The sequence below is a fragment of the Poecile atricapillus genome, chromosome Z, assembly GCF_030490865.1.
Source record: "Poecile atricapillus isolate bPoeAtr1 chromosome Z, bPoeAtr1.hap1, whole genome shotgun sequence".
Lineage (NCBI taxonomy): Eukaryota > Metazoa > Chordata > Aves > Passeriformes > Paridae > Poecile > Poecile atricapillus.
Window position 1 is genome coordinate 46,202,902 of NC_081289.1, and position 135,111 is coordinate 46,338,012.

The 135,111-nt window shown below is 39.6% G+C and overlaps 1 protein-coding gene and 1 long non-coding RNA gene across 6 annotated transcripts; both read right to left on the reverse strand.

Annotated features, from left to right (window-relative positions):
* Positions 1 to 43,870: 43,870 nt before the first annotated feature.
* LOC131573044 (uncharacterized) lies at positions 43,871 to 49,682 on the reverse strand. The gene is made up of 3 exons (XR_009276121.1): positions 49,562 to 49,682; positions 49,396 to 49,470; positions 43,871 to 45,320 (listed from the first exon to the last, which is right to left on the reverse strand). It is a non-coding gene; the product is annotated as an uncharacterized LOC131573044 (long non-coding RNA).
* A 3,632-nt stretch (positions 49,683 to 53,314) lies between these two features.
* On the reverse strand, positions 53,315 to 120,875 carry LOC131573141 (anoctamin-6-like). Of its 5 annotated transcripts, none has more exons than XM_058826787.1 (20): positions 120,712 to 120,870; positions 94,882 to 94,958; positions 86,180 to 86,308; positions 78,281 to 78,346; positions 76,393 to 76,671; positions 75,889 to 76,002; positions 73,919 to 74,034; positions 73,368 to 73,502; positions 71,958 to 72,063; positions 70,675 to 70,735; positions 67,225 to 67,370; positions 65,656 to 65,733; positions 63,956 to 64,181; positions 62,916 to 63,085; positions 62,267 to 62,364; positions 61,535 to 61,665; positions 60,557 to 60,762; positions 56,301 to 56,500; positions 55,736 to 55,841; positions 53,315 to 54,820 (listed from the first exon to the last, which is right to left on the reverse strand). In XM_058826787.1, the coding sequence occupies exons 1-20, from the start codon at positions 120,797 to 120,799 to the stop codon at positions 54,614 to 54,616; spliced, it is 2,739 nt and encodes a 912-aa protein (XP_058682770.1). In that variant the 5' UTR covers positions 120,800 to 120,870; the 3' UTR covers positions 53,315 to 54,613. The 5 variants fall into 5 exon arrangements, with proteins under 5 accessions (XP_058682770.1, XP_058682772.1, XP_058682771.1 ...); XM_058826789.1 differs by lacking the exon at positions 120,712 to 120,870 and adding an exon at positions 116,711 to 116,783; XM_058826791.1 differs by lacking the exons at positions 53,315 to 54,820; positions 55,736 to 55,841 and adding an exon at positions 55,848 to 55,988 and having other exon boundaries at positions 120,712 to 120,874.
* Positions 120,876 to 135,111: the final 14,236 nt, after the last annotated feature.

Sequence of the window (135,111 nt, forward strand, 5' to 3'; positions counted from 1 at the left end):
TACAGTCGCAGTTGGATCTGGTGGTCAAAAGTCTTTAACATCTCTATGACTTCCACTGTTATTCTAGATTTGGTTGAAATTGTCCAAGAGATTGAAAAATTACTAGGGAAATTGGAGTAATAGTTGAGTGAATGGATAATGCTCCTGCATAAGCCTCATTTCCTTAGGACATTATACAACAAAATGAAAAATTTGCTGGATGGGGACATCTTCAATATTTAGCAGTATAGATGTTTTGTTTCAGTTGTTAATCTTACTGCTAGTTTGTGGACAGAAGTTAAGTTTGCTTAACAGGAAATATAGCTAATCAGTCTTCATCATGCTTAGCTTTTTCTTTGGAAAACAAATAAGAGTTAAACTGAAAATATTCTCTCTCGAGTTATCTGTAGTTAGCATTTCCAATCAGAACATCCAGTTCTTTCTTCTCTCCTTCCTTTTAAAATTATGTTTTTATTTCAACCACTTTCTACCAGCAGGCAAAGCTGCTGTTACACTGTACCCAGCTGTGAAATCAATATGATTTTCATTACAAAGATAACAGAAACTCTCTTAGAAAGACTGTGAATTGCCAAAGGTCAAATAACAGTCAGTGGCACAGCTTAGAATTTAGATGCACTAATTAAAAAATCCTGTGGTATAAATATATTAATGAAATGCACCCTGAGAAATGTTTGCATTTAAGATGGCAACAATTTTAAGATATTACATCGTTTCTTTAATTACTATAGTTCATGTAAGTCACATCAAAATGTGATGGGTTCTTTCTCTGGTTTATGATAATTTCTTATAAAAAATAGGTATTAGCTCTTGTTTCTTTTTTAATTCACAAATATTAGAGCTTGATTAGACTTGAAAGTGTAACAGGCACAGAAAACAGAACATATCTAGTAAGATTTCTGTCATATTGAACTCTAAAAATTACAAATACACCAAATGAATGAGTGCATCAGTTATTTCTGTGATATATGACTTCATTAGGAGCAAGAGGAAGTGCACCATCAAACTGAAAGCAGTACTTGAGTCTTTCAGCCAAAGCAGCCAGTTGTATTAAGTTAAAATCAGCATTTTAAAATAAATGTTATTACTCTTCCCAAGATCATCCTTGATCTCTTCTTTTAAATCTGAATTTTCCAGCAGTTAAGTTACATTTGCCTTATTGCAAATGAAAATATCAGGAAAGAAATTATTTTAATACTTGTATTTGTTTGATATTCCTCTCTCTCATCTCTATTTTTATTTAAATTCTGTTTTTTCCATGCAATGTGCTGAAACAGTAAACTCAGATTGCCAGTGATTGTGGGTTTTAATAGAAAATTTCCTCACCTTACAGCTGAGAGGGTTTTGCGTTACTGTGCTCCCTCTGCTGGATAGCGCCTGTTAATTTTTTGCTCCCTGAGCTGTTCTAGTATCCATGTTCTGTAAACAAGCAATCACAGTGCCTTAAAGAAAGAGGTATAAAAAGTGAGAATGCATCATTTTGATCTCAGATGACATGGAAGGTGACATCTGTAGGCTAGGAGAAATCTTAATGTCGGGCAACTCAAAAAACCTTCAGCAAACATTTGAGGAATAATAATTTACTATCTCTTGAGCAAAACCAGATGGACACTAAATAACCTTCTTTCATTTGTATAACTTAGAGAAGGCGATCTTGCTTCTCATACTTTGGTAAGTACAGCAGTACCCTCAGATGTCCCTGTAATGTTGTTAGTGTCTCAGTCTTAGTGACATGGTTCTCATAACTTGCTTCATCCTTTGGCGAATCTTACAGAGACACTGCTGGGCCAGCGTTTGCTCAGTGGAGAAAGCAAACATGCCCTCATGCTCAGTGCCAACCCCACAGCAAGTGGTGAGAATACAATCTTTTCCTATCCCCACTGCAGTAAACAGAAAATTGCCAGTCTTTAGGGGCAACAAGTTATTTTGTTTAATTTACCATTTATTTAATTTACTCTTATTATATAATGGTAACTTAAATGAAATATAGTTATTTACCATTAATATTTATTTAATTTAGTGTTGTTATATAACAGTAACTATTTGACTTCTGGTTCAACTAGGAGACTTGTTTTGGGAAAAGGCATTATGGGCAAATTCTAGTTAAGAAATTTTTTTCTAAGGTCAGTTTTAAAATTCAATATCCAGATATATAAATTAATATTCCAGGTCTTTAAGTCTCCTAAACAGTTCTACGGTGAAGTAATCATTATTATGATTACTAATTATTTTCTCTGACTCTCACTACTAAATAAAAACAACTTCCATCTACTTTCTTTTCTTTTACAAAAGAAGGTGCCTTTTAAAATCATTTTTAAAGGAAAAAATCTGGTTAGAAGAATAAATTACCAATTCCTAAAACCTTCAGTTCTTCCTGTTTAGAAGAAAAGACAGTTGCTTTGTACATTATTCTTTTGCTAAATAATAAAAGATTTTGCTGTTGAATAAATATTTTTCCTTAAGTTAGCAAAGCCTAAATAATGTCAGCATTACCATTTGCAGAAGAAGTTGTCATAGGGTCAGTTGATGACAGTTTTGCTGGTGGTGGGACTGGACTAAGGAGGCTGGGATTGACTTCTGCAAAAGGGACCCTTTATGATTCCAGGATGAGGTAGGAAATCTTTTGCCTCCGATGTCCATTGAGTTGTAGCAACTAAAACACTTGACAGTGCTTGTCTCAGCAAGAGTATACACCATATGCTTTAGGAACATTCCCAAGCAGAATATTATCCTCCTAGTGCCACAACAAGCTCATTAATACCCCTGTTACCCATTCAGTGGGACTAATCCAGCAGCCCCTGAAGTCAATGAGGAGATTCAAGTTGTCATTAGGATGCTTGAATAAAATCTTAGATGGAGTTTGCGTAATTTAAGTCACACCACAGGAACTATTTTCCAAAGTTTTAAATGCTTGCTTATTTGCCAGTTTCTTTATTCCAAGCTACTTGTTTTTGTCCATCTTATGAGGAACAGTGATGTGAGGTGGAAAAAGGAGTATGTTTTTAAAAACATTGTGTACATTTCTGCTATTTTCCTAAGTTTTTTCAGAGAAGGAAATAGAATAAGCTTGTATTGGAATTTCATATAATACAAACTCAAATGCAAATATATATGTTGAACAGGTTTTTTTCTCCAATATGTGACCAGGTCGTGGGAAGAACTGTGTAAATTTCATAGTTGATGTGGATAAAGAAAGTGCCAGTTTAAACTGTTGTAATTCTCAGTCAATTCCACTCATTCTTTATTGCTCTCTGGCCGCACAATAAATTTAATAGTAAAATAATATTTTGCGAAGTATCTTATGTAAGAGAAGAAGAATTGGTATTTGCCAAAAAGAACCCCCCTTCAGGTCCCAATATTTTTCCAGACTATGTTTTTTCATATGTTGGAAAATTTTATTTCTACTCCTATGCATTTTAACAGCAGTTTAGAATTTTTTTTTTTGGTTGGAAAATAATTAGATATGTGGGAAGTGAGAAAGAATGAACCTACAAGCTATACAGACAAAAGATACTATTTCACATAAGTATATTTATGGTTGTGGGAGGGAAACTTAGATCAAACAAGAAGGAAAGACTGGAGAGGATCTACTCCAGGTTCCACTGATGTGATAGCAACTGCTACTACAGTACCCACCTTTTTGAATAAAATATTGATAAAAATAAGTGAATAAAATTCTGAGTAAACTGAAATGTGTGTTCTGTCTTTGTAAAGTTCTTTTTTTTCAGCATCTGGAGTACCAGAATCAACACCCTTTTATTCAATTAATAGTACTAAATGAGGACATCAGCTGACAGGAAATAAGAAAGTTCCTATGGCAACTAAAAATAAGCACAGGAGGAAAAATGCGTCAACTGCTGTCAGCAGACAGCATAAAAGGTGGCTGCATGTCGATAATACAATACAAGCAGAATTAAATCCTACTTGTAAACATACACATTTTAATCGCTTTTACTGGTACTTTTTTTCTTTTTTTTTGTTTTGTGTTTTTTTCCCCCAAATAGGACTGTGATACCTTGGTTACAGCGTCTATTTACCAATATCTCAGATTGGTTTGCTGGTATAGGATCCTGGTTTTAAAGCCTACAAAACACAGGGACAGAACCCTGCATCTTCAGGAGAGCAGCTGTATCCCCTCATTTGGATGCTGATTTAAGAAAGCCTTTGGGTGCTTTAAGTCTCGTGCAACTCTGGCACTTTCTCTCCACGTTGTTCTTTGGTTCCTGTATACAAAATATTTGAGAAAAAATTTTGATAGAAGCAGAATGTCTGATAGAGCTGTGCCTTGTGGAAGAAATAGAATTGTACACATCATGTAGGTACTACTTACATTCATTTAAAGTTGCACCGAGCTTGAGGAGCTGTAGGTGACAAAATCCCTGGTGGAGGGGAAACCTGAGTGTGCAGCGGAACTGCTGAGGCCATGTGCAAGCTGCTCCTTTCATCTCAGTGGGAGAACTAATTTTAAGGACAGTTTAACTCTTGAAATTCCTGAGTTATCTGGTTTTTCCTTCCTATCTGATCTTCTTACCTTCACCTCTCTCATAAAAAACACAACCAAACCCCCTCCCAGCCCTACCAGACGTGTGCATGGCAGAGAATGCTGCATTGCCTCCTCTTTGCTCTCTGAAGTTGTTGTTGCCCTTGCAGACACATCCCATCCAGGCTCCCTGTTCTCATGCACAGATGTGGTTTTTGTAGTAGAACTCTTCTGGTGAGCAGCATAGGACCCTGCTGGAGGGACTCTGTTCACCATGGCTTGTGGGGTTTACAAACCTCTATCAGTTTCTTGGCTAGCTCAGGAGACTTGATTTCTGAGACAGAATATTCAGCCCTGCAGGTAGCAATGGGACTGTATTTCTCCCCTATTATTTCTATCCTGTTAAGTGATAAAAATGTGAAAGGATGCCAAAGCAAGACCAAAAGTAAGAACTGGGAGAAATGTGGTCAGACTGCCTTAATGCCAATAAAGGTTCTTATATTTACTCAGGGCTTCTGTAATTCCTGGGTTTTTTTTATATATCTGTTCCAATTGCTGATCCAAATTTTGACTTCACTACTCAAATTGTAAAAGGAATTCCATTGTTCCAAAGGCAACTTTGTTTTTTCAGTTTTAATATTACACAACTTGACCTTCTGGGGCAAGAAGCCCACTCCTCACCTATGGTGAGCAGCTATGTCATATAATTGCTTTCATAAAACCAATTTGGGTGTGTGGATATATATATATATATATATATATATATATATATATATGTATGCTTCCCAACCCTGTTGTTCCATGCTTATATGATAGTGTATGTCAGATGTAACCTATCATTATGTGACTCAGGCTGCAAGTCGACACATGTAACCACAGGCATGTGGAGTATGAATAGATACCAGGCACTGATACTATTATAGCTTACTCTGCAGTTTGGGTATGTACAGGCTGCTGTGAACAATACCCAGCCCTCTGTGGACTACACTTGCACTGCCTGCATGTCACCACATGCACAACTCCAGAGAAATTTAGGAACAGATCGTTAGGTAGTCCACAAACAAAACATCTGAAACTAGGTGATAGAGTCACTCAAAGGGAATCACTTTCTCAAACTGGCTGACAAGAACAAGCGTAAACACGTTGTGTTTTGCTCTGACATAATTAGCACAGCAAAGAAATTAGCTGTCTTCTGATTGAGTAAAGATGAATACTACACGTAAATACTCCAGCAAACAAAATGCTTCTAAAATAATCAGAACCACGATGTCACTGTAAAGGAAAATTGCACATTATATTGTAACAGAAATTCAGAGGATTACTGCTGGGTGTTGGCAATTACCTCTAGATTAATAACAAACTCATTGTTATTCATGTCGTGGCTACCGGGGCAGAGCAGCCGGTGTCTGTGCGAGCTGCAGGCCTTGTGATAGGAAACATTTGGTCTCTGAGCCACCCGTTCCTGGTAGCAGTGTCAGGCAGGTACAGCCTGAAGCAGGAGGCAAGGCACAAACTGTTCTGTCCTTCCCTCCTGTTTGTGAGTACACTGTGCTCTTCAACAGCTAGAGGAACTTATTGACCACTTCCCTGGTGCTGCTACAGAACTGGGTAATTGCAGTGATTACAGCGATCAGATTACAATGCAGTTTTTCCTACTGTGCTTGTGAAATGCTGCAGCTCTTCCCACCTTTTATTCATGGCAGATGGTAGATTTGCTAAGTGTATGAATGGGTGCTGCAGGACTAATCCTCTTTCCCCCCCACATAGGTTATATTCTTCACCTTGTGTGAACTAGCAGGGCAGTAAAACAGCATGTCTACTTTGTACAAGTCAGACTTGACGTTTAGTTTATCCTCTCATATTCAACAGCTCTCTGCTGAGTTGAAATAACAGCACCCAATAACAAGCAAAATGAGCATCAGTGGCATCATAATTTTTGTTCCTTAGGTGAACAGATACTCTTGATTGGCTGAATCTAAAGACAAGTATTAAGAAAGAAATAGAAGAAACTAAAGTTGTAGTCTGAGTGTTTGCATCAAACAAGCTTTAAAGAATACATTGAGACATTGGAATTAAACGGTTTAGGCTGGGTTTTGTTTTGGGGTTTGTGTTTTTTAAATACATTTTTGAGGTAGAAAATGTTAATGTATCTCTTACAAAATTAGTTTAGTTGTAATACAGAATGAACTAAAGTGTTGTACTTATACCTGTAAGACCTATACTAAAAACTGCTTCTAGTGGCTCAGGAAGTGCTGACTGCTAAAAATGCCAAAATTTATGGAGGTTTAGGTCTTAAAAATATCTACAAAGCACAAAAACCAGTTTTCATGTGAAAAATGTGCTTCAAACAATTGAAGTGGTAAAAGAATTTCAGAAGTCTTATTTGTGGAAGGGCTAAATGAAATGTCTTTCTTCTCTGCTGTGACATTTGTCATCTTTTGCTCTAATAAAGTCCACCTCCACTGGACCTGGTGACCTTCTTGATAACATAAATATCTGGCTTATGCTGATGCAAAAATTTCTCTTCTAGCAACAGCAACAACTCTTTTGACAAGTGCAGTCAGATTAGTCTATCCAGCACCGGCCACTGTGTAGATCCAGAAGATGAGAGGGAGCCTGTGTTGATTATCACTATTTCAGCAAAGTCCATTGTTTAAAATTTTTCTGGTGTTGGACAGGGAAGGCAAAGGCACTCACATAGGATCTGAAGTTCAGGTAACTCCTGCTGACCAAGAATGTGAACAAACTCCTAAAAGAAAAGCACTTTTCAGCTGGAAAGAAGTGAAAATGGGGGGCAAAAAGGAGAAAGCAGGAATGATTTTTTTCGTTGCTCAACATGTTTCTGTTTCTTCAGCAAGTGTAATTTGGAAGAGGAAAAATATATGACTGATACATTAAAATCAATCATGCTAGAAAATGCAATATTCAAAAAGTTCTTCAGATATTCTGGAAAAAAATCTAAGTAATGACAAAATGTAGTGCAATGATTAGCACTCGTTTGCCATATTGAAGGCAGAAATATTCCGTAGTTTAATTTTACTCATTATTATAAATGGCTCTTGACTCCACTGGAAAGTCCAGCTATATCACAGCTTTTGAGATAACCAGGTTATCTTGTGCATGCAGCTTACAATGCATGTGGCAGGAGGGCATGTGACATGCATAAGTCACTGTCCCGAGCACAGTGCAGCACATATTGTTTGCACCTCACACAACATATTTATCATTTTATGCTAATATATGGTAAGGAAATTTTTCAAAGAAGTATAGCAGGAGTGTTTGAAGTATTCTTATTTTAAGTCCCTGCATTAATTTATTAAGCATGGGGTCCAAATGCCTCTTCCCAGTCCAGGCCCTTCAAGGGTAGGCACACGTGTGACGAGTGCTTGGGAATCTCTTGATTACAAAGGACACAGGACAGAGGGGAAGCTGCCAGAAACCTCTGTTTTGTTAAAGGCTGTGATGGTAAGAAGGCTGAAAACCTTTAGGGCTTGTATCCATAATCAGCTACTGATGCTGATGGTTTGAGCTGAGGAACGGGAGCTCCAAGGGTGCCAGCTTCCCCAGTGAGAGGCATGAACTGGAGGAAAGCGCTAGGAAGCCCTTAGCCCCTATTAGCAGTGTGGTCCCTCAGATGGAACAGGGTCCTTGGACTACCCCTGCACTGCTAAACAAAGTGAAACCATTGAAGATGCTTGACCTTTTGACCACTGGGCATAGGCTACCCATGTCCACCCTACGCACTTGGCTTTACATCTCTTCCATCTGCCCAGTGGCATTCCCATGACCCCAGCTCACAGCTGCTGTCTGAAGTGATGCTGTTGGCTTGCTGTGAAGCTGAAGTTGTGCCTTGGGTTCCCAGGGCCGTGGCATGGTACAGGAAGGCTGTCCGAAGGTGGCCAGTCATGTGGGACAGTAGTGGAGGCCATGTCTGGTGAAGGTAGTGCTGGAGGATACTGAAAACATTAATTAGTATGGGTGATTTCCAGCCTGGAACCTTGGCCCTCTTATTTACCAGGTAAGGGACTCTTAACCAAAGTCTTAGGTTTAGCCTGACTTTTTTTTTTTTTTCAGCTGTCACCCTGTGTTCATGGAAAACCTGCTGTTAAACAGGACTGCTTTGTGAAATTGCATCAAAGAAAGATTTTTTTGCTGTTTGATATTGGATTGTATTTCAGTACTAAATCACATCAGCTCCAGAAAGATATCAGGAAAAATGGAAAACATGTTTCTGCTGTCATCCCAAGTTTTGTTTGCAGTTCTTTATATTAAAGCCCTGATTCTGCAAGAATTTTGAAGTTGATCTTGTGCTTGTCTGTGCTAGGTTTCAGGGATATATTGTTAGGTACTGAATCAGATCTTGGTTTTGCATGTAGTAGGTTTATGTTTTGTAAAATCATCTGGTCTAAATGGTGTTCCTAGGGAAGCATATCAGTAGTTCAAACCATAAGAATTTTCACTGTAGCCATTCTGCATTTTGTTACTGTTTCCATGTGTTAACATTATGTATTTTAAAAATATGCTAAAAGGACACAAAATTTAGAAAATCAAGCAGTAAAACACACTTCTGGTTCTTTCTGGCAGTAATCTGTGCAATTTTAACTAGCTTCCTTTGGATTTATGCACTCTGATCAGTCTTTAATTAAAAAAACACACACACACTTTTTTTGTTCTTGTCAATGAACCTCTTCTACTGGAACTCTTTAAAGTCAGACACCTGGCATGGAAGCATGTTTCATATAGATGGTCCATTAATGAGCTCAGTATTTGATTTTACCCTTGTCTTCAAGAAGCATCCAATGCTGATTCATTTCACATTGTGCAAGACTGACGTAAGGCAGAATTATTTGTTTCCTTACGACCATTTCTTTCATGTTCATCATTAGTGTACTCAGCTGTTTTGCAAGCAGTAATGAACTTCTTGCCATACTTGTTTGCTGCAATGAAGAGTATTATTAGTCCCATTTTTCAGATAAGAAGCTGAAGCAGACAAATATGAATAATAACTTTAACTACAGATTTTGGACTCTGAGTAAGAAAACAATAGACAACTCTTCTTCAGACTTTATTAGTTCACAATACAGCCCTCCCTGATGTCAGGTGTGGGTGTCAGAACCCAAAACTTCTGCAAATGTCTTCTGCTCAAGCTGGTGCACAGTTGAGGGGCTGAGGAAGGATGCTTTAGGGAATGGCTTTGTGAGGTTAGCTAGCTATAAGGTCTAGAAAGGAGACCTTTTCCTTACTAACCACAGCGAGTGATCCCATTGATGTAACCCCCTTGTGTAATCCCCACCTTTGTGTTTTCTGGCACAGCACAGCTGGGAAAGGCAATTGTAGAGACTGTCTGGGCTTAGCTTCCTTTATCCTGGGGTCAGAAGGAAAATAGGCTTAGCATGAACAGAATCCTTGGAAACACTATCAGCTGCTATTGAGCATATGCAATCAGATATTTTCTCAATGATTTATAACTTGGCTATATTTTGCAATATATCCATCCATACACATAGATGCACAGCAAAAGACTTACCCATCACGCAAAGACTATTCAATGCCAAATTTCACTTCTTTGCCTCAAGATATCATACTGCCAGAAATGATTTACAAAACTGTTGAAGTAATCACTGGTAAATAGCATGATTGGCAAATAATATATTTTCTGATGATTTTATTATTGAAAACAACTGGACAATTTATGCTAACACTCTTGGAAATCAGACATGGAACATTTCAACCCCAACAGTTAAATTCTGGAAGAGTTTTTAATGACTGAAATGAAGGGTTTCTAATGGGAAGAGTTTGGCAGCGTTAACTACAAAGAGCCTTCACCATTCAGTCTGCAGTTGCTTCTCCCAAATTGTGAGTTGCAAATCACCTCCGCCCCTAATTCTTGCCAGAGTAACAGTCCCTGGTAAGAAGGGAACTCAGAAGTTTTAATTTTTTTACTTGGATCATGGGGGTAGAGAGGTTGAGTAGCTCTAGTATATATTTCTATGAACACCCCACTGCTAGAAGCAGATATGGAAGTATTTGAGGACAAATTAAGAAGCAGAAATTATTTGTATGTACAAGGTACACAATGCCTGTAATGAAATTTTTGAGTTTAGTAATCTTTCTGGAATGACTAGGAATAGTGTTACCTGTTATTTCCATAGTTGCTAACTTCCAGCTGTAGAATCAGTGTGTTTACAGTTTTGGTTTGGCTTGATTTTAGTCATAGGAATTTAATGTGAGAAAGATGCAGACTTACGTTAACATGAGTCCTGCCACAAATAAGAAAAAAAACAATGTGTACTTGTCAGGGCAAATAAGTTATAAAGAGCGTATACAATGGAGTATGTATGATTGTGATACAAATGGGTTTGGTGTTTTTTTTTTACTTTGCTCATAGAAATACCAAGTGTAACAATGCCATTACTTTTTTAATAAGTTTATCATTCTGTTAGCCTGGGCTTAAAAAGAAAGCCAAAGGGCCTCACCTTTGAAGTGTTTAGATTCAGGCAAGGACAATACTTAGCAGAATCCATGCAGAAACAATTTTAACAGCATGGGGCTAAAATGGGCTTACTTTTACATCTTTGGGCATTTTGTACCTGTTTATTTCACAGTCACATTCCAGTTACAACCTGCCCATAAAAATTGGAAAATACAGCATGGAAGACATTATTATGTATTGAGGTATTCATGAGAATGTTTGATGTGTGTATTTGGGAGGGGGTGAGGAAGAGCATCTGCAAGGAACTGTTTTTCCTTACGCTTGCAAGACACGAACCAGTGAACTTCTTGTGACTGGGAAATTTATGCCAGCACATTGCAGAAAACAGAGTTTCACTTATGAGCACAGTGATCCCCCAGCTTCAGGTGTCAGGGGACAATAGAAAAGACAGATTTTTGTGATTGATAATGCACAATTGACTGGACATACCATAAAAGTCAACATCCTGAGTCATGTTTTATCAGTGTGGTGGTAAAGTTACTGATATTTATGAGTATTATTTGAGAATAATAAGTAAAAGAACAGTCCTTTCAACTGGGAGCTTGCAGTCTATTTTTTCCCCCTCCCCACTGCTAATTGAAGGCAATACAGGGTATACCTGATAACAAATGCTCCATGTCCTTACCTTATTTACTCTGTGAGTCCTTCTTGGAGCTATGTCAGCTAACAAGCTACTGAAGAAGTCTGTCCCTATTGGAGATGGATACCTGAATTTGTTAACCTCTCAATGACCTTTTTTCTTGACTCTTTTATTTTATTTTTTTCTATTCCTTGGCACAACCTATATCAGAATGATTACAGGCTGCAATCACTTAGCAGAGCATAGGGGGAGCAGAGATGGTGACACTGTCCACGTTATCTCACTGTGATGACAGGTAATAAAGCTCCTGTCTGACCTGTTCCAAATTGTACATGCGTTATTTCACACTTGGATTGTCCAGATCTCCCACTCCAACCTCTAGCCCCAAACTTTGATGGTAACAAGGTTTTTATGATAGAAAAACAAGAAAGTCACTTGTATATTAAAAAGAAAAATCTGCTTTGTTTTCCCCTATCCTTTTTCAGTTTTAAGTCTTTTAGAGGTCTTTTAGAGGCATTTCACTAACCTTCATCTTCAAGAATTCAAGCAGCTTTTTTAGCCCAAAAACTTTCAAAGTTGTTCCTTACTATTACATGCAATACAACTTACTATTTTTGTTAGCAAGACCACATCCACTCTCAACAGAAATATATTGCTTGGAATTTATAGTGTAAGAGTCATCATAATGAACCCACACTAGTTTACTATCACTTACACTCAGCCCCAACACATTATATGAGTGATGTGGGGTAGCTTGTGTATCTGAATACTAAAATCTACCCCGCTGCTTTTGCTGTCCTGCCCTGTGTTGCGTAGGATAATAATTGCTGCAGCTCCTGGACTAGTGCTGTTGTCACTATACATGTACCTATAACTACACAATATCATCTGCTCAGACAGTACGGAACTGGGTACATTTTAGATTTGTAGATGTTATCGCTTATGATTAAAATATTTATAGTCTTGAGGTACAACCCATAAACGTAAGAGTTTATGCTCATGCTTACCAACATTAAAAAACCATCCTTTTTTCTTTAAATTGAAAGGTCTCAGTTTAAAGTAAGTACACTTTTCTTTAAAAATGCAATTTCTATTCATGGCAATGACAGTCTGTTCTAAGGCCTAATTTTGCTCTTGCTATTCTCAGATGTTAATGGGTTCAAAAGTGCATTTTGCCTAATAAATCTTCACATTGTCTAAGTCTTTCAGAAAAGAGGGTTTGTTTGGTGTGTTGTGGTTAGTTGGTTTTTTTTAAACTTGGGAGCTTTTTCAGTTTCTGCTGTATTGGTTGAAGCTTTCCTGAATTACTTCCAGTAGAATTTTTAGTTGAAATTTTGATTGAAAACACAGTATTTTCTGCATTTGTGTTATTTCATCTAAAGCTGATAGACTGAGTTAAAAAAGCAGAAAAAGGAGTTTCTGTCTTACAGTTTACAAACAAACTCCCAAATGGACAAGAGAAACATCAGTTGAATCTGAAAATTAAAGAATATATAGACATATTTGTGGCAATATTCTTGCATGTATGGCTATGGTTGCTTTTCAGAAGTTCCTTGGCATCTTAATGGCACCGCTTTTGATGGGGAAGAAGCAGCTGGCCTAGTGCAGTAATTCTGAAATCCCACAAGGTAATGAACTGCTTTATTAGGCAGCAAATACCTTTAGAAGTGAGGCCCATGATGACCAGAAGCAATGTTACTTCATTGACTATAGTTAATATTTCTTTTGCATAATAATGTAGTTTTAAATACAAAAAGTTAAAATTTTAGCCTAAAAGCTTAATTTTTATGAAACAGCAATAAGGCATCATTAATTTTACCTGTAGAAGAGATTTTAACAGGCTCTTTTTGTGTAGATTTAAAATTTTTCATTTTAATCTTTCATTTGAATACTGCTTATAAAAATCTTAAGACAAAAATATCACCAGGAAGTGTGTCCATTGTTATTACCTGACATATCTATCTATCTATCTATCTATCTATCTATCTATCTATCTATCTATCTGTCTATCTATCTATCTATCTATCTATCTATCTATCTATCTATCTGTCTGTCTATCTATCTATCTGTCTGTCTATCTATCTATCTATCTATCTATCTATCTATCTATCTATCTATCTATCTATCTATCTATCTATGTACAACTAATCATCTAAGTACATGTACATGGGACAGATAAAAAAAAAATGTGAACAAGTTAAAAATACCAAGTCCAACATAGCTATAACAAAAATTGAAAATGATTGTGCCAATCAATGAAAATTAAACTTTGTGGTCCGCTCTGGTGGTGCCCATAGTTAAAGCTGCTGTAGAATGCAGCCCAAGCAGGGTTGGAGTCCAGCTGTGCAGCCAGCAATCCAGGACACTGCCAGTTGCATCCCCCTGGGCAAAGGGAGCACAGCCTGTCATGGGCAACAGCCTGGGGGGGCTGCAGTATATATATATACACAGGCCTGCTGAATAACAATCCAATTTTCACTTCTTAGCTTCAAAAGATTACTTTCATTTTAGTAAATCACTCAGGGTTATTTTTTTAAATTTTATTCCTAATGACATCTTTTTGGGGGTACAGAAAGGTAAAAATCAAGAGGCATTTACTATTTGTATACTCCATGCTTACTGCTCGTAAGGAGCAATTTAAAATGATAAATCATTATTCTATAAATAAGATATAGACAGACAACTTACTGGACTCCTTCCAATAAACACTGAGACATGCACCAAAATATCAGAGTGCAATTACTTTCATTATGTATTCCAATTAATCTGAAAACAACTGAGTCTGTAAAGATCACATCCTGCTAATTTTTACTCACATGGACCCCAACATTATTTATAGAATTGGTTGTCCTCTGTTTACTTGATTAAAATATGGACTAAATCAGGCACTGCTTTTCCAGAAATAGTTCTTGACTATGATAATTTGCCATCTTCTGAAATTTTCTTTATTTAGCCAAAACACAAGTGCATGTTTTACTTCATGGCAATACTTTAAACTTATGTCTGCTTTAGAACCAATGACTTAACTAAAAAAACCTAAACAAAAAAGCCATTTTAATATGTATCTGAAGGTATAGTCTCTGGTGTGAACCCATGTTCTGATATTCCAAAGACGTTTTGTTGTTTGACCACAGTGGTTTTCCAATAAGCATAATCAATTTTTTTTTTTTTGAAAATCAATTTATAATGAACTCATCTTCACCTTTGACATTGCTTCAGTCAGGAAAAGGACATGTGGTTGTTGCAGAAATATAACTGTTTCTGACCCTATTGCCAATGATTTAGACATTCTTCTTGGTCTTTCAAAAGCAGTGACTTTACTGTCTTTATTATTTATTTCAAAACCTGCTTCCTTCTTCCTTTAAAATGGAGATTCATTTTTGCATATTTGAAGTCCTCCGTGAAGGGGAAAGAAATCACATGAATCTTAAAATGTCTTAAGATATTAAAATGTTAGCTAAGAATATACTATTAATGTAGCATATTTTAATAAAAAACTTCTAGTTCTCATAAAGGATTGGAAAGTTTAAGGAAGAAGCTTGATTGCACTTCCCTGGAAAATACCTTGTAAGTGATGGAAGAGAAAAAAAATCAAAACGTGAGCTGTGGGACAATCAGATCAGGCCAAGAACTTTCTCCACCCCTGGAGCCATTGGGTAGGTGGGGTACAGACTTGATGAAAGTTGGTACAGTGTGTGGGCTCATGACAGCCCTGCTTTGGTAGGTGGACTCTACCTGCACAGACAAGACCACTGAAGACAAGGATGTCTGGCCCTGGTGGCCAGTGTGCCATAGAGCTCTCCTGTGGAAGGAGGAAAGATACAGCTTTTGCCTACTCCTAATCCCCCAGTTTCCCGAACACTGAACTAATTAATTATGCCTGTAATCCTCTCCTCCTCTGTCAGTTTAAGTCTTCTCTTCTGACCTTGTTCCTCCCTCTTGGCCCCTTCTTCACTGGCACCATGCTTCATTCAGTGCTTAATTACTCCACTGCACTTTGTGTTCTCTAATTTGAAGCCCCTGCTCTTTGTTTTGTCATATTCTGGTAATGCAAATAATCCTCTTCCTTTGAAGGTATTTGTATTCTGTGATCTTGTCTCCCCTGAGCCTTCCCTTTGGCAGACTGTAGAAACTGAGTTTTATCTGTCTAACCTAAGTCACTAGATACCTTTTAATGATGCTTTCTCTGTGTTTTCCGTACTTTCATGGCACTTTCAAGCTGCGGGGAACAGAGTAGACCCAAAATAAGGTCCCAGTGCACTTATCTACATAAAGCATGCCATATCCTGTATTATTTTTACAAAATAACAGTGTACAATAACTCCTCCCTCCTGAATTTTTACTGCAACTCTTCATGTGAAGGAAAGTACCAAGGAAAAGGGGTATCCATTAGCCTATCAACAATTTGTTGATCTGTGCCCAGTCTAAAATCTGTAAGTCTGTGTTTCACCATGCAGGGCAGTACTGAGACAATTACTGTTTAGAGACCTGTTACGTGTGCCTTGTCTAAACTGCGCTGGCTGAACACATTGATTCTAATGAAGTTATCTGTGGCTTGCATTGACTAATTTAGAGTCTTTGTCTTTCCTAAATCTTTTCCTACAGATGAAAATTTGATGGAGAATCCTGTGATTCATGCAGTAAGGATACGTTGGAGAAGATAACAACCAGAAGAATGAGGCTCCTTTGTGTCCTGAATCCTTCTCAGGAAGGGACCATGTAACAATGTACAGAACAAGTTAATTGAGGAAGCTATGGAAGTATGGTGATCAGAAAATGTGCAATGGTCTCTGAAGTACAAAGGTACTGTCTACGAGCACTAATGTCTCAGCTGGTTTTCCTCCATCATCTTGTCTGCTATTTATTTTTGACCCTAATGTTTTAATCAGTGCTACGTGGACTGAATACTTCATATACCTGGAGTTCACGGAGGGCTACAGCAGCAGGTTGCAAGGGGCTCATGCTAATGACTGCCATTCAGCTCTGTGCAATCTGGTTTTATTGGAAATTGTTGTTACAGATGAATATTTCAAATAATCAATCATTTAAAATCCCTCTTTGTCTGAGGTGTCTTGTATCCACTATTCATGACTCCAAAAGTTAAAGAATAAAACCTGTGCCAAAAAAATACCTCACTTTTTTTCTGCACTTCTCATTGTTTAGTGAGTATTTCTGGAAAAATAGAAGTAAACTTAGGACAATGCTTTTTCTAGTATACTTATTTATCTCAGTACTTTCTCATTTTACTTTAATGTCATAAGTGATAATTGCACCCCTTGGGTACCTCTTGGCTGATATCTAAACCACATCTAGAGCTGTTTTCATTTTACTATGAAAAATTGTTTGAAATGAGAGGCTACGGATGCTCTAATAGCCGGACCACAAAATGAGCTATCAATAAACCTCTATAATTTAAAAAAGCTAAGTGATGCTGAGATTTATAAATACCAAATACAATTTCACTGCTACTGAATACCATAGCCCCATTCTGTTGCTATAAAAACAAAGGAGAAAATATTAAAAAAAATAACTTTATGCATTCAGGAAATCTCACAGAGCCTAAATAATAACTCTGGTCTTGACTTGGTAGTACACAAAGGATCTACCCTGTGCCACAAGATTTCCCAATAACTGGCTGCTACTAATAATGCTTAATGGTTTCAGTGGAACTAGAATTTCTCCCTAAGAAAGTTACTTTCTTGTGCTGTTATTGCAAAGTCCAAACCAAAGAACTTAATCAAAATTACGTTGTGCTTTCTAGCACAAACGACAATATATTTTGTAGGCTTCTCCATAAGAGGTAAGCAGCATGGATGTCCTAGTCCTCACAGGAGACACAACCTGGGAATCCCACAGGGTGCAGTAGGCATAGTACAATAAGTTGTGATTAATCATCTGACGAGGAATGCCAACAGGCAAATACACTGGAAAACACCATTTGGCTGTAACGTAAGTCCTTGGGGACAGGTAGGGAAAAAATGAAGGGAGCGCAACAGGTAAACTCATATTTGCAAAACAATCCTCTTCCAAGCCTGGGTCTTGAGTTATAAAGCAGTTCAGGATGTCCACAATTGCCTCCCAAACTTTTGTGCAAGCTCTGCACAGGAATGTGTTCAGTGTGAAAAAGACACTCTAAAGTAGAAATACTAATAATTATTCTCCGTCCCTGTCTTCTAATATTATAGACATTTCTAACTGAACAGAGTTGAAATAGTCTTTATATGCTCGTCTAAATAAATTCTAAATAAATTTACTATGGAAAAATATGAAGTAGCTTTTCCTTATGTACAAGACTCTGTGGATTCCAAGACAGTGGTATCAAATTCCACATTCTGTTCCATATTCCATTATTTTAATTTTAACACATTAATTTCTTAGACCATGTTGCAGTAATTTTTTTCCCCATCCTCCTCCTGGAGGAAGGGGTTGAAGAAGAAAGCCCATGCAACCAGAGCTTGTGGCTAAATGTATTTTTTTGACATGACATTTATGAATGATTTTTCCACAATCCTTCGCTTTGAAGATATTTTTTTCTTAAGATTTCTGACAAGAGGTTAATGCAAAAGGTGGCTGAGCAGAGTTATTCCCCAGGGTCTGGAAGCTGTAGGCTGCCTTTCCTGCTAGTGCTGAGCCTGCAGCCAGCACACTGCCAGTCAACTGGGCACTGCCTGGCACCACCCTGCAGTCCCAGCCCAGGGTGTCCACATGCAGAAAGCACCTGTGCTTTTTGTGCTTTTGAGGTTTTCTTTTTTTTTGCTACAAGGTCCAAAACCATTACATTGAAAAAAAAAAGATCCAAAAACACAATTAAAATTTAATAAATTTTATCTATTAAATATTAGGTTTTGGTGAACTGAATTACCAGAAAAGTTGTGGATTTTTTTCATTTCATATGCAAGAAGATAGAAACTTGCATGTATCTGAAGTCAGCCTTTAACAGGTTGCTTGGTGCAACAGAAAAACTTTGAAAGTGTCTCTCAAGAATACAAAAGACAATGCCAACAATCTGCATCTGTGATGCAACAGTCCAATATCTGTTTGCTAAACAATGATACATTGTAGAAGCTAATCCAGTGCATACAACTCTAAGAGTATGAAAGGAAAGAAGCAAAACAAGTATGGTATGAAATGTGTGCTGGGCGGTCTTCTGAGGAGAGGGAAAAATGTGATAAGAAAATACAATTTTATATTCTGTACATTCCAGTTCTTTAAAGCCATCTGACCAAAACATCTACTATTAGCTGCCCTATAAAGAAGAATGGGAAATGGGTGGCTAAAATATGTGAAAGGAACAACAGTTTAAAAGCTAATTGCTCTTATTTCCATATAATTCAAAAACATAAAATTGCCTGAGAAAAATTACAGAAGTGATTTATTCCTAGCCTGTGAATAACCTAAGCCTTACTTGTTTCCCTATTCTAGAAAAGTGTGCGTAGGAAAGTTGAAACAGGAAGCTCACGTATGCATTTCTTTCCAGGGTGAGGTTTGTCATTCAAAGATGGTACATAGCTCTCAAACCTGAGCAGGGATGGGTCATATCTGGAGATGCACCCTTCCCTTGCACAGGCCTCAGATCCCCCACCACAGTTTAAAAGTCAGCATCCCCTTTTTATACTAAGAAGAATTGCTGCTCTCCCCAAAAGCATCCTGGAGAGGGTCTTTGTGCCAGAATATGTTGTACTGTCTCCCCTACAGCAGGGGTGTTTGGGGTGACTGTGAAGCTGAAGGTTCATGGTGCCACATCTTCCCTCAGTGCTGGTCCATCAACTTGAGTTGCTGGATCCCTGATTTGTCTCACAAAAGCAGAGGACAGCATCTCCTGCCTTAGCAGGAGACTCCAGTAGCAAGAAACACTGCTGTAACTGGAAGTTTATTTAATTTAATTAAACTCAATACTACATAGTCAGTGCTACATAGCAGGACTTCAAGTTTAGTAGCTCAAAAGTTAGGACAGTAAGCATCACTCACAAAAAAGCACACATCAAATGCATTTGTTTGAAAAACTAAAGCAATTAACCTGAAATTACCAGGATAGAAAAAATAATTTAATCTATAGAAGTGAGTGAGTGAGTGAGTGAGTGAGTGAGTGAGTGAGTGAGTGAGTGAGTGAGTGAGTGAGTGAAAGGCAGTATTGTCACTGCTATCACAGTGTCATAGGCTCACAGGATAATTCAGGATAAAAAGAATCTCATAAGGTCACAAGGTCAGCCTCCTGCTCAAAGCAGGGTCACCTCTGAGCCCAGACCCAGTTGCTCAGAGATGTACCCATTTGGGTCCTGAAAACCTCCAGAGATGGAGATGCACAGCTTCTCTAGGAAGCCTCTTCCACAGTGTGATGGGGAAAAAATGTGTTCCCTTTCAACTACCCTGAATGTCTGTTATTTCAAATTATGCCTCTTGTCTCTTGTTCTCCTGTTTTGTGCCACTATGAAGAACCCAGATGCCTCTTCTTGCTGAGAACCCCCCCATAGGTGCTGGGGGAGTGCTTCTGGGTCCTCCCATATTCTCTTCCAGGCTGGCCAAAGTGGTTCCTTCACTCTCTCCTCAAAGGGAAAATGCTCCAGCCCCCACCCAGCCTAGGGACCTCTGCTGAACTCACTCCAGTTTGCCCATGTTGTTCTTTGTTCAGTATCTAGATAATCCCATCCCTCAAACCACTGACTAATGCAGCCCAGGAGAGTTCCCAGTCGCCTTCTCCTTCATGTGCCAGAAGTGCACTCCAAGAGGACTCACTGAATGACTTCCTGAGGAAACGGTAGGCTGAGCAGTCTGCAGTTCCCTGGGTTGATTTTTGTGCCTTTTTGAAGATGAACAAAGCATTTACTTTATGTCAAAGGAAGAGAATAGAAGGAATAAAAGAGAAGAGTGGGACATTTTAAGCTCTGACTTACAGCTTTTCAGCTAGGTCAGAAAGAATCAGAAAGAATCCTGAAAGATCCATGAATTGTCTTCTGGAATGTGGGAACAACAAATTTGGTCAGATTATGAATCTGCTACATAACGCTAAATCTAATAGTGATCAGATGCCTAGGTTTGGTTATTAGAAAGAATATAAATGAAGGGTTCTCTTGTGTGGAATACCATCTGGTACCCCAGGACACCATCTCATCTTCAGCAGTCATTGAGTTTGGACTGGTGCAGCTCATAATTGCACCTAAACCACTCAGCTAAACAGTCCTGGTAGTCCCATTGTTTACAAACTCATTATATTCCTTTATAGCTCATTATAACTTTGGTAACAATGAATCACACAATTAAATTATCTGTTAAGTTGGAAAAAATGTTTCCTTTTGTTTGATTGAAACATACAGTTGAGGCTGTCCCCTAGCTTTTGTGTAACAGGAAACAATAGGAAACTAACAATTCCCTGTTCACCTTCTTTCCACAGTATGCAGTTCTCTTAGATCCCATCAAAGCTGCTTTCGAGCATTTTCTTTCCTGATGAACTTCCTTTGGGATACATTTCATGTCCATCTGTCTCTCATCCTGTACCCATGTGTCTCTCCCACAAACACCAGTTTGAGAACTATTTACAAAACAGTCCACAGATCTCCTGGCAGACTCTTAAGCAAAACACAGCCTCTAGCCAAAGTCTGTGTTTTGGAAACTGTTTTTCTTTAGTAAGTATAGTTTCATTTTTATTTGATTATCTCCATTTGCTAAATGTGGTTAGCTAGCATTTTACAACCGCTATATTTCATCAGCTGGAGAGACTCTTGTGCTGTATTTGGAAATGGGAGTGAAACATGTCAGGAATGGCCTTCACCAAGGTCTTTCAAGTTTTTTGTATTCAGAGAGCTCCCCACATCCCTTGTCAAGGTGACTGCCCAATGGAGGCCGTCCCTGCCATTCAGGAATTCAGGTGGGAGGCTTTGGCAGAGGACTTGGAGATAGGAATTGAGAGGCAGGACAAGGATGTTGGGGTGTGAGCGCCAGCACACAGCTCCTGCTGGCGTCTGCTCTCTGGGCTGTGGGCATCCTGCAGGAGCAGTGCCTGCCCACAGTCCTGGCTGCCTCAATCCCTCAGGAACTGGGATCATGCTTTTCATACCATCTTTGCCTCTGCTTGGGGCTGCATGCAGCACCTTTGCATGCCACCACCAGGTGTCAATTCTTCCTTCTGTATCTGCGCTTCTGCAGAGCACACAACAGTCTTAAAATATTACCCTTGTATTTTAGTTTTAGTAACCTTAGGATCAATAGCGATATAAATCAGTGCTGGAAAATTATTTCTTGCTGTGAAGGGAGAGTTTCAGCACACTGAGGTGATGAAGCAGCATGTTCTGGACCGACTGCACCCACAACTCCATGTACTGCTCTACGAGGCTTTAGTATCTGTCATGTGGCAGAGAACCTCCTTTCCGTTGTTTTTATCATATGGAACTGCAAAGGTGCATTTTATCCTTTATTAGAAAGCCAAGTCCACCAATAATTTTAATTCTGTGGGGAGGATTTACTTTGGGGGCAACTTTTCTGGTCATTCAGTTCGGAACTGCATATGTTATCCCTACAAAGCAAACTCCTTTCCCTGTCTCTCTCATCCTGTCTCCAGTAAACATCAAACCCACCAACCAGAGACATTTTTCTAAATAGAGCTGGGAAAGGACAGTGTATTGTTTTTTCCTTACAATGACCAAAAATGTGATCAAGTATAAAAAGGGAAAGAATAAAAAGGCAAAGCTACTGATTCTGGGTGACATTTGGTTTTAGTCTAGGCTTTGGAACACCTAGAGCATTTTCCTCAGATTTGTTGTATTTTATGTGTATCTAACTTATTTCTCAGGTTTCAGTTTGAGCAGAAGTGTGGGCCTTCAAGACACATGTTTGTAGTTTGTGGATGGACAGAATCAGTGGGGAACTTCCTCAGATAAAACCTCTGAGTTTACACTCTTTAGCCTTTTCTTATTATGTAGTTTAGTGAAGTAAAGTTGGGGCTGTTCAGTCTGGGGAAGAGAAAGTCGTGTGGAGCCCTCATAGCAACCTCCCAGTATCTGAAAGGGAGGCCCCTTCAGCAGGGAAGCTGGAGAGGAACATTTCATCAGGAACTGTAGTGACAGGACAAGGAGTAATGGGTACAAATTGAAAGACATTAGGTTGAGATTAGATATTAGGAAGAAATTCTTTACTGTGAGGGTGGTGAGACACCACCACAGGTTTCCCAGAGAAGCTGCGATTGCCCCATCCCTGGAGGTGTTCAAGGACATGTTGGATGGGGCTTTGAGCAAGCTGGTCTAGTAGGAAGTGCCCATGCCCATGGCAGTGGAGTTGGAACAAGATAATTATTGAGGCCCCTTTTAACTCAAACCATTCCAAGATTCTATGATTCTATATCAACACTCCAACACTCATGTTTTCTCTTCCACAAATAAAGCCTTTTGTTTTCTAGCAGCTCCATTGCTGTAACAAACCACATAGGTGGATAGTGTCTGATTCCAGAAGATTGGCAGTAAAAGGAGCAAGCTGAAGGTACTTAACGAAGTTGATGTGCATTTTCTTCGGCACTAGTGTCAATACTTTGAAGATCTTTCACTTGCCTTTGATTCTGCCATTTAGTACATTGTATTAGTTTTCTTTAATACCATTATCTGCTAGAGCTTTTATTCTTGTCTTCTCCAGACTTCTCTTCTAATGGCTGCAAGCCTTAATTGTGTAAAGTTAAAAAGGGAAGGCCATAACACATTCGTTTTGCCAGTGCAAATAGCATACAGAAGATAAGAGCATTTACCTATGGCTTACTACAGCACAATCTCTTACAGACTATGCTGAAAATATGCAGACAGGCAATCTGCATAAGGTTTGTGTGAGTGATCTGGACAATATTTCTGACTAGATCCTCAGCTAATTTAAGTCAGCATGCGTGTGTAGAAGACACTTTAAAATTATTTCATTTATGTGCAGTGAATGTTTATCTCCAATTTAAACAAAGTTTGAAGATGGCCAAACATCACAAGCTCTATTAACTGAGAACCCATTTATCCCTACTTGAGTGATAGAAATTGTAAAGCTGGTTAAAGCTGTTATGCAGCCAAATGCTTTTCATTGGGTGAACTTGAAAACCTGGTTCAGAAGGGCTTCCAGTATATATTCAGTCTCTTTCATTCTCTGTAGAAAGAATTCATAAAGCACAGAAAAGTTCCACAGGTTTTAAGAAAATAAAAAATAAAAAAAAATCCAGGGAGCTCATATGGGGAAAAAAAAATAAAAGTTGAATTTGTTTTAAAATAAATTTTCATGTGACCCATAAAATTACAAACTTATCAGTGAAAGAAACTGACAAATATTTAAAATGTGTTTTTCTGTAGGCAGTGTTTCAGATTATGATACTTTATTTCAGAATTTATCAGTTTGGAGTTACAATTCCTATGTACTGTTCCTCTTTAAGGTAATTCTATTTAACCATATTATGATGAACACGAATAGGAATTCCATGCGTATTTTGAAAAATGTTCTCTATAGATGTCTGTATTCCATTGTGTATATTGTTAAATCAGGTTAAATTCAGTTAAATCCTATCTCATGACTCTACAGATGATCTTATTTTTTATGATTAAAAAAATTATTGATGGTTTCCATTTTCAAAATTTTTCAAGAGATAAATTTATAAACCTTACTTCATATGCATCTTCATCTCTAATACTAGGGTTAGAATTAATTAGAGGGTTAGAAATAAATAATGTGCACATTTCTTTTGTGTACTCTCTAATTGAACTTACTTTTTACTATCTAAATTACACATGCTAATTTTTTTTCACTGAGGTATACATACCATTTATTTTCCACTTTGGTTACTTTCATTTGGCAAGTAACTATTACAGATTTTATTTATTCACACCTCTGTTTTTCAGTGAGGGTATTTTCCTCTCAAAACTACTTAGACAATTTTTTGTGTGTAGCTGTAGATGGACCTGTACTGCTGGATAAATCAGAAAAGTTGAGGTGTTCTTCATCAATGCTCTTGGTGGGCATACTTTATTTTTAAAGGACTTGTAGAAAATGTGGATATAATTTCACAGGGAACAGTCAGTTTAGGATTTAGACTTTGTTAGACCTTGAAAAGTGTTTGAGGAAACTACAGTACTTAATCAAAGTGCTTGAAGATCCTATTCCCTAAAGTATGAGAAAAAAAGAAATCAATATTTTATAAATAAGCTGTTAACCACAAAGGTTTACATCATCCAGCATGAGTTTCTGCACAAGAGAAAAGTTTAAAAAAAAAAAAAAAAAAAGCAGATTGTGCTCTATGTCCCCATGGAGAGCCTGGGCAAATTCCTGCCTCTGTGCTGAACGTGTCAGTGTCTCCTGTGGCAGGTGGGAACTGGAGGAGGCAGAGCCCTCACAGCCAGTGCCACTGACATTGCTGTCACAGTGGCACTGCCACAGTCCCTGTCCTCCTGCCCCTGCCCAGCTTCTGCTCTCTCTCCTGCTCTGCGAGCAAGTATTGGAGGGTACATAAGGAAAATTGAGCTTGTGCCTCTTTCCAGCGAGGACTACCTCTGCATTTTTCCTGTCTCTGCAAAGCTTGTAGTTGAAACACTGTGTTTAAGCCTACAAGAGTACAGGGCTGTTGAATGTTTAATTGGCTCTATTATTTTCTTTCAAGCAGGACAGAATAAAATCTGTTGAATTTCTAAGTGATTGCAGTATATGGAAGTATATCTTTCTTTTCTACATGAAGCTGTTGTATACCCATTCTGAAGTATGTGGAAGATTTCTGCTTCTTTTTAATTCTTCTTCTGCCATTTTTCATAGTCTTGCTGTATTTGGAAAGTCTCCAATATGGAAACTGCTAATTCACAAATTTTTGTTGCGTGTTGTTAGATTTTTAGTTTTTGGCAGTTCTGAAGAATCAATCTTCAATCAACAGCTTAGACTTTTTCCCAGATGCCTATATTCAGACTGTTAAAATATTCTATATTTATATATAAATATATATTTGTATCACATATGCTATATATCCAACATAATTCAGTTTTGCTGGGTTTTTCTGAGGTCATTTGCTGTGGATAGATCATAGTTCTGATCAATCTGTTATATCTACAAGTCTTTCAGTGTTTTCTACCCTTTGTCACAGTTTTCTGTTTCACAGTGAATTATTAGGACCCTTAAGCCTTGACTCTTAAACAATGCCTGAGGCTCTCTGTCCTTGTGCTAAAGCTAACTCTGGATGCTCAACCTCAGCAAGGGAACATGCTTCCCTGGGGTTCACACCCAACAGTCCAACAAGCCTTTCTACTTTGACACCATGCTGTTAGAGGTTTAAGAAATTATGTTGATTTGATTTAGCTTTCATTACACACAGGCATTCTCCAAGATCCACATATCTCTCAGCTCTCTGTTTGAATCCTTCACTGTGCACAGCCTTCTTGGCAGTAGCATGTTGTATGGTTTTAGCTCCTTTTAGCGTTCTGTTTGTTCTCTCAATCTCGTTTCCCCTAAAAGTTGCTGTGGAACATCTTCCTTATGATGTTCCCACCCACACTGCCCTCCTGGGAGCTGGCTGCAGTGCAGTAGAGTTTCATGGCTTTCAGTAGTCTAGGTACCACATGATGCTGTTGTCCACATGCCTGTGATGACTAGTCAGTTCTGACATTGATAGACTTGCATAAGTGAATAACCAGCAACTTCTCCACACCACTCCTCATTTCATTCCCCTTAAATGTCTTTTTGTACATAAAGAGTTCTGCTGATTTAATATTTCCCCATTTGGAAGATGTTCCCACTTTTGGACTATCCCTAGTGTGTTTCTCCTACACCTGTACCATTTCTACAATGATTTCTAAAATATCTGAACCTGATTTGTCACCAGTAAGGGTAATTTCACACCATCTACACAACACCATAATTTCTGGTTTGACCTTTATTCCTTTCTTACATACTGATACAGTCTGTAGGCTGGCTCTCTGCAATCACTTGGCAGAGCACAGAGCACAGAGACCAATGCTGTCCAAATGTTTGTTCCCTGTGATCACGGTTAATAAAGCTCACTTCTGACCTGTCCTACATTGTACTTATGGTATGAAGCACTCAGAGTGCCCAGATATGACACTTGACAAAACTGTGTGTCCTTCTGACTGCTGTTAACAGTGAACTGAGTGCTTCCCACAGACCTACCAGCAGTTACTCCTAGTTCCCTTTTCTGTATGGTAATAGCCAATTTAAAAGCCATTAATTTATATATGCCTAGTTAAAATTTTTTGCCTCCATTTCATTATTTTACATTTATTGACATTGAATTTTTTGTCTGTTATTTAACAACCTGCATATCCAGAGCCTGTTCATCAGACTAAATGTAGAAAAATGTCATCTGGGCCAGGCACCATGTCATCCCATTATAGGCAGCAGAGAGAAAGAGTCATCTCCAGGAGTATGAGTCCTCCAAGTCTAATGTATATATCCCAAACAGACCAGGGGAATCCAGCCTGTTTCTCTCCACTGAGTACAAAATGAGCCTCAGGTGGTTCTTTGTTTCTCTAACAGCTATGCTCTGTTAGGTAAAATAAATCCCACCTGTTGTGAGCTGTCTCTTTCACCTTGCAAGCAGCCTTTGTTTATATTGCCTTAAACTATTTTGTGTCATCTACACACCCTGCCATGATGCTATTAGCTTTTTTCAGATGATTTTTGCGTGAATGGGGCAGGCACACAAATCCACAGATGCTGATGGGACTGCCCTGGAAATCTCCCTTTAAAAAAAACCCAAGAAAACCCCCATGACCTTTTGTTTCTACCCTTTCTTTTTTACTGTAAGAGCTTTATCTATTTAACCACCTTTTGGGAAGGTCATCATCAAAACCTCTTTGGAAACGAAAGCATGCTTCATTAACAGCACCACCACAATCTGTGCTGTCACTATTTCCAAGGAGTTCAATGGATTTATGATGTAAGATTTTCTCCCCATAGAAGTTCTAGGCTTTCTTATAAGTTTCCTATGTTGGTGTTCCTATGTCAGCATTACACATCTATAGGTGTTGGGACCTTTTCTAATTTTCTTTTCCAAAACTGGGCTCACATCTACCTTTTAAGGAGAGGGTTGAGCAGTTTTAGCAGTTCTTTAACAACTCTGGGGAAATAGCTTCGGGTTCTGCTGATTCATTGCTACTAATTTTATTGTTCTTTCTTAAATATTCCCCGACTAGATTAGAGCTGCTCCTATTTGTTGTCATCAGGAAAGCCCATGCAGTGGGAATATCCCTGAGTTTTTTGTGGCTTCCAAGCTCACCTAGTTTTCCTCTTTCTGGAAACCCTATTGACCCTACTGATTCCCTAATTTCCCACAGCAAGTTTGAGAGAGATTTGACTATGTCTTTTGGTTCTTTTAGCAAATTGTCTTCAAAATGGTTTTCATACCTGACTCCTTATGATCTTACCTTTTGCTTACCAGACCACAATCTACACCTACTTCCTGGAGATTTGTCTTCGATGATGTTCATATTGATAAAATATTTTTTGCTTGGTTTTGTAAAAAGATTCCGATCATAGTGTATTAGATTAAGTGAAGCTATGACTTACATTAGGCACATATCCTATTATTATGGTGAAGGTGTTGTTCGCCTACTTCAGCTCACAGATGGGAGTTTTGGTAATAATAAAGACAATAGTTTCTTTTAGTCTGAGATGGCCCAAGGTAGGCAGCAGACGTATTTGTGCTCTGGTACCCTTCCTTTTCATGGCATTTTTAGAATGCTCTCTGCTTCATTTAAAAAAATGGAACACCTTCCATTTTTCAATTAATTGAGTTAATACTGTTTTCACGAGAGAGGAGATTCCTCAGAGGAAGGTCAATAGCATAATTAGCAAAATATAATTAAGACGGTGCTGCTGAAGAACAGGAACCAAGTCGCTGGCCAGATGTTTCCCTTAATACAGCTTGTAGTTTGGTTCTGTCCTTTGGCTAGGCTTGTGAAAAAGACAGAATTTAACAAGGAAAGAAAAAAAACCTCTTGGGTCTGAATATCTGGCACTTGAGAGTCAGCACAAGCTATGATTCGGTTTTCTAGGCACTCAATTTTTTGCAACTTTGCATCATGAGCAAGCAAAAAAGGCATTGTTTATGTTCTTCATTTCAAAAGTTAATTTTACGTCACATATTAATTTGCAATATTCAGTGCTTTCAATTTACCCTTTTACATATATTTGCAGATATAAGCCCAACTGAAGCCTGAAACAAGGCCATTAGTATAGCCTACTAAAGCAGTCCATACTCTCAATTACTTTATCTTAATGAATACTCTAATCTCTGGGGCATTTTATAGAAATAAAAACTAATTTTAAAGAATAGCCATATTTGAAAGTTTGAACTTTTGTTTGGAACTGTTTACAAAGAGAACAATCAAGAATTATCCAGTAAATTACTGGCAATGAGTTATTGTTCTTGCTCTGTTGATAATCATGGGAACAGAAGAATTGCTGTATTTTAGCAGTCTAGTGTGATGAGTCTGTTCCCATTTTTTGCACAGTGATCAATTCCTTATGTTTCAAAGGCACATTATCTAGTAACCCACACAAAGGAACAGTTTTTAATCTCTGGAAATTACTGCCTGATTTAGAGCCTCAAACATGGCAATGAAAGTCCCAAGTGTATTAACTCTTCTTTTCTTAAAATGACTCCTGTAAATACCTGAAATGCCAAGACCTGGTTCCACCCGCACATTGTGGGTTTGGTTCTGTTTTTAGTTTGTAAAGAAGAGTTATTGGCATTTCATATATTTACTTGGCATCTTCAGAAGAAGTACATCTGTATTTATCTCTTTGACAGATCCTGGAAAGGCAGGAGTTTCCCCACATAGTTTTATGGAGGCGAAGTAACCACAGCATTAACAGAGGGAATGAAATCTGTCTTACCTCCTCATTTTCGTTTTTCAAACTCCAGGGTTTTTTCCATCAGAGCAAAAGATGCAGCTAGCTTCTCACTAACTGAATTAAGACTAACAGCTAATTTTACATACAGGAATGTAATTTTCCAATTGCTTTTCCAATTTCTTCATATGATCCAATTCTCACCTGGTATATAATTCCAGAAAGACTGTAAACTCTAGTAATTCAGTCATTCAGACTGCATCCTTAGGTGTTTGAATGCTCTAAATATGTTTTCCTGAAGCTCACTGATTAATACAGGGCTCCAGATTTCATTTAGTGGCCTGTGATTGTTTCTATAAATATATGTTTGGCCTTAGATTTAATTCTTTTGGAAACCCTGCTTACACATGGATGACTGATGGACCATTATAAATCATTGACTGTAGAGAAGGTTAATCAGACAAATCTTCTCATTAACCTGAATCTGATTCTTTTCTTTATTACTGAAAGACAGATAATTTTCATTTTCACAGTGAGGTCAAGAAATGAGTTATTATAAAATATGTCTATATGTTAAGCATGTGTGCATTTTATATGAGAATTTATAGAAAAAGGAATATATTGTGCAAAAGCATTTTGTAGTGCCATTCAATCAGAAAAAGCTCACAGCACATATAAATGAATAGAAGACTGTTCTTTTCCAGCGTACAAGTGCATAAAAATGACTTTGATGGCTCTTCTTATTTTCTTTTTTTCCCCCTATTTCTGTGTTCCTATATTGTCTTTTTTTCATTCTGCCAATACTTTTTTCATTGTTTTATGCTGATGTTTCATTTTCGTTGGGCTGGTTACTTGCTTAAATACATGACATTTCAGTCCCTTCAGTGGTGATCCCCATATTACTTTGTCTAGCCTATTCCCAGTCTTGCACATAGCCCTAGTAACCTTATAAGTGGCAGGCACAATATTGTCTCCAAGTAGTCTGTTCACATTTTTGAAACAGATCTGAACATTGTGAGTTTTTTTTCTCAGACTAATAGGTAAAGCCCTATTTATTTATCTTATTTGCCAAACATGCTATGTCAATATGCCATGAGGAGTTGTATTTAGATAGCAGGCCAACTCATTCCTTATGTCATTCAAAAATGACAGACTTATTTATATAGTTTTGAATTATGATTGGCAGTGTGCTACATGTATGCCTCCATCTATATGTGGGAGAAAGAGTGAGACTGAGTCCAGCATGTCCTCTTCCTTTGAAGTTACTGGACTTCCCCTTAACATTCATGTTGGAGAGAAATCTGGAAGCAGTAGGATTTCCTAGCACATCCTACATACTTATAAGGATGTCAAACCATAATTAAATACTTAAAATCTTGTTTCTGTTGCTAGCTGACCCTGGCAGAATCATAAGTCTCTTGGCACATTTCTGCCAGAAAAGTCCTTAATTTTTTGAATGATATATTGGGAACGTAACCAACACCATCTCGTTGCTGAGAGTAACTAAGTGTTCTCATATATTCACTAAACATGGTAATTTCTTCTGTTAGATCAATGTTTTGATTTCTTCTCCAATCAATGTTTTATATCAAATAATTGAATAATCTTGAGAGCAGAAATGTAATGACATAGTCTTCCATGATTACTCCAAGTGACTAGATTAGTGAGTAATTTTCTGGCTTGCTAGCTCAACAGACATGCAATCATTTAATTAAAACTGGAAAAATTAACCTGAAGAAACTGGAGTGTGACATACAGATATATGTTGCTGGCCACAACAAGATTAAGGTTAAAACTGCCTTGGCAGAGGTAAATGGGCAAGACTCCCACAGACCTGGATGGTTGTCCTCATTGCTCCTAGAAAGCAAGGAAACCAAGAAGGTTGCATTAGCAGCTCCTGAGGCTGAGGGAGAAAAGGTTTTTCCCCTCAGCTCAGTGCCAGCTAGATGAGAGTCCTCTATTCCTTCTGGTGGCTTTGCTAGAACCTGTTCAGAGGCATGTGGATGTCCCCACATATACAACAGGGAGCCTAGGTATATAAGGCAGGGCTGGATATTTCTCTGTGGGACAAGATCTTGGATTCATCCCGTGTAACAGTCAGCCTGAATTATTGCTTGGAATTCTCCATTAACTTCAGAGGAGCTCTGCAAGGTCTTTGTTTCTGGCTAAGGTTCCCAAAGTTAGCGGGATGAAGCCGGCTGAAAGTGTCAGAAGTTCAGAATTGCGACACTTGATACTGCAGTTTCTAAAGGCTTTTGTGGACTCATCTGGTGGGGAAATTTTGGTTAGGTAAATGCAGTGGTATTTTACGATTGACTTTAATAGCCCTGGAAGTAATTTAAAGAATTCTGTAAAATAGCTAATGCTGCTGCTCTAGAAGTAGGTATTAACTGCCTTTGGTCCAATAATATTGAAGCATCAAAGCCGTTCCTCCTAGGTCTTGCTGTAATGAAAGATGGGGTTTTAACCATTCTTTAAAAGCAGTGAATCGTTTCAATTCTTTCTCTCCTGAAAGCTCTTTCTATCAGATGTATTTTGATAGAGTTAGAATCATGTCCCTGTTTTCTTGCTAAATGTTCCTATTTATATGTTAAAAAAGCTGGCAGGTTTGCAAGTACTGAAAAAAAAAACCTCAAGGGGACAGCATTTTTTAAATGGAATGGGATTCAAAGTGAGAATTCATGAATATGCCTTTGGCTGGCTATGACTGCAAATCTTACAGAGATCTGTGATACTCTTATTCAGCAGAGTCCAGCTGGGAACTGGCATGTTGTGTCTGTGTAGCCCTTTGCTCTCTGCATCTGTAGAGAAGGAGGTTAGTCTCAAGCCCTGTGGAGGGGGAGGACATGGGAGCTCTGGTGCAGTTTGGGGCTGTGATTATAGCGGGAGAGTAGGCTCTCTGCAGGAGGTCATGAAACCTGGATCACTAGCATGAAACTGGGCTACTGTCAGCCTCTTATTTGGCTCTTGATGAAGAAACCGTGGACTGAGGAAACCTTCCCGAGCTCAGTGCTAACATAACCATCACTAGAAATCTGTTTTGGCACTTGCTGGTTTCTTCTCTTTGAACACTGACTCTACAGAATAGAAATTACCATATTGCACTGTGCATCCTTAATACAGAAAGCAATTATAATCACTGCCAAGATAAAAACATCTGCCTGAGGGAAGATCTTGCTGGTCTGGCCATGAAGCTGTTGCTGAGGTAGAGCACTGATAATTATTCCAGCACTGCTCTGTTACATGGCTCAGTTCACTTCTTCTGATTGTGCTTCCATTTTACTTTTTTTCTACATTCCCACAAACTCTTGGATGAAAAAGGCCTTAGGAGCTGAGAAGGTCTGGAAGAACTACTGTCAGCTGCCACACATTAGATAAAGTGTTCCAAGGGCTGTAGGGTGGTAAGAAAGATGGCACCAGTCAAGATACTGGTCTAAATTTTTTTTTGGCTGATTGAAAGTCACTGAAGCCTAAGAACATACGCAAAGATAACTCATTATTATACTTAATGGGCAGCTACTTGTATTGCATCAGGCTTCCTTTATGTTACAGAGTAATTGGACAAAGCAGAGTCTTGCTGTACCAACAGGCATGGAAAAGCCAGGAAATATTTCTGTAGAGAGATGGAGGGACCACAGCTGCTTGATTCGGAAAGCAAATAAAAAAGGTAAATGTATGAATAGAGTCAATATGGAGTGGAAGATGCACAAAATAATAAATGTTATAGAAAATCAAGGTCTCCTACTTATTCCTGAACATAATGCCAAAACAAGGCAATTTGAAATGGAAGTGAAAAGCAGCATATCCTGAGTGGTATATTATTAATTTATGGTATTGATTGGCACATCAAAATGAAAGATTTAGTAAAAATAAAAGCAAGGAGAAGTCTGTGTATGGATAATAAGATCTTAACCTGTTAGACAGCACTGGATGACACAAGCCAGGGAAACAAAAGGCAGGGCCTTAATTAATTGGCAGTAGATTTCTTGTCCCTTCATTTTGTCAGTAATCTGAACAGGAGTTTCAGATGGCCAGATCATTTCTCTGGTCATGCATTGCAATGCTGTACAGACAAGCTTACACATGATTTTGCTAAAATGCTCAGAAAGGCTTTTGTGTATCCACATTTCCAGTTAAAATACATTTAGTGTGACTTCAATTGCATGTGCCATGGACAGCTTGGTGTCAGCTGCAGCTGCTTTTCACAGCCTAAGAAGTATTAAGGAATGTGAATTTGACAAGAAACAACTTGAGGAACTTGGAGTACACTCATTCCTAAGGTAACTCTGCTGACCTTGCTAGAGCTGATCCAAAGTTCACTTTAGCCTTGACCTGTTTTTCTGTAGTTTGCAAGTTGTGTTTCTGGAGAACTGCTTCTGCTGCTCTTCTATCCATCTTTGTTCAAGGTAATAACAAAAGAAGTGAAAAGGGTTCAGGGAACAGTGGCAAACATAATTGGAACACAGGAAAACTCTCATAAGAAGGGAGATTAATAAGGTTGGAGCTGTTTCTCTTAGAGATGAGACAAATAAAAAGGAGGTAAAATAAAAAGAAATCTGGAAGGACTCATCCACATTCCCCTTGTGACCCACTAAAGGGCCTTTAGAGGTCCACAGCCATGGAATTGAACTAAGCTACTGATACCTTCTGCTCCCTGCCTGCTGAATGTGCAGTTGGGCTCTCTGCCCTGTGCCTTTTGGGGTGTAAAGGCTAAAAGTCATTCATATAGGGGAGGGGCAGCTGTGGTCCCCGTTTCCCACCCAAGAGAAAATAGAGGGAGTCACAGAAAATCTGAGAATATTCCAAGTCAAAGGAAAGGGAGATATCTCTCCACTTAATACAGAAATACCCATGGAACTAGGCAATAAATAGTGTTTGAAGATACTATGTTTGTAACAAGAGTTTTCTGGGTTATAAGAGGTGCTGGTAAAGCTGGGTGCAGCTGTGCAGCCTAGGGGATGCTGGATGCTCTATGGGTGGGAAAGGGGATACACAAAGACTGGCAGCAAGCATGCTCCCCAGGAAAAGGCAAGGCTGAGGTGTCTGAAGCTTCAGCCACACTGGGGAGTTAGCTGCCTGAGTCCATTCATTATCTGGCATCATCTGAGCCGAGAGAGTCAGCCGAGCTTGTGAACATAGCCTGTGGTCAGTGTGGACAGCAGTATTCACAGAGGGATGAAACTGAGTCAGAGCAAACACAGTTTCTCACGCATTTGCAATAGACAGGCAGCAGAAACAAATAATCAGCTACCATGGTTCACTTGGTGTTTAGTAACTCAGGGGTGATGGTGAAATATCACAAGACGGAGTCCTAAAAACATGCCACCTCGCGCCTCTGTATTTCATAGGCAACAACCATTGTAATGATCTCTGAGGACTCACCAAACAAGTTCCCTAAGCAGCTGATGATAGTGCTGTACTTTCTCAGTGAATTCCATTTCATGTCAGTGTACTTTATTTGATGAATATTTCTTTTTTTGCTGCAGGGCTCCAGCAGCAGTGCGTATGGAGACTGCCATCCCCTCGCTTTTTACCAAGTGGTTCACTCACAGTACACCTGGGTTTGTAACCCAGCAAGCCCCAGAAATCGTGTAAAGGCATCTTTTGTGCCTGGCCTGAGTATCTGGTGGGTTCCTTACTGCCCAGCAAACACCTACAGACTTGGCTGCTATTTGGGAAAAGGGAAGGATCAAGGCAATTCCTGGGACATTGCAGGGACTAAGCCCCAGAGATGACAGTGGATCCTTGCTCCCAAGCCTGGTGAGAGAAATGAGCCTCTGGGGCTTTTCTTTCTAACTTCTCTTTCTTCCTTAGAGAGTCTTTGAATTCCAGTTTATTCTTCACTTAATGTGAAGGGATTTATGCTGATCACTCTTGTTAATAGTTGTTAATGGGAATTTTATTCTTAAATCTCCTGTGTTTGGAAGTATCATTTTGTTTTCAGAGCAAATTTAAATTTGTAAGTTTTCATGAGAAGAAAAAGTTATCAGACCACCCTCTGCACTTCCTAGCTGATGTTATACAGCCTTCTCTGATTAGCTTTTAAAAACTATTTTTAGCTTAAATATGTAGTATAGAGCCCTAGACACAAAGCTTGATTGTGCTTATCACTTCAAATACACTATCAACAATCTCCTCCCAAGAGGAACAGATTGTAGGTGTGTAAGGGACTCACTCTTTTCCTCCTGCAGAGTCTTCACTTTTGATATCAAAAAGCTTGGCTGCAGCAAGTCCTCCAGCTGCTTCAGCCTGACTCCAGAGATGGCTGAGGCTGCAGGTGAGCTCCCTGCAAAAAATGGGGCAACCCCAAGTTCAAAGTGAAGCAGCTGGAGCTGGATGGGATGCATTACACAGACACTTCTTTCTCCTTTTTTTTTTTTTTTTAATTCCCTTTGCTTTATTATATTATTATATTTCTCTTTTACTTCTCATTTTTTTCTGACCCAATTAATGTCTCTTCACTTGAAATGGTTTATACAGTCGTTAGGATTTGGGGAAAGATAGCAGCTGTAACGCTATAAAAGCTGGGAGGCCTTATCCTGTAGCCCTCTGTGAGTGCCCATCTTGGTGCTCTCAGAGGCCTTTGTACATGGTAACCTTACTTGGGGGAGTTTATCTAAGGACTTTAGGTTGTCATACAGATCTCAGTTTATGGGGGCGGTTGGGTGGATTTGGGATGCTTAAGTGAGATTGAGTATATATATATGTGGGTAAAAATAAACATAGAATAAAAGAATATGTAAAGTAACTAAATAGCCTTTCTAATGCCCAGGCAAAAGTAACAGGTTTGTGTATCCTAAAGCACACAGGATGAGCTTTCTGATGACTAGGTGTAGAAATGCTTACCTCTGCCCCAAATATCACATTGCCTTTTTCTTTTTTTTTTTTTTTTTTAATGCATGTGAAAATCATTTGTGATGTCAACTCTAAAGATAATAGTGTTGTACAACAACTGCAATATTTTTTCAGGTGAGTTTTGAAATTGCGTATTTGTGTATATAGTTAAGAACATGTAAGTTTTCCCATCCCAGTCTCTATCTCACATCTGTTGAGCTGATGTCTTGTATATTTGCTCTTTTCTAGAATAAAACTCACTTGCTTTTAGGCTGAGCAAAACTTCCTCAAGGACCATAAGCAGGAAAATAGTAGGAAATATGACATAATAATCTTTGTTTCTTGTGATATTTTTCTAATTTGAGAGGTTCCTAAGCCACTTTTCAGATCATGGATGCAAAGGTTAAGTTATAAAGGTATGTGGAAAATTATTTTTATAATGGATTTAGAAAAGTGCCCTGCATTGCTGCAAGTGAGGAGGGATAGGTATTTACCATTTCTGCCATACCAGCCAATCCATAGAAATGAGTCTGGGCATTTTGTCTTCCTTATACTGATAGAAGTAAGACAAGTGTAACAATCTGTATTTTATTAACATTCAAAGTTGTTTGGGTTTTGATGTTAATAGGCTTTTAATGATTTTGCATGGGAAAATGTCCTGTTTAAAGAAAGAGGGAGCAGCTGTTAAGTCCAAATATAAGAAAAATAATTTAACTCATGTACCATGGCAGCATATTGAAATTTTTATTGTAACTTGTGCTGCCTCAGCTGTGAAGTGCCCTCATCTTTATTCCATTCCATTCCATTCCATTCCATTCCATTCCATTCCATTCCATTCCATTCCATTCCATTCCATTCCATTCCATTCCATTCCATTCCATTCCATTCCATTCCATTCCATTCCCAGCTGAAAGGCTGTTGTTAGTGACTGTTTATCTTTAAAACCTTCACTAACAGCATTATTTTGCAGTCCATTTTCAAACTGGGGTGTCGCCCTGAAAACTCAGCTTCTGAGCTTGCTGACATGGTTTTCTAAGGACTTTCCCAGGACAGTAACTGTAAACATAGATATGTGTACATTCTTTCTGTTACACGTCTTGTGATGGGCATCTCTCATGGCCAGTGCAGTGGGAAAGTGTTATCCTGACCATCCAATCCCTGGCCATGGTAAGAAGCCTATAAATCCTGGGAGGAAAAATAAACTCTGCTCTTTCTCTTCACCACACCTCGACCTGTGTCCGTGTGATCTATTCATCTTCAGCAGCAACACTGGGGTGCATTTTAGAAATAGGCCCTTTATTAGATCACATCATATTGGTCTCTATTCCAGAAGGCAAAAATAAGATATTTAAATAATTGACTGAATTTTTGCCTCAGTGAATGCTTGCACAGGCCACTCTGAGGCTGGTGGGTGTGGATGGTGTGGTGGGCAGGTGGCTGTGTTTGTTCCCTCTGAGCAACCAGCAAGGAGACTCTGCTGGGGAGGGTTTTTTCACTCACCCCCGCAGCCACTGGCAGCAGCTGCCCTGCTGTGCTTAGCTCTGCATCACTTGGGAACGCACTGATGGATGACAGCATGTTTTCCTCTGATCTAGAGACATTCCTGAACCTTACTAAACCTGGCTTTTGCTTCAGCTAAGGGGCAACTAAATTCACTAAAAAGGAAGCACCTAAAATCAGAAGCGCAGTAGATAAATGAGTACAGAAAAAATAATTCAGTTGCTGTCCTGCTCTTGTTCACCCTGTCCTTTGAAATTAGTAGTTAGATCTTTCACTGCTATTAGAGTAGTGAAACTCCACACTGCACGTTCAGGTGAAGAGCAGAGCAGTCTGTGACTTATGGGCTTTACTTTACACAAGGAAGGATTGCTCTCCTAATCCATCAGACAGGTGAACTGCATTGTGTTTAGCCAGTAGAAGGTGGATATTGGAGGAAATAGACCATTAAATTACCATTACCTAGTTCTAAAGAGATATTCTTGAAGAAACAGATCACAAAGGTGTGAAAGAGCAACCAAGTCTCTCCTCAGCTCCTAGTTTTTTGGGTCTGGAAAACAAACAGCAGTGGTGCCTGTCTCTGGGTGAGTCATGCAGCTTAGAGCAAGGACTTTTAAAATCTTCTTATCCATTACAGAGAGAGAGACACATGTGTTACACCTGCTGTGTGTTACGTGCAAGCTGTAAATCAGATGCTATAGAGGATTTTTCCACAATCGAATCCCCAAAATGCCTCCTGATAGGCAGGGTCAGACCCAAAGGCAGAGGAGAGGCGGCCTCAGCCCTGTGATAGCCTGCAGCAAGTGCATCTCCTCTCAGCCATCCCTTTCCCAGAACTGGAAGTAAAGTGGGGCTATCCACTTTCTACTCCAGATTTTGGTTTTGTGGCATTTGCGGTCCCACTGCAGGCTGGGTGAGGCGGTGGGGCTGGTGCAGGGCTCAGACAGGACTTGGGGTGAGCAGGAGCCAGGCTGGCAGCACAGGACTGCCTTCCTACAGCACAGATTTTTTGTCTTGGGATCACCCTGGCCCTCAGACCTGCTCAGCCTCACCTGGGTCCCCTCAGGGACCTAGCATTACCCTAGCAGTTGCATTACATACTTTTCCATCTGTAGGGAAAAAAACTCCAAACGCATAATTTGGATTCTGGTTTGGGGACTGGCTTTACAATGAGAAAATAGGTTTTAATATAAATCCAGCCTTTACAAGGCAATGCAAACCTGTTCTTCATTTCATGCAATATCTGTACATCTCATTTTGTTTATAAGCTAAATTATCATTCACAAGTGTAAGCTATAGATCAGAAAATATTGCATACATTTGTAAATGGTGTAAATAACCAAGTTGTTTGGTGTTTTTTCAAATTGCAAAATTCTTTGTGGATTGTGCTTTTTCCTAAATTAAAATCCTGAAAATTTGTTTGGCTAAATTTGGTATGTTCCTAAGATGTAGATCAAATAACACTCAGATGTCTTAACTGAAAATTCCTCTAACACTTAAGTTGACAATTGTGAGTCTTAAAATCCAGCTAGCATCTATGTAGCTTTTTTTTACTAATCAATTCAAAAGTGATGGAACTTTACCACCCTTCTGCATGTTACACTACACATATAAGGCACTACTCATGTTTTCATCCTCCCAGCAAGGATAAAACGCACTTCTTGATGGATACAGACCACTGAAAATCAGCCTAAAAATGAAATGGAAACAATCCTAAAATCAATTTTTTTGTCAGCTAGAATTTTTAGTTCTAGCCAGGATAAATTTTGGATCGCAAATGGTCTCAAAACATAGATCAATGTCACTAAGTGGACAGAGTCACATAAAAACTGGATTTTTTTTATTTCCATCAAATTGCATGACAAAACTAGAAAAATTAGGAAAAGTTGGGTCTCAGCTCATATCTGCTCTGTGTTATGGACTTAGATGTGTCTTAACAGCAATATTTCAGTCTTAGGGCTTTATAGAATTATGTTAATTTTCATGCTGTGAGATCTATATATTAATGGGTTTTTTTGTCATTGTCATACTTTCTAAGGAGTTATTACCTTTCCTTTCCTTTCCTTTCCTTTCCTTTCCTTTCCTTTCCTTTCCTTTCCTTCCTTTCCTTTCCTTTCCTTCCTTTCCTTTCCTTTCCTTTCCTTTCCTTTCCTTTCCTTTCCTTTCCTTTCCTTTCCTTTCCTTTCCTTTCCTTTCCTTTCCTTTCCTTTCCTTTCCTTTCCTTTCCTTTCCTTTCCTTTCCTTTCCTTTCCTTTCCTTTCCTTTCCTTTCCTTTCCTTTCCTTTCCTTTCCTTTCCTTTCCTTTCCTTTCCTTTCCTTTCCTTTCCTTTCCTTTCCTTTCCTTTCCTTTCCTTTCCTTTCCTTTCCTTTCCTTTCCTTTCCTTTCTTCCCTGCCCTTCCCCCTTCCCCCTTTCCCCTTCCCCCTTCTTTCCCCTTCTTTCCCTTTCCCATATTTATCTAAATTGAAGCTGCTAAGAAAAAAATGTTCTTTTAATTATGAACACACACAAATCCTTACAGAAAGGCTCCTGGCTAAAGTGAGGTTTTTCTGGTCCAAGCTAGGAGGAAGAGGAAAGAGGAGAGCAGGGGGAAACATTTCTCTTCTTCTTTTACCATGGGGGAGTGTCCCAGGCCCCTCCCTGGGACTCTGAAATCTTTGACTGAAGTCAAGCTTCCCTGGTTTCAAACTTGGCAGGAGAGTGCCCAGATGCTGGATGGTAGCTGGGATAAGAATTAACTGGGAAGGACTCAGTTGCTTCTAACAAAATAATTTTGTACTGTCATTTTAGATAACTAGACATTGGCATAGAACTTCAGTCTGCTTTCCCCAAACCCCTGGTGGAAAATCTTTACTCCAGCCCTTTCCAGACTTTTAAAGATGTTCATGGAAAAGTTCCCAAGGTCTTGGGTTTTCCTTTGGTTGCAAAATATGTAAGTTTGGACTCGTAGAAACTATCCGGGGAGAGAAAATATTTCCTATTTAGCTTCTGTAACAAAACAAAACAAACAAAACAAAATGTTTTCTTTTTTGCTTAGTTATAAAGGTTGCTAAGAGATAGATACTTCATTCCTTAAAATTGCTTTTTCATGTAACACTACAGATGTCAGCAGACAAAGCAAGTAGGTCTCGCTGTATTGTAAGGTGTTGCAGAGAACAGGCCAATAAATAGATTGAAAAGAAAAAATGCTGGGAAATGCTTGCTATAAAATTAATTAGATATTTAAATAGGAGGAGCTGATTTCTGTAAAAGCAAGAGGATTTCTGTAAAACCGAGAGTGCTTTTTAATCTTTCACAGTGGTTCAGAGATTCGGTCCTTGAGTGAAGAAGTCCAAGAGGGCAGCTCTAAAGTGTTGGTAAGCAAAAAACATGGACCAGTGAGTAAGAAGGCAATATCTGCCTTAGAAATACATAGAGACAGCTTTATCTCTATAATGTATTCATCATGAAGCATTAAAAGCACTTTGGCCCCATGTCTTGAGGAAGGTTAAAGTGTTACGGTTACTGTCTGTCCTGCTTAGTGTTACTGCACACTCAGTATATCTTTTGGGCTTGTAATTGTGGTATGTTGCAGAGTATTTATTTATATTTAAATAATCTAATTTTCAGAGAGTGTCAATATGGCTGAAATGGGATCAATGGTACCAAACTCCCTTTTACTAGCTAAGGAGCTGGTCCTGTGTGCTTAAAAATAGCCTAATGAGGGAAGGACCAGTCTACCTACTGAGAGGTTTCATGACCTACTTCTGCAGCTCTCGTGCTCTTTTGGGAAAGCTCTGCTGGGCTTATGGTTCTTCATCTCCTTGGTCTCCCCCAAATCACTCACAAAAGCAAATTCCACCAGAGAGAGGGGGGGAGAAAGAGACAGCTGCTTCTGCATATATTAATAATACACAGCTCTATAAATGATTAATAAAAGATACCACTGACTTTGAATTCATGCTTAGCTGTTTAGATGGCTGCCAGCCTTCACCTTGGTGGTGCATGAGGCACCCAGGATGAATGATTATCCTATCATGCAGACTGTTGTTTCTAGCTGCTTAAATTGAGCACTGCACATATCGGACATGATCATGCAGCTGATTATGACCCACCATGTGGATGGTCATAATCAGACTAATTAACTTTTAAAATTGCTCAAAGATGCATCTGTGGAAATGGTGTCAGCCACAGACTGTGGGGGCTTCATCCTTTGACGTGTTGGAACCTCGCACTGGTCCAAAGAAATGTCTAAACTTGTGATCATATTTAATTTAATCACATGTGCAGATATTCTGGTGAATCCTATGGAGTGCCTGGTAAAGAGCACAGTTCTGCTGCTCCTCTGGTGGTGGCTATGTTCAAGTTATCATTCTGCAGCTGTTCACTCTATGGGAAGTCATTGCACTCTCTGCTGTGCCCCTCTGAGTTCTCCATGATGATTACATCTGTGTGAGATCTATCCCTAAAAAGGGAATATAAATTTTTAAAAAGCCTTGCAGAAATGAGATTGTATTTAAAACAAACAAATAAAAAAACTCCAAACTGAGTAGCTGGGCGTTAACTGAGTGGCTGGGAGCTGAGTAAAAGAAGTTGTCCTTGGGAAATAGAGAACAGGAGCAGAAATACAACCCTGTCTAGTCACCTGCAGACTACTCAGCCAGTTCTCATTTAATTTCAGGTGGTTCACCACATCCCAATGTCAATCAAAATGGATCAGAAAGATGACACCTGAAAACTGCCATTTTTCTCTGTAAATTACAAAGGGATCCTGAGGTGGCTTGCTCAAACATAGATGTCTACTGTACAGAGCCCTATAACTTGGGGAGGTGAGGCTTACCTTTTAAATCCCTGCATTCCCCATTCTCTGTAGCATTCTGTTTGGCTACCACAGAAGAGTGAAAGGCCACAGCACCACTAACAACCTGTTCATCAAATAAATGCCTTAAAATGTTGTAGTGGAGAAGTGACTGCTGATGTGGAGCTTGCAGGGGTGTAAAGTCCCCAAAGAAACATTGTCTCTGTCTGTGGCCTGCAAAGGGGACGTGGAAAACCTGGTTAGATCCACAAGTGAGCAAGTGAGGCCTCCCTCCTCTTCAGGGGAAAAAATGGGGCCCCAGAAGGAGTTTGGTGCCTTTGTGCTGGTTTCTGAGTGGAGCAAACCTTTGAGGGGAAACAATGCTAATAGAGTCATCACTTTGGCACATGAACCCTGCTAGAAAGAAAGCCTGTTAATCCCCTCTGTAGTCTATCTATTTATACCCTTAGGCTGCAAGCAAACTGGCCAAGTACAAGAACAAAAGCTGACTCGAAAAATCACTCCTGTGATTGTTGTTCTCATGAGCTATTATCTCCTTTATTAAGGAGCAGGCTCCGAATAACCTCTCTTAAGGACAATGTTCTGTGAAGAAATGTGATTATCATGCTGATTTAGGTGAAGCTTGGCCCTCTGGCTTCCCTCTCCCTCTGCCCTCCCTGCCCTCCCTGCCCATTCCCTTACTGCCCTTTTAAGTGGTGGTGCCATCATCCAAGCTGGAGGAATGCCCCAACCCCAGCCCTGCCCTTTGCTTCTTTGGGAGACCAGTATCTGCCTACAAGTTAAGTTTGTCTTCCCAACCACTACTTTAAGGCATTTGGTTATATAAGCTTTACAATAAAAAGAAAAAAAAAATAATTAAACTTGGACTACACATTTGTGTGTCATTTTAGAGGTGGGATCTTATGATCATTTAGAAAGTAATGTATGTGATATTTCATTTGTTTCTTTGGTATGTCTGAACTCGTTAATAATTGGGATTATCTTCTCTGCAGTTTATATTTGAGAATAAAAATCCTCACCAATGTCCTGTTTCACCGTGACTGAATGGAAATGTACCTTCTTGACCTGGAAGGCAATACGGCCCAGGTTCTTTTGTGTCAGTCAAATCAAAAGAGGAAAAAGATGGGTCTTCTGATCTTTCTGCAAAGTACATTTCCAGAGGCTTTTGGAGAAACTCGTCCTTCCTTGAAATGCACTTGACTGAAAAGATACTTTGAAAATATAGAGTGCAAACAACTCCTCCAGTGGTTTTGTGGGAGAAAAAGGAGCAGGAGGAATTCATCATACTTGGCTATACTGAGCATGGAATGCCTTCCTTCGGAAACTATCTGCATCAAGAATAGCTGTGTTGCAACTTACATTCCTGCAATGAAAATTTTTAAAAAGATCAGTTTAGACTTATCTGTAAGAATTTTACAAATTTTGACTAAATGTAACATTTCCATTAATGTGTTGCCAGTATGTTGAGGATAACTTGTTAGATAACATGGACTTAAGGGACCTGTGAACTGAATAATGGAGGCTCTTGAAGTAAAGTAGTAAATATCTTTTTCAGACTATGTGTTTACAGTTTTCTAACCCTTCCAGTGTTGGGCAATCAAAAATTTTATCTACAGTTTACCCTGACTTTTCAAGTCATAATCCTGTTTAAGGCCAGACAACAGGAATAAATGAAATCAATACAAAGAGCCACTCATTAATTTGTGCAATTTTTTTTGTACTCTATAGGCTATTTGTGAAATGAAATTAAGTTACTCTAATATGGTTTAATTATAGCTAGGCCAGATGAGACTTGGTATTTAAAGACAGGGAATGTGTATATTTAAAGAGATGAAACTCCTGTCACACTGGGAAGATAAAGCAAAAAAAGGATGATAAGATAGAGTGGTGTTTAGGTTCATGTCTGAAGCTGACTGGAGCCAGATGTTGGATTTAGATGTGGTGGTTGCTGGATTCTTATGAGCTTTCTGCTGCTGAGAGCGCACCAGAGTGGGGGAGAGAACTGCTCGGATGCCGTTGTGGCCATAAGCTATAAAGTACAAGTATAGTCAGTTTTCCTTCTTTTGAAGACCAAGTGAAAACCAGAAGCAACATGAGAAAGCAAAGGTTTGGGAATTTTTGGTGCAAAAGTGACTCACTGTGGGACATCTAAGTGGGAAAATTGGGTATTTCTAATTTTTGCAAAAGCCAGACAAATAAGAGGATGTTTATTAGGTCACATGTACAAATCAGGTACTTTTGAAGCTGGATGGGAGGAAAACCTTTTCGGTTCAAAACTTGTATCACAGCTTATATCTCATTCCTGGGTGAAGAAGAGGGAATTCAGAGACCCTCCTGGCCACCATGCTGAATACAGTCTCTTTGGGCTCTATAGGCTCTTTGAACCTACAGATCATCTCTTGCACATTTAATCAGGCATAATCTAGGAAGCTGTTGCACAAAACCACTAGCACCCACACAGGACCTACGGTAGCAAATATGAGAGGACCACTGGGAATGTCCTGACTCATTATTCTAAGAATTTCTTTCTCTATTAAAATATCTATTTAAATATTTCATGAGTTTTTATTTTCCTGGGAATTCAGCTTTAATTGAAGAGGGATATCTGAAAAATGGAAGTGATATTCCTGGGTCAGATGTTTGCCAGCACTATTAGTGGCTTTTTGAGAAGCTAGTCATGAGAACAAGCCTTCCTCTGTCACAGGTCCTTCAGTGTTCTCCTGGCCAAGCATTGGTAGATGTTCAGTTTCCTCAGGGAGCTTGAGTTTGGTCCCCTTCCACTTTCCTTCTGGCCTTGCTGACGCATTTTGAAGATGCATATTCACAAGTTAAGACATCACATATTGCTGTAGCACAAACAGGATTTAATATTAATCTTTGTTTACTCAACAGTGGAAGTTGTATTTATTCTAAGATCTGTTAAGTTTAATACTGATAAATTGAGCACTTTCTTAATGTATGTTCACATTCTGTCTTAGTCTACTATATATGTGCTATATAGATGTGGTGCATTTGCTTTATAAACCCAAAAATAAAGTCAAGAATAAAAAATGCTTTTGCAAACCAAGTAACTACTTTGTGAAATAATGGAACTTTGAGAGCTGCAGTTCATTCCATGGGTTCAGCTGATCTAATACATCACAAACCCTGACAGGGCACCTTTGATCCCCAGCTTTTGATTGTGCATTCCTTCAACTCTCACTTTGGTTCTGGTGGTGTTTGGATCTGTAACGAACCAGGCTGACTCACTTATCCAGAATAAAATTGAATAGATAAAAATGGGGGAATTTTGTCTTGGGTTAATGAGTTGAATTATCTTCACAAAGGGCCTGAGGAATGCTGAGCATAGTGAAGGATGATGGAGAGGGAGAATGATGACTCTTAGGTAGTAGAGATCTGTTAGATCTGCTTAGCTGCCTCTTCCACCTCCCCAGCCAGCACACCAGGATGTGGGTCTACAAGACTTCAAAGCACTCCAAGTGGGTCTTGCTGTCCTACCCTGCTGTGCTGTGACATGGTGCCCTGCTCTTTCTGTGCACCAGCACTTGTGTCCACTGTCCCTGTCATGAGCTGGTAGAAGAATATTCAGTACTTGTGTGATTTTAGTTAGGTCTATCCCAGTTTTGCATCTTGAGCTGATTCTTCAGGATGTCAAGTAAACACAGGTTGAAAAATGTGCAGAAAAGCTTGGGGATGCTGGATGTGATTGTGCTCTGACAGGGGTGGCTAAGATTACTTGAAACTGTAGGCTTCAGTGCTACAACAATCGGTTTTCTGCATTTTTGTTTCCCCCTTGCTGCCGCTTTGTTTCCTCTTTAGTGAATTTGAGAGGCACAGTTAAATTTTCTGACTGATCAGTAACTGACTGATTTTTCATCTGTACCAAACCATGTGTCTACAATGGACCTAACTCTGATATCTGGGTTGCAAAACTCTCTTTGTACCTAGAAGATGCTGAGAGCAGGCTACAAGAAGGTGACTATATCTAAAGAACAAAGGTATGTTAATAATTGTAATAAAATCGTATACAGGCATGACAACCAAAACCCAAATCACCAACTCATGTTTGCTCATCAAAAATATCTGCAGCTGGTCTAAATAATTTGACGAGGTACAGAAATCAGCAAACAATTTGTCATAGACTCTGACAACACTAAATCAGATTGTAAGAAATGGATGGACCTGTATTTCCAGGCTGATCCACATGTCAAGTACAGTGCTGTGGAAAAGTTCCAGCACTGTTTCCATACGTACCATAGATCATACTTTAACTGCTTGCTACTTTGGGCATACTTCTTGTAATAAGGTCTCTGTACTTGACTGACTTTGTGGTGCAGGTGATACCACGGTGAACTGTGCACACCTCCTGTGTGCTTGGGACTGCTAAAGGCCATTGGAGAACTAGAGCAGACATTGTCCCTGATTTAGCAGTAAAACCTGTTTTCATTACTAGGTCTCAAGTCCTGAAGACAGCCCAAATCCTCCAGCACTGGAGCTTTCAATAAGACATTGTTTGTTCTGCTGCACTGTCAATAAGATGCCATTACTTTAACTGCAAGATAAGAAAGGATTTGTTAATGGCTCCTCTTGGGGGATGGTGACATTTTTTTTTCCTTTATGGATCACTGGGGAAAAAATACAGGAGCAGGCTGACAAGGAAAGAAAATCAGTTTGGCACTTTTTTTTTTTTTTTTTTTTAAATTTATGCTTCTCAGTAAGAGCTTTAAGTTATGAAAAACACAAATTCAGCCTTTTTCTTTTATTTGTAGTCATGTGCAAAACCAGTGATATAATGTTCAATGTTCAAGTGCATACACCTTTTTAAGAGATAAAAATAAATACTTCAGCATCTTTTAAAAAGAAAGCTGCTGTGAGCAGTAACAGGTCTACAACCTATCATTAATCTGGAGGTACAGTACTCCAGGAGAGGCAGATCAGTTTTTGCCTTTCCCATGTCTAAGTAAGTAGTTACTGATTAACAGCAGATATGGCAAGGAGTTTTCAGTCCTTGCTTCGGCATAGTTGTCAGCGCTGTAATCCAGGGGCTGTGTGTTTGGCCATGGGGCTGCTGCGGCCCTCGCCCTGCATCCTCTGCCTCTGGCCAAAACCTCCTGCAAATCCCCTTGTCTGCTGTCAGCTCTGTCCCAGGCTGCTGTCATGAAACTCCCTCATCGTCCTGGAGCTTTCAGAGTCTAGGTGACATTTTGGCAATCTCTGATAGAGCAATGCCATATTTTTTTGCAAAAGCACATTTAGGACAATGACAAAGGACCCGATCCTGGAAGTTTTTAGCCATCTTTATGATCTTCTATAAAGTTAAAGATATGAGCACAGACAGCATGTCTGAACTTGGAAAATTCTCTTGGCTTCAGGTGAAGCCTGAGCTCAGAGCACAATAGGTACACCTGAATAGGGATATTCCGAGGACACAGAGCCGGTGCCAAGACCAGACCTGCTTGTTTGCAGTTGTGCAGGGCATTCTTAAAGGCACAGCCCTGCCCATTCATCTGTGTAACCAGCTTAGGCAGGCAGGCAAGCCCGTCTTTTTTAAACTCATTAAAATAACTGTGGAATGAGGAGCCTGTTTGGCTGTGTTTTGGTAGATTTTTCAGGCCACAGGCTTCTCCGAAGCTGGGCTACTTCTGCCACCATCTCATCTCTACTTCCCACCCTGCAGGACCCTCTGTCAGGTTGTCTGTATGGTCAGAGCCACCCGTGCCAGCACATCCATCCATGCGGCCACACTCCCCTGCCCAGTGGACAGCTGCACAAACACGGGGGCTGGCAGGAGGCAGCTGCAGGGTGGCGGGGAGAAGGCAGAGCCTCTGCCTTCTTATGCTGGCATGGCTGCCAAAATATTTTCACAGGACAAGTAATCTTAACCCCTGGCAGCCTGGGTACTCTGAGCTCTATAAAACCCAAGAGCATGACAAACCCCAAGCACCCTCAGTCCTCAGTGGAGGGGATGGATGTTCAGGGCTGAATGCCAGGCTGGGGGTGTCGGCCACAATTTCCATTGGCTTGCCTGGCTCCAGCAAGCAAAGATCCTGCAGTGCCCATCCAGAGAGGCTCAGTTACTGCTCACTCAGAGCAGCCAGACCGGTTTAGAAAATGACTGCATGAACGAGCACAATACAGCTGTAACAGGAGACCAAGTGGGATCCCAGAGAATGGGAGGTAAGGTGATAGCTGCAGGTGGCTGTGGCTCCCAGCACACCTTATTTAGGCACTTGTGAGCATCGTAATTCCTCAAAAATCTGAGAAATTATATGACAGGTTTACATGGATACTATACAAGTACCTAACATCCCTTGCCTTGATATTACATTAATGCTGTCAGAGCTGGTTATAATTTCTCTTGTGTTGAACAATTTAAGATATGAGTTTCTCTCCCCACCTTGTCCTCCCTCCCCCCAGCTCTCTCTTCATGTGGTTTTTGGTGTCCTGACCTGTGCCTGTGGCACTGGGGAATGCAGTGGGATTTTCTCCTTTGTCTGTGTTGTGTTCTTTTCCTTCTTTTTTCTTAAGCATTTAGGATATTACCAGAGCTTACATATTTTTAGAGAATAGAGACTAGAGAATATAGAATAGAGAACGAATCTTGATACAATTGATACAATTCCTAAATATAATTTTAATCTCAGCAATTAGCATTGTTTTTACAGGATGTGAAATGTTTTACAGGATGATTGTCTTTACCGAATGCAACAGAAATTGTAGAAAGCAATTTTAAAATACGCTTGTTTTGAGGCACTTCTAGCTTGTAAATAAAAACCACTTTCTTAAATTTTCCTAAAAATAATTTTTACTATTATCAGGCTATTAAAACACAGTATTCTCTTATGAGGAAAATATTTCTCCAAGCTGTGCTGAGGTTATTTATGACTAACTACATCCATATCTTTTCAGTGTTTTGCATACCTGCTACAGATCCATGCTTGAGGTCCACAAAAATGCAAATAAAAATAAAACTTGCAGCCACCATCACTTGCTCCCCTGTATGGGAAAAGCAGCCTTATGTAATAGACTGGCAATGACAGGTAGGCATAGCAGAGAAAAATCTAGACTTGGTGTGAATTGTTCATACCTTTGCTGACATCTCTGGTGATGTGCAGGCAGAGCACACTAACAGGGTTGGGTGTTCCAGGTGGGGCAGAGCACAGTGTGCTTTCATCTGGTATATACTGACCATCCAAAACAAGTACACTTCATCTGCTCTGTGACAGAAAGAATTACATTCTATCATCACCAGACATAAAATGCTATGCTTTGACTATTTGTATAATAAGCAAAAAAAAATAACTAAAGCCTGTTTGAATATTTTTAAATGTACAAGTCAATTTAAAACTGCACAAAATAGTCCTTGAATGGATTTGGGCTATGATAATAGTATATCTTTCTGCTTGTAGGACAATAATCCTTATTATGCCTTATTCTAAAGTTTCTTCTGTTCTTGCTTTGACAAAGCCAGATTGAAGCAAGAGTGGCAGGGCAGAGTGGGTGCTGGCATCTGTGAGACACAGTCCTTAGTGAGCAGAAAACAGGTCGGATGTGATAGTACTTCTGCATCTACAACTGTCATAAAGCTGTTGAAAGCAGATCCTGAGAATCTCTATGTGAAATAAAACCAATGCACCACAGTGCAAAGAAGGTCTGCATTTAAAATTACCCTCTAACCTTTCTGCTCTCTAAGTCTTAGGGAAGAATTTCCCCGAAGCAGAGAGCAAGACCAGAGCAGAAGCAGAAGAGGACTGATGGCTGGATGGCAGGGAGAGACAGAGTGGACTGCCTGGAGGTGAGAGTATCCCAGACTCGATCCAGATGAAGAAATAAATGGTGACTCTGAAACATAATACTGCGTTTATCATGACAGGAGTGAAAGGTTATAAAGACCTAAACTGTTTATATGTATGAGAACATAATGGTCCTTGTCATTGATGTGGTGTTGAAAGGAATGGCTTCCATCCAGGAGATGCAGAAAAACACAGGAGATAAATTTCAGCACTAGTAACAGTTTAATGGAGTAAGAGGAAAATCCTTGAAAAAGAGGATGAATATGGAAATTAGACAGGGATGACACTGTAATAATTTAAGGGTAGCATTTGGCAGCAGCAGTATCATTCAAGGAAAAACAAACAACACTAATCAACATCAGATGTATTGATATTTTAAAATAGACTTTATTTAATGACAATAAATATAAAAGAAATCTTAATATTTAAAAATGAATTGCAAACATTCTTAGAAAAAATACAAAAAAATACACTGTTACATTCTGAATTTTATTGACATACAAGGAGTCTAAAACAGTGGTGATAGTCTGTAATTTATGGTGCTTGTTAAGGCAATGAAATGGTCACTGGTCCAAATTCACCCTGACTTCAACAGATCTGTACAAAGTAGGAATCTGGCCTACATATCAAGTGTAGAAAAAAGGTAAAATGGATTCAGACTTTAAAACAAATGCTGATTTTCCCTTCAAGCAGATCTTTAATTATAAAGTGACCAAGCCTAAAAATAAAAAAAAATACAAATACTCATATGTTGGCAACTGGTCCCCAGCATTTTGTTCTTATGCCTCTGCAGAGCTTCCTGCGTGCAAGCAGAGCACATTTCAGCAGCTGGAGGTAGAGGCTTCAGAAACTGCACAGCTTAAATCAAACTATTAAAATGCAATTATTAGGCACTGTGTTGGTTTCCCTCTTCTTTCTCTGATTCAGAACTCTGCTGTGAGTAACACTGAGCACATGGCAAACTGAACTGAATTCCTGATGTAATGTCTTCTGAAATGAAATGTTACAGCTACATTAGCATAGAGCATGGCATTTCAGAAGCAAATCAGTAGAGCAAAAAGTTAATGCTGGCTAGCTGATGCCCATGCAGAGCTCACCACTCTCTTCAGCCCAGCTCTGGTTTCAGCTCTGAGGACTAAGTGCCTGTCAGCCACCATTAAGTGCGTATCTAAAAGCTGCCTTCTGCATCGGTTTGAGGCAGAAGAAACTCAGTCCACGTGTGCCCAGACTAGTCTGTGATGTCTCCCAGAAAATGGAGACAAGTGGAAGACCGGTTTCAAAAGCACATTTGTCATCTGAACAAAAAAGGTTACATAGGAGCACACTCAGAGCTGATTAGGATTTTATTACGGGAGGAGCCCAAGCCACAGGCACGTAGGCTTTGCCGATGTAGCAGGTTTTTTAATTGTTATTTTAAAGGCAGGAATATAAACTCTTTATGACACTGAGAGCTAACTCTCCCTTTAGGAAATGATGCCAACTGATGTATGAAGAAACAACTTGGAGAGTCCCCAGGTATTAAACAGGGAGCAAAAGTCTAGGCACTCCTGAAAATCCGCCTTAAGCTCTGCCACTGCTCACAGTATGACAATTCGTTTGTTTCATAGTCTCTTTAATTCTCAAAGAGCTTCCTTAAGACCAAATAATTACCTGAAATGGTCCGTTTTGTGCTGCATTTTTCCCCCTTCATCACAGGATGCCTCCTTACCTGCCCCAGACCTCTAACACCATACCTGGAAAGGTATTTAAGGCACATGGGTGCTGTGATCACTGAAGAGGAAATACAAATGGCATCTCTCATCTAAACACAACTGCAAATGAGAAAGATCCATTTGAAAGCTAGCACCAAAAGCTCCAGGTATGAAAGGAGCTGACTGCCCTTTCTAACCCAACTCATTTTGCACAGGGAAATCCAGAGTACTTCATTAAATTGTTCCTTGAAATGTTTTTTTGGACAAAACTTTGTTTTAACTGAAAGTTTGGTATATTATGCAGTGACAGGACCAGAGGCAGTGGGCACAAACTGAAACACTTTTTCACTGTAAGAGGGATCAAGCAGTGGCACAGGTGGCCCAGAAAGGTTGTGGAGTTTCTGGAAATATTCAAAAGAAGACCAGCCTGGCTGAACAGAGAGTTTTGGCTGGAGCACAGGTAAAAAAGGAGAGTTGATGGCCTTTGGAAGAAGGGGCAGACAGCTCAGGAAGACTAATGTTGTGAGGTTATGCGGGAGAAAATGAGAAGGGCCAAACCCCAGCTTAATCTGGCTACTGTTGCAAAAGCCAGTAATAATGTTTCTACAAACATATTAGCGACAACAGGAGGGCTAAGGAGACCCTCCATCCTTTACTGGATGTGGTGGAAAACACACAGACAAAGGATGAGGAAAAGGCTGAGATACTCAATGACTTTTTTGCCTCAATCTTTATTAGTAAGACCAAGTTCTCTGAGAACCCAGCCCCCTGAGCTGCGAGACAGGGCCAGGGAGCAGAATGAAGCCCTTGTAATCCAAGGGGAAATGGTCAGTGACCTGCTACACCACTTAGACACAGACACAAGTCCTCAGGTCCCAGTGGGTGCTGATCTGCTCACAGCTTGGGCAGGCCTACTGCTTGCTAGGTAAAAGACTGGCTGGATGGCTCAGCTCAGAGAGTGGTATTTAAAGACATGTAGGTGTGGCACTCAGGGACATGGTTTAGTTGTGGATTTGGCAGTGTCAGGTTAATGGTTGGACTTGATGATCTTAAAGGTCTTTTTATGATTCTATAGGGTTTACTTCAAAAGACAGGCTTGAGTTACACAGCACTCCGTATTTGGAGATCTTGATGCAAAATTCATAGGTTTAATTCCTTCTGACTATTGACTGGATAAAATACATCTTCTAAATGCTATTTAGTTTCTGTAAATGGACTTCATATGTAAAAAGCTATATGAATAATCTGCCAAAAAATTCTGCATATGTATTGCATTTCAGAAGAGTACAAAATTACAAACATAAAGCAATCACCTGGTTTATAAACTACAGGCATATTTTGCTTTTTAAAAAAGGTTTTAGTTTTCATGATTAATATAAATTGGTCCATTAAAACTGTTAAAAGAGAAAGCAAGTTAATAATCTGCAATATCAATGCTTCAGGCACAAAATAACCCTCCATATACATGCCTAATCTGTAATTCCCTTATTCCCAGTTTGCAGCTGGAGCCAAAATAAGCAAGCAGATTGGCAGACTGATTTGAAGATGACTGATGGCTGTAGCACATGCCTCCACACCTCTGACATCCATCTGTATTATTTAAAGCTTCATAGCATGGTTAAGGCCTATTAAATGGTTTATTCCAATCTCCAGTTTCAATAGATTCATAGTCTTGTCAGAATTCACTTCATCACACAATGTGTATCAAAATGTTCAGCTGCACATTCATCCTATGTCAAAACCTCAGGGAAGAGCATGTTCTGGTGTTAGAGAAATGCAAAAGACAGCCCTCCACAAATATTGATTTAGTATGTGAAAAGACTTTTAACACTTATTGCTTTTACAGGTACAAGACCTTCAAGGCTATGAGCATTTAGCTCAGAATGGGCGAGTGAGCTAATGAAAGGACATTGACTGGGGGAAGATAAAATGCCTGAGTTTTCTACTCACTTGGAGTGCTGTAAGGTCAGTTTGTATGCATTGATTTCAAAGGCCATTCTCCTGTTTACACAAAGATTGATGAACAGGATGGGCTTACAGTCCTGTTGCTCCTTGTGATCCAAGTCCATGATTAATTGAAATATCTTGTTATCCATTTAAGTCTCAGTATGCATAGTTAATTCAGAGTAGCAAACAACCACACTTAGTATGTCAATTCCAATGGCTTAACAATGGGATTTTGAGTTGTATTTTCTTTCTTTTTTCTTCACGTTTTGGTTTTTCCTCTTCATTTTATAGCTGAGGTTTGCATTAGCAATCAATCAAAATTCCTTCATTAGATGCAATGATATCCTTATAGCAAATCATCCTTGTTCTTAAGGTTTTATTCAAGTCACACTAGTCATCTAATAGCTGGTGCCTAAAAAAAGTAGAAAGCAGCCTAGGTGCTTGGAATTAATCTGCATCTTCTTAAGAGATGAAATAATTTTTACCTTTTTTTATTATTTTTTTTTAATATGTCCTAAAAAGCAGTTTAAAAAAATGATAACTCTCATCTGCGTTGCAGTGGTTGCATTTGTCCAAGGGAAACTGGAAAATGAGTAAGTAAGAGGTGCAAGAAACAATATCTAGTAAATCCAAAATGGTTGATAGCTGTTGGTAATATCGGGTCAGATATTAGTTGTCTAAATACTGTTATTCCATATGAAAAAGTACTCATTCATCTTTAGGTCGTAAAGTGCTCTCTGGTCCTCTAATGATTTTGTTGGCTATTTTGCCCATGTTTTTTTTCATACCTTTGAGATCATTCTCATGTAATAGTTTCTGTGTGAGGTACTTCTCTCGTTTGACCTTGCTCTTGGTCTTTTGTGATACATCCGGAATTACATATGAAATAATAAACTTCACAAAGTATATGACATGCTGTGAAAGGTGAAAATGAAAAAATGTCAGTCAGGATGAACAGCACTTTATTCTGATTATAAATGAAACGACACTTTTTGTCTTTAGATTCTGTGCTGATTCAGTATCAGTATCTAACATGGTAGAAAAAGATTTTAAAAATATATGACTAATAAGATAATTATATGATAAACAAAAAATTCAGATTTTCCAGTCCTGATTTGAGCAAGGACTTCTCTGGCTGCTTTGGGGAAACTCTGGAACACAGCACTTCCCTCCTGCTTGGAAACACTGGTTACAGTTTCCTATAAGATTTTTAGGTTTGTTCAAATGACTCTGGGACCATTATATTTCTCTGATACAGGAAATCTCTAACCAGTTTTGATGACTTCAGTAGTCCCTGGATCAGGCCCTAAATACATTTTATAATTAAATAATACCAAGTATTTATCTCTCTTCATCTTGGACTGATTCCCATCTTTCATAAGTCCAGGCTGTAGCTGCAGAGGAAGGAGCAATTGCTTTTTGACGATCATCTAGAGACTCACTTCTTACAGTGACTGTCTTTATAGACTTGACTCTGCCATGTATTGTACCTGTATTATGTACATGTATTACATACAGGTACCATGTATATGCATGCAGGACACTGTGTGCAAACTTCCTCTAAGTACATGTACTCTATTTCTGCTACTAAAAATTATTCTACAGGTCTTGAGAAAAGAATTTGTGGGGCAATCCTCAGCTGATGTCATGATTTCAGGGAATTCTTTTTCCAATGTTGCTATTCTTAATTTCCATCTCCCAAGCTCTTGCTCATGCTGGCACACATCACCAGCTCTGACAGCTGTGCCTGGACTGAATGCCTCGGAAGGATTTTCCGCAGGGAGGGAAGAGATTAAATAAGCAATGCTGAAGCAGAGCCCATACACTGACCTCCATGACAATGATGAAAGCCAGCTTGGCTGCAAGGACATGCCAGTAGTATATGTTGTGCTCATACTGGTGCTGGTGACCAGGAGGGTAGCGGAGATCCCGGTATCTGAAAGCAATGCAGGAAAGTCAGGAGCTGGTCTCTGGCATCTCTGCAGTACGGCTCTGTGGCCAGAGGATGGAGCACGACATGGCCCTGCTTAATGTGTCCAGGAACAGTCAGCTCGGGGAGCTACTGTGATGGGTAAAATCATATCTGCAAGATAAGCCACATTTGGCTGAAATGTCATAGTTTTTCCCATTTTATTAAGAATTACTGATAAAAATTTTAAGGTTTCTTTTTTTTGGAAAACAATCAGCTAGGAAGAAGCCAAATTAAAATAAGAATTTTCTGAGTATCACATAATTATGGGTGAATACTTCCACTCTATTCTGCCATTCAAAATAAGCTGAGTTTTCCTGTGTTGTAATGTTTCTTATGGGATATTGTTAACTGAATTAGAGAGCTTAGATATAAAAACCATTATTTTTGTAACTGGAAAATGACAAATGCTTATTTGACACTTGCCTGCATGTCATTTGGTTCCCAAACCAAGGGGAAAAAGGTCTGCTTTCATTCTTGAAGTCTGATATATTGAAGACAGAAAGTGTGCTGTTTATATACCCCTTCATAGTGTGGCTGCTGTGACTCCCATAAGGAGGGACCGAAAAGGACCAGTAATAAACCAGACGAGGAATCATGTCAGATGTAAAAGCAATGATCATAGCCTGCATTTCAGAAAGACAAGGCAAAAAAGCAGAACAGCATTAAAGAAATAAGCTTTAACATGCATTCCTTTGCCATATACTTATCATCTCAAAAGTTAGCATATGAGCTAAAAATAGAAAACACGTTCTTTTCCCGTCAGTGGTTGTTCAGTCTGTAAATGAGCATGTAGTCTCTCATGGGCACAAAACAATCCCTTTCTGGCATGTGCACTCTGTACAGTTGCTAAATTATGCTAGCTCTGCTGAATGCCTTAAAACATCTATATTATAAACCGCTGAATGCCTTAAAACATCTATATTATAAACCCCTTTCTTCATGTGCATGCAGAGGAGATCAGCAAATGTGCTTCTTATGAGTACTTATGAGATGCTTAAAGAAATTCTGCCTGATGAAACTAATGGAAACAACAGAAGAGTTCTTCAGTAACAGAAAATTAAATGTCACCAGGTTCTCCGATGTCTGAGCAAAGGAATTAAATAAATTAGATATATAACTGATCCGTCTCTGATCCTAGAAACATCCCACCCTTTCAGAGGTGCTAGCCAGCCCAAATTCATCTTGGTACTTGTTGCCTCCTACTATAGCGTAGTACATGTGGAAACTGCTCTTGATGCCAAGATAATTTTTTTTAGTAGCAGCTGCATAGTGCTGTTTTACGTGACGTGACCATTTGTTTTTATCTTGCTCCCAAGAGAGTCCCTGTCCTACTCAGTCTGCTAGTCACAAACTGGGTAGGAAATATGATCTGTGGGTTTGTTGTGGGAAGTCTTTTCTAAACTCATGAATTTCCCAAAACATCCTATTCTGGAGGATGGGTTAACTATGTTTAATCCAATTTCCTCCTCTGCTACTGCAAGTTCAAAAGGTTTCCCGGTGAGGAAGACTTTCCACTGGCAAGATCTGCAGCTGAGTATTTAGCAAGAGGCTGCCCAGCCAGCTCATGACAACAGGCGTCTCTGGTGCCCAGCGCCTGGGAAGGAGTGACTAGGTGCACTCCAGGACTGAAAGAGAAGTGTTTTGTCCCGTATCAGGATATAAATACCCACTTGACAACATGGATGGAAAGAACCAGGGCAGAGACATGGAGGAAAAAGGTGTGAAGTAGAGATCTGATGAGATCAGGAGGAAGGTTTAGGCAGAGATGTATAAAAGAGGCAGAAAAACCACAGGAGAATCATGGGACAGAGTTAGGGGCAAAGTCAATGGGTAACAGAGGAGCATAAAAACTGGTTAATATCTGTATTTATTCACCACCATGCTAGTCTGCAATTCATGAAGTCTATATTTCCTTATTTTGATGACATGGGAAAGAAAAATCTCCATTTTTGTGCAGCATTCCCAGCCAGCCAGTCTCAGCCTGAGGAGGTATTTGTAACAGTTGTAGAAGAAGGGAAGGGGAGAGAGGAGAAAAGGTGAAAAAAAAAATGTGGGTACCTCCTCTACAGTTCCTTGAAAAATACTTTGGTGGCAGTGCTAGCTAAAACAACCTCCTGCCTCTGCCTCTAGCAGTCGACTCGAGCTCTGCACTGGCTTGGGCATTTCTGGGCCCATGCAGCAGATCAGATGACAATGCTGATCTGACTGGGAATCACCACTGGATCCTTTCCCTGGTCTGATTCATCATGTGTTTGTACAGTGCTGGTGCCAGCACAATGCAAGAGACAGGACTGAGGGAGAAAGACAGGGAGTTGAAAAGGGGACAAGACCCACCCTACCTCAAGTAGCACCACTGCCAAATGATGAATAATATCCTAGTGTCTTACCTTTTGAAGAACCTGAGGAGGTGCACTGTAGTTAAGATAAAATTTGCAGAAACAATCCTTTTGAGACTGTGGTCCCAGACCTGCATTTAGTTCTCCAGATTATTGCTACAAGTGAATTCAGTTGAGAGAAAGTTTGGCTGATGACAAATAACAGGGAGGCATCCTAGGTCTAAAACTCATTGAAAATTTTCAAGGATAAGGTGTTTTTCTTGTACTGCACTTTGGCTTAGATCAAATGTAGTTGGCATGCACTTTTAAATACTGTTTTTAAGCATTACATGCCAGTGTGAAATGAAGTGAAAATTATGTGTTGTTTATATTTACATGCTGAGTAGGTGTTTTTGACTGACAAGAAGTAGATATTACTGTGTCTTGCACTTGCAGGGAGACGACCTCACAGCTAAATTACTCTGTTTTTAACTCTGAAGTAGAGTTAAAAGTAGAGTACAAGTAGAGTATTTGTAGTCTGAATTACAAGCATAGAAAATTCTTGTTAAATAAACTTTCTTTCTGTTCATTAGCTCATCTAGTCAGACCACAAATGAATTAATATCAACTTATCAATAAGCCAAAATAATTCCTTCTCCCTTTGGACCAAATGAGTTTGATGCTGCTTCTTTGTATCAGAAAGATTCTGGTACAGAGCTTAATACTTGATCTTACTGAATCTTTTCTGAAAGGCCCCAGGTCTCTCATCATCCTAAATCTGAACCCTATCTCACTCTCTTCCCTTTCTCAGAATGATCTCCAGATGTGCTCCGGAGAGCTTCAAGGACAGAAATACGAGAGCTAATCCTACGGCATCCTCTCAAAGGAAAACTTTTTTCCTCTTGAATTATGGGCTGCATTTCAGAGTATTGCACTGGAGAACTACAAACAAACAGCACATTCTTTGCTTCCCAAGCTTTACTGCACACAGTTTTCCATTTATACCATAACTAATTAAAATCAGTCTTCAAATCAACAACAGATGCAATAGCAAGTCCAGTGCCTCACGGCAACTCTCAAAACTGGTAGCTTTGTGCAAAAATTGCTTGCAAGTACTAGCAGCTGCTACAAAGGTAACATGCATGAAGGAGAAGGTGCATGAAGGAGGTGATACACTACCCAAGGATAATCAGCTGTAACAAGTCATGTAGAAGAGAAGGAACCCTTTCTGGGCACTAAGGTAAAATCAAGGCAGGGTTGGTAAAGGAAAGACTGATGACTTGGATCAGTTCCTGGATGTCAAACAAAAAAAGAAACACACTTAAAGGAGGAAAACAGCTTCTAGCATTTGCTCAAGCACATGGCTTTATGGCCCACACTTCATTAGCAATAAATACCAATCTCTTTGAGGTCCTCACAGCACGTGCAGAGGGGCTGTTTGAATGTGGCAGTCTCTGGCTGAGCCTCTCGCACGCCAACAGCCCCACGGAGGTGAGCGGCCGATGTTCTGTTTGCACACTGACATCAAGTGTGGAGGGCAGGGCACAAACACATTCCTAACACATGGCCTGGTCAACATGAGGTCACCAAAGCCACTTCAAATCTGCCCTGAATACCAAGAAAACTGTGATAAGGTACAGTATTTTAAAGTAATGTTAATGTTCAGCTTCTACTTTCATATTGGTATTAGAAAATCCAGCTGGATTGACTAGGAAATAGAGTTGTCCAATAGCATAACATATTTGGATCTCTCTGATAACAGAAGAAAACAGTGACCTTGTAGAGAAAGGCTATTCCACATGGATGGTCTGTGGCATTACTGTCCCTGCAGAGGAAACCAGAGGTCACTGCTCCTTTAAAAAAGGCCAGCAGCAAGAATTTTCTGTTAAATTAATACATACTAGTTACTGTTCAAGAATAAGCAATCAAATAATCCACAATGATATAAATAACAACGCCATATTTTTCTTCCTACAATGCAGCCTACAAATGAAATATTGGTGGTTTGATACAAAAAATGTGAAAGGTCTGAATTTCATTGTTAAAAGTATATTAATCAGAACGTTTTTCTTAAATATTTTCAAGAAACTCTTAAAATTCAGTTTCTTCATTGTGTGCTTAAAAAAATTAAGTATAACTGAAGCACAGGTTAGTGTCCAAATTCTCAGAAAATTCCTTCTGGTCTGCAATTTTGAGCACACATGGTATTTTTAAGTACACAAGAAAGAAGCTGAATTTCTGTTTTAAGAAGATGGGCCTTAAGGATCATTTCGGTTGCATTGCCACGCACAGCATTCCCACATTTGGATGTAGCACCTGCAGTGAAGGCACTTTATCTCTTGCAGCTGTTGGCACCGTACTTACATTGGTGACCACGGCCAGGATGGCTATGCCCTGCAGGATGGGCTGCCAGGCGCCAATGTCCTGTGCCTTCTGTGGAACCATGCGCCTGAACTGGGTTGTCAGCTTCCACGCATCCAACCGGATTTCCAACATGTTGTTCATAAGGGCCAGGAGAGGAGCCAGGGGGAACGATGCCACAAACAGGGTCACAAAGCCAAACTGTATAACTGTGAAAGGGAGAGGTTGCATGCATTGATGAAGCTTTCACTTACTGGAGATAAGCTAGTGTAGACATGTATAGTTTATACAAGCCAAATTCAGATGGGAGAAACAAGAAAGAGTAGCTGGGTTCTTAGGAAATCTTCTGGATGAGAAAATAGTAGCACAATAGTACTGAAAAACCTGCTAGGTGAGAGGGACAGGAAAATATTACAAATCACAACACAGCGTGAGGAACTATTCTGGGTACTCAAATATCCAGAATCCTGTGTATTCTTTCTGACGTCTTTGTCATGAGGAAATCTCATGACTATCTGTCTCCGTACCGAACTGGAAGGCCCAAACCAACAATCAAGTCCACTGGAAATGTTGTCACAGAATGGATGGTGGCAACAAACCAGCCATGGCCTGCCAGCTCCCAAGTTACCAGCAAAGAGTCCCGGTGACTGCAGCCCTCCAATGTGACACCGGGCTCTGCTGTGCTACACCACAGCATGACAGGGGGCTGCCTTGTGAATGCATTTCTCACAGGATTAGGCAAGGAAGTGGCAGTACTCCTCCTTGTACAGCCACATGCTGTTTCCTGGTTATAAGATGGATTAAGGCTTAGCTGCTTAATAAAAGCTTGTAAAACCATCTGTAATGGCTCAATCAAAACTTGTCTCAGAAAACATTAATGTCTCTTCTGTCCACCATATTAAGCATTTCTGTATCAAGATTTTCTTTAGAACATGTCTGTATCCAGCAGCAGTACTGAACCCAGACTAAACTGTTCCTTACCCATTTCAAGATACTCATAAAATAGTCCAAGTTTTCCAAAGGGTTGGAGGTGGTAGTCATGTTCCCAACGTGGAATAACTTTTTCTGATCTAGCAGCTGCAGAATATCTTCCAATTAGATTCTTGACCAAACTATCAGACAGGAAGAAAAAGAACACTAACATTGGTAAAAGAATCTAAAAAGTGAAGAAGATGAAAAAAGAAATTTGGCATTTCTCCTGTTACAGGTTTGATCACTGGATGTATTGATTTCTGAATTATTCAAAACTTCCTTCCTTTTGTTGCCTTATCCTAAAAGTGAGTTTTTACAAACCATAAATAAGAGTGCAAAGGGGCAATATACCAGAATCATAGTGATTTATATTTACTAAATGAGTTAAAGTAGTAATTACACATGACATTTAAGAGCCCAATGTATAACAAATCATTCCAATCAATATTGAGCAAGTCTTCAGTTTAAGATTCTCATCGCTTCTACTATCTCAGTTTTGAATATTCAACCTGAAACACATTGTGTTTGACTTGCAGAGGAAGGAAGAATTTCTGATTAGAATTAAAATCAGTTAAAACAATAGAGGAGCCCAGACTACCAGTCCAAAAAAGGCTCCAAGGACAAGTCTTATGCTTTCAGAACACAATATACAGTTACCAAACTCAGTATCAAGTGCCTGAAGGCATCAAGCAAGTATTTTTCAAATATGAAAGAGCAGATTACTTAATAGTTTGAACTTACGGAACAAGAACTTCTTGAATGTTGTTCCAGATCGCTTTCCCTCCTACTATGATGGCAAGCTGGGTTGTGAGCTCAAGGAGACATCCACCTGGATCACACTGAAGGTTGGGAGAGACAGGAAAATTTTTTGAAGTTGGTTAACTTTTCAGGCATGACTGAAGCATTTAAAATTATGCATTCCTGGTTATTATTATAATAACATTACTGAAAGCAGTCGAAGAAGACTGTCTAGGCAAACCTTTCCAGTAAGGTATGCAAAAGCCAATTCCAGGCCATATACTGTAGGCTGACAGAATACCAGTGAAAGAGTGAAATTCCAGGTGAAGTCATGCAGCTCTGTGCTACCACCAGGTGAGGGTGACCCAGCAAAATAGGAACGCTTCTACTGATGGTCTCTCCTTTCTGTGTGCCCAGTCACAGATTGTAGGACCACGGTAAAATAACCCTTTTCTGGGTATTTGTAATACATTTCTAAGTGCAACGGGTCTTGCACCATATTTCTTTATGCTAGGGGTTAGTGCGGAGGCCATTAGCTTGGGAGGCAGCCACTTTTTAAAACCTAATGTTAGATATGTACAACTATGTTTTACTTTATACACTCCTAACTTCAGCACAATACCCAGATTAATTATACATTCTACATTCTTACCTCTTCATTGCGGTACTTTCCTAGCCAATAAACTGGACTTCCAGGGTGACCTACAAATTTACCCTTAAAGAAGGCTATGTAGAAGCATGAAGAATAGTAGTTGACAAACTGGAACAAGAACATCTTTGTGGTCAGACTGTTTTCATAATCAGTCTGTGTCCTTGGAAGTTCTGTGATGGAAGAAAAGAAAATAAATTAAAAAAACCCCAACCCAACCTACAAGTAACTTACAAGCTGTTCTAGAGCTTCAGCTGCAAAGTATCTGTATGCCTCATATTCCTTTATATGACTGAGAGCATTATCATTTAGATTGTACATAATCCCCATGTATACTGTAACCATTATATAATTCTAAAACTGTATGGGTTGTAAAAAGAAAATAACTTGTTCCCTGACAATAAAGAAAGAGAAGAAGCAAAAATTCTAATAACTCAGGGGAAGAAAAAGCGCCCAAATCCAGCAGACTCAGGAAAGATGCAAATGTAACACTCTGAACTGATGAAACAGTATTAACTGAAAACACCACACTACTTCATGAATCTAAAGTAAAATATTTACTTTAATGTTGATGGCCTGGATATAGAGAATAATATTATTTGTGACTGCTTATCTGTTTAACAATATCAGAGTGGTATGTAGTTTTGGAATGGTGACCTTATTTACAAGAAAATAGCTACTTTCCCTATAAACAAAAGCTAATATAATTGAATGTGTTATGCCTTACTGATCTGTTTTCATAAAGCTTGGTTGTTGTAGTTATTTTCTTTGCTTTGTATGTTTCACAAGCACAAAACTGTAAACAATTGATCTTTCATGCTGTCCATGTAAAGACTTTTCAGGCAAAGAGCTTAATATCATATTTCTCTGATATTGAGAGAATCTATATTGGAAAATGTCTAGGTGGTATTTTCTGATTTTGTGGGAAAATTCTGAAAGATGTGGTGCAGATTCATTTATTGTAATACCTACTACACATTTAAATGCTAATTTTCCTAGGTATTTTACCCCACACTTCCATCTGAGGTATAGCAGCAGCATACCGAAGTCAGTGATCAGGATTGCCACTTTTTCATAGATGATGTTGAGAATCATAATGACTACAAAGCTGATGAGCGAAGCCGTTACTGACGTGGCCGTCTGTGGAGTCAGGTACTTGCGGATCACCTCCGTTCCACTGATGTGCTGTGACAACTTGGCAGAGAACACCAGGAAAACTGAGAGCCTGTAGACAATGATTCCAACAACTGAAGCAATAATCAAAAGGATCTGCCAAGGGAACACAAGAAAGATGCTTATGTTCAACCACTGGAGTTAGGAAAAAGTGAGCTCAAAACACTTTTTATGATAGGCAAAAGGAAAGCAATTTTGTGCCTGTCATTCCATTGCAAGAGGATGATCAAATAAGATACAAAGCAATAAATAGAGAATCCATAAAAGAAGTCTTTTTTTCATGTAGCATAGTAAATCTACAGGAAAGAAAAGAGATGGTCTGTTTTATGACTAATAACAAGGTTTGTACTGATGTAAGCCAATATAACTATAATATAAATCTTGCACCTTGAGGCATGTGATGGGAGAAGACTTGTCATAGTGGACAATTGGCAGGATGGCAAATGTACTAGCGAGTCTATATTGATTATGGAGGGGGCTGCACCTTCTCTTTCACATGATACTGTTACAGATTGTAGCCTGACCCCTCAAAGGAATAGAAAAATTTTAAGGCATGTCATGTAGTCGGCAGGAGTTGCAATAATGATCCAGGTACCCCATGTTGCTTGCCATCTCTTCTTTCTGCTTCTCTTCCTACTTTTATTTCTTGCTAGTTCTCTAGCTATTATTCAGTTTAAGGTTCATAGGCTGTGTATCTTTTTTTCACTATCTCAGCAAACTGCCTTGAACCACCTTCCCTGACCCCGCACACAGTAACTGTGCAGTAACACAAGTGACAAACCCAGAACAAATCTCTTCCCTCCAACATGAAGTCTGGCCTATTTAAATCCAACTGCAGATCAGTATTCTTCCCTCTGTGTTTTAAATGTGTCAATGCTGAGGCTCTCCTGTGCTGCCAGACACCACTCTATCTCCTATCTGCATCCTATCGCCAGGAACGAGGTCTTTTCCAGCTGCTATTTGTGCTACAGAAGAGGAGGACCTGTAGCATGCTAAAACACAGAGCTTTTCAAGGCAATCTCTCTGGGCCTGCTCATTGTGTTATATATATTGTGTCATGGTTGACTGGACTGCTTTCAAGGTTTAGTTTTAATTAAAGTAGAAGCTCTGGAAGATTAAAGAGCACACAGCTTTGCTCTGTTAAGTGAAACACAAAACCTGAAAGAGGTCATGGACTGTGAGACACAATATGGAAGAACACAGCTGGAACAAATCAGACAGAAACTAGCAGGGAGGAGAGCATATAAACCAAAGTCTTCCCCTCACTGCCCCTCTAAAAGCAAAGCCATTTGTCTTAAAATAATGAGGGAAAAACCAATGGACCACCTTCACAAGCATAACACACAAGCTACAGCTGCAGGGTGTTTTGATACTGTATGCTAACCAGTATTGGGTGATTACAGCTACCTTCTCCATTTGGGTCCATACCTTATGGGCTTGATTTATGCATGAGACGGAAATCTGACTCAACCTGTTCCATTCTTCATTTTTTGTTCAGTTTATAAGGATCATTTTTTAGACACTTACTAGAAAAGTGAATTTATGAGGGAAATGAATAAAAGAACTTTACCCAGAAGAAGATGGCACTTGTACAGAAAGTCATCCGTACGCACTTCCCACATGCAGTGTATGGCACATATTCTTCCTCCTGTAAAAGATTAAGAAACAGATCAGAGATGCACACCATCTTCTTTCTTTCTTTTATTTTCTTTTTTTTTTTTTTGTATGTGTGTGTGCTCCAATTAAACTCTTTATTATACTGAGGGGAGAAAAAAAAGAAAAAAGTACCTTGTTTTATTTCCTGGAAACTCAACATTTGTTAATGATTTCAGAAGTCCTGCCTGATTACAGGTGAATTTTTTGCTACCCCTTCTAAGATAAAAATGACTTCCATAGAGGTAGAGGGTCCTCAGTCCTTATTGACTTCAGCCATGATGGGGTGCACAGTCCTTTTGAATGGACCCATCCTTCTTGGCTGATCATGGCATCCAAGGTCATTATCTTTCAAACTTCAATGGTTAAATTTAGCAGGCACTAAAATTTTGGTCCTTGATCTCTGTATTTCTCAATGTATTCCATAAGAACAATGGGATGGCTTCCCTAAGGAAAATGACTACCTCAGTGTGGTACTGTGAAAATTCACTGAATCTTTAAAAAATCTCTGAGGATCAAAATAAAATATTTTAGCATATTCTTCACTCTTTGAACTATCTGAAATGAACTTTCTAGCTATGACTTTATATATTCAAGGTGGCATAGGTTTATAAGCTTTTAAACAGGGTGAGTTTTTTGATAGTACAAGATATAAAAAGAAGATCTATATAGGATAGTTTCAACAACGGCAGTTAATTTTGAAACTTTTCAAGTGCCTTCTAATAAACTTTAGTAAAATGTGAATGGAATGTGAAAGCAGTGCAAATGATTAGATAAAAGACAGAGTAATCTATTGACAGAGAATAATAAAAAGTGAAACTTTTATTATATAAAATTATTATATATGAGTAAGCTGCCGAAGCTAAAGCTACTCAAATGTATAATAAATAGAAATCTAAACTAAGATCTTCATAAATATAAATCCTCTGTCATTGAAATGAGGTTTATCCTTGTCTCTGCAAGTTTTTTGTTATTAATCATAATTTCATCCATATGCACTTAGCAACAATAGCTATTTATACATGTTTCAAACAGAAACATCTTTGGTTAAAAAAACATTATTGGCATCATATATAATAATGCAACGTTTCCCTCTATTCACCTTTTTTTGCTGATGCATTCCTAGGCAAAGATAGAAAATGCTCTGTGATCTTGGCCTCTGGCAGCAACATTTAATAATTTCTTGGGGGATTTAATAAAGTAGACTTAGTCTTCTAAGCTGGGGACAATGTCTGCTTCTGTTTATTTAAGACAGAGGAACCTCAGCAGTGCAAGGTCCTCAAACAGGCCTTCAAGGTGCTTTCAGTTAGATATCAATTCCCTCTCCCTGCATCTGTACTTTATCAAGTCACTGTTTTCAGGCCAGCTTATCAATTTGAGGCACTGCTGATGTATAAAGCTCTAGTCCCAATTCACCATTTTCACCGTGTCTGCTCACAGCATGTCTACAGCAGTAACCATCACCAGTTATCAAAACACTCCTTACCTGTGTGATTTCATTCATCACTACCTGAGTGCAGCGAGCTTCGTACTCTGGGCGGACTTGCTCTTCCTGCTCCAAGTACTCAACTGTGTCCCACTCGTACTCCAGTTCAGCCTGCCGTCGCTTCCAAAACTCCAAAAAAAAAGTAACTATCCAAAAGACAGACAAAATGAGCAATACCACGTGAGTACTGGATACTGCTTAACCCCTCTGGGCTGTAACACATGGTATTCCATACAGCTTTTCACAGACATGGAATAAAACCCTTACTGGCTAATGCAATGGTGAAAATAACTGGATCTACTCCTTTATGCAATTATGCTCTTGGATTTATAGGTACTTTAATATGAGAAACCTGAGGTAAATGGTGGTGTAACCATATGCTAAAGAATGTACATACTTTATCTATGCATTTTCCTTCTGCCTAAGGCCACAGTATGAGCACTTTGGATTTCATATTACAGACTGCTTTGGAAAAGTTTAACATGGGATGCTTAAGAAACTAAGTTGCTTGGATAGGTGAAGACAAAATGCTGGAAAGTATAGTATTTTCTAGAAAAATTAAACTCAGTGTGCTAAAAATTGTCACAGGGAAGAGCTCATGCTCATTCACACTGCAAATTTTGTGTAGACAAATTATCAATTTGCAGACACAAAAACATTGTTTGCTCAGGTAAAACTGCTGAAGTACAGATGTCTTTCCTCCTCTGCTACTACAACCCTGAAGAGACTTCATCTCTTTTGTATGGCATGGAGCTTAGAAACTCCCTGGGCTGGGCCAGCCGTTTCCCTGGACTGTGCTCCTACAGCTGGAAGTGCTAAGCAGTACAGCTAAACATGAATCCAGCCACACTCATTACCTTGTCCCAAGACATTATGCAGGCAGATCTGGCAGCAGAGGCAATGACAAACCCAGATGGGAAGGCTGGGAGGAGCTCAGGATGCTGGGTGTCAGTACCATGCCCCCTGGCATACCTGGATGCTTCATTCTTGAAGAGGGTGCAGTCTTAGATGAAATGAGTGGTGTGGCTCTATAGCACTGTTTCCAGGAGGAGTAGTATCCATTCACTGCACTCTTATTGCTCTCATTGTCTGGGAGTAATTAATCCTAAAATCGGTTTGTTTCTTTTTTTTTTTTTTTTTTAACTAGTTTGGCCCCTCGTTCTGAATGATGAAACCTCAGTGGCATGCAGTTACAAGTCCAAACATCAAAGGTTATGTCTAAAATCAGGTGTGGTTGAAAAATCCAAAACTGAAACATTTAAAACCCAGGAAACTCCATGGGCTGGGCTGTGAGATGACCTTGGCATCTGCAAACAGGCAACACTCCAGAAAACCCTGCTCCCCTGATTATTCAGGGGCCTCTTTCACAAGGACTTCTTCACTCATTTTTGCTTAGAAGCAGCAAGGACATTGCAAGCAGCAGACCAGAGGGTCTCATCTGCTTTCTCCTGCAGAGCAAGGATATTAGCCTTTCATAAACCTCTAATTGCTGCCCAGCCCAAATCACAGGAATCTACAGGCTGTACTGATTTGTTCCAGCTGCAAGTTCAGCTGCTGCTGGAGAGCCCAGAAGTGCAGGGATTCCTTCTGGGATGATGGCCTCACATGCTAACTGTGACAGAAGGGCACATAACACAGGGACAGCTCTCCCAGCCCCCTGTTAGCCAAGTTGTGTCTTTCAGAGCGGGAAAGGAGCTCCTGCTGGATTTGCCATTTTCCTTTTAATTTGAAGCAAGATTGTTTCAGCAGCAGAAATGGATGGCATTTCAGAATCAGGAGATCAAATCCGTCATTTCACATCATACTGAATGACGTCCTTTCGTGTATCTCCCAACACAAGCACCAGGCTGGCCCAGGTATTCTGTCTCTGAAGCTGTGTCACCAAGGTCTGAGAAGAAGTGCCTCCATTGGAGAACATTTCTTGGTTTAACTGATCTTGCTCAGAAAGGGGATCCAGGAATGGCAGCAAGGAAAGTGGAAGCTGCATCTTGTTCATGGCCCTTGCCAATCTAGTCTTACCATCAAAAGGAGAATTGGCAGAGCATTAATGTATAAAAAGGGCTAACTCCTGAGGCCAAATTCCCTGGTGTTTTATAATGCTTTAAGATTTTTGAAGGGAATACACAGAAGAAAATATGCACTTATTAGAAGTGTATTGATGATAATGATGCAATAATATATCTATGAGTCTAATATTAATTGCTTTGGACAAGAAGGTCTAAAAAAGTAATAGAGCAAGATGAAAATTACAGCTGGAATTACACCAGGACCATGGGTCATTTGGATTCAGTACAATTTTGGTTGAATATCTGTTATATAATTCACCTCTTTTTATAGTGGTCTTACAACAAGAATACTAATAGGCCTTGCAGCCATCTCTACAAACCATGAAGCTTAACTTAGTAATTATTGCTCCTGGAACCATTCTTCAAAACAGGAAGCACAATTTTAATTAAAAACCAAATTGCCAATAAATTAACTCTTGGCATAATGGGAGGAGATTAAATTAGTATCAAACTTCTAATAACTTTTAATTTAGTGAATTCCCTGCTGGTATTTAGCATATGTTTTGGAAGAAAACTTCTTTTTGAAATTATATATTTCATCTTACATTTCTTTAAATCAAGAGTTATTTTGATACACTTCAGGTCATCATAGGGAAATAAAAATACAGTATGTTTTACAAAGAAACCAAATTTTGCATTCTTGTCAGCCTATGTAGGAATTCAAAATACCATATGAGATACATTCTCTTTAGCACCCTGTATACAGACCTAACACGGAACTTACTTCTGTCATTACTGGATAAGACACTGCAATAAAAGCTAGTTAAAAAAGCTACTCATATGAATAAATAAGTTGTTTCTTGAAAAATAAACCTTGCCTAATCCCTTGAATATAGCACCAAGTGTTTTCACCTGTGGGAAACATCCTGGTTTCACATACATTTTTTTCTGCTAAAATATAAATCTAGTCCTTGTAACCTACTACACATTTTACAATCAGCTTCTTAAAGACAGAATGAAAAAAATCCTGGGAAATAAAACAAATTACTATTTTTCCAATTGCATTGTGCAGTTATGTAGCTGTTAATAGCACAAGCACCTCCATAAGTCTTTGGGAAAAAACCCCAGCTCCTCTGACAGATATACTTAAGCATGTGGCTGGCTCCTGCTGGATGAACATGTGGCAGCCTTAACCACCTCCCTCAGACTTTTCTTCAAGTCATCAAAACAGAGCAAATACTGAAGACTAACTTTTAGGACTACAATTTTTTGTTTGCTTATGATGAGTTCCCGTGAATGTGCTTGCTTTCTATGGAGCTACTTCCCAGTGAATTCCTAAGTGCTAGCAAATGAAGTCAGTGCAAATTTATCCATGTTTTCTTGGCTGATGGTGGAGGCTTGGCCAAAATTAGATAACAAACCACAGTTGTTGAAATTGACTTACCCCATATTCCCATAAATACTGCAAACACCAGTGTTCCAAAGCTATCAAATATACAGAGTTTCTGGAAAAGTGGAAAAGAAAAAAAGTCTTAAAATATAACTGACCATTTTTATTCTTCTACACCAACTCAGAACAGAACCCAGAAGCTGCTTACTGAAAATGTTGATTTTCAGTTTTTATGTAGTTTCATAAACAACCCTTGTGGATAGCTTTCCTCAATTTCTGTCCATTCACACCACTCTCCAGGAAATCAAGGAAGTCAAATGCAAAGTTCAGAATTAAAAATAAAAGCCATATATGGGTTATGAGGGATAGTAAAATGGTGTGCTATCAAACTTCCTTCCATCTGTTGCACACTAAGAGGAAAAACAGTGCTTCTGGTCTGGGAGCTCAGTATAGAATTATGGATCTTTAGTACAGCCACTAAGGCCATGGACACATCTGGTTCTCATAAGCAGGATAACAAGTGAGTTAGTTAGTAAAACCACACTCTGATGAAATACCTCTGTGGTCACTATCTTCCTTTTTTTTTTCCATCATAGCCTTTTCCCAGCATTCTTATTTCTTTTACCATGTACGTGTGCTGATGCAACACATTAAAGCTGGGCAAAATATTTTTGATGAATAGCTGAAAAATCGCAGTTTTGGGACTGAATCTATGGAGGGGAATGATGAAAGGCTAACATTAGCCTAGTGAGACAATGTAATGGGGAAAGAAAATGAGGTTCCTTTTGACAGGAATAAAGAGCAGGCAACAGGACACGGCTGTGCCACAGCTTCTGTCATAGCAAACACCAGCCTCTCCTTGTACCCATCTTCTCCTTGGCAACATGGATCAAATTCAAGGCATAGATCCAGATAACTTCTTCACGCAGGGAGGAGGCAGAAATTAGAAATGTCAAAACAGGCTTTAAATGTTTCCTTAGAAAAATTGATTGAAAGCTACTGAATCAAGGCTTTAACTGAATCCTCCCTTCCCTCAAGTAGAAGTACCCCCAAATGAAACCAATTTTCAATTAAAATAACATTTTTTTCTCATATAAACTATCAGCAGCTATGTGAAATTAAAAAAAAAAATTCATTTTTCATCTTAGGTCAAATTGGAGCAATAAATGTTGCTTTAACTTTTTGAAGTTGAGTTGCTGTATCAAAAGGAACAGCAATTTGCACATTTTTAGCAGTTCTGCAGGACGTTAATGAAGGACCAACATTTTTTATATGTACTTGCAGAGAAAGTGCAACTGAAGCTCAAAGGTGTGTCTACAAGCTGTAAATGTAGTTACCTTGGATGATTCACAAGTGATGGTGAGGTTCCAGTAGGTACATACTTTATCACACTGAGGGCACATTATGATTTTACCTCCTATGTTGGGGTCACATACTTCTTGGCTAAAAACAAAACTAGTCAGTCACTCACCAACACTAAATTCTTTAGTCCTTTTTCACACATGAAGACAGTGCAATAATCTCAGGGAATTAATTAATAATTTACCAGTGATCCGCACTCAAGAATTCCACCCCCAACCATTGCCCTGCCAACAGGTCCCCATTTCCATTCATAGTCCTCATCTCAAAAATGGATGACACATGAGGAAAACAATTTCCAGCCCTTGTACGTGGTGGAAATTCTCAAAACTACCCACACTAAAAATAAATCAGCTCTTAAAAGATCTTGCAGTCTTCAGTAGGAAACCAGAGTTGTGTGCTCACACGTGCTGTCGTACCAAGTCTGACGGGAGAAGGAAGAGCTGCCTAGCAGAACAAGGAATAGCTGCAGGCCCCAAAGGACTACCTCGTCCCTGTGGTCTTCTAAACAGGATCAGACTGGAAATTGTGCAGAGGGGAGCTGCCACAGTGATTCATGGGTTTGCAGACCTGTCTCAGAGACGGCAAAGGAGCTGCTGTCTCATACACACTAACCTGGCATGGTGGAGGCTGAAAGGTAACGTAATTACCTTCTACGTGCAGATCGGGGGGTAAACACCAGGGACAGAGCTGAGCTGCTTAACGAAATCATAATACTGGCAAAAAGGTAAATGGGTATAAATTTGGCACAGGAGTGGAGCTGTGGAATAGCCCTTCAGCATGGACTGTGAACACCCGTCCACGAGGGGGTGTACAAATGGATGGCCTAAAGGTCCTTGGGCACAATACCATCTTTTTTTTTTTTCCCCTGGGTCATTTGTCCATGACTGAATTTTGTTGTGTTCTGATGAAAAAATCTGTGTCATGGCTATACCTGCCCTTCCAATGTATGCTAAGAAGCTGAAGGCCCCTGTGCTGTTGCTCTTCCTATATTTTCCCAAATTAGAGGAAGGAAATTTTTAACATCTTTGGGTATCTAGTTTAAGGATTACCACAGTGAAAATTATGTCTTATGGCAATTTGTACTGACTTCTGATTGTCACCTTTTTCTTTGTGTTTCTACACTAGGTATGGTGAACCTCATGCAAAATATAAATAAAATTATGAAATAGTAAACTCTTGGATGTCTATCACTTTAATGGTCCATGGATATCCATTATTTATCTAATATTTTATGCCTTTGCTTTCAAATCCACCATGGCAGCTGCTCTCAGGCCCTTTAATTTTGCCTCCTTCATTAAGCAGTGTCTTGCAAACCCTGTTCTGTCTCCCTGTGTAGACGGCTGATAAAAATTTCACGAGATATTAAACAAGGCATGATCAGGTACCTCCACGTGCAGTTGTCCTTTGTCAGGAATCCATACAGAAAACATCCAACTCCTACAACTGCAGCCACAGTCAGCATATTTGTGTAAAAGCCCAGCCAAGCAAAGTAGATGCCAATTTTCTCTCCATAGTATTTCCTGTGGAGGAGAAAGGTGGGTTGTTTATTTTTTTGGTTAAAACACAAGTAAATTTGAATTTCTGTCTCAAATGGTTCTTCATTTCACACATTTTATGCCAGCCCATATATTAATAGTTCTCTGGTTTCAACTTTGGGATTGCAGTAGTATTGCATGCTTTTGTAAAAGGATAGAAATGGGGGGGGAAAGGAAAAAGAGAAAAGATCATACTTCACAAAGAAAATTTTAAGTGGTTGCCTTTTCATAAACCAGCTCACCATGTAACCAATCTCAAATTATACTCCTGTGCATGGGCTGATCTGTGTGTATGGATCTTCTCTCAAAACTGACCCGTGTCTCTTTGATTTCCCCAAAATCAGACCTATTATGTAGATTTCTCATTCTCCCTGCATTAGTCCAGTGCCAGTTACACCAACCTGATGAAATCCAGGGGTTGCAGTTTGAAAATGTTTTTAGGATGAGCCCATTCTCTGTAGAGGAGATATCGTTCACTCGGGCAGTTGGGATCAGTTGACAGGTGCCTAAAACTTGACTGCAAAACAGGACGAGCATGAGAAGATACCCCTAAAATCTAACCAGGGCAGCTCATCTCTCATCTCTGCAGGTGATTTCTATACCATGAAGCTAGAGTCTGGAGTAGCCTTTTAGACAGCCTTACTGCAAACCAGGAAAAGGAGCAGCAGCTCTGAGAGCACACCAGGATTCAGGATAGAAGGTTGTCAGAGAGGCACTGAATGCTAAAGTAAACGCTGTACATATGTGAGCTGAAAATAACAGAGACTCATCATGAGCTTAATCTAAGCACATGTCAACATCTTGGCACTTAGGAATATAGAATAAAAAAGGATCCATTCTAATTAGAGAACAGGACTGAATTAAAATGGATTTTAAGTAACTTTAACATCCTACACATGCTTTGCTTCAAAATAATACTGTACTAGAATATAGGCTGGAAAGACTGAGGGAAAAATCCAGGGCCTCTAGTCTCTGTTTTAAATTTAAAAGAGAGTTCACATGGAGATAATCCTTGTATTTCTTTGTAGGCTATTTTAAAAGCTATTTTAATAAAACCTGTTTTATTTGAGACATTTTTCCATTCTATATCTGTGATGCAACAAGATGAGTGATGCTTGTAGAAATCTATCTGCTGCTTTTCATTTTCAGCATAGCTGTGATGTATCATTTCAACTGTATAAAAAAGCAGTCATTAATTACTAGTCGTACTGAGTCAAAATTCCCCAAGCCATGATCAAAATAGCCTGCAAGGCAAGTTTTAAATCTTTAAAAGGAAAACTTTAAAATGGCTAGTCAAAAATTATATGAATTCCATTCTGTAAAGCTTTGATTACTTACAACAAACATGGTTTGTCTTGATTCTGCCTTAAAAGTGTCTTTGAAAACCTTAGGGGCCTCCTAAATATTTTAAACCAAGTCCATGCAGCTGAAGCAGTTATCATTCCTGACCTCCCATGTTCCCAATGTCTTCTTGACAGAACACACCTTGGACACAGAATGGTGGCTCTGAGGTGGACAAGCTGGGAGGTTGTGGTTATGCAATAGAGAGAATACAGAAAATCGGCCCTCAGTCTTTGCTCATTTTGCATTCACAGCCTCATGTGGAGTTTTTTCTTTGTCAAATATTCTGAAATCTGATTTTTTTCTCCTTGATTTTTTTTTTTTGTGCTATTGCTAGTCTTGGTATACAAAACAATTTTCAATATTAACTTTCTTATTCAAATGATATAATTTGAAAAGCTTCAGAAGTGTAGCTGCAAAAGCTGGATTTGTTATTATTGCAAGGTGAAATTGAAACCAGTGAAGCTTTTCTCTTCAAGATTCTGACACCTGTGAGGCACTGGACTGGCTGGGCAGAGTCTTCCTGTGGAAACCTGAGTCTCATGCATGTATGTTGCGATGTTTGGGAACCAAGGGGCTATTCTCAATATGGAAAACTTTCACACATCCTAAAATGAGAGTTGTAGTCTAAATCCCTATCAACAATTTGATATCAACAAGTTGATAAGAATTTTAATATTGGAATATTGCATACTAATGAAACATTAATTTAGGACTGATAAGGCAGTGTGTCATGGGAACTATATCTCAGTCCAGGTATTTTACTGAAATACATCTCCCAGAGAATACAAGTTTAAGAACTCTCAAGTGAAATATATTGTTTTTCATGTATAGAAACATTTTTAACCAACAGTGTTTTGGAAGAAAAATCTCTTTAGCGAAACCACATCCTATTCTTCTATGTGGATATAATAAGAGTTGAGGAATAGTGCTTGTATCCTTTGATATATCTCGAGGATATATATATATATCTAGATATAGTTCAGACCTCTATATTAAAGTGTATTTTAGTTACAAGCACCAGACTTACATCATGGAGAGGAAATGCTGCTTTGTAGATTCCAGTGTCCAGTAATTTGTTAATGCCAAACTTTTTCACATTATTTTTTGTTGCGTATTCCACACGGGACAGGATAAAATGAACCTGAAATTTAAAAGAAATATTTTTGTGTCCTTGCAACCTGAAAGAAATCACATACAGCTATATCTGTCTCAGCATACCACCAAGTTAGGAAAGAGTAAGTAGACTTTCCTAGTAAATAGAAAAATGTAGACAGAGTTAATTGTATAACTTGTATTGAGGTATACAAGCCATTCAAATCCCTCCTTTAAATTCAGGTGGAAGAAAAATAGGACAAATGCAAGTAAAGTTTTCCTTCCGGATTGCCCAGGTTATTTCATAAATTACGCAGGACAATTGCATCCCAAATGTTTTTAATTTTTTAGGATGTTTTAGTGAAGGCAACCACACTGATTTGGTAAAAGGAATAGTTTCTTTTTAAGAGTAAATTCTAGAAATACTCCATACACTTACAATTCGGCTTCTGGTTGCAGGATTGAAAAAAGTGTCTTTGTCTTGGATATAGAAGCTGGACAAATACTCCATTTGAAAAGGGGCAGTGAAAAACTCTTGCTCAGGTTTGATGATATTTTCATCCACCCTGAAGAGCCTACTGAACCAGTTGAAAGCTGAGTCTTGGGTTTTCAGGTCATTGTGTTGCAGAGGCAGTTTGATGTGCATAACCTCGGCATACGTGCACAGCACTTCCCAAGGTGCATGCACTTTCACAAAAATAAGTTTCTCATCTAAAACCTGAGATGAAAGAAGATTGAAAATTAGTATGTAAGCAAAGAACTTCTCATTTTAACAATTTTTTGAACTATCTAAATTTTTCTTTCTCTTTACAGCTCATAGATGAGCCGCTCAAAGTTGCATTCATTGTCCATCCCAGCGAATATATCATTGGCTGCTGTAAAAATGCTGACATGAGGAAACACTCAGGCAGATGAAGGCACAGAAAGATATATAAAAAAACACTGTTAAATGTGCCCTTAATACTTAACGTTCACATCTAAGCAAAGTATTTTATAAAATAATTTAAGTGTGACACTTTCCTCCTATGGGGTCATTAGGACTCTTTTTACTTGTAGTTTGACAGGGCAGGCATGGCTCTGGAGCTGCCAGTGACTCCTCAGCAGCTCATTTACAGCCCTAGGTGATGGCAGCAGGCTAGGCACTCAAGGGGCTCCTGGGCAACAAGAATTCCAAACTTCCTAGAGAGGATGGGGAGAGGAAAAGGGAAATTAGATGAAACTGCTGAAAAAGACAGCATGGGGCACATTTTTTCCCAGTGGAATGCCCAAACCAGCAGCAGTATGCAGTGGGAACCCTGAGAGCCACTCCTGCCTCCTGTCTACACATGGCCTGTAGACCTACTGCTGTCCTGCATTAGTGAGTGTCAGCCACATGAAATTCCCTTATGTAGCTCTTTGGCTCAGGAACACTGCTCAGGTATCTGATCTAGCCTGGGGAAATGTCCAGTTTCAAATGTTTTTCAGTAATAATCACAGCAGAACTATTGAAGACTGCAATATGTAAGTATAGCACCAGGTCTGCAGCAGCCTTCCAGACAGCAATTTACTTTCTTATGAATGTGAAGAACCAGAATGCATTCTTGGACGTGCAGCAGGAGCCCCCACTGCAGACAAATAAATACTGTGGTGCCATAGATTCTGAGTCTAATTTGGGAGGAGGGGGCAAAGCGACCATTTCTGGAGCTCACTACAGATTACCAAACAACAACAAATTTAGACTGGAATAGACAGTCCTGGAGAGGGAGACACAGATAGAGCACTGCAACCCTGCAGGGTAGGAAGAAAGAGGAGGGATTTGGAGGGGCTCTAACCCTCCCTGCCAGAGACAGCAGCTCTGGCAGCTGGTGTGCATTACCACAGTGCTCTTGAACTGCCTGCAGGCGACACCGCAGCCCAAAATATACAAAGCACGATAGAACCGCTTGCATGGGGCCAGGCCTTGAGAGAAGCAGGATCATTTGCACTGCTCTTCTGGCAGGTTCTGTCCCACACACATACTGGCTTCCCACCTGTGCTACACAGCCAGACTATGGGAAGTGCCTCTCTGCAGGGTACAGAGAGTAATTTTTATCTCCCGAGCTCTGAGCAAACATGATCTATGTAATCTCCCAGCTTCCCATCTTTTATTTTGCAGAGGAAGGAGCAGACATAAAAGTTCAAAAAGATTTTGCATCAGATCACAAAGACACTGCTAAGAGAAGAAAAGGTGGGCCTTTTTTTTAATTGAGGGGAGAGAAATCTTACAGTGAATTCATATATTCAGTTTCCTTAGTCCCATAGGGACAGCTCTGCTCTCAGAACAGCCATTCACAGAGAATAGCACTCACCGATCTCGTCGCTTCTAGTTGCAAGCCATTGTTTATCAGGTTGGATTCATATACTTGTCTCTTCCTCTGTTAAAAGATATTGAACACCGTAAAACATCTGTTCCAAATTCCACAAATATGCATGCACAGAAAAATGGAATTTCCTCCCAAAACCATCATTATGTTATCTCTGTAGCCCACTTGATAGCTACTGTGGTGATATGTACAGTCCTACCTACTAATTAATCCTGATCAGCTTTTTTGTGTGATATGCAATATTGCTTTAAATGCAACTGTGGAGAATTTATCCTCGCAGTTTCTGATACATTACTGAGGTATAAGTGTGACTCAGATTTCAAAAATTTTGAAATCTACCCCTGAAATTTTGATCTCTTTCACCTTTAGTCACTAAGTGAACTATATTAATCTTCCTTTAGAAAGATTTCATCTCAAGTGCTTTTCATCTCACTTTCCTTCAAGAATCCCGTAACTTTATGTTTCCTTCACAGTAATAATATGAGTTCACACAGCAGTTCAAACTGTAGTATCCCAATATATTTTAGCTCATGGATTACATCCCTATAGGAAGAAACTGAGAGCTGTAGCACTTGGAGAGTTAGTGGCACTGTTCCAGGAGCATTTAATGTCCCCAAAAGGACACAACAAGTTTTCCCCAGTAAAGAACAAATTTGTGGCTAATTTAAATTTTATTTCATAGTTAGCAGCACTTGGCAGACGGTGAGTTACAAAAAACCTGAAACATCTTTCCAGTCTCGAATCTGCTTCTCCATACCGATGACCTCCTCCCAAGAAACACAGAAACTTCCCCTTTCCCCTCAAATTCAAAACATAAAACTCCGTAAGGGATTTATAAGGAATTTTGAAACTTTGTGTGTAGCAATCAAATTTAAAAGCTATCTGCACCAACTGGGAAGCTCCTCAATGATTTATTTGTTTATGTGAGTCAAGGGTAGCCCACTCTCCCTGAGCTACAAACTGCATGTCTAAATATCAGAATGGGTAATGGGGGGCACCTGTAGGCAGCTGGGACTGCCCTTAAGTGAGCAGTTTGCTAGAAGATGATGACTTAAATGTGCTGGGGACTGAGAGCTTTATTCCTCTACCAGGTTAGACTAGGGCTGCAGCAAGGTTCCCGGAGTGACTCAGGGGATACTACTTACTCCCAGATTCCTCTCATGCCACCGGACAATTTCTTTGTTGATTAACATGTGCTTAAAGGATCTGGCATCTCCCAGTTCAGGAACTTAAAGAAGGACCCAGTGATTTTTGTGACATGGTTCTCTATAGCAATTTTAGCTGCCTTAAGATCTGCGCACAGGATCCAGACCTGTTGCTACTGTGAAGGACCAGAGTCAATGAATGACCCTCTAGATAAAGTCTTAGGAACTTTGACAGGTATGTAGAAAGTGATCCTCAGGGCTAGACTCAAGGCTTACTCACTCTAGATGGCAAAAAGATGCTTCAGCAGAAGGCTAAAAATCTTCAGAAGTTCCACAGGAACAGGTCAGTTATATACCCAAATAAGTTTCATCCAGTTCTTGAATATTGTAAGTTCCCAAACAAGAAAATGCTATTTTTCCAAAACTATAGCAACTCTTGAAATTAATAATTATGGAACTGAATAACAATATGAGCACCCCATTTATAGTTTGCTAGTTCTCTGCAGCAGCTGCAAGTGGCAATGATCTCAATGGACTCATTTCTTATTTTGTGAACAAGTATTTTTCTTGCATTCTTGTATTTTCTGGTTTGGGTTTTCTGCTTTCTTAGTCCACTGAATATCACCTTCTATTCAAGCTAGGCACAAGAGCCAAATATTTCAATCTCATTTTTTTTCTCTCACCAATATTTATCACTTTTCTCCTTATTCCATGCTTTTCTCAGGATTAAACCACAAACCCAGACTGATAGAACTCTCCATGGAGGGATCTCTCCATGTCTCATTAATTCACTTGGCTATTGGTGACAGTATAATGCTGTTTATGTTTTTTCCTTGTATACATATGTCTGTGTGTAATATAGACATTTCTGATGTGTACATCTAATTATCTTTGTTGTACTGACAGCTTTAACTAAAAATCACAAATATGAATGAGTGTTTTTCTTGCAGTAATATATTTTCTTGGATTTTCAATAATTCATAGATAATAAGAGTTTTCCAGTCTCCTTTAAAGATAAAGATTTTCAGCCACCTTGGCTTCTAAGTAAACTATATAATGATTTCCTCTGCAATTTTTGTTTTATCAAAACTCAACTCTCTTACCAGTTTATTAAAATATGTAGTACACAACACGCAGGAGTTTGTCACTCCAGTAGTAACTCTTCTGCCATTTCATCCCACCTCTTTGCTTCTTCCATATGCACGTGGCTGTTTCTAAAATGAATACTACTCAATCATGAAAATATTTCAACCCAAGTTCTCCTTTGTTCCACCAAATAAAACAGGCAAGGGGCTAAATACCTGTTTCATTTTCTTTCTAAATAGCATAAAAATAGATGCAGAGCAATTCTCATTTATAGAAGTCTAATACTATTTTTTTAAATCTTTTAATCAGATCCCTTTAATAATTTATTATAGCAAGGAGTTCCAAAATTAATTTTGCCCTCAGAATCTTAGAGGAATGTTGACAATATTAAGATTTCTAATAATGCATGGATTCAAGTAGTGAGAAACAAAGCCTCTGGGAGGCTTTGCTAATTAGGGGATTTGGTATTTTATATAAATGATTGAATTAAGGGTATAATGATCTATGGAGGAGGTAGACCTTTACCCAGAGGAGTCTATAGTGGTTTTGCATTGACTGGGGAATACAGTATATAGATATAATAGTTTATTAGGCTGGAAGGTGAAGATCATCCAAAGTTTATTTTAGTATCTGGCTTTTTGCTCAGCTACCTGCAAGGCTAAGTTGCAATAATAAAGTAATCATGGTAATGCTGCTGATCTAAACCTGACATAGGTTTTGATGACTGAAGGGCTATTCAGCAGAGTAAGACATCACAGGATGCATAATCATACACAGTCTTGTGAAAATGAAAGCAGAATGTAAGTAAATGCCAAATATTACAGGCACATGGAAGGATCAGGTTTTGCGAGCTGCTTTTTCACCACGGTGCTTTCAATTTCTGGTGATTCTCTTGCCAAGCTGAGGAGATTAACAGGATTGTGGGTCTAGAAATTGGTAGCAGACCAGTAGCACTTTTCCCCCTGTGTGTTGAAAATGGTAGGGAACACTTGCTTTGATTACAGTGACAGAAGAACACAAACTCACATCTTTGCTAAGTTTCTTTTGCGCAAAGAGAAAAGTTTCCTACCACAATATCCATGTGGGTTCAGGGGAAAAATCTTAACAAGAAAAGAGAGCTTGAACAGCCTCCTCTGCCTTACCTGACAGGCAACAGATAAATCAGTCAATAAGAGAAAGAACATGGGGCCAAAATCCTCCCCAATGAAAATCAGCTGAAGGGAGTGAAGAGGATCATTGTACCAATATTAGCTGCCTCACAGCTCCTTTGATGGTATTTGGAAGCTATCCTCCAAGTCCCAGCTGTCAGCATCAGAAAATCAATTGATTGAGAAGCTCTGCTCTGTAAGCTTCTTTCCCTTATGTTTGAAGACAATCATAAAAATGTGAAGCACAACATGCTATAGAGGATAAGCCCCCAAAAATGCAAACCCAAAGAACTCCAAATACATATTTTCTGATATACCCTTTGATTTTAAGCCAGCTTCATGGTTTTCTGAAACCTGACCTGTGACCACCCAGAACAGGTAATACTGCAGTCTAGCCCTGCCCTCAACAACAGCTTTTAGTCACCCTGCTTGGAAAGACTCATTTCTGTCCTACAAATATATGTAGTACTTGCAAAGAAACTCCCTCCTTCTATCTGTCTTCATATTCTTCTGTCATCCTTCCTTCCAAAGTAGTAGAATTTGGGTTTGTGGTTGCCTCAGGAACAGAGTTTTTATTTCAGTGAGTTTCTGCTTCAAAACTGAACCATCCAGCTGAGATGAAGGCAGGTGTGGCTGCCCTCCTCCCAGCGCCCATAGTCCCTTCATACTTGTTATCAGAGTACCTGAGTAGGTTGGCTGAGCACACCACAGGCATGCAGAGCCTGTCATTCTCTACTGCCTCAAATCACTCCATAAAATGGCACAGAAATACCCTTTTACCTGTAATCCCAAGTGCTGCTCTCTCACTGCAGGTATGACACATGCTAAGCAGTGGGATGAGTATAATTTGTGCCTGAAAAATTACTCAAGTTTATTTTTGGTCATGTTTTTTTCTTTTTGTGGTTTTATTGTTGCTGGTTATCTGAACTGGTATCTGAACAAATATAGAGGCAGGAACTGCTCATTGTTTGCTTATGAAAACAAAATTCTCCAGCTCTGCTGAAGTTCGCAGTAACGCTGTACTTAAAAAACCCCAACAAGATGTGTGTAATATTCTCCAAGAGTGATAATTTAATTCAATTTAAAAAAAACAAAATCTGTCAATTTTTGAGAAGCACAGATTCCTTCACAGCTGGAAATGAAGGTTTTTCTCACATTCCAATTTAAATTACTGACAATCTTTCTGTTTATTTCTGTTGGGGGGAAATAGATGGACTAAAATGACATTCTGCATTGATTTCTTTTGAATTTGCTTTTCTTGCCTGTTGACTTTACAGAGTGAGCTCCTTGAGGACCCCAACAGATGAAATTGGTGTTTGGGAGCATTCCTGAAAAGACTGGTCATATTTGATGGTAAGCTCTCCTGACAAATAGAGTACATAAATTGTAGGTTAAAATTATGTGCTTTGAGCAAGAATTTCAATTGCTTGCAAGGTACAGTTTCTGGAATCTTCTCCTGGCAGTCTCCTTTTCGCTAGTGCTCACAAAATTAATTGTATACCAACTTAAGTTCAGAGATTGAATTGAGCTGTTTATTTGACACTTACTTACTAGCATTTGGATCTATAAATTATGTTAGAAAGTTCCATGAGGTGTCATTTCATTAATTTGACTCCGTCTCCCCCAAACCAGATTTCAGAAACAGATGAAAATAAGAGAAGCCCTGTGGATCTCCAAGAGCTTGAGAATCCCTTATTTTTATTCCTTCTATCAAATTACACCCATGTTTTATTTCCTGCTGTCCTCTGAGATATTTTCCCAAGAATATTGCTTATTACTATAAACTAATGTAGACCATTCAGTTACATTTATCCAATTCTTTAGAAAAAGAACAGAAAGCCATTCAAATTAAATACAATGATAATCCCAGGATCTGAGTCTTCTCTTGCTGCAGAAGAACACGAGGATCTGTGCCCTGTTTCTCTGAATCCAGTAAATTGGATACCTAGGTTGTGCCCTGATTTTCAAATGCTTCTGTCTAAATTCACTAAGAATTTGGGGACTCCTCCACTTTCAGTGTCATAAAAAAAAATACCCACAGCAGCACATGAAACATTTCACTTGAGAAATCTACAGATGTCCACAGTTTGAATCCTGAAGTGACTTCCACATCATGCAATTGGGTGGGGTGCTGTGTGTGTCAGACAGAATTTTTCCCAAAATCTCTAGATTTCACAGACATGTAACATTGCACACAACCAGTGGAAAACTTGCTCCTGACTCCAGTGACATGAGGATGTCTCCTTATGGGAACAGACATCACTGAATCTCCTATTTTTTAGTAAGCTGGAGTTTCCAAATTCTGTACACAATAAGGCTCTGGATAATAGCTTTATAAAACAGTCAGGGAAGTCAAAGAAAGAGTAGCATGGGCAAGGAACCTATTAATGGTTAAAGCACCCTGAATTACACAAGATACTACTTATAAAATTTGGCATTTTCAGTTCATCATTGATCAGACAGTGATGTATACAGTATTTAAAACTGATTCTAAATGGCAATGTTCCTTATTTTGGTTGTATTTCATCACAAGGGTAGAAGTCATTTGCCTCAGAAAAATTACAGCCAAATATACAACAGTGTCAGTAAAGACACTGTTGAACGACACTGTAAAGTCAGTAAAGCTATCAAGTAGCTTTTATGCCAACATGGATGAAATCTGAGTGTATCTTGGGCAGCACCAAGCACACAGTGTTCTGGGAATTGCAGTAGGCCAAAATGTTAATTTCCTTCCTGGAATTCTAAGGATGTAAAGCTGCACCATGTCATCTTAATTTCAATCTCAGATATAAGGTAAATGTGTACAGTCCCCCTGTTGCTTCAGCTACTACTTAGCTGTGGAAATACTGGTTTTAGCTTCCTTCTGACACATCCTTGTCACTCTAGCCTTGTGTGTCACTCTCCTGGCTGTACTTCTGTCCATACAGGCTTTGTTGGCCACTCTGCTGTCACGCTGCACACCTGGCTCTTGTTCAGCTTCTCTCCACAAAAACCACCGGGGCCTCTTCCACAGAACTGCTCCCCAGCTGCTCAGTCTTCCCCTTATCTGGTCATTTCTCTGATATGGTCTTGTCCTCGCATTTGTTGTGTGTAGGTAGATTGCTTCCTCCTCCTCAGCACACCACGGAGTCAAGGTGGCTGCAGATCTTTGTGAAACTAACACCTTTGAAAGTAAAGTTTTTATGCAAACACCTACCCACAATGTCCTGGTCTAATTATAAATGGTTTCATTCTGGCTAATGCCTTAACATTAATGCTGCGCTGAAAATACTACTCCACTGCTCACATTTATTTTCCATCACTACTTAGAAAATATGCTCATTATATTTTTAATATATTTGGGCAATGGCCAAGTATTACAAACATAAATGTAAAATGCTAATTGATAAAAACAATTCTTTCCAAAGGGGCATATTTTTTGTCTAATTACCTCTTTCAATTAATTTATATTGCTGATCCTGTGATCATGTGTAATACAACATCCACCCACGGCAGGACTCCCTCAGACCCTACTAACGACATTCCTTATGGCTGTCCTGTTAATGCCAACAACAACACTGTGTAATGAGTATCACCAACTTAGCTACAGGCTTTTTTACTCCTACTCTTCTATTTCCTAACTGCAAATTATTATTTGTGTATGAGCTGCTTTCAGTGATATCTTCGTCCCTGCCTGTCTCTACCATGTCCCGGCTGCTGGAACATGGATTATTACTAAATCAGAGGAGGATGTGGGTGGGTGGGGGAGTGCAGATGCCAAGGGAAAAATCTCATGGATGCTTATTTCTCAGACAGTTCAGTGGCATGACTGAGCTCGTTTTTGTGACTCTGTGAGCCAAAATGAATGTAGTGCTCTGATGCAACTGATAAAATGATTTAAGAATAATCAAGAAGTCACTGGCTTGAGTCAGAAACTTAGGAAGGGCAAAGCTGCTGAAGTTCAAAGGGAAAGAATTGTACAGGGAGAAATTCTGGTGGCAGATGTACAATTATTTCCCTTAAGCAACTTAGCTATGTTGTCAGAAGTCAGCAGAATGTCACCAGCTGTGTTCATAACTGTGATCTGGAGCAACTGGTCAGCTGCCTCCTTTGGGTTTCTAGGAATATTCTAATTTTATTACCAAAGTCCATTAGGGGCCTAATTGATTCTCTCCACAAAAAGGTCACTGTAGGTACAGAAAATTGTGTCAGTGTGAAGATCTTGGTCTCTAACCTGACACTGGCATTTTCCTGCTCACATCTTCTGAAGGGTGGCCTCCCAGGAGGATGCTCTGAGGTCACCAAGCACACACTGACAGACACAATGTGCAGTGCTCTGCCCATTTACTCAGCAATCTATGGCTTGAACCCTGTTCCCTGCTCAGTTTGATGGGCTTCAGTCTCCCAGCCCCCAGGAGTACTCTGAGGATAAGGCAAAGCAATTGCTGTTTTGGGTGAGGGCACTGTCCTTTCTGCCCCCTTTCTGCCTTTCAGCTCTAACACCCAATATAGGAAAAATAACTTACCTTTTGATTTTTACGATCACTCCTCTTATGAGTCATTTTTTTACTTTCATCTTCATACACCAAAACAAAGTCAATTCTTCGCTGCCCATCTTTGAAGAACAAGGAGTCAGTCTTATCATCAAAATCCACCTGAAAGACAGGTGGCATGCGTTAGTATGAAGATCCTTCCTTGCTAGTTACTTACTTGCTTCCCTTCACACAGTATTTCATTGAAAATAGAAATTCAACATATATCAGCCTTGTATAACAGGAAGCCCAAAATGACAAAGTTGCACAGAGTAGAATGAAGAAAAAAAAATTATCCAGAGGAATTTGTTAGGTCTCTGTATGACATCAAATCAACAGAAGTTTGACCTAACTTTTTTCTTTAAAAATGGTACATTCGCTTTTCATAATGAGAGAAGCACTGGGATGCAACACCAGTACCAAATAATGCATTTGTCTAGTAATTTGTACACTATCATGGACATTTCATTAGATAGTTTGTCTACAAGATTGCTGTTGCCTGATGGGAGTCTCAGAATTAGTGCATTCCCATCTGTTCCCTTACCTGGAGAATTTTAAGCATCTCTGCAATTGCTAAAAAAAAAAAACAAAACAAAAAAAGCACAGTAGATTCATGCATGCTTGTACTTAAACCCACCACTTTCAAGAGAACAAAGAACATGGTCAGAGCAGAGATGAGATCTCCAAACAGATGTATATTATGTGGATTTATTTTATCTGCAACAACTCAGAAAGAAAAAACACATTGTTGTGTGCCACACATCCATCATGTTATAACAGATGCCAAAATCAAAAGTTTTAATATATCCATAAGCCATTATCCAGTCCCTGGAGGAAAGTAGGACAGATTGTCATATCCACTAATAACATCTTAATGTGCTATTTCATGCGTGAAATGATACGGACATGTTGATGACAGGGAAACCTGAATGATTGCATAATGATTTTGTAGTTTCTTAGAGTACTCTGAGGGCAATATCACACATTATCAAACCCCCCCCCCCCCCCCTTTCAGGTACAGCTGAAATGTTATCCGAATTACGCCATGTAACGTGTGCCAGCTTCTCAGGTACTTGGCCAAATCCATCCATGCTGTAAATGGAGGCAGTGCCGCTGAAGTTGACAGATACCAAAAGCCTGAAGTAGGACTCAGCATGGCATTAGGGACAGGAGCATCTCCAAAGCTGGCAAGGCTCCCACACAGAGGACTCTCACAGAACTGCAGAGGAGCTTTGGCCTCCAGCTGACTGGGCATGGTGGGTAGGCTAAGCCAGGATCAGGTCAGGCAAAATGACACAGAATAATCTCTGGCATCTGCTGTGGACATGGCAATGATCCCCAGATGTCCCATCCCTGGAATTTCCCTGTCGGTTCAGACCAAATCTCGTGATACATTCCAGGTCAGGTTTTGGAGCTCTAGGATGTCTGGTCCAAAGAAAGCCATGGAAATGTGGTTATGGTGTCAGAAACATCAGAAGTGCACCCTGAAACGGTTGTTCTTCAACTGTGAAGAACTGAGAAGAATGTCAGTCTTCATTCAGGAACACCCAAGTCTCAGGGACCACACAGTGTTTTAGAAACCACGTGTTAGTTTTTCCAAAACAAATTTTCTCTCTTTTTTTTTTTTTTTTTTTTTTCCCAAAACTTCTCCCTGTAGATTATTTTGTAACTGTTTACTGGCTGAACCAAAACAGGCGACCAAGATGTGTCTCCCAGTAATTATGACAAAATTTCCATATTTTAAATAAACTCAGGGGAGTTTAAACCCACAATTTTTTTTTTTATGTGGCATGTGCAAAGGCTAGGACCTGCTGCAAAGAGGTTCAAAAGTCTGAGCAGATTCTTGGATAGAACAGTTTTCTTTGAATGCCACCTGTGTGTTGGGATTTGTGACAAACCTGACAGCAAGCAGCTGCTGACACACATACACATATGGCCAGAATACACACATTCTGCATGTTAGTTTCACAGGTTGGGATAGGATTTAGAGACTACCTAGGCAGTCACCAAATCAACATACTGTGAATAAAGTTCTAGGGGAAAAAAAACCCATTCAATTTCCAGATGACATCACCAGACCACAATGACACTGAGTATCTCTATCAGCCAAAGCAAGTCACAGGTGTGAATTTCTGAATTCTTCAGAGATGAAGTTGGCATAGTCCTATCAAGAAACCAGAACTGGCTGTGACAAGCTTCCCTCCTGCTGAGGACTTGTCACAGGTGTAAAACACAGCCTCTCTGCTATCATTTCCAACCTCATTTAAAACATAACCATGATGATTTAATGTTGACAAGATTCCCTGTTGGGAGGAAAGGGGCACCAACAACATCCAACAGCCCCTGTTGGGACAGCCTGGGAGGTGCCTGAGCAGCAGGCACAGAGCCCAGCCTGGGACCCCAGCGATGGCTCCAACACTGGAAATGCAGAGCCCAGATCCTGTGGTAATGAATAACAGTAGGAAGGGCTGCCACTACATAAAGCATGAGGGTTTTTAATTGGGCTTTTTTTCTCTTTGGAATCTGAGAAGCATCATTATAATAACTTCTGTTTAAAGACACAGTTTAGTTGTGAAAGTCAAGTGCTTGAAAGCATAAAAGTAGTAACAGCTTTAACTTTATTTTCACTGCAGCTTTTAGCACTTTTTCTGATATGACCTGTCCTCAAGATAGTGAAGAAAGGCATGGAAAAAAGCCAACATCAAATCAAGTTTTGATAGAAGAAGATTTGATCATAATTTGTGTTTGCATAATTTCACTGAAAAATTTTCCTTTAAATGTAGTCTTTTTTAAGCTTAAAAAACCAGTGATAACTGGGTTATCAAGAATAATTTACTATATAAAAAACTATATATAAAATAGTTATAAAAAAACCTATTTATAACATAAAATCTGCCTATTAACCAGCATTTTGACTGATGAATTTACTTACATAACTGTTGTTATTCAGATGTGTGCATAACTGCTATTGTATTCATACATTTTTATCTCTCTCTTTCACACACTATACAGATATAAATTGAATACAGCTGAAAGATTAATAAATATTGGACTGCATGAATCCAGATACACAGAACTTCATACTTATGCAGCTAACTTCTTAAATGTAATCTCCATTGCTTTTAATCACAAGGGCATTTTTCAGTTGACCTTTCCATAGACACTTTATATATCAATAAAATAATAAAGAATTGACTCAATAAGCCTGAATATTTAAGAGGTCAAGACTAAGACCCACAAAAATAGATTGTTATGTAACTCATATTAAATAAATTAAATATTTCTCAATTAAAATTAAAAAGTAGAATGTAAAAGAGAAGGTAATAGCCAAGTTTCCAACAGCCACATTAACTTACATGTGTGGTATATTTTGTAATCCCTACTGGATAGCTGATAATGAAAAATCATGTATTATTCAACATAACTATCCAGGGAAAAACAGGACCGGAAACCAAAAAGATGTGGTGTACTTTGAAGTTAGCATTTCCTTTGAGACAATATTTATTTAGGGTTTTTTTAAAATAAGTAATATTATTTGACAATTTTACAAATGTTACTATCATACCAATGCACACAAGCTTGCATGCATAGACAAATTAATGGGGCTGAAATTTCAATACACAGTTTTTTTAAGTATCAGTAGCAAATTATAGCCCCAAATGATGAACAGGCCCATTGACACCTCTTCCTTTTGGAAGAAATGAACACAGGACTATTTAATGCACTATTTAATTTTTTTAGCCTTGGCATAAACACGTTTCTAAGTACTGATGGAGGCAATCAGTTGTGCGCTCTAATGTTTTAATAACATCCTAATGGACAGCCAGTTAATATTGATTAACACCACTAATAATAGTAATAATAAAAGAAATATATACAAAGATGTGAAATACTAATTATACTTAGCATACAATCTGCAGCCATTAATTACTGTCCAAGTGCTGTACAACCAACTACTTGCCTACCAGGGAACTATCAGTTAACAGAAGGAATCTGAAGGACAGGAGGACTTGGCCATGAGTAAAGTTCCTTGTAACACTGAGGTTACACTTACATGGGCCAGCCTACAGGCAGGGTGGCCACGTCCATGTGGGTGTACCTCTGTGTTTCAGTGCAGAACAGGTCAGATCAGGGGGGAGCATCAGAGGCTTTCCATTCCAGGGGAGGAGACTGGAGGAGCCCAGAAATGTGTGGAATGCAGACACCACCTCCTCAGGACCAAATGCCTTTTCCACTGCCAGCAGATGCACACGCAGGTTGTGGTTGTGGAATCCTGCTGGAGCTGGGAAGCACTGCACTGACGCAGTCACACTGAAGGTGCTGGTCATAAGCAGTCCTCTGTCATGCACTCCCCTTCCCTTACACCTTACACATCTTATCTTTCTACTCCCTGAGTTTCCTGCTCTCTGGTAATCCAGCACAAACCACCCCCAGCCAACAGCATCGGCCCTCCCAGAGCCCGGGACACAGCAGCACTTGGCAAAGCGGCAAGTGAGACAGGGAGATAAGCTTGCCCCAGCACACAAGGCTGAGGGAAATGTGATGGTTTGAAATGCCCACACCATGGAAGGTCCCCTCAGCCCCTTGACTCAGAGTTTGTCAGGAGGGAGCCTTCGGTGTGCCCCTCCAGACATATAACCAGGCTTGCTGGTATCTAAGGCGAGCTGCTGTGTCTCACTCTTAGAGCTGCTCCTGTAGTCATGGCTACATGCGATGCCTGCAGTAGATAAAGGAGAACATGCAGGAGAAGAGCTTCCTTCAGCAATTCATTCGTGTTCCAAGGAGGAAAAATGGTTACACTACCAAGAAACCTGCCTCATTTTTCCAAGCTTCTCCAGGCATGATATAGTTAAATATTCACTGGGGATAATGGTAGGATGGGCAGAACAGAGACTATCATGAAGAAAAATATGTGCACAGGAATTGCAGCTATTTATTGTTTACTATACCCTGAACAAGCACGGTATTGTAAGCTGGATTATTTTAAATAACAAGAGATTTTGCAGGAATGATTTATCTAACTGGAAAGATGAAAGAAGTGCTTTATTTTGTCTGCAAGAGCCTTTGGTGTGACTGTCAATAGTGCCAAATGTAATCATTACTGGAGGGATAAACTACTTGTCTGCAACACCACATAATTTTCAGATATGCTTCAAAATAGCTTCCTGCAGCATGCCAGTGAATAAATCAGTACTGGGAAAGAAGAGAGCAGAGCAGAGCCTGTGTAACATTGCCTCTCAGGCACCTGCAAAAAATCCTCCCACTGGGGCACAGGGACAGGCACATGGGGGATCTGCAGGTTGCATTTCAGTTGTGGGTTTTATGAAGGGGAAAATTTCAGAGTGCCTAATTAGGAGCACAGTTATGTCTCTCTGCCTGCTTCAGGAAACTTTAAAACAAGTAAATAAAAATAAACCCAATTATATTACCAGGGTATCAGGAAACGTAATAATTTATGAAAGACTCTGAGATCATCTGAAGAAAATGTTACAGAAATTAAAAGTTCTTCTGACTATCACAGCCATATAGAAAGATTTTTTTATTGCTTTAGGTTCTGAGCAACCACTAGAGACAACTTTCTGACATTAAGACCAACACAAGCATTTCTTTCTGGATTATATTGATATATATATAATATATAAGATAGTACTGGAAGATGTAAGTTTATTTGCATATTGCATAATAATGTTTGTCTGTCTCCAGAGGGCCATAAAGCTGCTGTGCCTTTAACATTTTCCTTTATTATTCATGTTTTTTAACAACAACAGAGGATTCTTTTAGTTCTCTTTATAGCAATAATGCAAATATTAGCAAGCACTTCATCAGAAGAAGGTGTTGTTGTTTTTAATTTCTTCAACACGCAAAAGAATTTTAGCAATGAAACAAACTGAAATAAACTGAGAGTAAAGACAAGGAGAGGAAATATGGGGTGTCACTACAGCCATGCATTTCTGTCAGCAGAAAGCAGCTGGTACCCAGCCAGGCATTGGGATAACTTGTCCCCTGAGCTAAGTTTGGACCTAACACCCACTTGACTTCCTGTCTGAGTGTCAGGCTGCTGCTGGCTGCAGGAGGAATTCCAGTCACTCCTGATTAGAGAGAGACCAAATGGCCTTACTTTTAAAGAAAATTAAGAAAGTGCTCACTGAAAACCTGGTTTTAAGCAACCCCCATCTTTCCTGGGATGCAAGAGCTGGGAAATTCACTCTTTTGAACTTCCCAGAAGCCTTCTTGCAGAAGAAATTGTATGAGGGGCAGCAGTAATAGAAAGTTTGAAGAAGTTACCTTCTCTCTGCAGATACCTACTCTCAAAAAAATCTTATTGTTACATGCAAATTCAAATTATCTACCTACAAAGCAGATAAGCTGCAAAATGAAACATGAGCTGGAAAAGGTTTGAACTAATGCTGTCTGTGCAGTTTTGTCTTCCTTGTACATGTTGTTAAAGATACGTGATTAAATTGTAGCATCACATGCCATATTTCTATGCTCCTTAGTAGTTATGGAATACTACTTATTATCTTCTTTATTTAATGTCTGGGGTTTTTTTTGTTTGTGGGGTTTTTTTAGGGTTTTTTAAAATTTCTTTTCTTTTCTTTTCTTTTCTTTTCTTTTCTTTTCTTTTCTTTTCTTTTCTTTTCTTTTCTTTTCTTTTCTTTTCTTTTCTTTTCTTTTCTTTTCTTTTCTTTTCTTTTCTTTTCTTTTCTTTTCTTTTCTTTTCTTTTCTTTTCTTTTCTTTTCTTTTCTTTTCTTTTTTCTTTCCTTTTCTTGTTACACCTCATCTAAATAGCACAAATGCTTAAAACAGGGATTTCCTTCTGACTATGCCTTTGGTATTCTCCTTATAGAATCTCCGTGTTGTGAAATGTGCAAATGTTGTGAAACTTAATTTTAAAAGATTCCCCAGGACAGAAAGTAACAGTATAACTCTGATTTTAATGGTCATCACATAAGGCATCTAAACATTTATGCCACAATCTGTTCACTTTCTCCTAAATTTGGAGTCAAGCTTTATACAGCAGGACAGTGACACCTTTCCAGAGAGCTCAGCAATTCTCTCTCTTCAAAGAGCCATACACTCAATTCCAGGTCCATACCTCACTCTTGCAAATGCAGACAGGGCCATGGATGTTCTCCTTGGCACTCAGGAAAAAGAAAAGCTGGCTGCAACTTTACAGGTTTTGCACAAAAATATTATAGCAGCGGTTGTCCAACTATCCAGGACCAAGCTCAGTTTTTCTAGTGGTAGGAGCCTTTCATTCCTTCTCTGCAATTTCCTGCCACATTTAAAGCTTTCTGAAGTACCACAAAAAATATCCCCACAGATTTTTGGCTTTTTGGAGATAATTGTCCTAATCATGTGCCAAATGAGGCAGGGATCTTGTGGCAAACTTGGCATATGACCCTGTGATTAGAAGAAGCACCATAAGAAGAACAGGACTGCTTCTATTAGCCAATAATTTACTTAGTTTTGGCTCCTCAGAAGAACTCGCAAAATCAAATCAAATTTCCAGAATACTTCCGGTTGGAACACATGGTCTAAGTTTAGACAAAAGGCATTTCCCTTCAGTACTTCCCTTCTATTCAACCATTTCAGGTTAGGCTTCCTCTTCAGTTTCTGTTTCTAGCTACAGTTAGCCCTAATTCATTTAGCAGAGGTTCAGCAGATCTCAGTTTTATCTTTCTGTTTCCTCCAACTGCAATATCCAGTGATCAACAAGGACTTGACACAGAAGGAGCAGTGCAGAGATGCTGCTAAAACTGAGAAGAAACTACAATTTCTTGTAAACATGAGTAACCAAAAATAAAGATTTTGACTCTCAAATTTCGATTTCAGTAGAAATAGACTAGACTGTTCAGAAAAGACTGCTCTAACCACAAGGTATATGATATTCCAGCTGTTTTGATGCTATTTCACTTCATAAAAATATATTTAAAAAGTATCAATAAACCACAAGGAGACTCTTAAGAAGGGTTTTTATAACATCCAAGTCTAGGAACCAATTGGGAAATGGAAGTTCTTCAAAAATGTTTAAACAGCTTCAAATGAACAGCTTGCTGCAAAACACAGGGTCAAGGGAGGTGAGGGTGTCCACCTCCCAGAAGGAAACTCATTTCCAGTTACTTTGGATATTGGTTTCCTGTGAGATCTGAGGCAGGGCTTCTTGAGCTAAAGACAGCAGCCTGTTAGCTGCAGAAAATCTTAGGTGAGCTGGAAACCTTGAACTTTGGACAAAGGGAACGGACATCTCTAGATCTTTCTTGTCAGTTCAGTCTGGAGTAAGGAATTTCTTGGTGTCTCCAAGCTTTCTTGGAGCTTTCTTGGGTATGTATGTTTATATGTAAGGTGTGTTCAGAGCTCTTTATTCTTGTATACACACACAGATATCCTAGACATTTGTGAACAGAATTACATAGAGGGAGGAGGTGTATGTGTATATATCAGTTTATAGTGAGTTTATATTGGTCACTTGTAATTGAGTCCAGTGCCTGTGACAGCCTGTACTTTCAGATCCGAGTCAATTACTTCAGGTACCTTTAGGGAAATGGAGATAACAGCAACTCAGATGTAATCACAAAGGTGAACTGCATGTGATGAAAATGCAAAGGAATGCCAGTCTTCTGGAGCAACTACTGGACCATTGCATTCCTACAAGAGAAAACTTCACAGGTAGTCACAGTTAAACAGTACTCACCCATTCAGGAGTATGAAGGGTTTGCTGCTCTGGCACAGTTCCGTAAGTGGGAATAATCACCCGGTTCAGTTCCAAGACTAAAATGAAACATAAAAAATGAAAATGCTTTCACATTTTTTGTGGTATGGGTTTTTTATGGGTTTATAGTTTTAATCTTTTTTTTCTATTAATGCCTTGTGGAGAAGCCAGCTCATTGCACTTATTTAATGTTTCAGAAACGGAACGATACTGTGTCGCACTTCAGTTACAATCAGCAGGTGACAAGAGAGGGAAACACCAGGATGACAAGGTAAGGCTAGGAGAACATTTTGACAGTGATGCATCCCTACAGTGATGCAAACAGCATCCCTTCACTAGTTTTTAACTAGTTATTTAGTGTTTCAGAAACTCTACGGACATTGTAGCAGAAGTTTATTTTTCAATGAATAAGGGTACCAGAAATAGCTCCAGCTGTGCAAATAACCCTGGCTCATGCTGGTTGTACTTGTTAGGCAAGAACAAATAACAGTAGCAAAGAATTCATCACAAGGCTTGGAATAGGTGTTATACAGGCTGTGCTACCCTAACATTCACTCAATAACACATAACCTAAAAACACACCTACAACTCCAGTGTGTATTGATGCCTCAGCTACTCCTCACCTGTTTCATCAAGACCTGTTAAAAACAAACAACCTGGAAACTGAATTGGTTTCCTGAGAATAAAACATAAACTAGAAATAACTTTATCAAATGTGCTACTGCATGAAGCCATTATCAAGCACACTGGGAATACTGGCTACCAAATCAAGCACTGGATAACACACAAATTCATCCTAATAAAGCTACTGGAAATAAGTTACAGAAGATCTACAATTGCTGCAAGGTATTTGCAAGGTTTTGTTTCTTCACAACTATTTTTGTGTCTTAAGGAGAAGTCAGATATCCTGAGGCTGAAGATAACATCATGAAGCTGAAGGGAGCAGGCTGCTTCCTGCCTGTGCATGGCAGGCAGATGGATCCCATCTGTTATTTTTAGATCCTTAAAGCTGAGATATATATTTTTTAAGTCTGTCCTGCACTGAAGCAGGGTCATGGATAACACAGGTTATCCTAAATGCCAGTGTTGTCTGGAAAGGCTAGCCTGAACCTACCAAAAAATATTATAATACTAAGAGAAGATCTCCAAACTCTAAAATAATTAACCTATAGTACTTTTAGTAGTAGCTCAACACCCATTAGATACAAAGCCAGGAAGGACACAACTGATATGCCTGGTTATGTTTTCATTTAGTTTAGCTTGTTTGGTTGGTTTTGGGGTTTTTTTGGATTAAAACCTTCATTGCTAAATGGCCAAATTTTCAAGACATTTAAAGAAGCTTTTCTTTTTCACTGATAATGCTCATTTATACCAGCTGAAAATATGTCAAAACACTAAGAAAAAGAGCACAAGACTACAAATCGACAGAACTCTCTCATGGCCTCCAAGCAGAAAATTCTTGTTTAAATAGTCTTTCATAGAGTTTGTTAGGGACTTAGTTGCAGGTGGTGTTCTCAGTTTCCAGATCTCTGCTCTGGTGATAGCAAATGCTCCAGGAAGAAGACAAAAGCAAGTGCATGAATCTTTTCTGAAATATTAGAGCCACAACCTAAAGGTCTGCCCAGCTGAATAAGCAAGGTCTGTGAGCTCTTAACATTAAGATCTTCAGAAAAATTTCCCAGAATTTAAAAAAAAGAGATGGAAAATGTGGACTAGTGCAGCATTCAAACATCACATGGTGAGACAATAACATGAGGACTCAGAAAACACAAGCACCTCTCATCAGCTACTGAAAAATTGCTGAACATGTCCATCGTTATGGTTTAATGGATTCAGTTTAGACTAGGGTGAGAAGAGGAAATGTATATTCTCAGTGTCAGTGTAATGGACATCTCCTTGCATTTCTTTATTCTCTGTGTGGACACAAAGATATCCAGATAAAAAGTATTTCTGAAAACCCACAGAAGTAGGAATGTTTCCACCCACATGTAATGGGCAGAGGGAATATAAGAAATATAAGCATCTTGCCTTGAAATATAAACAGTTGCTCTGAAACTCTGTATGCCATTACACAAAACATGCAGGTATGGACAGACGTGAAGACTCTCAGCCACTGAACTTCAGAGTCAGGAGTTAAAGTGGCCTTTTTGCTAAGTAACCACACCCCCATCATCAGTCCTGTCTAGAAAACCCTTCAGACAAAACTGAAGGTGGAAACCTGGCATTCACAGGAAGAGGAATTCCAATTCTCCCAAAACCTGATGGATCTGGAGCTGGTGAGAAATATCCTTGTGAAATTTGTGAGTACAATTTGCTTCTGCATCAGGGTGTCTGTCCAGAATACCTTCCTCCTGATACAGTGAATGTCATGGAAGCTTTATAATTGTGTCTATATTTAACATCTTAATACATTTGTACTTGAAATAATGCTCCAGAGAGACCCTGGCTCATTGTCCCTATGGAAGAACTTATGTAAAAGGGACCTGCCACTCTCACCTCTTATGAGACAATAGCCAAGAACTTCTCTCAAGTTAATTACAGATTAATGTTCATGTGAATGCAAAATTACAAAGCCTTGACACTACCTGAATGGGTACTTACATAAGATTTGCTGTAGCAATGGTTTGCAAGGGCAGCTGTGCCAATTTGTGCAGTGTTTATCTGGAAGAGACCATTCTAGTCTCTCAGAAATACAAAAACAGTACAGAAAAAACTCAGCTTTGCCAGAAAAATCTGCACCCACACAAGGTGCTTTTTATACCCCCCAAATCACTTAATTTATTTCTGCTACCTCCCTTCCAGCATTATCGTAAAGTCAGTTTTGAATATGGAGGAAAAAAAAAATAAAAAATTGCAGCAGAAGAGTTTGGTGTTAGACACTAAGAAAAACCTCCTAAGTGTAAGAACAGTAGGAGAGAGGGCCTGGGAAGGCAGGTGAGGTCCTGCAAGGTCTTTAACATCAGAGATGATTTAGTAGAGATGAATTAAATATCCTGGAACAATTTAGACCATGTTGAATCCAGCATCAACTTTAGGAGGCTGGCTGAGTGGAGCTTTTGAGGTCCTTCCCCAGACCCAGTTTCCTCTAAGTATGGTTGTAGTGTTCTCACAGTTATGTCTAAAGGCCACTGTGCTGAGAGTTCATATTAAAAAAAATAGTTCTGCTTACTCATATCTTCTTCAGAAATGTTATCACTCCTGTCAATATTTGAGTCACAGTACGCCAAGGCTAGATGTTTGTGTTCTATCATCCAAGTAAAGCAAAAGAGGTGCAAGTGTACAAAGAAATCTACTGGCTTTGTGCCAGCACACTCTGATTTTAATTGATAGATACATCAAATCCTGTCTTCAATCAATCCAGGCAACACATGCTTTTGTCAGAACACTTAACCTAATATCTTTCTGTTGTAGTCATAGTTCTGAGTGTCTGCTCAATGATACCAGTTGGTCTTTGATCTAGTCCTCTCAAAAGATGCTGTTGTAAAAATTTTAAGTACTGCAAATATGCATACTACTTTTCAAGAACATTTTGGTGGTATTTGAGCTGCCAATATATCAGTGGTATTTCCAGCTGCCTGGAGACTGTTCTTCAATGCAGGACACTGAACTGAGCTGTCAGAACCTCGCACCTTCTTTCAAATATGCCTGTGCAGAAGTACTAAGATGTCCATGTTAATCCAACAATACTTCTTTATAACCTATGTATATCCCATTCTTTTGACCAGGCCATGGGAGGTGAATCCTGCTGTTTATTCTACCAGTGATTTTTTTAATGAGTTTTCTCTACAGCTTTGCTTTCTCACAGGTGAGCCAAACTTCCTGACTGGATTGAATAAAGACCCAAAAAATTCCTTGACAAAATGTCCAGTCTTTTCATTAGTTAATTGATATTGACAATGGATAGTTTTGTAAGTTCAGTGATTTCTCATTCCATAATTCAAATTTAAAGACTTTAATGAACATTACTACTAGCAATCTCTATTGCTTTAGGTGAGAGGCTATGATAAACATAGAAGCTGTTCTTCCTTTTTAATCGATATAAAGAAGAATTAAATATAAAGAATTAAACCTTTCCTTGGGATCTGAATAGTGAAATAATAGAAGCTGTCCAAAGCACATGCAGCAGAGATGAAACAGGTTTTTTTTAATCTGTAATTTAAAGAGGACTGGGAACAAAAAAAAAAAAAAAAAAAAGCAGTATCCAGAACTGAAAAAAGATGTTGTCCAAAAACATTAAAAAAACCACAAAAATGTTGGATAAACTGATGTTTGAAAAGACCACTGGGCTTGGCTTTGTAACAAGGACATTGTCAAACATGCCTGAAGATGCCAATCTTCTTGTGACAAAGAAATTGTCACATGTATTTGCTATCATTGATTTCCTCTTAAATGAAAATAGTCAGAGGTGAAAAAGAGCCACAGCACTCTTGGCTTGTAAATCACCTGCATTAACCCAAGTTAATAGGCACCAAATTATTCTGAGAAGTCAAGAAGATTTTACAATGCTAAACTCATCGTACGTGGTATTTAGCAAGCCTGTGAGACATTGTTAAGGACAAGATCTAAGCCCTGACTCGGAACACGGTACCTCATGAGCAACCAAGAATGCAAAGCCGGGAAGTGACATCTGGAATCCCCAGGCTTTGCTGCTTTGCTATGGAGATCACATCTCTAATAAGAGTTTTGTGAGGGTGCTGACTGTCTCTCACAGAATTTTTAAACAGTCTAAGTCCCAAATGCTCTTCTTAAAGGGAGAAAAATAAGTTAATAGAACACTGTGCTCTCCTAGGTACAAGACCGATGTGCTCAAGAACATCTGCTCAGTCTCTCCGTGGGACCTGCCTGCAGCAGGGAGTTCCTGCTGCCCAAAGAGGGAAGTTTACAGCATGGTTACAGAAAAGGTGATGTTGCAGAGCAGAACCTGGCTGCACACAGAGCACAGCAGGTGGAAGGCAGGGCAGGAATAGGCACTTACTGAGGGACAACACTGAGTAGATGATATTTCAAACCCCCATTCAAGCTTCCTCACAGCCCTGTCCTCACATAGCCGTGCCTGAGGCAACAACATTCACTGCACACAGAAATGTGCCAACAGTATATACCCAATTAGACATGCTCAGGTCGTTTAGGCCTCAAATAGATTGCAAAGAAAATCAGTATAATAACAAAATATGTCACTGAGTGGAAAATATCAGGAAATATTTACATGAATTTTTTATCTGAATTGACACATTTCCTGCCTGATGTGTTTGACAGCACTGTCACCACATTAGACAAGCAAAAGAAGTGATTAGTAAAATGTATGTGTTCTAACAAAAATTGAAAGATCATATCATGTTTGCCACAGTGAGGCTCAAAGAACTGGATGGAGTCAGATTGTTCCCATCTGTTGGGATAAACAAGAAGATCCAAAGACTGTGATCTTTGTGTAGATGCTCATTTCTTTCCGACTAGTGGTTCTCTGGGCTATGGTATTTTGTCCATGTACATAAGAGAGAAGACATTACAAAATTATCAATGGTTTCACCTCATTTCACCAAATACTATTGGCTTGCATTTAGTAGCATCCATTCTGATAAAATCTGTGATTAGAATGTGTTTAAATCAGTTTTATTTCTTACCTGTAGACCTCACTGAAGAATGATTTGATGATTTCTTAGAAAGAAATTATTCAACAATAAATTGAAAATCATGCTACTAAACCCCATATTCTTAATTTCGGAAAAATTACATATTTGAAGAGAAACTGAATTATTTTTATATCAAACTATGCTTTATAACTTATCATTTACAGGTAATAAATCTACACAGCTGCCTTCCATGTGAAAGTCTTGTTCTCTTCTTAGGGTAACCTGCAGTCTTACAGCATGTGAGAAACATGGTGACAATCAGTAAAGTTAAAATGTAGTAATGCCAAAATGGTTTTCCAGCTGTCAACAAATTACATACTTTGTGTACTCACATAGTGCAGATCTGCAGGTACCATCAACCCAAAAACCTATTCTATGCCACATAATAAGGAAAACATTGATTTTAATTTCAGAAGCCCAAGGAAACCTAATTAGGAAGCTATAGATGCTGCTGGAGCACAAAGGAAGTGATATGGCTGTCTTGAAAGTTTATTTCTTCTTGTTTGAAAGACTGTTCTTTCCATTAACTTATCTTCTTTTACAGACTGTGCAAACAAAGAATGGGAACGTGTGGAATAACTTTAAAAAATAAATGCTTTTTCATGGCTAGCCCTAAACAGGAAAATATTCCATTGTGTATATAATAGAGGGTGTTGCAAGTCTGAGCGAGGGTAGTTCACTAAAAAAAAATAAAGTAAATGACAGGCAGTTATAAAAACAAGAAATTTGACTTTGTGGAAATGATTCTGCTGATAGCAGTGCCTAAATATTTAAGAGACACTGAATTGGAATGTTTTGGGGGCTCAGTAATTGTAAAACGGTTCTTATGTGTTCAGAACTCAATGAGGGCAAATTGCCCAAAACCCGTGGCAAAAATCCTAAAACATTTCAGTAAGAGCTGGACTAGCCCCAACCTCCGTTTCAAAAACAAAACACTGGGCTAATGATGTTTTAGTTACAATTCTGTGATTTCAGAGTAATCTGCTGAAAAGCCAAAGTTGGCTCCTGTTTCTCACTGCTGCAGTGCACGCCAGAACCAACCTGGCTTCATCCAGCGTCCACATCCAACTCTAGCTGACTGTAAATCACTGCAGAAATTCAGTTGCTAATTAGAATATTCCAAATGCTTTTTCTCAAGCTGAACAGTTCACCCACGTTCAGCTGAAATGGCTGTCAGAAAGAATTATTTTGGCTATCATCTGTCAATAGACAACTTAAACATAAACAACTCTTGGTTTTAGAATGTATTAACACGTCTACCTGCTATTACTTTAAACAATATTTGGTATGCTTTTCTGTTGTAAACTGATTGTATGCATGGTAAACACATGGCTTGCTTTGTCAAATTACAAAGTAATGGAATAAGGTGATTAAGTCCACAGGCTTCAGACTGATACTTTTCAGGCATTAATCTCAGGTTGGAATAGGGGCTTGAATAATTTTCTCTTCTCCACATATGTCTTTTTATAATCTACTAAGTAGCTTAAGTATATTAAAATAATGCAGCAAACAAGCCTTCTTAAATTTTTCAATTAAGGGCTGCTTTGGTTTAATTATATATGAAATCAGGTAGAAAACTACTGTAATGTTGACCGCCAAATGAGCCTGCTTCATGATTGATTCTGTCACACTCCTAAAATACTGAGGCATACATACATGCATATGTATTTTATTTCTTTCATTTTTAACAATAATGAAAACATTGTGATTCCTGCTGTCAAAAATGCAAGCTCTTAGTTTCTAGAGTTAAGGAATGACCTCAGTCACATTAAGAACATAAGACATAAGAGATCAGCTGGGTCACTGAATCCAGTGCCAGCTTACAGACAACTTTGACTTTTAGCTTTGTTAGAAAGCTCTGAGAGAAAAACTTATTTACTTGGAATAGTCTGTTCTAGTCTGAAAAAGGGATCAAGAAGAACAGGCTGCATTTTTTTCCTGTTGCAGTAAATAAAATCCAGGTTGCAAAGGATGAGATAGACTAATTTTAAGAACCCAAAGGACATTAGGACAGATCAGCAGAACATAGTAGGCATATAATGTTACAGATAAATTCTTGCTGATGTATTCAAAAGTGTCCAAGCAGATTGAGCATTTTTATACCAGAATATATCAGCCATTGCATATGGCCCTTAGTGACCTGAATGAATAAATTAATTTAATTAATACATACCCCAGTTTCATTACTATAGTTAATGCTTCCCTTGATTAATAAATTATTTTTAATGCAAAATATTTCATAAATACACTTTAAAAAAAGTATTCAGCACGATTAAGTCAACTAATAAATATGTATTCCTCTATGGTATATTAACTCTACTTACAAGATGCATCTATATACAAGTTCAGAGTAAATAGAAATGATCTAGAAGAATAGAAAGAAATTATTCAACAAATATAAAATCAAAGAATGTGTGCATTGAGCTATATACTTGCTGAAATTAATGTGTGTTTATGGAATTAAAGAGATGTAGTCCCCTAAAACAGGATTTGGGAGTAACAAAACATTCAGTTCCACAAGTGCAAACTGAAATCATGACTTTGCAACTGCTGGCTGATAGGAATTTCCTGCCTTGCTGTTAGGCACTGTGGGTGTATCCCAGGGGGTTGCCAGCATCTGGACTGGGTATAGCCCCTGTGGTGCCCTCAGAAATGTCATTATGCAGTAGAACACGAGGGGTTTACTGTCTTAGCTGTTTTACCAATCAACAAGAAAAGCTTCTTTCTCTCAGAAAGCCTTTAAAATAAAAATTCAGGTTACTACATATTACAACCCGTAAATTAAATCAGTAACTGCAATCATTCCTCTTTGGTTAATATGGCTCTAATGGTAGAAACTAGCTTCCAGTGTTCTTCTGAAAAAGAAATTTATAGAGAGATGTGACAAGTAAGCATATCAATAAGACTTCAAACTCAAACTCATGAACACTGAAATACACTGTCATTGCAGATCCTCATTTTAAAGACAGAAATGAAAGGACTGGATCCTGGTTTTCTGTTTCAGATATTTTTGTGACTACAGAAAAGGTACACAGTTATACCACTTGATCTAGCACAGGAGATGCTGGCAGATTTTAAGGCAAAGGAAATATTTTTTCAGTATAAACCCTGAACTGTTATTCTTTTTTCTTCAGGACCCTACCTTCTTTTGTATACAAGATGGGGCTGCAGTGACGATGACTCCAGGTTTGGCTAAGTAAAACCTGTCTATCTATAGCTGTAACTTATTTTTGCAAAAGACAGATAGTAAAGAGGGCTGTGGGAAGATTGAAAGGAAGAAAGATTATCTGTTTGTCAAAGAATTTGCATACAGCCTCAGAGAAGTGGTCTGTGTCCAGCTTCAGGCTTTAATACATGTAGTGAGGAGCAAGCTGCTGGAACAAGGTTTGCCTCAGCTTTTCCCAGCAGTTTTCAAGCTAACTGCCCAGAGTGCTACTGCCAGGGAGCTCAGCACTCCTACAGCACAGCTGGGCATTTTTCACTAGGAGAGACCATTTACAAGAGCATGTAGTGGCAAGACAAGGAGGAATGGCTTCAAACGGAAAGAGTATGTTTAGATCACATACTAGAAAAAATCCTCTTCTGTGAAGGTGGTGAGGCACTGGAACAGGCTGAGACCAAGCTGGATGGAGCTCTGAGCGACCTGGTCCAGTGGAAGATGTTCCTGTCGATGGCAGAGGGGTTTAAACAAGATGATCTTTAAGGTTCCTTCCAGCCCAAACTGTTCTATGATGATTCTATGATGAATTATGATATGGTTTTTGTAGTAGCAAAATTGGAAAATGTTCTTGTTTCTGAAATATGTGTCCCAAAGCTTTTGTCATTGGTGAGCAAGTTTTAGACAACTTAGTAAGAAAAGCAGAGAGTTTATCAACTATAAACCCAGAATGGGATTAAGATCTGACTGTACAAAAGTGGTTGAAAATTACTTATTTTCTTGTGGCCATGCAGAAGATGCATTCCTGCCATTGCAATTGCACTGGATTCCTGCCAGTGCAATTTGGATATCCCTTTCAGCATCTTTTGTTTGCACAACCCATTCAGAAGTGTTTTACCTTCCCCATGTCTTAGTAATCACTTTAGCAGCCTGCATTCCTACGAAAAGGGCCTGGGTCCCTAAAAACAGGAGTTAGGCAACCTGGCACTCACATGCCTGTTGGATATAGTGATTAGATGCAGTTAAAGCACCATAGAAACACAGAAGACAAAAGGAATGAAAATGTTCTACGCAATGCTTAGATAATTTGAGTTAAACAAGACCTGGAACCATGCTGTTTAGAAGGAAGACAAAAAGAAATCTGCAATTACTACCAGTTTACTGAATGAGGCAGTGTACTTTTGAGCAAAAAAAGAACAATGATTGTGTACATAAACACTGTAACTTGCATTTAAACAAATGACAGGGAAATTTGAAGTCGCCTGGGCAATACTAATGCTGACACTGCCTAACTTCTAAGTGCTTGACTTCATAACCTTAATGTTAACATTTTTTAGTCATAATATATTATTAGCTACAACCAATTAGGGATGCTATGGCTCCTGCTGGTAACTAGTAAAATTTGCATTTAAATACGGAGAAAGATTACTTCTCGCTATAGTGTATTATTTAATTATACAGTCAGTTTAGAAGTGAAATTATATCTGAAGCATCTGAGTGATTCCCTTGGGCAGAAATGATGTAACAATTATTACTGCAATTGGCATGAGGAAACTTTGCTGAAAGTCTAGAATTTCACCTAATCAGGCAATTTGATTAGTAGTCCATGTGTAGCAGCACTCTGCTGCTGCAGAGTAATCTCAAAATGCACTGCAAGAAAAGTAATCTTAGTAACTGTAGACACTTTTTCTCATGGATCAAATTTATTAAGTTTAAAAAGTCAGATCAGAATAATGTAATTAGTGTAAATTCAGTACCACGATGGAAAAAACCACAACCAACCAGTGTGGTTGTTTTAGCTTATTAAAATCATTATGAATAAAAATTCTGGTTTCTGCTGAAAATTCAACCCATGATGCCCAGAAACTACAGTTGGGTAAGGTCTGACAGCTTTGTACCAGACCGATGTGGCTTTGAAGAGAGAGAGGTTTCTAGATTCCTTTCTGGGAAAAGAGGCATTAACAAGAAGGATGCATATGTGCAGAGTAGTGCAGGCAGACTGATGGAAAATAAGAATATGCTCCCTCTGCCTGGCATTGAAAAGTCCACTCTTCAACTAAAGGTAAAAAATAGATGCATATGAAAATGGGCAACTCAACAAATTTATACACAAATACATGCAGAAAACATGAAGGCAATAAAAGCAAGCTCCAGAGAGAACAAAAAAATTTTTCCCTGGACTTTGAGAACACGGATGTAGAAGGATATAAGATCCCAAAAGCCATTACAGTCCTCTAACAAGACAAGGATGGAAAAAATGAAGTAGATTTCTCTGGGGAGAATGACATGCTGAAGGTCCTGGTCATTTCAGTCACTGGTTAAGAGCCCCCGGGTTTAGATGACTGGATGGACATATCAACCACTGCACATTTACCAAGCCTGGAGCTTAGGCGGGGTTGACAATTAGTTTTTCAAGGTAGTGCCACTGTCAAGCCACACCTTTGACTGCAGTTACCCTCTTGTTGGGATGGGTGGTCTGTCATCTGGTTTGTAAGCCCAACTTGTCCTTTCTGTCACATGGGGAGTGAAACACACTCTTGTGGTCATTCAGCTGCAGAGCTTAGCACAAGTTCTGGCCTTTGTCCTTGGGCAGACTGCCTGCTCCCAGTCCCCAGCTTTGTGTTACAGTGCAGTCACTGGCCTACATCTTGCTTTCCGTGCAGGCTCTTACTGCGCCTTTTCACCAGTGAGTGAACAATAAGGCTTTTCACTAGTTTTACACAAGGTCAGTGGGCCACCTAGCCCAGCATCCTGGGGCTGAGAATCCAGTGGTGCTTTGGGTCAAAGCCACCATTCAGTGTGGTTCCAAAGTGTAATATGAGGGCACAGAGACATGGAAGCTCCCACCATATACGATCAGACAGAAGTAGTACAATTTTTTTTTAGATAATCTTATGTTTTTGAGCCTGCAACTGCTTCTTATACATCTTGGCTCTGGGATGAGTGAGGAGCAGCAAGTTTTTAATTACCTGTCCATGAGGTGGCACATTAGAAATATTCTCAGATATATTACACAGTACTACAAGCTCTGAGGCAGATGCCAAAGATACCTGAGAAAATGTATGAACAGTGCTCACCATGGGACAGCGAGAGCTTTTTGATTGCTTGACGTACAACAAGGCTAATAAAGTATCAGGTACCTTAAGATTTGTGCTTATAAGCAACCTATATAGAAGGATTGTTCCCTGGGTAGAGTCATGCTTCAGATTTCAGTATAGTCACCCACCACCATTGTGAACACGTCTTTCAGAGTAGGACCAGCAGGACAGCTTTAGACCCAGAAGAGTAAGCACATCATGGTCTGGCATAAAGTGCCATTTCTAGATTTCTCTAGCAATTGCTGCCCTTTCATAGAAGATTGGCCATCCCAGATTGAGTAAATTCTCTCTAAGAACTTATCAGTAAAAAATACCTGTGAATTTAAAAGTACAAGTCTCCTTTTGCTGGGCACAGAGAATAAAAATACGTGTCTTTTGATAGTGTATCTCAGGAGGGAGCTAACAGAACTCAGGTCTATACTCTAATGATCCTGATGAAAAATGACTAGCATTGAATCTTAGATACCATTCAGCTATAACAAAGCCAAGCAGCAGGAATAATGAGGAAAAAGCCAAACCCTTGCTTTCCTTCCATCTCACCTACACCACAGTGTAATTCCATTAAATCTTAAAAAAAGCCCACAGAACAGGAATTGAGAGCTTTGTTTTGGAAAGCATGGAAAGACATTTTACTTTGGTGTCTGTAAAGAATCCTGCTAAACTGTTTTATGATGTTATGAACATACCAGATGGCAGTAACACAGGAACAACCACAGGGTTTGCTCACTTTGTACAACATTATAGATCTCCATGACAGTACAGCCAGTGCTGAGAGACCCAGTGATAGCCCTCTTCACAAACTCATTTCCACTGATGTTCTAATCCATTTCTTCAAAACTGTGGAAGTGAGAAAATGTAAAAAATCAGTTTTCCAATGAAATAAAACCAAACCCCAACCAGCAGCCTCTAGAGAGCTGTTTTTTCATTTAAGCTAAGCTAAGCATGCTTACGCATCTCATTATAACAGTAGGGAAAATGCAAGTGTGATGGGCTGTTAGTCATTATCCCTTGATATCAGTATGCTGAGATTTGTTCTGTTTTTGAAGAGGAGGCCAGAGTGGCTTTACTGCAGATTCCATTTTTTGTGTCAAAGGTAAGAAAAATGATATTTTGAAATGTGTGAATCCAGCTCATAGACTCAAGATTAGAAGGTACCAGCAAGGTCATCCAGTGACCATCCGGAACACAAACCAGAGGATTTTACCGCCAGATTTTCATTTAGTTTAATATCTGCAAACTGGAGAAATACAGAAACATGAAATCATGGAATGACTCTATTCCTGTTTGCTCCAGGCTGGCACTTCAGCTGTGCAGGATGGGCCTGAAGAGTATCCTATGACACCTGTGAGTGACATTTCTCTCCTGCATGAGCCAGATCTGTTCATATGGACTCAAACTTGGCATTCTGAATGCCAAGAAAATGACTGGCCCTAAAGGTGACACAAGAAAACAGCAAAGAAAATACTGATGGATATGGAAAATAACCGGAAGACTCATCATGAAGGCAAACAGGATTTCTCTAATGTTTATTTTTGCATGCTCCTTGCAAAAGGTGCTCCTGAGAAACATTCTGATGAGACAAATGGTTAATGATTTGTTTGGCGAACTACACACAGTGAGAGATGCAGAAGCTCTTCTGATGGACACATTTCATCTTAGAGCACAGGATGAATATCTATCCCTAATGCATTTAATTAAACTCTCCTCCATTCTGAGGAAACAGATTAAAATAAAGCAAGGATACACTAAACAGCAACTGATAAATGGAGTATTATTATTTATGCTTTCATCATGGATAACTTTGGAAAATAAACAACTGAAAACAAAACCCCACACCGAAAAACACCTACTGAACAGCTACACCCAGGTTCTGGGAACTAAGATTACAACATTTACACACTTAAGTAACTGCATGGACGTTGCTGGATCCACTTATCTCAAAACAAGCATTCTCATGTTTGTGTTCTCATGTTTGGCTTGTAATCCTTCCCTACATGGACTGGAACATAGAAAGGAGCAGCAGCCTGCTCCCCTAGTTTACGCTGTTGTGTGAGAGCTATAGGAGCAGGTGATGCTGAAGAAAGCAGTACTCCCACCAGAGCCTGAGACAAGTACATGAAATGGTGGCAACATCTCAGAAGGCTGAGTCCAAACTTGAGCCCAAACTCCATAAAATATCATTGGTTTTATGTTTTCTTTCCCCGAGTAATTTCAGAGGAGTTAGTGAGATTTGATCTAAATCAGCTCTGTTAGAACACAGTACTGTTGATATTTTAAGTAGAAAGGATGAAACCAAGAAGCAGCACAAGCTGTTTATTATAATAATGTTTGTGTGAACACTCCTTGCCCTGCCTAGGTCTCATGCATGCTCAGGACTTGGCCTGATAAACATGCACATACTCTGAAGGCTAGCTTGCTGTAGGACAGCACTTTGGAGGGCACTCTAGAGTTAGTCCTCTGGTCAAAAGTCTTACAAGCTCCTTTTATTTACCTCCTCCAGTGTTGAGGGTCCCTGAGGGCTTTCTGGAATCGGAAGGTGTTTTCTTCATTGCTTAAAACAATGTGATTTATTTTTGTTTGTTTGTTTGTTTATCCCAGATCAAGTAAAACAAAACAGCTGTCCTGAAACAGGAATTATAAAGAAGACAAGCTACTTCTGCTTTTGTCATGAGACAGATTTGCCAAGATCAACCTCAACCATACCGTCAAAATTACTATCCCTTTACAGAGGGAACTAGCAAACTGTATTTTACAGGAGGACAGCCCATGCACAGCAGTTGCCCCAAGCTCCAAACATAGGGTTTTTAGCAGCCAAACTGATCCCTTGGTGTTCCTCACCAGTGCCAAATCTCCAGGCAGCAGCTATGGAGCCTTTTCCTTGGGAGCTGACATGATTAACCCAATTGTAATTGAAGATGGCTGTTTGGTCAGCCTTCAATGCCTATGGATCAATGAGCTATCTAATTAGAAATCTTGGGATATATTTATAAAATGATACCCACTGCTATTAAATTTACATGTCTCAAAGGAGATATATTTGAATTTCAGTAATGAGATTCTCAGCATGTTTGCTTTAAAGTATTTCCCACACTCAGATGTTAGACAGTGTGTTTACAGGAGGGTCTTAAAAAGATAATTTTAATTACTTTAAAAACAGTGAAAATATTAAGTTTAAAGTCAAAACCTAGAGGCACTTTTTAACTTGTGTGTAGGTGCAAAGACTCTGTCTGCAAATGTTCTTGGTATTGGACCCAGAGTTTAAAAACCAACTGTACTTTTGTTTCCCAATCTGGAAATACTTTGTAGTTTTAGCAATTAAAGGACTCTTCGGATTTTACTGTGGTGACCAGTAACAGGATGCAAGGGAATAGCCTGAAATTGTGCCAGGGGAGGTTTAGGGTGGATATTAGAAAAAAGTTCTTGACTCAGAGGGTGGCTGGGCACTGGAATAGTATTGGCAGGGAAGCAGTCACAGCACCAAGGCTGGCAGAGTCCATTTCAACAATGCTCTCAGGTACATGGTGTGATTCTTGGGGCTGTCCTGTGCTGGGCTGAGAGCTAGACTCAACAATCCTTGTGGGTCCCCTCCAATCAGCTTAATATGTAAATGCCAATAAATTTACAAAAACATCTGGAGCTCTGCTTAGCTGGACTGCATTGCCCTTGAAGCTTTCTCTCTCCTCACTTGGTTATCAGCAAGGAACAAGTCAAAAATATAGTCCAGCATTGGCTCTTCTATTCTTCAGGTCATATTTTTTTAAAATTCATTACATGTTTAAGTCTTACCAAATATTGTAGGAGCTATTTCTGGGTTGTGTCTTAAGCACTGCCATCAGTTTATAGATTAAATTGTGCTTTAGTGCAAAATTCCTTCTTGTATTAAATGAATTTAATTATTTTTCCTAGAATAAATCAGTATATATGGAGATGATGAAAGATTTAATAGAGATAGTCCCTCCACTAGGGACTAATTCTGCTTTTTTTACATTGTTTACAAAAATGATGCTATTCCCACTCTAGTCAAAGGGACTGATCACAAGGGTAAAGTGTGCTTTGCTTGACCTCATCCCTGTTCATTAATCCCTATAAAAACTCCATTAGACTACTTAAAGAAAAAAACACACAGAAAAAGAACACCAATAATCTTACTAATATTGCCCACAAACTAATAAAACTCTCTGGCACTGCTAGAGCCCTCTGGATTATCATCTCAGCCTTCTTATTATTGCTAACTGCAGTGCCAAACCTACAGCAGCGGAAATTTTTGTTGCAAATAACTAATAGTATAAAGATAGCTTTATTTTTTTCCTGCTGGATAAATTACCAATGAACACATTGCAATTTTTACTGTAAATTAAAAATAAGCATGAAAATGCCACAAATGAATTATTTCAATTCACTGCACCCATAGGTATATTATCTTAGATCCTTCTGTAGTTTATTTTCCTCATGAACTCAACTTGAAGAATCTTTATGCCACCGCTTGATGAGTGCCTGACCAGATAAATAGATGAACAGAATTACAGAATTAATCATAGAATCACAGAATGGCTTGGGTTGGAAGGAACCTTAAAGTTCATCTAGTTCCCAACCCCCCTGCCATGGACAGGGACACATTCCAGTGGACAGGTTGCTCAAAGTTCCATCCAGCCTGGCCTTGTACACTCCCAGGCATGTGGCATTCACAACTCCTCCAGGGAAGTTGTTCCAGTGCCTCACCACGCCACAGTAAACAATTGCTTCTCAATAGCAGCACTGGCCAGCCCTCCCCTTGTGAATACTGTCATGAGTTCTTCCTCTTTCACTTTTAATTGCTTTCCTTCAAGTCTGTACCCAGAACTCGACATGTTTGCCTTCATTTTCATTTCCTTACTCTTTTCATTAGTTCAACACTTATAATTTTATGAGAACCTTCAGTGAAGACCCTGGTTTGTGCTACATGAGTCTCTCCACTGATCTAAGGTCAAGTCTGGTGCTTATCTCAGGCTTTCTTGAATGACAGGAACAGACCACAGCTTCTCCACAGGCTGTTTGTTCATGGCTCTTAACCCCTCCACAGTGTTAGCACACCCTTGGATTACTAATATCAGTTTCCAGCATCGTTAGCAGGGTTGCTAAACCAGCAATATTTTGTAATCACTTCTCATACTTTCCAACCTGATCTGCAACCCAGATGACATTTTTCAGTTACTATTCCTCCCACAAAGGAAGGAAAGAATCCACAATATTTCACCCACTGAAAAGTAACTAATCTCATCCCCTTCTCCTGACACAAGCCCATTAGTATCACCACACCATAGGAGGTGCAGGGTGTCTCAACACAGGCACTTGCTCCACTCTTCCTAGACAGTGAAGAGACTTTATCTGACTGTAATTTCCCAAAATGGTAATGATTGAGGGACAGGTCACGGGGTCTTTGCTGCAGCCATGAAAAAAGAACTAAGAGCTTTCAGTCTGAAGAGAAGGCTCTGGGGAAACCTTATTGTGTCACTTTAGGACTAATTGGGGCCCATAAGAAAGATGGGGGCAGGTTTTTTAGTAGGGCCTTTGAGACAGGACAAGGGGTGATGGTTTTAGGCTAAAAGAGGATAGACTCAGCCTACTTATGAGGAACATGTTTTTAACAATGAGGTTGGTGACACACTGGAACTGGTTGCCCAGACAGGTGGTCGATGCCCTCCCCCATCTCTGGAAACATTAAAGGCCAGACTGGATGGGGCCCTGAGCAACCCAATCTAGTTGAAGATGGGGACTCATGGCAGCAGGGTTGGACTAGATGGCCTTTAGTGGCCCTTCTAACCCAAACCACTCAGGACAGACACACACCATGGGCACTCAAGTTTTCCAGGCATTTAGCCTGCTGCACCAGCTGGTCTCAAACAGCACTGAACACAACAGAGGTAGTAGCTGTTTCCTACAGCAGAACACTGCTGTGCAGCTCATTCTGACGACTGTAATGTAAGCAGCCTCCTATGCAAATATTTAATGTCCCATGATAAATCATATCTAAAAAATGCTGGAGAACCAGACTAACCAGGATAATGGGGCCAGATGAAATCCATCTACAAAAAAATGAAAGGAAGGGAAACAGTAAAAGCAAAGCAAAATCTGCTGTTGGTGGCAGTTCTTACAAAATTTTAATTTTCTGTTGTGTCTAAATAATGTCTATAAATAGTGGTTTAGTTGGAAATTATTTAATGTAAAAAGTAAATTGAAGGTCTTTTACACAACATTTTGAAACTAAGCTGCTGTTTCTACCATGTGAGTCACAAAAACAATTAAAAGAATGTTTATGGTCCACCAGACTTTTAACTACACTTCTTAAAGTTTAGTTTGCAGTTTAATATATTTTATTAATTTTCCAATTTGAATCTGGCACTCATTATGGATGCTTCAGAAGCTCACTTCTCAGGTCCATGCAGGGAACCATGCCTACATATCTACTGCTGTTATCAAATACTTGAGAATGGGGTAGGTAAGAAGAGAGTAATTCCATTGAATTAAGCAAAAATATATTTCAGATGTCTGTATATTCCCTTGGGATACAATCAAGACTCTCTTCTCTCACTAAGCCTTCAGAGAGATGTGGGATGCCCTAGCAAATTGTGAGGGGTGGAAAAAACAAAAGATCTATGCTCAAACAGTTGCATTCTTAGACTGACTACCAAACACAAGCTATTGTTTGGTGACAGTGCGCATGACTGCCAGTTTTCATTTACCACTGACAGCAGCAATAAGAAGATAAAGTGCACAGTGTCCTTCTCTGCAGCTTTGCATTCCTACCACCCTGACACTGAGACTTCCCAATGAAAGATAAGGCCACAATGCCAAGGAGACTTAGGCTGCTGCTGTGGGGTGGTTGTGGGTGGGAATACCTCTTTTGGTAGCCAAACCAGTTTGTGCTGCTTCACATGTTTGTGACATTACAGCCTCCAGTTTTCATTTCATCTTCCAGATCCATCAGACTGGAAGCAGACACTGCTTGGACAAACAATGTCCAAGCAGTCTCTCCTCACAGCCAATGCAGCAGGGGAACACACTCTCTTCAGAGGTAAGACTGTTCCACCTACACTCACACTAAGCCTGACCTTGAATCAAAAAACCCTAAAAATTGCAAGTGATATTAGACCCATGCCCTAGTGAATATTTTTATATTTCATATTAAAACATATATATCAAATACCAGTTAAATAATATCTATTTTGTACAGCAATATTTCAGACTGTACAATAGCCCATGCCAAAGACGTGCACTGTAGCACTAGTGACAGTCCACTAAAAGCTAAAAAAAGCTGATTTTTTTCTATTCATCGGGATACAGAGCTCAGTACTTGCATATTTCTCCCCTCACCTTTGTTTCCTCAGTATAAGAACAGCACACAAAACAATCCATGGCATCTACTTCAGAGCTGTCCTCCTTGACATTCACAGTCTGTTAAATAAATGACCTTATTAAACACGCAACTGCAGCAGTTCCATATGCTTAAGGCCTGAAGCACCTTTTCTAAAGGTTTTCTCATGTCAAGCACACGATATTTAGTTTCATTATTTGTGCATTACGCAAAAAGCACAGCAATCAGTAACCCTTTTTCCTGGCTATACCAGATAATCCCAAACTTAGGCCAATGCTACTTTATTTGACTTTTTTTAGGGGGTACAAGGCTATTTAATTTATGCCATGTAAAACAAAAGCACCCTTGTGTTTGGTTCTTTTTTTTAAAATCAGAGCAGAGAACACCCATTTTAGTAGCACATACCCCTTGGGTACATGTCTATTGGCAAACCAGACCTTAAGTGCACAGCATGCTGCCCATCATTTCCAAGGAACTGGCAGGTATGAGGAAACAGTAGGATGAGGTGATTTAAATGATAGCTTTAACTGAATGACATAAATGATAACAACTTTATGGAAACAGAAAGCTGGGAGGAGTGGCTGACACCCAGAGGGCTGTGCAGCCCTGCAGAAAGAATTCAGCAAGTTGGAGAGATGGGTGGAGAGGAACAGTCTGAAATTCAGCAAAGGCAAATGCAGGATCCTGCACCTGGGGAAAAATTACCCTCTGCACCAGGACAGCTTCAGGGTTCAGCTGCTAGGAAGCAGCTCTGTGGAGAAGGACCTGAGGATCCTGGTGGACAAGAAGCTGTCCATGAGCCAGCAGTGCCCTTGTGGTCAGGAAGCCAGGGATCCTGGGCTGCATTAGGAAGAGCATTGCCAGCAGGGCACAGGAGGTGATCCTGCCCCTCCACTCAGCCCTGGGGAGGCACATCTGCAGTGCTGTGTCCAGTTCTGGGCTCCTGAGTGCAAGAGAGACATGGAGCTCCTGGAGTGGGTCCCACAGAGGGTGACAGAGATGATCAGGGGAATGGAGCAACTCTCTTATGGGGAAAGGCTGAGGGAGCTGTGTCTGTTCAGCCTCCGGAAGAGATGACTGAGGGGTGACCACACCAGTGTTTATCCGTAGCAGAAGGGAAGGTGTCAAGAGGATGGAGCCAGGCTCTGCTTGGTGGTTCCAAGCAATAGGACAAGAGGCAATGGGCAGAAACTGATGCACAGGGAGTTCCACCTGAACATGAGGAAGAACTTTACTGTGCAAGTGACCATGCTCTGGAACAGATTGCCCAGAGAAGTTGTAGAGCCTCCCTCACTGGAGATACTCAAGAACCATCTGGATTTAATCTTGTGCAATGTGCTCTAGGATGACCCTGCTTGGGCAGCGAGGTTGGATCAACGACCCACCATGGTCCTTTCCAATCCTACCCATTACATGATTTTGAGATTTTCCCAGGCATATAGTAACAGATCTTATCAGTAAATATTCTCTAATTACTCTTGAAAGGTCCTTTTGTGTGGAAACACAACATCTGTTACAGCATGTGTATATCTTCCCTTCCATGTCTCTGATCTCTTCAAATTCAAGTTATCTATCTGCATTTTCACATACTGCATAATCAGCTGATAATAGGACAGTTTTTTATTAGCTTTTGATTGCGTTACATTTAGTAACTCTAACATTAGGGAACTGTTGGAGTTCTGTACCATGTAATAAAACTCTAGCTTTTTCCTACACATTGAATTTAATGAGTTTTCTTTTTTACAAATGGCAACGCTTGAAAAGTCATTTTAAAAAAATCGTAAGTTGTTGAGCATAAAAGCAGAGAGTATTCATCCTCTTAAAGGAAACCATGGGTTGTGTAAATACAGGTAAAAATGCAGGGAATGACTTGTGATAAATATCTGCCATAAAATTTATTACTTAATAACCAGGAAAAGAAACAAAACTATTACTACTAAAGTTGTGCAATTTGCACAAGCTAATACAGTGGCAGATAAGTCCTCTTAGTTTGCAGACTTACCTGTAAAATGCACTCATATGCTCAGTACAGCTAAATTCAAAATACAGGAACAAAGAATACTTTCAAAGTATGGGACGTTTTCCATGGACAACTGTGAATTCAGGCATGGTAAAAGCCCTTTTTAAATAGATTAAAATTGGGATATATATGAAGGTTGTATAAGTTTCCTGAATTCCTGCCTAATTCTCTGATGTCCTCCAGAATTTATGAATTATAAATAACTGCAAACTGGTAATTATATTGCAATTAAATATTTACATTCTTACCATTTGATTTTTAGGAGTTTTGCAGAAAAATCATTAAATCAGCATTAAAAAGTGATTGGTACCAGCAGTGTACTTTCAAATGGAACCACACTTGGTGACAAAGTTGATGTCATTGTGTGGCCTGGATTCTGTGAAAATGAAGTGGCAGAAATTCAGGAGATACTGAAGTTTGAAGAGGAAAAAAAATGTAGGTAAACCACCAGTGTAACAGATATAAGAGAAAGGACATGAAGGCATGAAAAGTAGTTTAGATGTTGAGCAGTGTAACAGGCCAGTGTTTCCTGGACCTGTGCAAGTCCCAACTCACCAGGAAGAGTCTCTTGCTGCCCCAACAGTAACTCAGAACAAATGAGACCATGTGTCTACATTCCTGCTTGTTTCTGCAATGGAATGTAAACAAGATGAAAACAGTGTCACAAACAGAATGCAGGGAGCAGAAATTCTTGATTCTCAGCTCATCAGACAGCTTATTGCCATCTTCAGGAGAATGGAGAACTGCAATGTGCCCCAACCATTTTTAAGTTGATTGCAAGTATGAGAAGCAAAAGAGAAGAAAACCAGGTGTGAAAAGACACCACTGGGGCAGTTTTACTCACTACTGTAAGCAGACTGAAAAGGAAGAAAGCATCCTTTCAGAAACAGAACTACTTTTTTAAAAGAATCTGCTTATAAAGTCTTGCATGTTAAAAAAAAATATTAGATCTGGCCCCTTTGAAATTTTCCAAGTGGGGATTATACTTAATAAATTGCAGAACTAAGCCATACTTCCCCAAAAAAACAGAATTTAAATGTTTAGGCTTTCCTTTAGAAGACTTCTGTAGAGAAATTCCCATTTTACAGCATCAGGAAAGCAAATTTGGAGGACAGTTTGGAGTAATTTGAAGGACACTGCTGGTATGGTATATGTACATACTGGAGTACAGTATATGATATCAATAATTGTAGCGTCATACAAGAAACATCAAGTTATCAAAGCTATTGAAAAGGAAAAAAATAAAAGCTTTGGGCAGGCAGCATGACTAAATGAAGTATATTCCATGAGGAAACAAGCAGAGAACATAACAGTGAGCAAAAGTAGAGAGGTGAAGAATAGCTATGCCTACTCTACACCATTTGGATTACAACATCACCCCTCAGGGCAGGGATCCAGTTGTACAATGGGCTGAACAAAACTGGTTGTCTTAGGCTATGACTCCACAATTAATGTTGCTTGAATAAACCAATACTTTCGTACATTTTTATTGTATTTGCTAAAAAAGTGTCCTGAACAACAGCATGAAAGCATTTTTAGAAAGAAGAACTGAAATTCCCCCTGAATCTTCATCAGCACATTGTGCGAGAAGAAAAAGGCTGACAAATTAACATCCTTTTCTTAGTCATCTATAAAGCACGGTCTGGTCATTATTGCAGCAGTTATCAAAAGACAACAGGATGTAGGCACAAAGAGCAAATAGGATATATATTTGAGGAAAAGCAAGACCACAAAGAATAAGCAAGTTGCTAACATATCCCTGTGAAGACAAAAGTATTTCTTGTCGGATGGGTAGTCAGGGTGGATGCTTCTGAAAATCATACTCAAATATTCCTCAAATCCTCAAACACAAGCAAACCAATTTGGATATGGTGTGAAGTTTGTGCAAGGGAAAGAATAAATTTTTGATTTATGGAAAAAAAAAGATGCCACTGATGTAACAATCCTCTTGAAAACAGGCTGAGTCCAAATGAAAGTGTTGGTTAAATCTTGTTTAAGCCTTGGAAAGAAAAAGCCTCAACTTGCAAAAAAGTCTAACCTTAGGACAAGACTTTCTTCCCTAAGCACAAGTCTGACCCAAACAATTACTTTCAAAGTTCTGTACAACAGGCAGAGCAGCTCTGGTACCTCCCTGTGGACTGGGATTTGAATACAGCACTTTCTCTGGATGCCTGCCTAACACTGCTTCTGACATGAGCGGTTTGCTAGTCATCAGCATGGATAACCAAAACCAGCTGTATGCCAAAATGAGACAGATGTGCCATGTGCCATGACTACAAACTTCCATATTCCATAATAATGCTTTTCTGATGAGCTATAAACACTTTGGATTAATCTTGAATAGAAATGGAAAGAGTTCAGAAATCCTGCTTACTTCCTGAACCAGGGATGGTGTCCTTGGGAAAAATGCAGATGCAAGTGGTACAATAAAACTGGAGGTAAATGGATGATTTACATGTTTGTCAGACTCATAAAATAGTTCTCCTGTAATTATACCTAATACCAAAACCTTAAGACAGTTACACATGCATTTTGCAAGGCAGAGCAGCAAATGTGACAAAGCCAGGTGCTGTGTAAGTGGCTTTGCGTAACAACTCCTGGAATCAGCACTGCACAATTTCTAGGCAATTTTGCCACATAGCATGCGTTGTTCCAAACTGTTATATGCCGTATATGAAGCTCATGATTTGCTGGCTCTGAGAACTGAACTATCCCCAAGCTGGATAAAGAGTTATGAGTAGGAAAAAAAATCAGTTGTTCTCTGGGGAGAAGAATGGAAAAGACAGCTGTTGATTAATACACTGCTGTGCTGACCCACCCCTTAAATTCAGGGAGTGGAATCAAACAATACCTTTGCCTCACTTCATATGGAAAATTGAATTTGTCTTTGGACTATTACTATACGTCAAGGGAAACTCCCATCTGAAACAAAGTCTAATAAAGTTGGAGGAAAAACATTCCCTGATTTCCACAGACATTGGGTGAGGCTCAAACTTTATACACTTTTGGAGTGAGCTAACTGAATAAATGTGGCAGGCTGTATTTACCATTATTAAGGATTAGTATTTGGAGGCCATGAGAGTATCAGAGAGATTTCATGTCACTAAAATTTTTTACAAATGCAGAAATTCAGACCAAATATTAAAAAAATCATCAAAAATACGTGTTTTTCAGTGAAAACATTCACAACCTTTTGAACAGATAACGAACGGAAGCCCTTTTTATTTGTTAAAATTTATATACACAGATTCAGATTCTACCTGCCTGTCTAAATGACTTTTGCCTGCATTCCTTATTTGCTGTTAGATTTATTTTAACAAGTTAACTAGAAATAAAAGGCTTTAGAATATCTTGGCTACTGCAGCTGAAAAACAGCTTCTGAACTGAAGTAAATCTGTGTCCTTTCAGTGAAATGAACAGGCCCCTTCAGTCTAAACCAGCTGAGAAACAGCCCCTTTTGGGCTGTTTTCTGAAAATACTTTAACAGAATTCATTCCCACCGTAAATACAATGTCATTGTCCTGGGCTACTGGCATCGGAACAAGACTAACATACACTTTGAATTTCAAACTCTCTGTCCATTTTAATGTCTGCTTTTCTGGCAGACACAATATGCCTTTTTTTCCCCCCCTGCAGTAAAATCACTATCTTTCTTTGCCAATTTTCCACTTTCATTTTACTTTGTTTTGTTGGTTTCTTTGTTCTGGGGAGAGGAAGTGGTGTCACTGAAGAAGGATAGGTTTAGATTAGATATTAGGAAAAAATTCTTTAGTGTGAAGATGGTGAAGCACTGGAAGAGGCTGCCCAGAGAACCTGCGGATGTCTCATCCCTGATTGTGTTTAAGGCCAGCTAGGATGGCGCTATGAACAACCTGGTCTGCTGCAAGGTGTCCCTGCCCATGGCAGGTGTGCTGGAATTGGATGATCTTCAAGGTCTCCATCCCAAGCCGTTCTGTGATTCCCCTTCTCTTCAGCTCTGTGTGAAGCCAAGGCACGCCAGTCAGGCTGGAGAAAAGGGATGCTGCGAGCGCCGCGGCGAGCGGACGCGATCGCACGTTTATGTTTTCCTAAGGACCAAGGCACCGGGGCACGGCTTGTGCCTGTGCTGGGAGATCACTGCGACACCAAAGGTCTCCGGCATCGCACCCACCGCAAAGTGCTGCTTCTGCCCCCCCTCATGCGTTTCCCTCTCGTCAGAGGGAAAGGAACAGGCAAAGTTTTCGGTGCTTCTCGCCCAGTGAGCCTTGCCGATACTACAGAAGCAGGACCGTCGCCACGGCGCTCCATAAGGCAACCACGCCTGGCACACACCCGCCGGCACGGACAAAGACATTCCGTATTTTCCGCGGAAAAATCCTCGGCAGTTTTAGCGGAAGGTGAGAGGGCTCCCTGTCTGCCTGTCGCTCCCGGCCCCGGCCGGCCGCAGCCCGCCCAGGTGCGCTCCCGCCCGCCGCACCGGCCCCACCAGGGACTGCCCCGGGCTGTAGCCGAGCCGCAGCCGCCGGGGCTGAGCCCGCTGTCCAGGGGGAGCCTCCCCGCGCCAGCCCCCTACTCACCGATCTCCCCATCATCATCTTCTTCCTCCTCCTCCTCCTCCTCCTCCCCCTCCAGATCCAGCAGCACATCTTGGTTCTCCACACTCATCTTGCCGAAGTTGCGGTGCCCCGCGCCCGCTCCCCTGCCGCCGGGGAGCGAGCCCGCCCCGAGCCCGGCCAGCCCCGGGGGCGGAGCGGCGGCGGGGGGCGGGCGGCGGGGCGGCCACGGGCACCTTCCCGCGGGAGGGGCGGCACCTTCCCGAGAGAGGTGCGGCCACCGGCACCTTCCCGCGGGAGGAGCGGCACCTTCCCGCGGGAGGAGCGGCACCTTCCCGAGAGAGGTGCGGCCACCGGCGCCTTCTCGAGAGAGGGGCGGCCACCGGCACCTTCCCGCGGGAGGAGCGGCCCCTCCCGCCGGGCTCGGCCCTGCCCCTTGCCCGCCACCACCGCGGCTAGCGGCAGCGCCAGGTCCCTTTAAGGCCCTGGCTCTTTTAAAAGCGTGTCAAAATACGCACCCGCGCGTTGAAGGACTCACCACTGGTAAATACTGCTGAAAGCGTGAAGCCTGCATATGCAAAAAGCTCCAAAGCAATGGTAGAGTTATTTGGAAAAGGCAGTGGAAGTTGAAAGGGGAATGCTCAGGGAGTGAATAAAAAGCCCATCTCCAGAGCTCTAGTAATATATTCAACTCGTTGTTGACTATTTCACAGGGAAGCGGTTGTCCTCATCTCCATCTTTGCCTCCAGACACAACCTAGAAGAATTTTGCAACACAGAGAATGCAGAACTGTCACTATGCAGGAAAGCTGTGGGGGCAGAAGTACTTATAAAAAGGGATTTAAGTGCTCAGCAATATACTCATCTACTCACATGTGTTGGTTCCAGGGGCAAGTAAAAGGTTTCCAAAACTGCAAGATATCTGGAGGAGTGCCCAGACAGGAACTGGATTGAGGTGGTATAGTTAGAAGAAATGGAAACAATACTGTAAAAATGGATTGAAGAAATGGAGAAGCAATATTTGAAGAAAGGAGAAGGTACGAAGGACAAGATACCATTTTTGGTTTTTTTCCTGCCAAAAGCAGTGAAACCGTATAAGCTATTTTCACTCTTAAGTCTATTGTTTGTGTTGAAATGACTCAGGACCCAGGATGTTTAAAGTGTACAAACAAGAAACTGGATGAAAAGCCATTTTTCAGACAAGCTTGTCACTTGTTCATATGGTTATCTGTTGTCAGTCAGCTGTGGGTTAGAGTCACAGTAGGGCCTGGTATTACAGCTAGTCTAAGTGCAAGCACTTTCAGCAAAAAAATTAGTTCAGAAATTTAATTGCAGAGTTTTGAAATGGCTCTGCTTGCCAAAGACCTTCTCTCATAGGCTGCTTAAAGACAGAAGTGGTCTGCAAAGGCATGAGTGAAACCATCAGAACAGAAGCTACTGCTCTTTTCCTGTTGATAATGCCTCACTGGTATTATGGTTACCTGCACCATCTGACACTGTGCATTTTTCTCACTCAGATTAGGAAAGACTCACAGAGGTGAACCAGAGAAGGAGGGCACTATGATGGCAGGGTACCCAGTGGGGAGTAATGATGCACAGCAAGATTTGTTCTTTTGTGTCCTGAGTTAGAAACCTGGTGTACTGCCCTGTGACACATCCAATCTGCTTCTGACCATCTCAGAACATGCCTTACTCACTGCTGTGACAGCTTGTTCAGACTCTGTGAGGTTATGGTGAGAGAGTGAGTTACATCGCTCCTAGCCACTGCAAGATGACTCATTTGCAGACACATCATGGTTTTGATGTGCCTGGCACACAGTTGCAGTAACATCTTTACATACCTGTATTGTGTAATATTCAGCTGCCCCTTTTTCTTGCAGGTCCTCCCCAAGATGTGGTCCTGGCTGGTGAGATCTTGTTTCATAAATGGTGGAAAGAGGGCAGGGATTCTTACAGACAAGGTACAGCTTGGTTTAGCATAGTGACATGAGATTGGTGCACTTGGATACTCTCCAGGAACATCATTGTTACCTTGGTTACATACTTCCCATTTTCACATTTAATGAATGAAAATATAATCCAATAATAGCAAAGTTTTAAAAAAAGAGCACTTCAAAACCAGGCCTTAACAAAATGTAGGGTTTCTTTAACTTGATCCTACTAAAAATACAGGTAGAGTATCTACCTCCTGCTCCCAGCATTTACAGAACGTGAAGATTTTGTAGGCTTCATTCAGCCTTCAACACCTGAATGTTCAATTTCATAGATTATGGTGCTGAGTTTTGCAGATACCTTAAAAACCAAAGGGAGTACTGTGTGTAAAATTCATGTAAAATGCATGTATGTTGGAAAATGCATAGCTATTTTTTTTTTTGACTTTGTACCAGACGCAAATATTTCTACATGTAGTTTTGGTAAAACACCAAAACTTTAGAAGCTCAGTTTTGTTACTCCTGAAGAACAGATTAAAAAAAAAAAAGAAAAAAGTAAATAAAGAGAAAAATGCAACAGCACCACCCTGCTGCCATCTCTTTGTCAGATGGATAATAGCAAAAGATCCACTCAAAGAATTGCAGTTGGGTTAACTAGCCAAGTTTTTCAAAAGTCATCTGAGATGAAAATGTTAGGCTAACTAATCCCTACGCCAGCTCAAGCATAACAGTATTCAGCTTTATTGAAGAAATAAAACTGCTTTAACATTTCTGGTAGTGAGAAACAGAGACAGTCCACGAAGCCAGTGGAAAAATTGCTTCCATGAGTAAGGGTTTCATAGCAACTGCAACAATATAGGTCAGGAAGAGAATAAAAGAAATAGTTTAGCCCAGTAGTGACAAAATTCTGGCACAGGCACCAAGTCTTTAACTGGCATGGATCTGGGCTGGCACCAGGAGCTCTGAATCACAGGGCCTTTGACAAAGAATCTGGCACTGAGCATCAGAAGCTTGCTGTCAGTTACTGGTCTGGTCCAGCCCCCAGCATTACGGCAGGTTTGAACATATCCAGACAATGGTGACAAATATTTGCCATCACGTGCTTCACATTCTCTGGTTGGGAGTCCATGAGGCCCCCAGTTTCACTCCTATTGATACACAGCCATATAATTTTGCAGCATTTGAAGTTTTCCTCTTGTCCTTCTCCCAGCATCTTTGAGAACAGCTGGTTGTTGTTCTCTTGATAATGACATCATTATTTATTGCATGTGTAAAACTATCACCTTAATGCCTCTGAAGCTTTTCTCATCCTACTCATCCAGGTGACACAAACCCAGGTCTTGCATCCTTCCAGCACATATCGCTGTCTGTGCTTTTCTCTCTGTTACCAAGTTAATGTAAAAAGTGCAGTGTGAGAATCTAGGGTTAGAGAAGGTGATAGAGTTTTACAAAATCTCTTAAGTACATTGGCTTTACCCACTCACAGTCCTTTTCTCAAGGACTGCGTTCCCTTACACTCTAACATCCATACAATTAACAAGGACCAACAAGTTCAGGTGGTCTGGGCAGGGCCACTTGTGTGCAACACAGAGGACCAGGGGGCCATGGAGCTCCATCCTTGGAGGTACTCAAAAGTCACCTGGACACAGTACAGGTGGTCTTCCTTTAGCAAGGGGCATGGACAAGATGACCTGCAGAGGTCCGTTCCAACCTCAGCCATTCTGTGATTCTGAGAAGAGATGACTCATCAGGTATCAGGTCCTCATCATCTCCCTTGAGCAATGATAAACTAATTTTTGGACAGGTGTTTTGTACTCAAGAACCAAAAATCATAATGACATGATTGTTTTGCATCAGACTCCTGCTTATTTCTACCTCCATAAATTTTAGGCAAGTCTGGTCTGAGTTTCAGTCCGTGTTATAGATGGTCTGGAAATAAAAAGAATGGTGATGTGATATTACCTTCTTATTTTGTCAGAGGTAGAGTCTTCTGCTGTTGGGTAATCTGTGGTCTGGTTTGACTGGAATGGTAAATGCAGGAAACAGTCCTAGATCTTTCTGTTGAGGACTATGTCCGTCCTTTTATATTAATATGGGTCATTTTTTAATTGAATATAATCCATTGTTATCATGTTTGTGCAGTTATATATCCACTCATCCTTCATTTCTGCCCTCTTAGTATTTCTACTACAAGTCAGTACCTCTGCACACGTTCATTTCACTTTCATTTCACTTTTATTGTCTAACCCTTTATTTTAATATACTGTGCTCAACAACAAATGCCATATTCCAAGTAAGAACTCACCCACAATGAATACAATCGCTGTACATTTTGGACATGATTTTCCTTCTAACATGTCTACAGGAACAATTTTTATTTTTGTCTTTCTACTGTTGTCAACTCAAATTTCTATTGCACTCTGCAATAAGCCTTAGATTAATTTCTGCAGCTGAGCTCTTTGTCAGGCAGTTTCCTGTTTTGTATTTCTGTAGTTGATTTTCTGTTCCTAGTTGGGCATTTTTATCCTTGTTTTTATAATATTTCCTCATTTGATCGATTCTTTCTCATTTTTCAAGATAATTTTGAGTATGAGTGTTTTTCTTGGTGTCAGCAAACTGCTGGGGGGCAAAATTCATATGGCCTAAACCATAGGGCTAGCAGAATAAATAACATGAGCATGTAGAAAGCAAAAGGTCAGAAGATTTGGAGGACTGGTAGGTCAAGTGTGCTCCAAAAAAAACCTTGAAGGAAGTTTTGTGGGAAAGCTACCAATTATTGAAAGATATTAAGGCCATTATTGGTAAATTATATCAGTGCACATGAAATTTGGGAAAAATAGCAGGAGACAAGTATCACTTGTGTGTGAGGATTTCTTTAAGGATACAGGAGCTGGGTGGTTCATCACCATTGTGGGATTGACTGCAGAGCTGAGAACACAGCTGTCTTTCTATTCTGCATTCTCAGTTGGGATGAAAGAAATAATCATCACAGGGATCAAACAAAGTCTATTATTTCACATTTCATAAAACATTAGACTTCTTAGTAAATGCTAGGATATTGTGCCTTTGTGTCTGAAAGCAGGTGACTTTTGCACCATTACTGAAACTCTGAAACTCAGTATCAAAAAAGAGATAATTTGATATGCAAAACCCCTGCTATAATGGAAAAACAAAATCAGAGAGAAGATAAAAACTAACTAAAGATATTATAAATAATACATATATAAATATTATATATTTTTAATAAAATGGTGATTCCCCACAATAAATTCCTATAAGTGCACAAAATTATTCACAATCTTCCTGCATTAAAAGTCAGTAAAAGCTAATTTAGAAGAAACTTCTTCCAGTTGCCCACACCATATATTTTTCCTGGTATTGTTAAGTTGGTTCTTGCAATCTGTTCAAGCCTAGACAAAAATTACTATAGTCAGTGGAGGGTTTTGAGATAATTTTGTTTCATCAAGCTCTTGTGTTTATTTCAGTCTGATTCACAGATAGGGAGAGCAGTGAAGCATTAAGGGAAATTAAATTACCCAAATTCTGTACAACTCTAGTAATTTTCTCTCACCTTGGTTATGTTTCCAATTGCATGTAATCCTCACAGATTTCTCAATTCTCGCTCTTGCATGCAGCCTCTAGTCTGAGATGACAATTTCAGTCTCTTTTGCCCTCTATTGAAGTGAATTGGTAATAACAATTACCAAGAAAATGTGAGCTACAATGTAGAAAAGAGGATATAAATAATGGATCTCAGAGCAGTGGTGTGTTTAATTAATTACTTGATGCAGAAGTCTCGTAAGGGCTGCCAGGTCTTCTGCTGACTCCTACCTATGAGCACCTTTTGCCTGCTTTTGCTAGCTGTCCTTAGTATGGGAAGTAGATGCTGTAATCATCTGGCAAACTTTTTGTCTGATATTTCTAACCTGTTTAATACCAAGCTTTTAATTCTTAGGAAAGTTATATATATGGCCAATGTGTATCTTAGAATAATAGACTCAGAGTTCAAGTACTGTTATTTTTCTAACACAAATATCTGAACTCAGATAGTTCAGAATATTTAAACTTCAGGGAGATAATGAGGTTATTTCAAAAGGTGAATTATGAACAATAACATTCAGTCATTTTCTTGGCAGCTGTTCTAGTTTTATGATATTTTAATTCTACGTGCAAAAAGACCCCATAGTCCCAAGTCTGTCTGGATATCTCTAAGTCACAGGAAATGACTGTAGCAAATTTCACTCGTTCTTCAAAGAGAGAGTATATTCTCAGTCATGCCGCCTCTCCCTGCCAGTGCACACACACTACAGCATTGCCACAGGTAGGTGGTGGGGAAGGCAACGTGTGTTGGTTAGTCCAGGTGAGCTATGTACTAACGTGGCCAGGCCTTTCAAAGCCAGGGCGAGGACCTCTGCCTGTTGCTGGGGACACCCTCAGCTGCTCTGAACTAGCTCTGCTGTCTGGGATAAAGGATAAATTGCCACACTTTTTGCTAAGTGTTTTTAACAGTGTTACTTTCTCAGTAACCTGGGAAAAAATATCTGATGTAAGCCAGCATGGAAATGACACAACCATAGCTGAGTGTTCAGACCACAAAAAAAATATATATATTTCAACGAAGTCTTCAACAGTTTTTCTAATTTCAAATAAGAGCTGTATGTCCTGAAAAGATAAAATTGTTTGTGAATTTTGGAACATAAGGAGATAAAACTTACTGGAAGAGTTGAAGAGTGACCATAATATGGTGGTAATACTACAGTTTTTTCTGCAGCTGCCACAAAAACACAGATTTAAAAAAGAGGATGTTTCCAGAAATTTGCATATAGAAGCCATGATATTTTATTTTTAATAAATACTTTTATTTTTAATAAAATACTTCATTAACATTTCTATTTCCATGTTGGCTTACTCAGACAAACTTCCCCGAGTATCTGAGAAAGCTCCACTCTGTAGAACCCACTTAGTAATGCATGTAGCAAACTTACCATTCCATTATCAGTGGAATAGATTTTTTTTTTCAAGAAAAACCTGGATTTATCTTGTGGAAAAATATGCATGTGGGAGTTTATCAATGATAAGGTCAGAAGGGGTTGTCACTCATGCAGGTTTCATCCTCTGCCCTCATTATCATCATCCCCCCTTTCTGTGGTGGCTGACACATCCAACACTTCAGCCAGTGTTCACTATAACGGCAATTCCAAGGGGATGAGCAAGAGCTACTTCTGCAAGCTTTCAGTAAAGTTCTGCATTTGTGGTAAGCAAAGTGCTTTCTGTGACTGCTGTTGTACATTTCCCCCACCACTTGCAAGCACAGATTTTCCATTAAAAGCTGAAGAGAGAGGAAGAAGGAGGAATTCTGAAATAAATCCCACATTTAGGTAAGTGACTTAATGTCAAAATACTTCCCAGCACTTTTAAAGATAATTCAGTTCTATCCTGTGGCCATGAAACATTCTTGAAATAATTTGTCAATAACTGCATCCTGCAGGAATAGAACAGGACCTTCTGGCATTAATGAAAGCCTGACAATCAAACTTCATAAGGCTTTACTTACAGCTGCAAGCATGAATATAACTGCACACTTAAGACTTAAATGGCTTTCTTTTATTTCTCAGACTTCTTCTGTCAGGATGGGTTGCTCTTCTGCTAGGGATGGTCTTAATTTTCATCTAATCTTCTGTAACATTGCTGTTTCTGGGTTGTTCCACTGTTAAATGTTATGTCTGTACTGGCTTGTGGTCATGTAAGTGTTATAAATCAGAAGACTCCACAACTGATGATGTGAGAGTATTTTGTGGCAGGCTTTAATGCTTGCACAGGAGTTGGAGGAGCACATCTATCTCCTGTATCAACTCCTCTTCCCCTCTGCTGCAAAAGGAAATTATCTTGTCACCAGTCCTTCCTCCTCCTCCACTCTATGTCATGTTGCACATCACTGTATTTCAAAGTTACTCCAAGAAGGAATTACACTGACAAGCAAACAAGGAGAGTTTGGTCCTCCAGAAGAAAGTGAAGGAGAGGTTTTACTGTATGCTAGTTTGGAGCCCCAGGAGGATTACCCACATGCTCTGCAAAGTATCTTTTTTGCACCTGAAAGAGAAAAGGGTCTTTCTTCACGTCTTCAATATCTTGCAAATGGCAAGAAAGAAAACCACTCTTATTTACTATGAAACATTATATATGTATCTTTATATACATATACACACACATATACATATATATATAGATACAGATATACACAGAGTGTGAGAATTTCCTTACCTCAAGTTATGAGTCAGTTTTAAGCAGCTTCTTTTTTGTCTCCTTGTGTTATTTTGCTTTTCTTGTTTTCTATTGAAAGTGAGATTATATGAGCCTTAAGATGTTAGTTGGTTAAGACTGATCTCATTCACCAGACAGAACCAGAAAAGGAAACATATGTGTGAAGAATCTGGGACCACAGACCAAGTTACGCATCCTTTGCCAGGTGTTTGATACCTATGGTGATTTTAAAATCAGAGGAGTTTTCTGTTTGTCTCTGTGGCTTTGTCTTCCTCAGTGCAGGCTGCTGCATCGCCAGGAATGTGGATGCTTTCTGCTGCCCAGGATCCTGTTTTGTTAATGCTTCCTCCTTCGGCCACTTGCCAGAAAATCACCTTGGAAACCAAGGCACCAGTTTCCATGGTCACTTGGAGGAGCATATGTTTCCTTCCATTGCATGGGGTATTAGGAGGAGGAAGCCCAAAAGCTTTTTTTGCCCGAATAAATTTGGCGGGATTGGATTCAAAGAGCTACATCCCGACTTTATTTCCTCCATCAAATCCCCTCCAGAACTGCAGAGGATAAACAAATGCAAAACATGGCTTTACATGTATGTCCTAAAAACTGAGATGTGAAATAACGCCTTACAAACAACTTGTCTTTGTGCAAAAACTACCCAGAGAAACTCAAGACCAAGATAAAGAGGAATAAAACAGAACCTTGTTCTCCCCCAAATGCAGGCACATGAAATTACATGAACAAGAAAAAAAGTCTTTAGAAGCACTTGCCCAATGGCTGAGAGGGAGACTAGCAGTATCAGGTCAATGTAAAGGTGTGACTGTGCCACTACCCCATACTCAGAAAGGGCCCCATGGCTGGCTGTGGAAAAAAGAACAAGAAATAGCATGAGGATTTTTCCTGACTCCCATGCTAGTTGGATTCAAGCGCTGTAGGATCAAAGGCTAAAAATGCATAGGAGGAACTTGTTGACTTCCTGTAAAGAAAAGCAGAAATGTTCCTCAGGCTGCTTTGTTAAGGCTTCTCTCTGTTTTGACCACCATAGGCTGCAGCAAAAGCATCTTTACATCAGGCATTGTATTCAGGTCAGAAAAAACACAGCAAATTTTAATGCTCATCTGTGGCTTAAACTTTTACAGGTAAAGGTTGTCACAGTTCCTTCACAGTTCCTCTTCCATCTAAAAGTTAGTTTCCTTCTGAAAGGTGCTATACCCATCAAGTTCCTTTGAACAGCATGCTGAACCACAGGATCCAGAGTGATGGCTATCATGAAGTGACCAAATCCATACTGTGATCCTGCAAAGTACCAGAAAATCTATTTAACATTTTGCAATGGTTTTCCAGATCTGCAGTTTGAAGCCATGGTGATTGCTTTGTGAACATCAAATCTGCTTGTTGCTGCTGGAAATTAAAGTTTCAAAGCAAGAAATCTCCCTTCCCATTTACAGATGTGACCATTCTTAAACTTGTGTCTGAGACATCAAGTCACTACAGCTCTTATTTCTTGATTCTTACTTTTCTAACCTTCCATTCTGAAGGAAAATTGTTAGATAAACAGGAAATTAGGAGAATACAAAGTCAAACACTGTAAGAATGTTTTCTGTTATATCTGATGTTTCAGTATGGGGATGTAACAGATCACTGCCAATGGTAACAGAAGGGTGTGAACAGCTTTGATCTTGTTTTGCTGAAGATATGAGCTGACTAAATGCCAACCAGCCAGTCCAGGAACTACATAAATTGGTAGCATTACTGATTAGTTGCTCTCTCTCTAAGACAGCACGCCCTTGCAACCCAAAATGGCCCCGCATATTATTTTCCACATGATACTGAGCTATGCAGAAACTAAATTATATGATTGCTGTGGCCCTTGCAAAATGAATTTAAAGTGAATGAGTTCAGTAAATTCAGGATGTTTGGGGCACACTGGCTAACCTGGCTAGCCCATTTTATCACATTAACTCACAGAAATATATTTGTGGTGGCTACTGTTCAATGATGAGTTGGTTCCCTGCTACATGATATCCCCTCAGAACACCCTGGATGCTTTTACTGTGTTTGTATTGCCATCAGCAACTTTGATTCCCCTGAAAGCAGCTGATGGTTTTCAGTAACCACAGCTCAAGTGAAGAGTTCACCTCTGCCTTGATCAATTTTGTGGGTGCCTTGCAGAGCCATGGACAGTTACAGCCTTTGACTGCTAACAGGTGAGAAAATCAGCTCTGCTTAAATTAACCTGAAAGTTCATTTCAGAAACATGTATCTGCACCTTCAATATCTATTTATTTGCAATTTCACTACCATGTTTTTGTATTCCATCAATTATGATGAGTTTCTAAACAGATACAGTAAATACTGCAGCACAGATTTCATCTCTTTATGGGCAGGATGCAATGTGAATTGGAGCCTTCACAACACCTCAGGACCCCCAGAGAGGCTGTGCTCACTTAAGTGTTTTCTGTTGTTGTTGGCCATACACTCCAATTGACCTGTACATGAACTATTGAAGCAAAGTCTAATATTAGGCCTGGGTCACTAACCTTAATTTTCTTTTTGCTAGGAGATTGCTTTCCTTCTAAATTATGCATGCCTGAACTGCAAACATCAGTTTCTCGTAAACTCCCTCCCTTAACTGGATATGACAAAATTAATTGTGTTAATTCTGTTAAAATTGTTTTCAATAATCCAGTATTTTCTGCCGTAGCTATTTAAGCAGAAGAAACTTGGCTTGGCCATAGGAATGTGGCATGTCAAACTATTTGTCACTCTTTCTAAAATGACATTAAAAATAATTAAACATGAAATGGCTATGATTTTAACTGAGAAAAATTTAGGAAATGCCAAATATTGGCTGTCTGCATTTTCTTAGTGGGTTTACACAGTGTACAACAGCACATAATTATGTGGACAAAATGGTCTACATAATACCTAGAGTTCTCAGGAATGGAGCCTTAGCTAGTAAAAAAGAAAATAATATTAGAGCCCTGCCTTGGGAAGCCTTAAGAATAAGTGTTTGTGACAGATTCACTTCAGAGAAGTGTCAGATCAGAGCTCCAGGAAGGCAAGTTGAACACAGCCCTGCACATGGACCACAGTAGATGCGAGATAGTGTGGCTAAAGTAAAACACTGAACAGTTTCTTCTCTGAACAGGTTCCAGGTAAAGGTCCTGTGGTGAAAATAGCACTTTTTAATGCAACTGCAGTTAGTGTCAAAATGTAGAAGTTTTTTCAGCAGCAGCCTTTTTACATGTGCAATACAAACAAATCTATACTATTTTTCAGTATTTACACTATTTACAATAGAGAATGAAACTTCTATAAAATAATTTCCCTGATAATTTCTGTCAGTGATGCATCTCTGCCACTGATTATATTGTATCTGTTCCTGAAAAATCATCTTCGCATGTTTCTGATGTTTCTGCCCTTGGAGACACAAATCTCCTGGTCCCACAGACAGTCATAAACATACTTTTCCCCAGATATTTCTGGGGACATTCCTCCTAGTGTGGTCCTGTGATGCTCTGTGGCATGCAAGAGACATCCAAGTACACAGATGAGATGCAAAGGACATCAGAGAGCACTGCTGTTTAAAATGACAGCGAGGCATGCCTGGCTGTGAGCTGATACTGATGTGCTGATGGGTTGGTTCCTGGAGGAAGAAGCCCAGTTTAAGACGAGTCTCTGTGGTCATGAGGGGAACAAACCAAGCTGCTGAACTACCCCCAGCTCGATGATTCTCCTTCTTTGGTGGGTTTCTTGCCTGTACAGGAGCTTGGGTTTCCTTTAGGAATGCTTTTTCCTTCATAATCTGCAAAGCTTCCTCATAGCATTATCAAAAGGCAAAAATCTTCCTTTCCTGTGAGATCAAAGGGCCAGCACCCATAGAGCATCCCTTTGACTAAAATGGTCTAAGTTTAAGGAGACTCCTTACACCATGATGTGCAAGAAAAGAAAGGATGGTTGTAGCAGAAAGCCTTTGGAAGTTTGTGCAGACAAAATGAGTCAAGGGAAGTTGTGTATTGTACTGCAAGTAGGTAGAAAGCTCAAGCCTGGAAGCACAGACTAGCAGCTCCTGTGCAGTTTGTTTGTGCATTTGTCAGCTTGAGCCTTGTGGGACTACTTAGTTCTTTAGTGAATTTCCATCTCCTAGAGTTCTTTGAAACTTTCTGTAGTTGCACACAGCCTTGAAAATCCAGGCTAGGCTTAGTATTTAAAATGTGTTCATCATTTCTGAAATGCAGAATATGGGAAGAGGCTGCTGACACCCATAGAGTATAGGGAAAAAATAAAGCAAAATGATGATTTTCAAGCATATACTTCCATTAAGAATGAATTACCAGAAGGTTCTGGCTGCTTTGGTTATGGCCAGTGGTACAATGCTCCCACAAACTCAAAAGATAGCTGCTACCTCCTGTGAATAGAACAGCTTAGTAAAGGAGGTAGTCTCAGAACACATACCAGCAGTACAAAAGACTGCCTACAAGGAGCTAATAAAACTTGAAAATTGTTTCAAAGAAAATAGAGTGTTCCTTGAAATCTCCCTTTTTGATATAGGTATGGTCAAATAAATGCTATGGGCTTTGAATATCTGGACATCAAGAACTTGCCTCTTCCTCATCCAGGAGAGGTGCCTGTCAAGTAAGCCAAACTTCTGGGATCTGTCCAACTTTTGGGAAGGATGGAGGAAGGCAGGGCTATGGGCAGAGGTAAATTGTGTGTTCTGGATTCCCTTGGGTGCTTGGGACCCTTTAGCTGTGCCTGCCAGCACATAGGAACTTCATGCAGTTTTCCCCATTTTCCGCTGCCACTCTGGCCACCATCAGATGGTCTCAGCATTCAGTGAAGGAGCCAAGTGTCTGCCTGGTACCATGGGTATCTGAGTGTTTTAAAATGAAACATACTGCTAATCAGAACTAAAGATAAGCCCTTTCCCCAGTCATATCTGGGCTGGCTTTTCATGGAAACAGGTAATCTATCACTAGTGTTCATTAGGAGCTATAAAACTGTGTGTTGTGATGGAACTGAGATGGTCAGTGGGAAGGTAGCACTTGTAAGCTGCTGCATCCTATAATGTCACTCACCACTCACTCTCAGAAGGAAGCTGTTACTAGAAAGCTTCAGCAGACATTATTGCATTATCCAGCAGAAGAGATGTCATTAGTTATTTTGGCTGGAGGGAAACGCCATTATGCTTCAGGACTCCTTTCCAGTCCCACATAGGTTAAAAATTCATGACAATTATTTAGTTTATCTTGAACTAAGGATTACAAGGCACAGCTAAGCTAAGACATTCTCAGGACCACATGACAAATCATTGATAGACCAAGGAAAAGCAATGGAAAGAATCCAGGCTCACAGTTCGGCAAAGGTGAGTACATTTAATTTACAGACTGCTTGTCATAATTGCTTGTGTCTGTCTGTAGAAATGGATCTTTATGGAAAAGGTTACCTGAATAGTCCAGGACTGGGTAGTTAGTTTCTCTAAGGGGAAAACAAACAAACAAAAAAACCCCTTCTAATTAGCTTTGGATAAAATATTGTCCTTATGTTTAAATTTTCCCACAAAAAACATCAAATAAACTATCTGAGGCTGTAAGGGCAACTGTAATGCTAGCATTTCTACAGAGGCATTCTTAGAGAAAGCTCCTCAAGTGATTGATATTGAGGTAGCTCCTATAACTCCAATTGCATTGGGTGACTTACACCTACCCAATATACACGTGTGTGTCTGTAATCTAGAGATATACTTAAATTGCTATTGAAAGTGACTGAAAAAAATTCCTAAACCTAATATACTGCTTTGGTGGTAAGATAAATGATATCAAGTTGTTATGATCCTTTATGGAAGAGTACAGAGTTATTTCATCTGGGCACTTAGTTTCCTGATTGTTTTGAAAGAGTCACCACTGGCATGGAGTGATTTCCACTGCTGTACTTGGCAGCGTGCTGCAGTCACGTTAGTGCAATTAAACACACATTTACTCCTGCATACCCAGCGCAGGCACTAACAGACACTTAACTGAAGTCACTTTCAGCCAGCATTTATCCGCAGCCCTGGGGCAGCTCATTAGCTCTCTCTCACCGCTGTTTGTATAGCCAGGAGCTTTGTCAGAGAGCCGGGGATTGTTGTCAGCTACCCTCGGAGCAGTGCCGGAGAGGAGCCGGAGGAGCCCAGGCAGCCTCCTGGGGGCAGCACGTTCCCATGGACCGCCTGCCACCCGCCCGGGAGGGCATGC

Coding starts and splice junctions, on each gene's coding strand:
- LOC131573141 (XM_058826787.1), bottom strand. CDS start 120,799: ATGAGTGTGGAGAACCAAGATGTGCTGCTGGATCTGGAGGGGGAGGAG. Junction 72,064..73,367: donor AAGGACAACTGCACGTGGAG/GTACCTGATCAT, acceptor TTTTGTTTTTAG/CCAAGAAGTATGTGACCCCA. Junction 55,842..56,300: donor GGGAACCAAATGACATGCAG/GCAAGTGTCAAA, acceptor CATTGCTTTCAG/ATACCGGGATCTCCGCTACC.